This window comes from Natator depressus, chromosome 3 (assembly GCF_965152275.1).
Source record: "Natator depressus isolate rNatDep1 chromosome 3, rNatDep2.hap1, whole genome shotgun sequence".
Lineage (NCBI taxonomy): Eukaryota > Metazoa > Chordata > Testudines > Cheloniidae > Natator > Natator depressus.
In genome coordinates, this window is record NC_134236.1 from 23,869,660 (window position 1) to 23,993,011 (window position 123,352).

At 39.7% G+C, this 123,352-nt stretch overlaps 1 protein-coding gene across 4 annotated transcripts; it reads left to right on the forward strand.

The window, feature by feature from the left end:
- The first annotated feature begins 8,361 nt into the window (after positions 1 to 8,361).
- Positions 8,362 to 112,113, forward strand: PUM2 (pumilio RNA binding family member 2). 4 transcript variants are annotated; one of them, XM_074947536.1, is made up of 22 exons: positions 8,419 to 8,438; positions 20,139 to 20,523; positions 46,006 to 46,074; positions 53,794 to 53,899; positions 54,246 to 54,433; positions 55,132 to 55,304; positions 57,790 to 58,060; positions 58,379 to 58,472; positions 63,002 to 63,127; positions 65,361 to 65,497; positions 68,355 to 68,493; positions 81,847 to 81,990; positions 83,068 to 83,349; positions 88,690 to 88,926; positions 96,022 to 96,289; positions 96,965 to 97,094; positions 100,522 to 100,656; positions 100,922 to 101,059; positions 106,440 to 106,565; positions 107,114 to 107,235; positions 109,710 to 109,902; positions 111,284 to 112,113. In XM_074947536.1, the coding sequence occupies exons 1-22, from the start codon at positions 8,431 to 8,433 to the stop codon at positions 111,413 to 111,415; spliced, it is 3,603 nt and encodes a 1,200-aa protein (XP_074803637.1). In that variant the 5' UTR covers positions 8,419 to 8,430; the 3' UTR covers positions 111,416 to 112,113. The 4 variants fall into 4 exon arrangements, with proteins under 4 accessions (XP_074803639.1, XP_074803637.1, XP_074803638.1 ...); XM_074947538.1 differs by lacking the exon at positions 20,139 to 20,523 and having other exon boundaries at positions 8,362 to 8,438; XM_074947537.1 differs by lacking the exons at positions 8,419 to 8,438; positions 20,139 to 20,523 and adding an exon at positions 8,491 to 8,574.
- The last annotated feature ends 11,239 nt before the right edge of the window (positions 112,114 to 123,352 follow it).

The following is a 123,352-nucleotide window of genomic DNA, read 5'->3' on the forward strand; positions in this document are numbered from 1 at the left end:
GATGTCTTTTTTTTTTTTTTAGCCCTGGTCTACACTACAGGGTTAGGTTGAATTTAGCCGTATTAGGTCGATTTTAAAATGAATGTGTCTACACGACCAACCCCGTTCCAGTGACCTAAACGGCTCTTAAAATCGACTTCTGTACTCCTCCCCGGCGAGGGGAGTAGCACTAAAATCGACTTGCTGGGTCGAATTTGGGGTAGCACAGACACAATTTGATGGTATTGGCCTCATACCAAAATGAGACCTGCTCTGATAATTGAGAAGCCAGTGGTGATAGCCCTGTGGAAGCTTGCAACACCAGATTGCTACCAGTCAGTTGGGAATCACTTTTGAGTTGGTAAATCTACTGTGGGAGCTGCTGTGATGCAAGTAGCCAGGGCAATCAATTCACTTCTGCTAAGAAGGGTAATGACTCTGGGAAACATGCAGGACATAGAGGATGGCTTTGCTGTGATGGGGTTCCCTAACTGTGGTGGGGCGATAGAACGCATATCCCTATCTTGGCACCAGACCACCTTGCCAAAGAGTACATAAACCGCAAGAGGTACTTCTCAATGGTGGTGCGAGCGCTAGTGGATCACAAGGGCCATTTCACTGATATCAATGTGGGATGATTTTATGCATGCATCTTTAGGAATTTCAGTCTCTTCAGAAGGCTGCAAGAAGGAACTTACTTCCCAGACTGGAAAATTACCATTGGTGATGTTGAAATGCCAATAGTTATCCTTGGGGACCCAGCCTACTCCTTGCTCCCATGGCTCACAAAGCCATACACAGGCAGCCTGGACAGCAGTAAGGAGCAGTTCAACCATAGGCTGAATGGTGGTAGAATGTGCCTTTGGACGTTTAAAGGGGCGCTGGCGCAATTTAGTCACTAGGTTAGAACTCAATGAAAGCAATATTCCCATTGTTGTTCCTGCTTGCTGTGTGCTCCATAATATCTGTGAAAGTAAGGGGGGGAAGTTTCTAGCAGGGTGAGGGATTGAGGCAGATTGCCTGGCTGCCAATTATGAGCAGCCAGACACCAGGGCAATAAGAAGAGCACATCGAGGCACACTGCGTCTCTGAGAGGCTTTGAAAACCAATTTCATGAGTGACCCAACACTGACGTGACAGTTCTGTGTGTTGTTCCTTACCAAGTTGCCCCCTTTTTTGCAGGTACTGCCCTGTAAACTAAACCCCCACTAACCACAGTATGCACAGTGAATAAAGAGCCTCTTGTCCTCAATCCATGCATTTTTATTATGCTAACAAACACTGAACAGAGACAGCAATGAATAGCAAAGATAACCTGGGTCTAAGGGCCTGATAACACGGGAGGGGGAGGACTCATACCTTATTACAATTGCACTGTCTAGCAATCAAAGCTGTAGGACTGAGAGGATTCTGCTTGATGAACCATCCCCTGGAGTTGAGTTCAAGGGATAATGGAGCTTCCCCCACCCTGCCCTGCATTCTTTTCTAGGATGTCTGGGAGAGGAGGATATGGAACTTGGTTGGGGTACTGGTGGAGTCCCTGCCTAGAATCGCATGCAGCTGCTCATAGAAGCAGAATATCTGTGGCTCAGAACCAGAGCAACTGTTCGCCTCCCTTATCTTCTGGTATGCTTGCCTGAGCTCCTTTATTTTCATGTGGAACTGCTGTCCGTGTCTGGTGTAGCCTTTGTCCCCACATGCCCTGTGCGATTTTGCCATAGATGTCAGCATTTCTTCTGCTGGTTCGGAGTTCTGCCTGCACAGACTCTTCTCCCCACACAGCAATCAGATCCAGTGTCTCCTGTATGCTGCATGCTGGAGCGCCTTTGCGGCCCTGGGCAGGCATGGTCAGCTGTGCTGGTGAGCTCTCCACGCTGATCAAACAGGAAATGAAATTCAGCCGCTCCCGGGGCTTTTCCTGTGTACCTGACTGAAGTGCAGTGGAGGTGAAAGTGCTGTCCAGAGCAGTCACATTGGAGCACTCTGGGACACCTCCCAGAGACCAATCCCATCGAATTACACAGCATTGTGTCTACACTACCCCTAATTCGACCCGGGAAGTTCGACTCTAGTGGTACATCTCTCGCCAAGGTGGAGTACTGGCGTCGATTTAATAAGCCCTTTAGGTCAGCAGAAATGGCTCGGTAGTGTAGACACTCATCTTTTAAATTCGACCAACGTGGCATATGTCGACCTAACGCAGTAGTGTAGACCAGGCCTTATTGAAGTCAATGGGATTACTCACATGCATACAGTTAAGCACCGCATAAGTCTTTGCAGGATCAGAGCCTTCAATTGTAAGCTTCTTGGAAAAGGGAGCAAAGCTTTCATCTGGTTTGTATGCCCCCAAGCAGACTGACACACTTGAGTATTTTCTCTCTTTCATCACCTCTATCAGTTAGTAAAGAATAGGTTGCAAAACAATACATTGATGGCAGGGACAAATGCTCTTATTATCAAAATGGTTATATTCATTACCTAGGCTATTTCTTTGAACTTCCAGTGCCTTTTAATAGGGACTAAAATTAGAATACTTATATACTTTTTTTTTTTATCCAGTATGCACAGGAATCAAATTGAAACTAATCTTATTTACAGCTTCAGCTGTACTGTGTACTAGGTGCACTATGTGATTTTGATTGCATAAACTATGGTGTACCCTCATCTTGAAGAGCTACGCATTAACAGTTCACTAACTGAATCCAGGGCCGGTGCAACCACTAGGCGGTCACCTAGGGCGCCAAGTGGTTGGGGGTGGCGGTGGAGCGGAGGTAAGCTGGGGCAGGGGGGCGTGGGGAGGGCCGCCTGCAGCAAGTAACGGGGGGGTGGAGGTGGCGCGCAGGGGGCCGCCTGCAGCAAGTAACGGGGTGGGGGCGCACAGGGGAACCGCTCCCCGCCCCAGCTCACCTCTGCTCCGCCTCCTCCCCTGAGCACTGCCCCGCTCTGCTTCTCTCCCTCCCAGGCTTGTGCGCCAAACAGCAGAAGCGGCGTGCTCGGGGAGGAGGCAGAGCAGAGGTGAGCTGGGGCGGGGAGCTGCTGCACGCAGCTCCCTGGGCTGAGGGGATGGTGGGGAGCTGCCGCAAGGCGGGGCTACCCGGGCTGAGGGGAGGGGGCGGCAGCGGGGAGCTGCAGCAGGGGGGCTCCCCGGGCCGAGAGGAGAGGGCGGCGGCAGGGAGCTGCCGCAGGGCAGGAGGGGTGGCGCAAGGTGGAAGTTTCACCTAAGGCACCAAACCTCCTTGCACAGGCCCTGTCTGAATCAGAGAAAATTATAGTCCTATTGAGACATCTATTATCTAAAAAAAGACAAGATTATACTTGCTCAACTGTGAACAAGGTGGAATCATCTGAGGCCAAGCATACACAAAATGATGTCATTAGTTACTCACACTCTATTACAATGAATAGCTGTCTCTGACTGTTGTGATGCTGAGGTATGTTTATTATGTAGATCTATTTATATCACAGGCTATTAAGGGGAACTGAGTGACTCAGGAACAAAAGTTGGCCAACTGGGGAAATCAGTGTTCCTGGTTCAGTCTGTAACCTAGACCTGCTATGGTATTTATTATAGGATATTTATTTGTGGTAACGTCATTGGTGACAATGTTTAGGTTAGGGCTGTACACTTGACACACTGATCTTTCACTTAAAACCTTTGCAGAACAGTGTTATCCTGCCTACTTCAAAAGCAGAAATAATGTTTAGGGGGCACTGGCCAACTAATTAAACCTTACAGCAGCCTGTATATTTATAAAAAAGTTAAGTATTATCAATCTAACACATGGCTACTATGAAAGCATTGTCATTTAGTTGTGACTCTTCTATGGGTTCTAAATATAAACATTGTCATTGTTATCCCTTTTGACCCAAGCAACTAGCAAAAATTTGGAGTCTTGTAGATTCTTCCAGTGAGGAGGAGAAACTGATGATGGAGTCTAGTACCTTTTGATGCAATCTTGTTTATTTACAAAGAATGTACAAAGTTCTGTTTCTCTGAACACAGACAGAAGGAACCAAAATAAGAAGAGATATTTTCTTTGCTCACAAACCCAAACTTCTTTCAGCTTTCTCTCTAGGCTTTTCTCAGGGTTGTGCTGCCAGCTGCTTGTTCAGGCTGTGACTCTTTCTGTTCTATCTCTCTCCTGATTCTCATCCACACCCACGCATGCCCTTACCCAAACAATGCCCAGCCAAAACTCCTCTGCCCACATGGTTCAAATTCCTGAGTGGACTCACATATGCCTGTGTTTTAGGAGAGAGGTTGCCTAACATGAAGGGCGGTGGTTACACCTCACACGTAACAAAAAGGTGTAACCCAGCCCCTATTATTATTACTATTAGTAACTTATTTTATTTGTATTATTTTAGCAGTGTGCCTAGGAGCTCTAGTCATGGACCAGGACCCCTTTGTGGTCCGCACTGTACAAACACAGAACAAAGACAGTTCCTGCTTGAAGGAGCTTACAATCTAAGAATAAGACAGAGATGATAGATAGATACAGATACACAGATGGAGAAGCACAAGGAAACAGTGAGACAATATTGATCCTCATGATAGTCTGTGGTCTCAGCACACCAGCAGCTTAACCATTGTCATGTTTTTTATGGGCATCATGGCAAAAGAGAGTTTTAAGGAGAGATTAATACATTAGTTTTGCGGATGTTTATGGGGAGCTCCTTCCAAGTGTGAGGGGTAGAATGGGAGAAAACACGAATATGCTTCTTTGAAAATTTAACAAGTGGGCAATGGAGGCTGGTATCAAGAGCCAATTGGAAGCCCTTTTGATAGTGGATGAGAAATTATCGGTTGGGTAGGGATAGGCTGTGAAGGGAAAGTGAAGACAGGTAATTGATGCAGGAGACAAGAGGGAGTGAGAGAAAGGATATAAAGAGAGGGGTGATTTGGTCTAAGTGAAAGGCTATGAAAATGATCTTTTCTGCAGCATTCTGAATGGATACGAGTGGAACAGGGTTGCATTTGTTAAGGGCAGAGAGAAGGATGTTGTAGTAATCAAGACAATGAAAGCTTGGAGGAGAGTTTTAGCTGTGTGAATGGATAGGAAAGGTGGTATTGTAGAGATGCTGTGCAGAAAGAATCTGCAAGATTTGGACATAGCCTGAATGTGATGACCTAGAGAGGTCTGAGTTGAGGAGGATGCCCAGGTTAACACACAGCCACACCCACCACAATAATAATGATAAACAGGCACCATTTATGTAGTACCTGTTATATGTTGCATTCAGCTGCAGGTCCAACATATGGAATACTAATTGACTCTATTCCTACAGATACGTATCTTGTTGATGATGCCGATACTCAGTGAGAAGACCAAATAAAGTAAAACCAGGTTGATGTGTGATTCATAAGAAACCCCTGGAGAGTGCTTGGGAAATCATTATCAATTATTAATGCCTTAACATTTATATCCTAGCATTTTTATTAAGAAGCTCAAAAATGGATTAATATCAAATTAAACTATTAATAAGTACTTTTAAGTTTCTCTTCAGCACAAAACCAAGAGTGGCTTTTTTTTTTGGTAGCGTGAGCCAAAAGTTTGAATGCTACTCTTAATGTGATAATTAGTTCCTACTTTATTTTAATTGCCATAGTTTTATTTTTCAAACAAATTTGTTAATTGATTGCATTTATACATTTTTCTTCTCTTTACGTGTTTATTTTTCATCCTCTAATACAAAGGACCAGTCAGACCGGGTAGAGATCACATATATTTCTGAAGCTTATGCTGATCAAAAAATACTTAGCACTTACAGGCATGTAGCACTTCAAAGCATTTTACAAGCATTAGATAATCCTCACAAACACTATTGTGCAGTAGGAAAGTGGTACTGTCCCCATCTTACAAATGAAGAAAGTGAAGGAAAGGTTAGCAGAATATTTTTTAAGTGATCACTAATTTTAGATGCTCAATTTGAGATGCTGAGGGCCTGATTTTTCAGAGGTGCTGTACGTCAGTCAAAGTTCCCAAATCCTCTCAAAATCTGAGAAGGGCCTGTAACTTATGCATGTTATGCCTATGTTTGCCAAGGGCTGTTTTGTCTCCTGGGAATGGCTAGAGTGTAGTTGTGCTTCTACCATGCTATCTTTCCCCTAGCTAGGCCTCCCTCTGAGGGTAGTGCCTTGGGAACCACTGCATTGGTTTTATGTGTAAGCGGGGGGAATAGTCCCGCTATTGTGGGGAACTTTCCTGGCTTCTGCACTACCTCGGTGAAGTGGGCTAGCGAAAGGATCTGAGTCCTCTCTTCCAATTCCTTTTACCCAGTGGCCTCCCTGCCCCTGAGGGCTCCCCTTCCACTCCCCTATCTGGCAGAGTCCTCGTAACCCCAACAAGGCTGGGACCAGGATTCCTGGGGGGCTCCACACCCAACCCTGCTGTGGTCACCTAGGACAGGGGCTAGGGTGTCCCCACTCTGGGGTACTCTCTCTGCACTGGGCACTTCTCTGACCCACTGACCATTACATACAATTTAAAGCAAATGCAAGTTATTTAATCAACAATTAATTTTAAAAAGAATAAGGAAAAGTGGGAAAGGTTAAAGGAAACACATCAACCCGCTCTGTGGCAGGGAACATCACAAACAGTGTCTCTGGAATGTCAGGGCAGTTCACAGTCTGTTTCTTGTAAGTCCCAGGCCTCCTTCTCCAGCCCTGGCTGTGCTGTAGGGATGCTGTGGGCTGGACACTTGCTCTGGTGGTGGCCACACGCTCTCAGGCTCTAAGTGGTAGGACCCTTCTTCCCAGTGTCGCCCCTGCCCTGTCGGTGTTACAATCCAAGCCTGACCTGCAGAGCCTCTTGGCTGAGGCGTCTCCCTGTGCTGGGCCCGCTGCCCAGGGTCCCCCTCGCTCTCCCCAGCTGCTCACCGCACCCAGCTCCGGACTGCTCCAGCCTCAGCTCCACCACTTTGTCTCAGCACTGCTGCTCTGCCGCCAGCTCCCTGGGCTGCTTCTTTGGCCCCTCTGGCTCTGGTTGCTACAGCTCTGCTCCCAGGACAGGTCTGCTCTCTCTAGGCTGTTTTTCTGGTCCCTCTGGATCTGGCACAGCTCTGCTCCCCAACTTAGCTTGGGCCCCTGCTTTCTCCTTAGCTCGGCCCCACTCTGTCTGACCCAGGCAAATCCAGCTCATATGGAGGACAGGACCTCCTGACTCCCTGATTAGCCTCCCTGCCCTGTCATTCAGGCTGACCTGGAGCATTGGCCTCTCCCCATTGTTCCTGGGGACTATCAGTCTCAGGGTCCTAAATTTCCCATAAACCCTTCCCCTTTTAGTACTGGGAGCTAGCCAACCAAAACACCTCCACTGAATGTTAGTAAGGGGGCAACAGTCCCATTACATATGCCACCTGGGAAATCCCCCTCAGCTGGGGAAATCCCCATGTAGCTGGTTAAACTGGCTTTACAGCACTTGGCATCAGTAATAATGTGACATTTGAACTGGGATTTAGGACCACTGGTAGTCACGTGAGTAATAGTTGAAAGAGTGGATGTGTTGACATCCAACACTGGACTATCAATATGTTTTCAGTGCTTAAACAGGTTTCAGCTTTGTCAGGGGTTGGAACTTCTGTTTTTTATTAGATTTTGTAAAATGCTGTGTGTGTTGCTATAAAAGTGAGGGTTTTTTCTATATATTGCATCTTTAAATTTCCAAGAACCCTCCCGGTTTTCTGCAGCCGATTATAGAATAGGCACACATTTTATTCTTTCCTGGAGGCTGTACTCATTGTTTGTTCCTTTTTTTTTTCTAAAAGTAGTTATTTTTAGACTGAAAATACATACTTGTTCAATGTGTATGGGAAAAAAAATATTGTAAATATCAGTTCTGTTTACTGATGTTTGGGTTAATGGTTGATTTGATATATGAAACACATCTGTGTGTGCCATGCTGCTTGAGACAAAGAACTGGTGGTGTGAGGTGAAATCAATTTTTTTCATTAAACCATAATTTCAGAATTATTTGAGGACTGGTCCATCAAAGCTGGCTTAACCTCTACGCCAGTTGCATGACAGGGATTCACCCCTGTAGCACAGCCTAGTCTTGTTTGGTGAGGTGGGGGGTTTTCATTATTATTACTGTAATTAACGTCTTTTTTTCAATAGCTACTTACATCACTACCCGTGGACTCCAGCGGGAGCTGGATCAGGCCCTAAAGCATCGTCCCATCGCACGCTGTGCAGAAGGATGGAACAATGAGGTGCCCGGAGTTCCGCATTTGGAACGCCGCTACCGCGACGACCTCCTCTCTTCCCCTCCCCTCGCGCGGGGCCGCTGGGAGGGCACATCAAAGCGCGCGCAGACGCCGCGCCAACGCCGGTGATTGGCGCGCGGCGGAAGGGACTCGCGGGTTCTTGCTGCTCGCCCCTCCTCCGCCCCGGCCACAGCGCGCCTGCGCAGTGGGGGTTGCTGCTCTGAGTGTGTGTGGGTCTCTCTCGCCATGTTGTTGTGAGTCTCTGGCGGCTGAGGTGGTGGGGGGGAGGGGAGGAAGGAGAGACCCGGAGGTGGGGGCGGGCGGCGGGGACAGGGGTGTTCCAGGGCCCTGTCCGGCTCCGTTGCAGGGAGCAGCGCCGCCAGCCAGCCCGTGAGTATCTCCTGGGGCCGGGCTAGCCGAGGCGGAGGCGGAGGCGGCGGCGGCGGCGGGGGGGCGGACGGAGCCCCCTTTTGTCTCGGGCCTCGGGGGCCATGTTGTGGCTGGTAACCCGGCTGGTCGGGGCCTGGTCGATGGTGGCTGCCCTCTCCTCTGCCTTTGTGCCGCTCAGCTTGGGCCCTGAAGGGAGCAGCACAAAGGCGTGGGGAGGGAGCGGAGGTGTGGGGGGAACGAAGCGGGGGTGTATATGGGGGAGGGGCAGCCTGGGGGAAAAGAGGGTGTAGGAAGGAAGGGGTGTGTGGCCGGGGGTTCGGGGGGGGGAGGGACAGTTTGGGAGAAGGAGGGGAAGTGTATGTTGTGGTTGGGAGAGTGTTGTGGGGTGGGGACTTCCGTGTGACCCTTAAAGCACCTTAAGAATGCTAACAGCACGCACCCGTTTGGTGAGGGAGCTTACCTCGCTTTGGGTGAGGAGGGAGGAAAGACTTGGTGAGGAGTTTACGCCGAGGGATGTGATGGGATTTAGATGAAAGAGATGAATTCATCCCTGAAAAACAGATCTGTGGTGGGGAGGGGAAGGGTGGCAAGGAATTGGGAGAGCAATTCTCACTGAAGGGCGCAACTGAGATCAAGACACAGGAAACGTTTTGGAAATGTGAACAAGGGTTTTTCATTGCTTTCATTGAGTTTAAGGCCAGACCCTTAGATCATTTAGGCTGATCCCCTGTGTATTACAGGTTATTATATTTCACCTGGTTACTAAGGATATCTAAGTCTTTTTTTTTTTTGTAGAGCCATGAGGGTAGGTAGGAATACTAAATGCACATTTTATAGTTGATGCCACACAATTAAATGTTGGATTTTATTTTTTCTTTAATATATCTCTATCTGCACACACAAAATCAGAGAAAACATTATTGCAAAATATAACCATTGTCACAATACAACTAAATGCAGAGCGGATCACATTTTTATTTGATTACTGCAGATAATTTAAAAAATGTTTTAATAGTCATACAAGAGATTTTTGGGCTTTGTTGCTATGAAGTTTTGTGTGCACTTCACTTTAAACTGTGTCTTTAATTCTGTGAAAGTAAAGTGATACATGTTGAGCATTTTATACTCATCTGGTGTACTAAGCATTGTGTACAACGCAAGCACAATGTCAAAACACTAAAAAAGTATTGTATTTGACATGGTGGTGTGGTTTAGAGGTTTTATCAAGTGAGTTTGGGGTGCGTCATTACTACCAAGTGATAAAGGCATTCATGAGTTTTATATATCATTGCAAATGAGTGCCCATAAAACCTTTATACCAAACATTTGTACATTCTCTATATGTTACATATTAATAGAAATGTTTTTTGGAAATGTATGTCCCAATTATTTTATTCATGGTCCTTTTTGTCCCACAACTGAATAGTCGGGCTCCTTTAATTATCATGATTCAAACTATGTAGGCGTTGGAGGGAGAGGAAAATGAAAACAAATACATTCTTGAAATCTGTAAATATACCTAAAATGCCTGCCTGCCTATCTATCTATATACACACATGCGCACACATATAGTGCTGCTAATTTTGATGTCTGGAGGGTTTTAATGTCTATATACTTCAGGATCTTCGTTGGTTTAGAAACAGGTATTGTGCATATTGTTGGAAAGCTGGATCTCATTTTTGCAATGGTATAAAGAGGTGTTGGATCTTCAACCTTTCATTGGTCCGTGACTGAATATTGTACCATTGTAAATATTTTTTTGGTAGGGGAAGGTGGTGAGGAAATTAGAATTGGGGAAGATTGAATTTTGTGGCAGTTTTTATTTGTTTTGTTTTTTAAACAAAGCATCTAGCAGCTGCTTGAAGATGCTCAAAGGTTTGGAAAGTTAGAGGTAGTCCCAGAGGAGATAGACCTAATGGGCAAATGCAGGTAAGGAGGTGCTTGATAAATGCAGTTTTATCACATGGTTCTTCAATTTATTGCATGAATATCATGTATGTGTATACACGTGCTATTTTAATCTTTATCATTTTTCTTTCTGTTTTTTGCGGGGAGGGAAGCAATAGAATGGTGGCTAGGCAATTATAGTAATCAAAAGTGAGAAATAGTTATCCATTGTGATGTTTATCAGTAGTGCAAAAATTTGGAGGGGTTTGACCAGGAAGAGTGCAATTGACTTCCCTTAAATGGTAGCTGCAGTGAAATCTATTATAGCTAATACATTTTCATTGGTAGAGAGAAAAGATCATTTTTCCTTGTCCTAGGGGAAAAATCAGTTTTAATGTAGGGTTGCAATATATATTTAAGATTGGTGTTTATTGCCCGATTGTAGTATATTAAACAATAAGTAACTTCATTCCCATTTGTTTAGTTGTGTGTGAGAGATTCTGTACATATTGTGGGACAGCATTAGCAGGGAGTTAAACTCATTCCCAGGTTTTTCAAACTAACTTAGTAGCATTTTTCCTGTTTTACTCTTGTCCAGTTTTCCCCTTGTCTAAGTGTGCATGTATGTGTGTACTAATAATTTGTGTGTACAGAACTTTCTAAAATGCTTTATCTTGAGAATTCAAGTCTCTGCTTTGTACAGTTGTTTCTGAAATGTTAAGGAATCCCAAAAGCTGGGGCTGGATGACCTGGGATGGATTACTTGATGATTTCCCTGTTCTGTTCTTTTCCTCTGAAGTGTCTGGCACTGGCCACTGTCAGAAGACGGGATACTGGGCTATGAGTGAACCATTGGTCTGACCCTGTATGGCCCTTCTTAAGAACATAAGTTGTTAGATGGGCAATGATTAACTTTCATTATTCGTATTCACATACATTGATGCCTTCTTTCTGGTGTACCGGATTATGTAGAGTGTCATTCTTGATTGCAGTAAAAATTCCTAAATATTATTCTTGATGTTAATGCTGAGGTATGGGGGGGGTGAGGAAGTCTGCAATATCACTTTTTAAATGTAACAAAGATATTGGCACTCAGCATTTTCTTAGGGGAAGAAAACAGACCTTTCATTTCTAAATAAAAACTGCTACAGTGACCTTATAAAAGTGTGATGGGTAGGTCATGTAGATACTAATTAGGTTGTATAAGCTGTGTTCACAGGCATGAGATATATATTAGTTGCTCTTTCTGCTTCTGTTCTCTTTTTAAAAAATTTAGTTGAAAAATACTTCCCTCATCCAGATTGAAGTTTTTCCACCCATAACACAACTATTTTCTTGCTTACTCCACACAGTGGAACCGTTCCAGCATTGTCACTAAGCCAATACCCAAGCTCTGTGAAATGGAATAAGAAGTCCATCACTGAAAGGCTTTTTTTCTCCTCCTGTAACAAGAAGTTAAGTTTGCATAGTGCCTTTAATAACAATGTTTCAAGCCACTTTGTAGTAATATAGTAGAAATACTATACAGCTGTGTGTGTATAAAAACACCTTCAGATCACTTAGCGTTTACTCAGGTTCTAAGTGTTTCTGTGTGATTTCGAATAGGTATGTATAAAATCTTTCCTTTCTGCTAATAGCTTGCATATTGCTGAGACTTTTTTATTTTCAGGGGGGCTTTGTTTATTCCCTTCAGAATTTGTCAGCAGTACTTCTAGCTCATTTGGCAGTATTTCCCAGTCTGGAGTGTGAGATATCTGGTTGGTGAACCAAAACCAGGTCTTACCTGTAGAAGTATCATTAAGGTGTCCATTTTGTTATCTGTCAGTTTATTTTTAGGCCCTGATGAATTATCCATTCTGGAAGTGACTCTCGGAGAGCTAATTTGTACATGTTGGAGACATGGCCCTGTAACAGTTACGAGATGACCATCCTGGGTGTTGAGAGAGGAATATAAAGCTCTCTGAAATGCAGCAGCTGCAAAATTATTGAATCCATAGATATGTGCAGGACTCTTATCGAATAGAATTTGCAAGAATATGTCCAAAACAAAATATTGTGACTTGGACGTGCTCACTGTTCAATATAGATATGGCCGTGAATTTGGTAGGGTCCTTCCTGAAAACCACATCACAGACCGTGAAATCTGGTCTTTTGTGTGTTCTTACCCTATACTATACAGATTTCATGGGGGAGACCAGCATTTTTCAAATGGCCTGACCCAAAAGGGAGTTGCAGGGGTATCGCAAGGTTATTTTAGAGGGTACTGCCACCTTTACTTCTGCATTGTCTTCAGAACGGTGTGTCTGGAGAGTGGCAGCTGTTGGCTAGGCACCCAGCTCTGAAAACAGTGCCCAGCCAGCAGCAGTGCAGAAGTAAGGGTGGCAATACCATACCCTGCCTTCCTTACTTCCATGCTGCTGCTTGCCGTGGCTCTGCCTTCAGAGCTGGGCTCGCGGCCAGCAGTCACTGCTCTCCAGCTGCCCAGCTCTGAAGGCAGCACCACCGCCTGCAGCAGCGCAGAAATAAGGATAGCAGAGACGGGCTCCACCTAATGAAGAGAGGGAAGAGCATCTTCACAAGCAGGCTGGCTAACCTAGTGAGGAGGGTTTTAAACTAGGTTCACCGGGGGAAGGAGACCAAAGCCCTGAGGTAAGTGGGGAAGTGGGATACCAGGAGGAAGCACAAGCAGGAGCGCATGAGAGGGGAGGGCTCCTGCCTCATACTGAGAAAGAGGGACGATCAGCGAGTTACCTCTAGTGCCTATACACAAATGCAAGAAGCCTGGGAAACAAGCAGGGAGAACTGGAAGTCCTGGCACACTCAAGGAATTATGATGTGATTGGAATAACAGAGACTTGGTGGGATAACTCACATGACTGGAGTACTGTCATGGATGGATAGAAACTGTTCAGGAAGGACAGGCAGGGCAGAAAAGGTGGGGGAGTTGCATTGTATGTAAGGGAGCAGTATGACTGCTCAGAGCTCAAGTATGAAACTTCAGAAAAACCTGAGAGTCTCTGGATTAAGTTTAGAGTGTGAGCAACAAGGGTGATGTCGTGGTGGGAGTCTGCTGTAGACCATCGGACCAGGGGGATGAGGTGGACGAGGCTTTCTTCCAGCAACTAATGGAAGTTACTAGATTGCATGCCCTGGTTCTCATGGGAGACTTCAATCACCCTGATATCTGCTGGGAGAGCAATACAGCGGTGCACAGACAATCCAGGAAGTTTTTGGAAAGTGTAGGGGACAATTTCCTGGTGCAAGTGCTGGAGGAACCAACTAGAGGCAGAGCTCTTCTTGACCTGCTGCTCACAAACCGGGAAGAATTAGTAGGGGAAGCAAAAGTGGATGGGAACCTGGGAGGCGGTGACCATGAGATGGTCGAGTTCAGGATCCTGACACAGGGAAGAAAGGAGAGCAGCAGAATACGGACCCTGGACTTCAGAAAAGCAGACCCCGACTCCCTCAGGGAACTGATGGACAGGATCCCCTGGGAGAATAACATGAGGGGGAAAGGAATCCAGGAGAGCTGGCTGTATTTTAAAGAATCCTTATTGAGGTTACAGGGACAAACCATCCCGACGTGTAGAAAGAATAGTAAATATGGCAGGTGACCAGCTTGGCTTAACAGTGAAATCCTTGCTGATCTTAAATACAAAAAAGAAGCTTACAAGAAGTGGAAGATTGGACAAATGACCAGGGAAGAGTATAAAAATATTGCTTTGGCATGCAGGAGTGAAATCGGGAAGGCCAAATCACACCTGGAGTTGCAGCTAGCAAGAGATGTTAAGAGTAACAAGAAGGGTTTCTTCAGGTATGTTAGCAACAAGAAGAAAGTCAAGGAAAGTGTGGGCCCCTTCCTGGATGAGGGAGGCAACCTAGTGACAGAGGATGTGGAAAAAGCTAATGTACTCAATGCTTTTGTTGCCTCTGTCTTCACGAACAAGGTCAGCTCCCAGACTACTGCACTGGGCAGCACACCATGGGGAGGAGATGGCCAGCCCTCTGAAGAAAGAAGTGGTTCGGGACTATTTTAGAAAATCTGGACGAGCACAAGTCCATGGGGCCAAATGCGCTGCATCCGAGAGTGCTAAAGGAGTTGGCAGATGTGATTGCAGAGCCATTGGCCATTATCTTTGAAAACTCATGGCGATCGGGGAAGGTCCCGGACGACTGGAAAAAGGCTCATGTAGTGCCCATCTTTAAAAAAGGGAAGAGGGAGGATCCTGGGAACTACAGGCCAGTCAGCCTCACCTCAGTCCCTGGAAAAATCATGGAGCAGGTCCTCAAGGAATCAATTCTGAAGCACTTAGAGGAGAGGAAAGTGATCAGGAACAGTCAGCATGGATTCACCAAGGGCAACTCATGCCTGACTAATCTAATTGCCTTCTATGACGAGATAACTAGCTCTGTGGATGAGGGGGAAGCGGTGGACATGTTGTTCCTTGACTTTAACAAAGCTTTTGACACTGTCTCCCACAGTATTCTTGCCAGCAAGTTAAAGAAGTATGGGCTGGATGAATGGACTATAAGGTGGATAGAAAGCTGGCTAGATTGTTGGGCTCAAAGGGTAGTGATCAATGGCTCCATGTCTAGTTGGCAGCCAGTATTATGTGGAGTGCCCCAAGGGTCGGTCCTCAGGCCGGTTTTGTTCAATATCTTCATTAATGATCTGGAGGATGGTGTGGATTGCACTCTCAGCAAGTTTGCAGATGACATTAAACTGGGAGGAGAGGTAGATACGCTGGAGGGTAGGGATAGGATACAGAGGGACCTAAACAAATTGGAGGATTGGGCCGAAAGAAATCTGATGAGGTTCAACAAGGACAAGTGCAGAGTACTGCACTTGGGACGGAAAAATCCCATGCACCGCTACAGACTAGGGACCGAACGGCGAGGCAGCAGTTCTGCAGAAAAGGACCTAGGGGTGACAGTGGACGAGAAGCTGGATATGAGTCAACAGTGCGCCCTTGTTGCCAAGAAGGCCAATGGCATTTTGGGATGTATATGTAGGGGCATTGCCAGCAGATCGAGGGACGTGATCGTTCCCCTCTATTTGACATTGGTGAGGCCTCATCTGGAGTACTGTGTCCAGTTTTGGGCCCCACACTACAAGAAGGATGTGGAAAAATTGGAATGCGTCCAGCGGAGGGCAACAAAAATTATTAGTCATGGAACACATGACTTATGAGGAGTGGCTGAGGGAACTGGGATTGTTCAGTCTGCGGAAGAGAAGAATGAGGGGGGGGTTTGATAGCTGCTTTCAACTACCTGAAAGGGGGTTCCAAAGACTGTTCTCAGTGGTAACAGATGACAGAACAAGGAGTAATGGTCTCAAGTTGCAGTGGGGGAGGTTTAGGTTGGATATTAGGAAAAACTTTTTCACTAGGAGGGTGGTGAAACACTGGAATGCGTTTCCTAGGGTGGTGGTGGAATCTTCTTCCTTTGAAGTTTTTAAGGCCAGGCTTGACAAAGCCCTGGCTGGTATGATTTAGTTGGGGATTGGTCCTGCTTTGAGCAGGGGGTTGGACTAGATGACCTCCTGAGGTCCCTTCCAACCATGATATTCTATGATTCTATGATTCTAACCTTGCAACCCCCCCACAACTTCTTTTTGGGTTAGGCCCCTACAATTACAACACCGTGACATTTCAGATTTAAATAGCTGAAATCATGACATTTAGGATTTTTCAAATTCTATGACTGTGAAATTGACCAAAATGCACTGTGAATTTGGTAGGGCCTTAACTATAGATCATCATATTAATATCATGTATTGTAGCACAGATATATTTTAATCAACATATGTGATTTTTCCTTACAAATCAGAGTTGGTAGTCTGTTAAAAATTTTGACAGTTTCATCAAATGTTTCCAAATACAGTCGGTCCTCGATTTACACGGTGGTTACGTTCTTGAAAAAACACCGTGCCAATAGAAATCGCTTTAAAAGACACCAAGGGTCTATGGGAAATAAGTGTTTTAGATTCCAGGCTCACAAGATGACCTCCCTAATTTATCCAATACAGGTTTTAAATTAAAAATTGATCATGAAATTTAAACTTGCTACTAACCTTTACTGATGTTAAGGATGAACTTGATATGATAATGCTGATGTTGTTGAAGTCAGAACTCCGAGGGCTCATCTGGGGAGGCCAGGGAGTGTGGAGCGGCAGCATAGCCAGGGTGGGACACGTGAGTGGGTGGGCGTGATTGGGGAGGGGAGGCAGGAAGGATGGGGCTGCCTCCCCTCACCCCCTCCAGCCAGCCTTATGGGGATGATGGCCAGTGGCTGCATCACTGCAGGCGGGCACCTGGGGAGCAGGGTGCGGGGGCTTGCCCCGCTCCGCCCAGCGCTCCAGCCGGGGAGTGGGGTCAGGGTGTGGGGGCTTGCTCACTCCCTGGATGGAATGCTGGGTGGGTGGAGTGAGGTAAGCCCCTGTTCCATGACCCCACTCCCCAGCAAGAGTGCTGGGTGGAGTGGGGTAAGCCCCCGCACCCTGACCCTGATCCCCAGCAGGAGCTCTGGGTGGGCAGAACAGGGCTAGCCCTTGCCCCGATCCTGTTCCCCGGCAGGACCGCTGAGTGAGTGGAGTAAGCCCCCGCTCCCCAGCAGGAGCGCTGGATGGAGTGGGGCGAGCCCTTGACCCTGCTCCCCTTCTGGAGCGCCAGGTGAGTGGAGCTAGGCGAGCCCCCAATCCCACTTCCCGGCAGGAGTGTTGGGTGGAGCGGCGTAAACGCCTGTGCCCCGATCCCACTCCCCGGGTGTCCACCTGGGGTCGCAAGGCCCCTGGCCAGAGTGTCCATCACCCCCTGCAAGGCCTTGTGGAGGGGGTTAGGGGAGGCAGCCTCCCATCCCCCACCCCCATCATTGCCACACACCCAAATCTGGGCCCACCCAAGTGTCCTGTCCTGGCTACGCCACTGACCTGCGCATCTTGATGATTGCGCCAGACCGTGTAAAAGTGAATCCATACCATGTACAAAAATAAAGGATCACAATTAATTGACTGGGCATAACTGAAATCATGCAAAAAAACCCACTGTGTAAATCAAGGCCCAACTGTACAGGCCTCGATTTTCATGGTTTGTTTTTTTTTTGCACAGTTTCAGTTACGCACGGTCAGTTAGTTGTAACCCCATTCCTCGTGCTTCCCCGCCCACCCAAGTGTCCCACCCTGGCTGCTCCACTGCTCCACACTCCCCATCCTCCTCAGATGAACCCTCAGAGTTCTGACTTCAACAACATCAGCATTATCATCATATCAAGTTCATCCTTAACATCAGTAAAGGTTGCTAGCAAGTTTAAATTTCATTAAAAAAATTTAATTTTAAAACGTCTATTGGATGAATTAGGGAGGACATCTTAAGAGCCTGGAACCTAAACCCTTATTTCCCATAGACCCTTGGTATCTTTTTAAGCGATTTCTATTGGCACGGTGTTTTTTCAAGAACGTAACCACTGTGTAAATTAAGGCCCAACTGTACATATACAATTTGACCAGTTCTGGTAAAGTTAAATTACTTCTCACTTAGTCAGTGTAGAGAAGGCATTGGAGAAATGGACATATACAAATTACTGCACTGACTGGCCTTGTGTTTCCATTGTAAATCTCTCTTTGTGCTTACATATGTCATAAATCGTTGATTTTTTTTCTTTGTGTGTGGGGAGGGGGGAACAAGGAGATAAAGGTTGACAGAAAAAGTCTCAGTCCAGAAACTACTTTTTAAATGTGAGCATGCTCGCCCAACATTGATATGAGCATAAATTTTTCAATTATAAGTGTACCAAACTAGTTTTTTTAATTTGGTTACTTACTTGCTTTATTTATATATAAATCATATACAAAACTTTAAAGTGGACTAAAGCCTGCTAGTTTTTTAAAAGGAAAAAAAGTGATGTTGAGGCTCAAAGAGAGGCTACTATGCACATGTATTTAGTTTCTTGGAGCCATATTATGCAAACATTAAATTTTCACAGTATATATTTTAGCACAGAGCCGCTTGGAATGAATTTTGTGAATGTTCATTAAGAAAAATAAAACTTACACATTTTATATCACATTCACAGTTTTTAGGCATATTATTCTTAATGCATGATTATATTTCCAGTATAGTATATATTGCAAAATTCTTTGTTCTGTAAATATTGCATCAAGGGGTTTGTCATATTGTTGAGTTTGAAGAAATCTCAGAATTCATAACATGTTTGTGGAATGCCATTCCAGTGAAGTAAACAGCTATTGTTGTAATAATAAAACTACATCTAAGTAGCATTTTTTCTTACAATGGCAATAAAACAATGCATATTCAGAGTTATAGCAAAAACCTCAATTCCACAGTATGGTATCTTTTTTTTTTGTTGATGATGATGATGATTGTACATGGAGGAGGTGTTAACGCCGGAAATAAAATATATGTATGTATAGAGGAATTAGAAGGGGTCATGATCTCTTTTTGTATACAATTTTACGCTTAAAAACTGGGTGAGGAGCTTTCTGCATATGAGTTTTTTTTCCATTCAGGTTTTATACTGTTCCTCTTAAGTGATTATGGAAGGTATGAAACTTACTGTAAAGCTTCCAGACTGTACTTTAAAATAAAAATAACTCTGACCATTTTTGCAGATGCCATAAATTATTACATTGTAGGATATTTTTGTCTTATGTTTGTGTACTGCTCCTGGTCTATGAATTTCGCTGTAAGATTGACAATAAGCCTGATGAAATAGACAAAGTAGGAATCAAAAAGTCAAAAAAATGCATGATCACTTTGCCCCCATCAGATATTTTGGCAATAAAAACACAGGCGAGTCCATTCTTAGATGTTGGCAATAAAAACAGAGTTCATTCTTAATCTGGTAGAATGGACTCTCCTTTGTTTTTATTGCCAGAGTCCATTCTACCAGATTAAGAATGAACTCTGTTTTTATTGCCAACATCTAAGAATGGACTCGCCTGTGTTTTTATTGCCAAAATCTCTGCGGGGGCAAAGTGATCATGCATTTTTTCGACTTTTTGATTGCTACTTTGTCCACTTCATCATGGGTATTTTCAGTCTTTCATCAATAAGCGTGTGGTTGTCGGTTATACTTATTTCAAACCAAAAATAAAATTCTTCAAAAGGAAGTTGGCAGACTGACTAAAGATTTCAGGCTCAGATTAAAATTGTGGTCAGTGAAAGGCCAAAATATACTCTGTTTGGTCATAGGTGTTTTTAATATGAAATTTGATATTAAAATTACAACCAGAATAACACTGAACATTTTTCACTTGTGACATATCTGCATTGAGATTTAGGAGTTAGCCTTCCATACTATTTAGGTGAAAGTGTTTGTAGGCTATGAAAAACAAAGTTGGTAGCAGAAATTATAGGACCTAATATGAAGGAATGTACGTGTCAGCTGATATTATAAAAAACTAAATTCAAGATCTGAAATTATATTTTGATCAAGGATAGTTTGGCTCCATACTATGTATTGTCTCCGAAAACCCTGCCATCTTAGGTTGATAACAGTACTTTAAATTAATTAAATAGAAAAAGCTTAAGCCAACATCTTCAACAGAGAATACTGTTCTTATATAGTCTGGATTTTTTTGAAATCCTAATTATAAGAACTGCATATTTAAAGACATTCATTGGAAAGCCTTTTATGTTATCAAGACTTTTTCTTTTTAGGTTTCTACGTGGAATGAGCATTCCATGTGTCCTCCTAGGCATGAATGAAGTGACCTGGCAGGAGACCAGAGGAATGATGCATGCGAACATTGGTCAGGAAGCCAGTGGGGTTGGAATAGGGGTTGCCCCAGCTGGAACAGTAGGTGGAAGAACAGCAGGGCCAGGGCCTGGAACTTCAGGGCCCAGTTCAGGTGGAAACAATCCTCACACCATCCCTACAGCTACAGTGTCAGGTGCTTCCAATGTCCAGGTACCCCTCAGTGGACGGTCTCAGGATGATGCCACAGTTGGATATTTCTTCCAGAGGCAGGCTGGTGAGCAGTTGAGTGGCTACTCCAGCAAACATCGCTGGCCCACAGGAGATAGCATTCATGTAGATCATTCGGTAGGTAGTTTTTGTTTTTTCATTCAAAAACTTCTTATGTTTTTTCTTAAATCCGTATCTTTCAGAAAGATATATGTGGGTTAAGCTAGTCTTTCTATATCAATTATAGCTTCAAAGCATATAGTTTTCCATAATGTAAACTATTCAGTTTTTTGTTTGAGCAGTTAAATTAGGCTACATATCAGTTATAATTATTCTATTGTAATACTTTAAGTGTTCATTAAAAAGTTGTTGGTTAGAGTAAAAAAGCATTACTTTTCAAAATATGTGTCTAGTTTTTTTTCCAGAAACACTAACAAGCATCACTTGTTAGATCTGAAATCAGATGATAGCCAACTGTTTTAGTGTGATAAAACGCCAAATTATAATAGGCCTAATGAAAAGTAACATGGCTCTTGCACACAAGCTTACTTGTCACACTTGCAGGTAAAAACTTGTATCATCAACACTATAAACATGTAAGTAGTAGAACTAAGCAAGGGGTACCTGTTGTTTAAACTTAACAGTATGCAATAGGTTACTACCTGATTTTTTTTTTTTTTTAGATAATGAAATCTAATTACCCACAAAGCTTCAAATAGCAAACACCTAGCTCCAAATGTGTAACTGCTACAGCTTTCTAATTTCTCTCGTTTAACATTTACTCTTGAAATTCAGAAAACAAAACGTTCTTTCCTATGAACCTGAGTTTGGCAAGTTAAAAGGTTCACTGGCAACTTCTTTATCTTCCCAAACCCCGGGGTTGTGGGATATGTTCCAAGAAAATTCAGTAAAATGTAGGAAAATGAATACAACAAGAAATTTTACCAACCTAAAAGTTCAGTTATCTTTGTTATTTTTCTCATCCATTTGCTTTTCTTCTTTACCTTAATTTCTCTGGTCATTTTATTTCTTGGTTTTGTTTTTATTCTCCCTCCTTTCTCTTTCCTGTAATATTAATTGCAGAGCAAAACCTCTCTTGTCAGTACCTGGTTCTTTGTATTGTATAAAATATTATATTTTATATATTACTAAAATATAAATCAAGCCCCTCGCAATATTCTTCTTTCCCACTTGGGGCAAGTAATTATTTTGAATGTGTGATAACATAATAGTCTCCCCCCCCCCCCCCCCGCCCCATCATCTTTGGCTTCATGGTAAATGGTGGGCAACTAGATTGTGTGCCTAGGCCAATTGATTTTTATTACAGTTTTGCAAGGTGATAGTCTGTGTGTGTATTTATGTATTAAGCTATTCTTAGACAAGTAAGAATTGACATATCTTCTCCCCCATCCGGAGAGCAGAGAGATCTGCAGCTCAGATTAGCTATGTGTAATAAAACTGTTTAGGTCCTTCAGCGTATTGCCACGCTTGTTCGGGAGAGAACGGTAAATGTAAACGTCCTGTACCTAATGTGTTTTAAAAAGAGCTCCAGAAAAAACTGGTTCTTGAAAATATTTTGTTTTATAAATTACAAAGAGCCGTAAAGGGGAAGTTTATTTTACTTTTGCTTATTCACCTTTAATTGCTTGGGAGCAGTAATACTTTTCTAACCTATATAAATGAGCAATATCTCCTTTGTGTTCTGCCATTTTCACTGCTTTCCTTCTTTGATGGTCTAGAAAAATAGGAAATTGCTATGAAAGAACAGATCAATAGACTTCCCTAGTGCTATTCTGTATGCTTTAATAGTTGCAGAGTGTTCTTTGTGGGCCACAATGCACACAGAACAGTTGCTTTAGGGTGGGTATGTGAAGACAGGAATTACGTTCATATTTACCATCTTGTAAAGAGCCAGTACTCCGAGTGAGGTTCCAACAGACCTGGTACATCTAAAAGCTAAAATATGCAGACTTTGAAAGAATTTAATTACCATTCCTTTCTATATGCATAGGTTAGGAAAAATCAGCACATTTGGGTGAGAGATAAAAGGGGTGGATGTTTTGACATGTTTGGAAAGAGGGACTGCATAGAAATGATGTTAATAAAAATGACTCTGAAATCCAAAATGAGGAAATTAAAATCCCTAGATTCAGTATGGATTACTTAAGCATTCCATAGCTGAGTCACGGAAGGTATGAATATGCCTAAACAAAAAAGAAAGCAGGAAGGAAAGAAAATAAGCAGTATGGATAAAAACGGTAAGGTTCAAGTTGCAGAGAGTGGAAACCCGGCTCAAGTGAAGCCAGTAGAAAGGAGCACAGGCTATTACAGGTAAAATACGAAATGGAAACTAGCAAACTTGGGAGAAATTTTCATAGAATCATAGAACTGGAAGGGACCTCGAGAGGTCATCTAGTCCAAACCCCTGCACTCAAGGCAGGGCTAAATATTATCTAGACCGTCCCTCACAGGTGTTTGTCCAACCTTCTCTTAGAAATCCCCAATGATGGAGATTCCACAACCTCCCTAGGCAATTTCAGTGCTTAACCACTCTGATAGGAAGTTTTGCTAATGTCCAACGTAAACTGCCCTTGCTGCAATTTAAGCCCATTGCTTCTCGTCCTATCTTCAGAGGTTAAGAAGAACAATTTTTCTCCCTCCTCCTTGTAACAACCTTTTATGTTCTTGTTATCATGTCCCCTCTTCTCCAGACTAGACAGACCCAATTTTTTCAGTCTTCCCTCATAGGTCATATTTTCTACACCTCCAATCATTTTTGTTGCTCTTCTCTGGACTTTCTCCAATTTGTCCACTCTTTCCTGAAATGTGGCATCCAGAACTAGATGCAGTACTCCAGTTGAGGCCTAATCAGTGTGGAGTAGAGTGGATATAGAATTACTTCTCGTAATAGAATAGAATTACTTCTCGTCTTGCTTACAATACTTTAATACATCCCAGAATGTTTACTTTTTTTGCAACAGCGTTACACTGTTGACTCATATTTAACTTGTGATCCACTATGACTCCCAGATCCCTTTCCGCAGTACTCCTTCCTAGGCAGTCATTTCCCATTTTATATATGTGTAACTGATTGTTCCTTCCTAAGTGGAGTACTTTGCATTTGTTCGTATTGAATTTCATCCTATTTACTTCAGACCATTTCTCCAGTTTGTCCAGATCATTTTGAATTTTAATCCTATCCTCCAAAGCACTTGCAACCCCCCCCCCCCCCCCCGGTATCGTCTGCAGACTTTATAAGTGTACTCTCTATGCCATGGATCTCAAACTCAAATCACCATGAAGGCCACATGGAGACTAGTATATTGGCCCGAGGGCCACATCACTGACACCTTTTCATACAAAGATACAAAAGCCCCTGGCCCCACTCCACCTCTTTCATGAGGCCCGCCCTGCCCGCATTCCAACCCCTTCCCCAAATCCCGGCCCCGCCTCTTCTCCACCTCCTCCCCTGAGCACGCTGCACCCCCGCTCCTCCCCCCTGGAAAGTCCTAAGTGCTGCCAAATGTTTGATGGCAGGAAGCCCTGGGAGGTAGGTGGAGGAGCAGGGATGCAATGCACTTAAGGGGGCTGGAGGTGAGGAGAGCTGTGACGGGCCGCAGGAAATCTGTAAATTCATTGCCACAAGATATTGTTGAATCCTAGAGCATAGTATGATTCAAACAGAACATCCAGCATTATAATCTTTTAAAACATATATAGAGATATAAACCCTCATGCTTCAGTCCTTAATCCAGACCACTAACTGACAAAATTAGGAAGAAACTTCCCTTCTCTAATTCTAGAATTGTCCACCACAGGATTTTTTGCACTTTCCTCTGACATATTTATTATTGGTGGCCATTAGACAGGCTACTGGACTAGATGGACCACTGCTCTGATCTTGTATGGCAATGTCTGTTTTTCCCAACCATGAAAAAGACTGTAGAGCAAGAGAGGGTGGGTCCGCAGTCGGGGGAGGACACCTACCCTTTGGCATCATCCTGGTAAATTGGTGGTTACCATTAACTCGTATCAATTCTATCTGTGTTTAGTGGAGAATCCTCTAGGACCTGAGAAGTGAGTGACCAGCAGTAAGCCTATAACTGTCCCCTGCTTGAGCAATATTGCCATAGAGGCTGAGATGGGGTTTTGAGAGGAAAGTGACTGTGTGAAAGTTTAGAGACACATGGTCTTTTCAGAGGTCTCAAGTGCCTCACAGATCTTAGACAAAGCAGACATTAGTGAATTTTGGTGGAAGAATGCCAAGGAAATACTGCAATTACAATAAAGACTACCAAAAGCCTCCTATACTTACAATAAATAGCAGTATTGTAAACAAGAGCATGTAAATGATTACACAAAGCCTTAGTGAGGTGCCAGTTGGAGTAACCTGTCTCATTTTGGACATCTTACTTCTATTAGAATTTACGAACTGTTGGAGAAGGTATAGAGAGCAACTACTACATAAATTTCTCAGAAGTAGGACACAGTCTTAGTTATGACAGGTTGAAGAGCTTATTTTGTGTACAAGATGGAGGAGATGTTGCTAGTGATCTATTGCAGTATGTACATACTTCAGTAAGACTTTGTTTCAATTATACAAGTATGGGGAAACACTTGGGCATTATTAGATACTTAACTATTAGCAATAATAGAATCAGCAGTTTAGATTATAGGTGTTGAAGCACTTCCTTAGACAAAAATATTTGGAATTCTGTACACCAAGAATAAATGGACAATTGTGATATCTTGGGTGTTAAATAATGCATTCTTAAATATGGATTTTTCTTGCTCAAACATGCTGTGCTAACACATTTGCCAAATTTGAGATTGGGAAGGAATTTTCCCACACTGAACTGTACAGGAGTTTCACCTTCTTTTGGAGCATTGAGTTGGATTTAGCCATTTAGATCAGGTGAATATTTCCCACATAATCAGTTTTCTGTAGTTCCAGTGGGAGGAGAAGTTTTTATAGTCATTTGTTCTTCCAATTATATAGATGCCCTACGGTAAGAATTTTAATAATTGATTTTTAATTACATTTTTTGTTAGGTTAATGATAGGTTTCATTATATTGAAAATATTTTTACTTCCCTTTTGCCTGGGTGGATTTGATTTAAATCATGATTTAAATCACTGGTCAGGAAGACTCGATTTAATCATGGATTCCTACATAAAAGTGCATTCTTGTTGGTTGTTATAACCTTAATACATATTCTTCACAGCTCAGAGATAGATATAGGTTTCATTTTTAGAAGGCACACACTATACATTTTTAAAGTGATTTTTTTGAAAACTTTTCAGATTAGTTTTACAGCTATATCAGAAAATGAATGATTGTTTGGTTATTTCATTTACCAAAGGTAATTGAAGCATATATTTCTGAAGTCATTGGGAGGTGAACTACCCCCAATTCAACAGGTTAATCATTAATATTTGGAGGATTTTCTTACCATTCTGTATTAGGAGGAGAACATCACCAGACAGACATTTAAATTGTTTTATTTAACTAAAACAACAACGTTATGTATTCTGGATTTTTTTCCTTCAACAGCAAACATAATATTTTAACAAAACAAGCATATGAAATTTTGAATTTAGTTAAACATTCAAGTTTTTTAAAATCTGGTTTGTTTTTTTAAAATTGTTTAAAATAGTTAAATGAATTTTAAAAAATTAAATAGACTGCTAGGTCAACATGAAAAACTTAAAATATTGGCTTCTGCAGCTAACTCAGTCATCTTCACCTTCATTTTCCTGTTTGTTCATAATCTGGAAAAGAAAAACAAGCTTCCTTGCTTTTTCAGGTCCCAAACAATTTCTCAGTTTGGAATGAATTAGTCCAAAGGAAGAAAATATACTTTCTACACCGGCAGAAGACACTACTGCTGTTAAAAGTGAGATTATCACTTCAACAGTCTCTGAATCCAAGTGCTTAAGTGACTTCCATGAGTTTACTGGTGTGACTTTCTTTAAAACATCATCAGCAAACATATATTTCTTGCATGGTTCACCTTTAGCTCTGAAGATTATTATAGGTGGCATTATGGAGGGATGATTGCTGGATGTCCATGTCATAGCCAACTCCTCTTCTTCAGCAGTTAAGGTTTGACCCTGGTATCGAGTATTGAGACTATTTGCAAGAAAGTGAGCTGGAGAGGGTGCTTGTCCCATTCGTTTTTTTAATGCTTGTAATTTAACTCTGCATATTTCTCTTTTTAAGATCTCACTCAGTTCCTTCCAAAGTTCAACAGCGTCAGCAATAAAATAACTATTTCCCTGCATTTTGTTCAAGGCTATAGAAATAAGCTTCAGGGTACTCAGCATGAGTTCAACATTTCTTGTAAGCCCAGTGTTGAGAATTTTGGCTGTGACAGTGCCATTTATTTTTTCACAATTTTGTTAACAAACTGTCATCAGATTAGGCCAGTTCTTGGTATAGTGCTCAAAACAGTCCACTCTGAGTTCCATCGCATGTCTTCTGGGAGAGTTAGCTTGGTTCCTCCCACTTTTTTCAGAGCAGCTGCTGCAAAGTGGTTGTTACGGAAGTATTTTGCAATTTCAACAACATTAGCCTTTGTTTTTGGAACACTGAAGTCTTTGGCTAGGAGGTGCATCAAATGAGCATGGCAGCTGTATGTTATTAGGTTGGGATTCTCTTCGCTCTCTTCTAAATTTCTTCTCATCTTGGATACATATGCAGCATTGTCTGTTACCAAGTTGCATACTAGACATTTGAATTTTTTTTCACAGTTTGTTATAGGTTTTACTGCTACTTCTTGTAAGTATTCTGCTGTGTGTGCATTTCCTGATGTATCAATTGTTTCTGTAAGGAAGACATTCCCTTCTTCTGTTGTCACACAAGCACATATAACAGGATCATTGTGGACATTGCTCCACCCATCAAGACTCAGGTTAACAATTTTAGACCTTTTGCATGCTGCTCAATTTCTCTTTCATACACTTTATCCAGCAATTTGCCTGTGACATCTGCTCTGTTAGGTGACTGTGTCCTGGTCTTAATGACTGAACCATGTTAATGAAGTGTGGGTTCTCAATTGTACAAAGGAGAGTTTGTTGCATAAACAAACCGAGCAATTTTTTCATCAATTACCTCTTTTTGTAATCTGCTGGTGGTTCTCACAAACTTGTCTATGGTTGTTTCTGGATGATGATGTTTTTTTTTTTCTTTTTGCAATAGGTAATATACTTTGGCTACTTGACATACACGATGTGATTGAAACACTATCATTGGCAGATAACTGAAACTATAGAAAATGATGGTGATCTTGAAGGTGGATAGTCTTCAGAATCCTGTATGTTGAGGATGGATTCTCCTAAACAAAATAAGTCAATGCAGTTATTTAATTATTATTACCATACTGCTCATTTAGTATTACTCATTGCATTCACGGACACTCAGTACTACTTTAAAGGCGAAATTGTAAAAAGAAGAGCTGCCTATTTCAGCTATTTATTTTTTTATCACAACTGCATCTGAAATGATAGTACCATAGAGTAACAACTATATTTTTTTGCTCAAACATGAGAATTCAAGACTAGTCCAGAAGGCAGACAGGCAGTCCTTAAGAAAGAAGTATGAAATACAGAAGTTTACCAACCTGAAGATCCTGCATGTTCAGACATGTTCCTTTCATCATCTTCAACGCAGCTTCCTCCTGAGAAGGAACACGTCTCATGTTGTTGTTTCATTCGGGCAACCAGGCCTTGCGTTTCTTTGTTGCACTGTTTGCAGTTTGCATGCATGCCTGTCTTACCCACAGGTAGAGGAACTTCATTAAAATATTCCCAAACTGGGTCTCTTTTATGGCCTGCTGCCAATATAGGTTTTCCCTTTTAGCGAGAGAATGGTATTGTAGATCTCAAATCAATGAAGGCTACACGGAAAGACCTCAAGACTTCTGGAATATACTACTCAAACAGTTTCACTTTTGTTTCTACTGCCTGTCCCTCCCCTCTCACATTTATCTCCAGACTTCTTCTCCTTGTCCAAATCTATTCTATTTCACCCCCAACAATCTTCTATTCATTGAACTTTCTGAAAATTTGCATTTTTAGAGAGAGGTAAGGGATTGACTCTGTGTACAGAAATTTGCAGAGGGACAATAGGGTTGAGGTCTGTTTCTCACCTTTTTATTTATTTATTTATTTAAAAAACATTTTTGCTCTTAACAAGCATGTTATCTCTGGAGACACACGTCCACAGTTTGAGAACTGCAAAACTATGCATCTCTGATGGTATCTTCTAGATTGAGCATTGAGCACTGTCCCATTGGGTAGATAGAAAGATTAACCTAAATAATCTATACAGAAGCCCCAGGAACCCCATAAGATTGGGTCCCTAATCCATGAACTATTGGAACTCATTTACAAAACTTTTCTTAAACGTTACATGAATGTTGTCTCATCCTATGGAATTAGAATGTATAATCCCAATCCATGATGAGATATCTTTGAGCTATAATGTGTCTTAATTAAAACTCTCTTTAGATAGGTTTTTTCCTCAAAAAGCATTTTATCAAAAAAATCCTATTTTAAATTTAAAAAATCCAATTTTTTTTTAAGTCATTGATTTTTATCCACCCTGATTTTCTTCATGACCTATCCCTTCTCTAATTATCTTTTTAATATCAGGAAGGTCTTGATTCCTGTCTCTTCTGTGCCATTGATTCTAGCCTTTGTTGCCAATTTGTTAAATTTGCAGGCTGTCATCTTGGTGATTTCTCACATGTCATCCCTCATACCTGGGAGGAGTTACATGCACACCTCTGTAAAGCCACCTCACTGTCCTTAAAACTGTCCTGGGCCATGTTGCTTACAAAAACATCTGTCAGGTGTGCTTTGACAAGTGCTTTTCATGCTGACTACTAGTCTAATTGTTTTTTGTGCTTCCTGACCTGTTTGTTGTATTCAGTGGTTGTCTCATCTCAGACTTAGACTGTAGGCTCTTTGGGACAGGAACCATCTCTTTATGTGCTTATATAGTGCCTAATAATTTTCAGTCACTGTTACAATGAAAAAGTATGAAAATATACTAATCAAGAATCTGGAACACTCAGCTATGTCATATGGAAGAACTAGATTTAATTTTCTGGACTAAATTTAGTCTGGCACAGTTCCCATAAAAAACAATGGAGAAAGGGGGCCCTGAAATTTGGCCATGAAAGGTTCTAGAGAGCCTTGGTGAGCATGGGTTGCAGAAGACTGAAGAAAGTTGAAGCCAGATTGAAAAGTATCGAAGAGAGGAATGCAAAGCAATGGTTGTAAATAGCAGTGATCATAGAGATGACGGAAAGGAGGAAGATGGAGCATAATTGGAAAGACAAATGGGATTGAGGAATTAAATGATTTTTTTTTTTTAGACTAATGGGTAATCTGATATCTAAAATGCTAATCAGAAATTAAATTAATTGTTTTAGGGTCATCTCTTTAATCTAAAAATTTTTAGATTAATCTAAAATGATAAATTTTTTGGTTGTTTTTGTGTAGGCAAATGTTCTCTTTAATGCAGAGCTATTGCACTCTGACCCAGTTCTACAATTTATTCATGTTGACTAGTACTTTTACTAATTTTCTTATTGAATCCAGGGTGCCTCAATGTAAAAGTTGCAGAATTTGACCTGGAGCCTTCCATTTTACAATTGTATTATTAGTTAATACTAATAATAACTTTTTTTTTCTACAGATGAACTTTAATTTCTTTTATTTGAATTCTAAGATACCTATTTATTTTCAACAACTTGTTTATCACCGGTAAAGTTTTCACTGTTTAGTCTAGAAGTCATAATTTCATCCACTTTCTTTGAAGAACTCTGCAGTAAGGGACTAATGTCCAAGGCCAAGCTGTGTTTTCCTGTTTTGGTAGCCAAAACTTATTGGAGTTTAAAAAAAAAAAAAAAGTCTGTTTTCTTTTGCTGCCTATTCAGACATTGTAGGAATCCTATTTCTACTATCTTCCAGATTACTTTAAACACGTATGTTGTCCAAAAAGTACGTACTTTGCGGGTAAAATAAATTGGTAATAGTAATTCCTTTTAAACATTGTCTACACCTTTGCCATAGATAAAAGTAGAAAACCCACACCCTCCAGTATACCATTGAAAATTTTTTTCCAAATAAGATAGTAGGGAATGCTGACTAAAGAGTGCTGCAGTTAAAAGCTCTCTGGTTCTACTCAAGCTTTTCTTTAGATGGTAAAAACTTGAAGAACCAAAGGTAAAACTTGAATTTTGAAACATATGCCTGTATATCTTTGAGAAATTTTTCACCTGCTCACTGGCATCTTGACTTCCATCATATAAAAGTAAAGTTTGGTCCAATAACATGCCTCTTTTGAATATGTAACTGTTTAGTGGTATGCTGTGCTTCCATTCTTGAGAGAGGAGTCTAGAAATTGTGAATTTCCATGTAACGTGCTGGGTCAGATGAAGAAATATTTTCAGTCACTGTTTGGAGAGGGCTATGATTCAGCAGCTCCTGCAAAGAGGTGTACTTACTGGCCAAAAGTGTCTGACCAGGTTCACTACAGGTGTTCTGATGTGGCTTATTAGGGGACATAAACTTGTAAAGCCTTGGTTAAGAACTGCCTAATAAGAAAAGTAGTAGCCCCATAGTTTGGTGTTAATCTCCCTAGTTCTTGATAGCCATATAATTTAAAAGCTGTTGGCAGAGATTATGATTTGGAGTCTTTGCCCCATTCTGCATCAGAGTAATAGAATGGAGGCCATAGAGATGTGGTAAAATGTCTGAGAGAAGGAAGGAGTGGTAGGTGTTATGTCAGTAGGCTCCCATCTTGATTTGGGGGTCTAGGCAGTGTTGAGCTGGAGCCTGTTTGCACTGGTTCGCGCAAACCGGTTGTTAAATTTTGAAGCCGGTTGTTAAAGAGGTGGGCAAACTCCTGCCTGCGGACCATATCCGACCCACGGGACCGTCCTATCCGGCCAGCCTGAGCTGTCGGCTGGGTAAGCTCCCCTGATAGTCCCTTTTTAATTTTTACTCACCCGGCGGCTCTTCGGCAGCAGTTTGGCGGCGGGCCCTTCACTCGCTCTAGGTCTTCGGCGGCACTTCGGCAGCGGATCCTTCAGTGCCATCAAAGACCCGAAGCGACTAAAGGACCCGCCGCCGAAGAGCCGGAGCAAGTGAAGGAACCGGTTCTTCAGCTTTTGGCAGCTCATCACTGGGTGTAGGTGCTACAATAATACAAATAATAATGCTCATTGTTTCCTGGAAATTCTGTTTAATCTACCATAACATTCCTCAACCCTATACTTAAAGCAAGATGTCTGAGAATTCTGCTTTCTAGGTCAGCATTAGTAGTAAGTCCGTCACTATATGCTAACAATTAACCCTGCCACATTTTTGCAAGTTTTCCTGAAAAAAGAAGTTATCTTTGTAAATGTTTCAAGGTTAGTTTTGTTTGTTAGGTCTTCTATGTGTCTGGTTCTCTGGTGCTCAACTTTTCATTTTCATATTCGGTATCTAAAGAAAATACTCTTTGGAAATATTCTTTGTGTTCAGACTCGGAAAATGTACACCACTGTAATAATCATCTTGTCTTCAGGCTGCGATTTTTAACTGTTACATTTTAAGCATAGAGTACAAGAGAGTTCCATATAAAATGTATTTAATATTTTCTGTTTAGGCTGTTGCCTATATATTTGTGTAACATGGTGCAATAAATACATAAACATACTAAGTCATTAGTTCTCAGCCTTTTTCATGCTTGGACCCTCCTCCCATATAACCAGAATGTAGTGGGGACCCGCCTTTCCTTTAGCTGTATGGGAAAGATATAGAGGTTGCATCCCATCCCCATGGTGCCTGTTCTTGACCCCCAGGTTAAAGAGCTTTTGTGCTAAATAGTATGGTAAATGCATATGTTTATTGTAAGTGACCAAAATCTTCCAGTGTACTGTTGAATAATGTAGCTGGTCTTCACTGTGTGCATATATATGTGCATATATATGTGTATATATTGAAATATTTCTTTATGATCATGTTTAAATGCTTCACAGATTCAGTGAGTGTTGTAAAGCTCATTCTTGAGCAGATGAAATGCCTTGTTGTGACTTGACTGGAACCAAGGGTCACTGGAAAAACAAGAGCATTCTGGTTTGGATTTTTAACAGAATAAATGTATCTTCAGTAGCATAAAGCATTGTTTTGTGTAATGGAATAGTTTGGTGCTGCAAATTTCTTTGCCCACTTCCCCCATGAGGATTTTTTTTAAGAGCACTTAAATGTAATTGGGTTTTTTGGTGGTGGTTATTCATTGATAGACTTCTGATGACTATCTGATCTTCAAAGCAGTGACTGCCTCTTACTATGTGTTTTTTACAGTGCTTAGCACAGTGGTTCTCAACTCTGGTTCATCGCTTGTTCAGGGAAAGTCCCTGGTGCGCCGGGCTGGTTTGTTTACCTGACGCGTCCTCAGGTTCGGCCAATTGCGGCTCCCACTGTCCGTGGTTCACCACTCCAGGCCAATGGGGGCAGCAGGAAGGGCGGCCAGCACATCCCTCAGCCCACGCCACTTTCTGCAGCCTCCATTGGCCTGGAGCGGCGAACTGCAGCCAGTGGGAGCCATGATCGGCCAAACCTGCGGACGCGGCAGGTAAACAAATTGGCCTGGCGCGCCAGGGGTTTTCCCTGAACAAGCGGTGGACCAGAGTTGAGAACCACTGGCTTAGCACAATGAGGGTGCAGTCTTTTTTGGAGCCCCTAGAGGCTACTGTAATATAAATAACAAAGAGGGAAGAGGAGGAGGCATGCATTGGTATTACTGGGAGACTGAGGTGGAATTGGGCTATACTGATTATGAATTAAGAACTAATAAATCACAGGAGTTAACTTGAAGTAGGATAGTGAGAAATAGGTTTCAAAAAACACATAGTGAATTACTTTCTCAAATATGTATGGTTTTAAATCCTTTTGTAAGTCTCCATTCAGTATTAAAATGATCAAGCAGACAAAACTATTTACGCTATTCTGTCATGGTGAGCAGCAAAAATTGGCACCTTATTTCTGTATTACTTCCAAGCCCACAGTGTCTAAGACAATACCTCTTATTGTTCTGTTTTGACTCGTGGCCTATTTGTGGCAAGATACTAACTTAACTAGAGTTGTAGCTGTGTCTGTCCCAGGATATTAGAGAGGCAAGGTGGGTGAGTATCTTTCTCACCAACAGAAGTTGGTCTAGTAAGAGATAAGCTTTCGTGTGCTGTGTAAGCCACACTGTCTCTCTCAAACTTAACTAGAAGCAGAGTGTGAGATGTGCAGTATCTTAAAGTTTGAGAAAATTATGGGTGTGTTTTGATAGTTCTCTTAAATGGGCACTATCAACTTTGAAATGACACTTCCGTCTACATAGTTTTTACATAATTTTTTTCCAGTTTTTCTGTTGGGTATTTTGACAGCACTTTGTATGGTGTTTGTTTTCACCATTTTCCCTGTGTAGTTAGTTTGCTTGCTTTTTTGTTTGTATACGTGGGGTGTTTTTTTGTTTTGGTTTTTTGGGGGGGGTTTCTATACACATCAGTAGCGGAGAGAACTGTTCATTTAAAAAAAGTGTGTGTGTAGTTGTAAAATCACGAAAACTGGCAGGAGGACTCTGGCAGGTGGAGTACATAAAACTACTTCAAATTCATTTTTATTTATAAACTGGAAAGAAAATATTTGACCAGCTTTTCAGTTGACTGTTTCAAAACCAGAGTTTTGGTGAGGGGGGAGGGAGGGACTTCTCCTGCTTGCCCGTGGTAAGTTACATTGGTGTTAAGTAGTGAATTCTGCCCTGTTAATTTTCTTCAGAATAAGCAGCAGTCCTTCGATCATTGCTTCAAGCAGAGGTATCTGGTCAGCATCATGGTGATAAAAATGCTGTTTTTGTAATCTGTTTTCAGAGTAAAACCACACTTGGCTAAATCACTTTGGTTCTAGAGCTGTGAAAAAGGCTATCTGAAATACAAGAACTATTTGTTGTGAATTGAATCTAAACAAAAAATAATGTATTATCAGTATTAGCAAAATAAATATTTGACCTTCACTGAAAATGCGACTTGCCTTATGGCTGTGTACAAATAAATGTGGATCATTCACAGCATGCATTTAAATAAGTCTTTCTGGAGCATATATGCATTTTATCTTGGTGTAAATCAGGACCCAATTATTAAAACTCTTGAATAGAGAGAGAGATGGCTGTTTTTTAAACAGTATTAGCATGTAATTACCAAGAGAAAATCCTCATATCTTAAGAAACGTACAGTCCAACTATGTACATAACTGTCGTTGCATCAACAGTGACATTCTTCCCAATACAAAAGGTTCTAGACGATGTTTTTGTCTGATTTTTTTTTTAAATTATTTGGTAAATTAAAGCCAAAACAACTAGAGTATCAAAAAGGTGTCATGTTTTCATTTTACAAAACTCTGACATTTACCATCCCTGACCTTGTTTCACCCTTTTCTTCACTTTCCTTTGTAGATGTTTTAAATAAATGATTCCTAACAAAATAAGATGGAAAGTCGAAAAACCTGCTAGGTTATGTGGACAAAAACATATGTCTAGTCATGTTTCAATACTACTGAGACCTTTTGAAATTAAGAACGTAATGTGATTGCTCTAAAATATGGTTTTAAACCATTTGCATGGAAGAGCCATATATTATAGATAAGGCTGGTAACTGCTTTAGTGAAATTTGGCAGGAGGGTGACTTCTGTGTCAAGGGTGTACCTTTTGCGACCCTTGTGAAAATCTTCTCAAATCTGGCCAAGTTATAAGCCTTTGCAAAATTATTTTGCAGATGCTCAGTAAATTTCTTTGATTTTTAGAAGCTAAGATTCTGTCCTCACTAAGCATGCTCCCTGCAGCCAGTGGCTACAAGGGAGAAACCAAAATTTCCATCTAAATACTGCTCCAGCTGTTGTGAGAAGGTTCTGGGCACTGAAGTTGAGAGCAGGGAGCCTGTCTCCAGTACTGTCAGTGACCCCCCTCCTGCTGGCACCTAAGCACCATGGAAGAGGAAGGCATCTGTTTTGAATGCAGGGGAAGGTGGGGGGAAGAGTGAGGATGGAAAGGAGCAGATTGGGACATGATGTGTACTGAGACTGGCACTGGTTGAGCAAGGGGACTGTGACTTGGGATGGGGAGGCTGGGACTGGTTGAGCTGGGGGTAAGAAGGGAGGTTACAAAGTGACTGATAGAGGATGACAGCCTACTATTTTACTATGTGAAGTGGTGCCAGAGTGGGACAAGACACACACACTTTGCTAGGGTGTTTCACAGACTGGGACTGGCTGAGCAAGGAGAATGGGTCTGGCACAGAGAGCCAGGGGAGGGAGACAGGACAGGGACAGATTGGAGGGGATAGGTCAGAAAGGGTCAAATTTGGAGGGGGAGACAGGTAGAAGTTTGTGCTCACTAGAGCAGTGCTTCTCAAGCTATCTGATGTGGGGAACCGGCAGTTTTTTTTCCAGTGTGCATGCAGACCGGCAGCTGATGGCTCGCGGACCACCACTTTGAGTAGCACTGCGCTAGAGCACACTCCTAGAGCCTGGAATGGAACCCAAGATTCCTGAGCCCTGGTCTATACTACAAATTTACATCTGTATAACTGTGTGCTCAGCATAAAATTGTCATCCTCTGTCTACTATTTAGCTCTGTTATTTTGTAAGCTCAAATGTCAGAGGTCTGTGTGGTGGATCTGAAGGTTCCCACTCTGCTGATGATCCATATAGGTGTCAGTATAATGCCACATGATGGAATTCCTTTTTCTTCAGTTGACTTTAAGAAACCTAGGAACTTGCACACAACTATATTAAAACAATATTATTAAGGTTGCCTGTGCAACCTGAAATCGGCACCCTTGTGTGTATGCGTTATGATTGTTTTTATTTACATGATCGCTTACTGTTTTTTTTCCACAAGACTCCTGCCTTATTCATTGCACAGGATGGATCTGCTGTGGGATGAGTCAGCATTGTATAGTGAAGGAGACTGCTGTTTGTTTGGCCCAGGGATCATTTGTTGCTGAAGTTGGAAAGTTTATAGTGCATAGATAGGGGATTACAGGAAGAGAGAAGATGGCTGAGGGAGTTGAATGCTGCCCTTGACAGTTGGATTCTATGCCACGCAGTTCTTATGTGATTCTTGACAAGTCACTTAAGCCACAGTTTCTGCAAGTGGTCATTAATTGTGTGTTCCTCCTTTTCTGGATGCCTGACTTGATATGCTGGGGTCTGTTATGCAGAAGTGCTGCAAGCTGAAGTCAGTGGAAGCTGTGCTTTGAACATGTAAGTGCTCTGTAATGAATGGTAAATCTGAAAAATCATGTTTTAGTCATCTCAGATTGGGCACCCAAAAGTAGTGGGAAATGTTGACCTTAATATCTCTCTGCCTCAGTTACCCATTTGTGAAATGGGGATCTCATCACCCTGTCACCTCACAGAGCTGTTGTGAAAATAAATTGTTTGTGAAGCACTCAGATTCTGTAGGGATGAGTGCTGTAGAAAAGCCCATGAGGAAATTAATAATTGTTTCAAAGTAGGGTTTGAATAGTGTGCTGTAAATAAGATGTGGGGCCCCCAATGAGCAATGAGAAGAAAAAATATTGAATAGCTTGTTATTATGTGAGCACAGTTCCAATCTGTACCCTGAATGAGGCAGGGGTCCTGGGGAAAAAATAGCATGTGATGATGTAATATAAAACTGTATCATAATGCATACACATGAGGGCTGAATTAAGATTAATTCTGGTATTTCCTGACTTGAGTGCTTGACTTTGCAACCTTAATGATGTTCTTTTAGCATTGGTTTGGGGGTTTTTGGTTTAATATTTATTATGTGATTTGCAGCGTGTGTGTTTGAGATCGCAAGTGTATATCGTGAAGTCTGTTTTTGAGTTTATAAATGGATTGTCTGAGTTCTGTCTCTGCAGGTGACTCAGTCTCATCCACTCAGATTAAAGAGGCAATCCAAGATATTTCATAAGAACTCCTTTTGTGCCATGATCTGACTGTGACTGATGTAAATCCATTAATTGTGTGTGTTGCTCAACTGGAAAGAAACAGAATGATTACATCTGTTTTTTGTTTTTGTAGTTTGCCAGTTGTAACCTGTGTTCTTCTGAATAAGTAAAACAGAAAAGGAAAGGGCACGTCCTGTAACTTTGTGAACTGTTCAACATATGCAGTTAGAATGCTTGTCTTTCTCGTGTTGCGCAAATTATTTTGGGGAAATAACCTAACTACTGGAAATCTCAGTATTTAATTATGTAAATTAAAATTTTGTTAGTATTATATGGTTTTGCTGACTTGTAGAATAGATATGAAATTGCAGAGGGGTTGATCTTAAAAGATTCCCTGTATCATTTTTAATATAATGTAAATATCTCTAACTTATTACTAGATGCTTTACATTAATGCACTTTTCTTCACAGCCAAAAATGTCCAAATTATTGCCATGTTTAATCTGCAGTATTACTATGGATAGTTAGGAAAACCCTAGTTCAGAAAGCATTTAAGATTGAGGGGTTACCATAAAATAATAAGAGAACCATATTTGGTGATGTAGGTATCAACTGTACCCACCTAAAGCACTGAATACATGCAGAGAATGTTTTCTCTTGATAATGATATGCTCTAGGAGAGAGACACTGTAAACTCTAGGTTTTGCAAATAAGGTTTATGATTTTACTTTTTAAAGTTTCAAGTTTTAAGGGGAAGTGAAAGGTTTCTCTGCATTAGTGTCTGTGTGAGAGTGATTTTTTTTTAATGCTTCCAGCTCAAAACAGCCATAATAATTCCAATGATTAGTTTTGTTTGGGTATTATATAAATTACCGACACAAATTTAGTTTATATGCTTGGATAGCTAAAAATAATTCAGGTGCCTAATATGACCCCATAGGGTTGGTCTGTTGTCCTTTTAACTGTTGTATAGTTTTTGTCATTAGGAATACCATCACCTAGGTTTTTATCCTGTGACCTAAACTAGGGAAATCTTAATTAGGATAACTCTCTGCCATGCCACTTAGAGGAAAATATCTTGTAATTAAGATTTCAAAGGTAACTCAACATTTTCTACAACATTTCATTGATGGTTTTGGGCTCTATATTTGTATGTGTAGTTTTTTGTTGTGTGTCTGGTTTTTTTATTTTGATCACATGAAGACATATTAGGGAAAACTGGGAAAATAAGTGAAATTTTAAATCTTTTCACTTATAGCAAGACAACTCTAGCTGTGTTCAAAGTAAAATCAAATTTTAAGTGAATAGGGGAAGACCGATTCAAAGCCCACCCCCCCAAATTAAAAAAGCTGCTAGTGTTCCTACTGAAGTTCTGTTTTTGATGGAGGGATAACTGAATTTGTAGCACATTATTAATACAAACTGGCATTTATGAAAAGAAATTATACTCCTTGGTCTACATACATGACTTCAGGTGGGGAACGATGCCTTTGGGATTTAGTATTAGGCTTTGTAATCCAATACTTCTGACTTTTAAACACAGAGTAGTCATTTTCTACTATAAATCTCAATTCCAGTCATTAGCATACTATACTGGAAATTTAGACAGGACTCATTGAAAGCCATCATCTTGTGATTGTGTTTAGTGATGCAAGTGTCACTCACATGTAACATATAACCCTGAGAGATTTGTGTAGACAGTCATTTGCCTTATTTACAGAGATGTGATCGTGAAAATATAGGTGAAGTTGATTTTCCATATCACAAAGTGACTTTTTTAAACTGCCTTGTAATAATATTTAAAAATGTTCCTTTTCTTTGGTCATTACTCTTTGTTAGCTACATATCAAAGCTGTGAAATCGGGTTTTTGTATATACTCTAGTCAAATATGGAGTTTTTTTTCTCCTCTAAGGCAGTTTGATTTTAGATAATCTACTGAAAGACAACCATGATGGAAGGCAGTGTGATATGAGTACAAATATTGTAGCAAGTAGGTTTCTATCTATACAAACGGTAACAGGGATATCCATAGTAGATCAGACTGGTGATCCAGTGAGCCTAGTTTTCTGTCCCAACAGTGGCCAGTAACCTATTTAGAAGAAAGTTCAAGAAAATCTGTAACAGGTATTTGTGGGTTAACCTGTCCCAACAGGAAGTTTCCTGTTATCCCTTGGTAATTAGGTTGGAGTATGCCCTGAAGTGAGAGGGCTTATGTATCTTCCAAAATTCATTTGTTTTAATAATTGCCATTGTGACCCAAGATAATCTTGTTAACCACCTAAATGTCTGTTCCTTTTCAAATCCATGTATAAGTACCATGAGCTAATTGTGAATTTGGGGGGAAAATATTATTTCATACCTGTTTTGGATTTGCCACCTTTTACTTTCATCAGGTATTCCCTTATTCTTGTAATTGTGAAAGGAAATTTACATTCTACTTTGTCTGTACTATTCATTATTTTGTATACTCTTATGTTCTCTCTTATTCATCTCTTCTAAGGTAAACAATCCCAGTCTTTTCAGTCTCATTTCATATGGAAGTTAGTCATTCTCTTGGTCATTCTTGTTTCCCGTCACTAAACTTCTAATTTTGTTTTATCATTTCTGTGATATACTTTCCAGTGGTGGTATCACAACTGAACATATATTCCTTATGAGGATGTATCATTGATTTATATAATGGCAGAATTTCTGTAGTATTCCCAGTCCCGCTGTGTATCCACCCTGACATTTTGCTTCCTGCTCTTTGAACAGAGGTCTCCATTGAACTGCTCACAGTGATGGGCAGGTCTAATTTCTGAGTTGATGCAATTGATTTAGAACTCAGTAAGGTTTCTGAGTATATCAGAAATTCCCTTCAGTGTGCATTGCTTTGAATTTATCAGCAATGAATTTCATCTGCCATCATATTGCTCAGTCTCCTGGCTTGGTTTGTCTCTTGGCTGTCAGTCTTCTCTGGTCTTGACTTAAATAACTTTGTCATCTGTAAACTTCGCCACCTCACTGCTCATCTCTTTTTCCAGATTATGAATAAATATATTTGACACCGGTTCTTGCATGGAACCTTGTGGCACCCCACACTTAGTAAAAATTAACTGTCCATCCTGCATTTTGTGTCTTTTAGCCAGTTTTTGATAAACGACAGTACTGCTTAGTTTCTTCAGTTGCCTCTTATGAGGGACTTAGACAAAGGCCTCATGAAAATATAAATAAATTGTCTGTTCTCCTTTATCCATTGTTTTATTAACACATTCAAAACATTCTAATTAGGGAGGTATGAGTTTCCTTTGCAGAAGCCATTCTGGTTGAACCCTATCATCTCATGGTCTCGTAGTTGTTCTGAAATATTTTAATACTTCCATACTGGGTAAATGGAATAAAGTTACTGGTCTGTATTTCTCTGAGTCACTCTTAGTGCCTTTTTTAATGCAAGTACACATTTGCTATTGTCCAATCCTTGGATATGGCATAGAATATGCCTACGTGTTGTGGATAAGGCATCAAGAAAGGGGGAGGTTTAAAGATGGAGTGAGGTAAAGTAGGACCAATGAAGTTGGTCGCTAAGGGTACATCTACACTGCGATTTAAAAAAAAAAAAAAACCCAACCTTTTATACCAAGTCTCAGAGCTAACATCAGCTGACTTAGGTTTGCGGGGCTCGAGCTGCAGGGCTGTACAATTCCAGTGTAAACGTTTGGGGTCGCCAAGCTCGAATGTCTACCATGAAATTTTATAGCCCCACAAGCCTGAGTCAGCTGACCCGGGCCAGTCACGGCCATGCCACAGGCGTTTTATTGCAGTGTAGACGTACAATAAGGGTGGATGGGGTAAGGGAGAGGTTGAAAGTGAAAAGTAAAAAGGCAGGTGTAATGGAGACTGATTGTATTTTTTGTGTGGTGAACTGAATTAATTATTCTAAAAATTGCTTACCAAGTTCATGACCAAACACCTCTTGAAACTGTTAATACTTAAAAATTGGAGCTGGAACTCCTAACACAGTATGTAAGTGAGTGGACGTATAGTTTGTTGATTCCATGTGCATCTACATGATAGGTGTTTAAGATACGGTGTGTTTGTGTGTCTGATGTCTTTTTGGTTTTTTTGTTTGTTTTGTTTGTTTTTCTATTTCAGTGGGTGGGATGAAATATTGGTAACCTCAGATAATGCTGTAGGGTGACAATAAGAGTTATCTTTTTGTGACAATTTAAGATCAGTTAGGTAAAGACTTAATCATATCTATTCCTCGATCAAAGATGTTACAACAGGCCAAACGGCAAAGCTCTAACCTAATGCCTTTTAATGAACTTTCTAAGGTAGGAACCTATCTTCAGTGAGTAAATAGTCAGGACTTAGATAAAAAGCCTTTACGTTCACCTTTATCAGTACCAGAATTCAAAGATACTTTCTTGCATTGGTTATTAACACAGTGACATTAACACAGTACAGGTGAGCAGTCTTGAGACACTTGATATAAGGTAGCAGAGGGGGAAAAAACATACTTTGGAAGAGTTTTGACAAAGTCAAGGAAGACATTACAACACTTTTTTTTAATTTACGCATGAATATATTTTAAAACTAAAGTGGATATATTCTGTTTTGTTTGCTTATTTTATCCTACATGGATTTATTTTATTGTCAAAAATTTATACATACCTTTCGGGGAATGTGCCGTGTCTGGGGAATGTGTCATAGGTAGATAGTCTCAACTTTTGTGTATATTTTGTTTTTATTGGAGTATTTACCAGATTCTGACATCTAGAATGAGTTATCTATATTAAATATTGGGACTAGTGCTAGCACCTAATGCCAAAGCATTTGGATGGTGGAAGAGAATACTCAACAAAATAATTTTAGGGGGAAAGATAAACGAAAGGCAAATATGTTCAACCAGAAACAGGGCCTTTCCAGCTACAGAAAAGATTTACTATTTCCAGAAGTGCTAGTTGAGTTGTCAGGGTGGCCTGCACAAAGGTGAGAAAATGCAAAGCAAAGCACCTTGCTTTGAAAATGTTGCTTTTTTTTTTTTTCCTTTTGTGTGTGGGAGTTTGTCTACTTAGACTTCTAAAATGAACTACAGCTCATTTTTTACATTTCAGACAGCTGGATCTTTTGATTTTCCAAATTATTGATGTCTAAACTAATTAGCTAAATATGATGTTAATTAATGAGGATTTGCTGTAGAGTTAACAGCACAAGTTTGTTTAACGCTATTCCCTGTGCTATAATAAATGTTCGTGCAAAACAATGGCTGTCTACGCTATGAGCTATTGGTGTGATTCCCCTGCTCGTGTACAGGCACTTGTGCTAGCCTTCATCCAGCTAGTGCAAGTATAAATACTGCAGTGTTGCCACGATAGCCTGGGTAGCAGCAGCAGAGGCACAGCCGAGCCATGCCGAGTATAAAGCTGCCTAACCCTGTGGGTATGTACTCCACGCAGCTCCGTGGTCTTTGCTGCCACTACACTTGCTACTGGGGCAACACTTCTTCTAATTATATTCACGCCGGCTCGACAAGAGCTAGTGGGAGTGCGTACGCACGCAAGCAGGGGAATCACATTCCTGACTCTTATTGTACATTTAGCCTAAGTAGTAACTGAAAATTGACACAATAGTTTTGAACTCAACTGAAAACTTTGAAAAGTGCTTGGGGAAATAAGTTAGTCAAAGGCAAAATATTTAAGAGAAGGCACCCGTTTCTCAGTAGTTCATAAATTATTACAAATGATGGGGAAATATATATCTGGAACTAAGTATTTGACAGTGTTTTTAAATTGTAAAGAAATAAAAAAAAACTCTGTACTGAAAGATCTTTTAATTAGGTTGCACCAAAGGAATAAGACATTTTAAATTAATTAGCTAAACATTACTTCTGAATCAGAGGAACCAGGCAGGGACTGTCTTTTTGTTCTGTGTTTGTACAGTGTCCGTTAGAGTAGAGTCCTGGTCTGTGACTAGGGCCTCTAGGTACTATGGTAATACAAGTAATAGGCAATGCTAGTCAGAACTGCTTGGCTGCTTATATGATTCCAGCCAACATATTTTCCCTTTGGTTCTGTAGATTTCCTTAATGAATTCTGGAATTCAGTGAAGAAGTAGGAAAATTTTGGTGGGCAAGACACAAGGAAATCCAGTATCCTAGAGATTAGAGAATGCAGACCTTTTAAAACATCAGTGTTACCTGCAATGCTGTGGCAGTATTTTGTGTACTACTATTTCTGATGAAGGCATGTCTCCTGAAGGAGACACAAATGAAGGCTACACTCTTCTGGTAATAGTACAGTCTTGTAATAGTATTACTAATAGTGACAGTAATCATCTTTCAAATTTCATGCTTATGAGAATGGAACATGAGCAAAATGAAGTTCAGGGCAATGTATAGGATTGATCTACAGCCATAGAGACCTCCAGTTCCTCAGATTTGTTTGTTTAAAACATGTAAGAACTAAATACATACGTTACTATGTTGTTACTCTTTTGCTCTTTTTGTAGGGCTCTGGAGGACTGTGTGACTGTAATTTTGAGGTATTTTTATGTTGAAAACTGGGTAGGTGTGGCAATGTACACTTAATCTCTTGCAGCAAAATAAAAAATACAAAAAAAATTTAATGACTTATAAATGTGGCTAATTGTTAGACAGTGACTTAAACAGCATTTGTGTTGAATGAATGTAGATTAACGAGTCTGCTATAGATTGTTTGAAAAGTGCTAATTGAACAAAACCATGTTCTTGAGGATGAAATTATGTATATATCAAGTTTTTTTTTCTTTCAATAGTAAGTTGCAAAGTAATAGTGAAGTGGTTCACAGTATTATATATAAAAGTCTTCCATTGTTTTGTTATGAACATCTCTGCAGGTAAATTCAGTCATTAGAAATTTAGAATATCCAAATTCAGAAGTGTTCCAAAACTGAAATTGTGTAGTTTCATTCTTTCCCCAAAAATCTCATTTTCCACACACAAGGATTTTTCATCGCGTCCCTGAGCTTTTCAAATAAAAGTTTATCTTTATTTAAATAGGTTACTAATCTGCTGTTGATTTTGCTCAAGCCTAAAATTTGTTCTTAGACATTTTTATAGGAGCATAATGTTGTCTTGTCTGTCTTCAGTTTCATTGATACAATCACAAAAAATCAACCTAATTGACTTAAATGCCCAGTTTTCTAGTATGGGGAAAAGAAAGTTTGTATTTAGGTTGCTCTTTCAATAATTCAGCTCAAAACTAAGTATTCTGCTAGTGCTGGTTGAATACATTGAGTGTTCACTGGGGATGGAACTGAATTAAAATAACCAAAATCATATTCTTCATGAAGAAGTGTTCTTTTATAACTTTGTTAAGCATTTGCTTCAGAAAGATTAACTATGTACTCATATGCTGACTTCAGAGGTTTAATAGTTTGTAGTTTAATATGTTCAGTAATGACATCTTGAGAGGACTGAGTTTTAGCAGTCGAAATTGCCAAGAAATCAACACTGCTTCTAGGGTTACCAGATAGCAACTGGGGGGGGAAAGGGGTACGGGGTAATAGACACCTATATAAGAAAAAGTCCCAAAAAACAGGACTGTCCCTTTAAAAACTGGACGTCCGGTCACCCTTAACTGCTGCTTACATTCAAAATCCTAAATTTGCTACAAAGAACTTGCTGTTGGGGAATTTATAAAACTGCAAGTTTATCCAGTCTATCAACAGAAAGATAATGATCACATTTGCACATGCAATTTTGAGCATGTACAGATTTTTTTCATGTTTTCATAAACAAGTTTATGAATGACCAGAAACCCTGATATGTGAAAGAAAAGAGCATTTGTATACCTTGTTAAACATCTGTTTATACAAATGCAATGTTTGTGCAGCGTCACTTACTGTGTATGGGAAAATGCAAATGCACATGCACAGCATTCCAGGAGCAACTGATTCCTTGGGATCCAACAGAGAACAACAAAAGCAAAGAAATTTGCATCTTCATCTTCCTCCAAAATTTTAGACTTCATAATGATTCTAAATCACTTCATTGCTGTGCCCTCTCATATTTTACAAACAATCCAGTTGTAGTTTTACTTGTTCTTGTCCCCCTTCTTGTTCTAAGTTTTCCCTAGTTTTGAAAGTTCCTTTGAAGGCTATTCCTTAAAGGTGTGAGGTCAGTGTATCTGATGGGAATAGGATAGACAGTAGTGATAGCTACTCGTGTGCACTCTCATGAGCTTTTCCATACCTTTGTCTACCGTCAAGTGTACTCAGTAACTTTGTGTGCAACAAATCATTTATTTTCCAAATTAATATGTATACACCAATTATTAATTTCATTTATGCTTGTGTGTGGTTGCAGATGGAAAATTACTCATTGTTTTCGTGGTAGTTGATGTGTACTGTAATATGCTACATTTATAGTTTTTAAAATATTTGTCCTTAACACAATAATGCAAAACAAATTTTAACATGAAGCATTAAAGAACTGGTTGCAGTCTTTAAGTAGACTCATTTACCAAATCTGAGATTATAGACTGAGTAGCAAATTTTAAAACTTTAGAAACTATTTTTAAAAATCCAGTCAAATCATATTGGGGAATATATAATCGTACTTAAGACATATAATTCACTATCTAATAGATTGCTAATTGTCATTAATATTTTTTTCTTCAGGTTCGATCTGTGGATGAGATGAATCATGAGTTTCAAGCTCTTGCACTAGAATCTCGGGGAATGGGAGAGGTAAATATTTGTAGGTGATTAGAAAATCCTGTTGGAGGATTGGAAATTCTAATAATTTTGCTTGTTTCAATTCTTAGCTTGGTTAGTGAAGTTTTTTTGATCTGAGACAAACCAATTTTTCAGGCATCCAAAGACAACTTAGACACCACCTTAAATATTGTAAATATTAACTCCAGTATCTAAGAACTATGATAAATGGAGCTATCATGTTAACATATTGGGCTTATCAACTGTTAAGCTTGGGGAAGAAGAGCTGGCAATGTAAAGATTGTGGAAAATTCTCTGTTGTTGCTGCTTTCTAAGAAGTTATTTCCACTGACCTAAGCCCTGGGGTGTTGGGGCTTTTGCAGGATTCCTGGACCCAAAGAAAAATAACAATTATAAACTGGCTGAAATTAGGGCAATTTATTACACCCTTAGTGGCATGGCTTCTTCGATGGACAGCCTTAGTGCTGATGGACTGGCGCATGTGCCATGTAAGGAGGAACAAAAGTTTCCTTCCAGAATGAGCAGTGCAATTTTAAAGAATTTGAAATACTCTGCTGGTTAAAAACAGCCCTTTCCTTCGCTCAAACTATAGTAACACCCACAGAGTGAGAGACTTTAAAAAGACTATTATCAAGTCTCTTAGGAAATTTAGAGAAATGCATACTGAAAGCTAGACTTCTCTACTTGCTGAGGATCTGACAGTTCTGCAGCTAACAGAGTCCATGTACATCACATTAATGAAGGACTACCTTGTCTCTTTGCTGACATAGTGGAGGTGAAATCTGAAAAAAAGATGTTGATATAGAGGGTAGCTTTAGGAGGTTATAGGAATCAGGTGTAAAGATCAAATCAAAAGTGATTGGCTCATTTAGACAATCCAGTGATAAATATGAGTTATTCAAATGGTATACAGGCCACTTGATATTCCTTATTTTTTGTCCACTGTATCAAACATATCATTAGGCTTACTATTCTCAATCTCAATAAAGATTTATCCCATCTTAAAAAGGTTGAATTTATTTTGAATCGTTTTCAAGTTTTTCTAGTTAAGTCTCCAAAAGTGACTGCAGCTTCAAATTCTGATGATATAGAGGCAACTGTGAGATATTTTGCCAGTATGCACCATGTATACTGTGATGTTTGTTTTGCCAGATCACTTGAAGGCAATGCAAAGAAGTATGGTTTGGCTGTTTCCCATTTGGAATATATTGAGAAAACTGAGTCAAGGCAGATGTTACCTGGGCCAGGAGGCATTCTTAAGGAGATCAAGATAAACAAAATTGTGGATACATTCGATTTTGTAATGACTTAATAACCAGTGCTATATGTAAACTGAAGCAGTCATGTTTCCTACATAGAATCATAGAATAACAGAGTTGGAAGGGACCTCTGGAGGCCATCTAGTCCAACCCCCTGCCCAGAGCAGGACCAATCCCAACTAAATCATCCCAGCGAGGGCTTTGTCAAGCCTGACCTTAAAAACTTCTAAGGAAGGGGATTCCACCACCTCCCTAGGTAACGCATTCCAGTGTTTCACCACCCTCCTAGTGAAAAAGTTTTTCCTAATATCCAACCTAAATCTCCCCCACTGCAACTTGAGACCATTACTCCTTGTCCTGTCATCTGCTATCACTGAGAATAGTTTAGATCCAATCTGCAGACACAAACTATATCAACTGCAATACATGTGATTTCAGTGCTTTGATTATATGGCTAAAAAAGTACAACATGGTTGTGTACGAACTGACACATGCTAGATTACTTTACACAAGTATTGAGTGAGAAGAAAAAGAAGATAGCTCTTTGTAAACAATTGCTTTTAAAATTAAACTGAAATATCAAATCCACAACAAATGATAGTGCATCATGCATGTAAAACAAACTTTTTAATTACTTACCTATCTGTCTTTCAAAATATTAGAGAAATGCCTTTTGACAATCAAAACAAACAATATTTCAGCTTAATATGTTAGAGATAATTTTTGGGCTCTGATCTTTCCAGGAAAAGCATTATTCCTTGATGAGAAATTTGAAGTTTTAGCTGGTGAGCATTTTGTTTTTCCAAGGCTGATCTGTAGTCTCTAAGCACCTTACAAACGCTAATGAAATAATCCTCTCAACCACATGAGGTAGGGTACATTCCAGGTACTTTATCCTAACTTATATGAAATGTTCCAAAGGGGCTTCTACCATTTCTTCAGGAGACTATTCCACATTTCTTGCTTTCAGGAAGTTTGCTATGTTTTCCCTAGATTTCCCTTTTCTTAATTCTTTTACCCAAGTTACACATCATAGTACACCCTAGTTTTGTGGTGTGTTTTTGTTGGTTATTCCCTGAACTCCAATTTGTTTTCTTGGCACCAGACTGAACACAGTATTCCAGGTGTGGTCTCATCAGAGCTATATCAAGAGCACATTCTCTTTTATTATGTGATTCTTCTGAATGTGGGAACTAAAAAATGGTGTCAGTTTTTTATGCCAGTTGTCACTGAACACCTTGGTATAATTTGTTTACTGTTTAACCAATGAACACATCGGGAAAAGTCAAGACACTAAGGGCTTGTCTACACTTGAAACACTACAGCTGCAGCATTGCTGTAGCACTTCAGTGTAAATGCAACCTATATTGCTGGGAAGGGTTCAGGTAATCCACCTCCCTGAGAAGCAGTAGCTAGTTGGACAGAAGAATTCTTCCGTCAACCTAGCGCCGTGTACACTACGAGTTAGGTTGGCTTAACTACACTGCTCCGATGTTGATTTTTCACACTCCTGAGCAACATAGGTGGGTCAACCAAACTTTTTAGTGTAGACCAGGCCTAACTCTTTTTTGCACTTTTTGTAAAGTGTAGTGTTGTAATGCTCCTAGAACATGTGAATAGGTATACTTTTTAAAAAAATGTCCAGATAGTTTTTTCTTCCCAGTGAAGACATTGTTCCTGTTATGTTCTCTTGTTCTCACATATGCGTTTTTCTGAATTGAATTTCATTTCCTGATCGTATTCCTAATCCCCGTAGGTCAATTTATTTTTCTGTCTCTGCAGGGATTCAGCACTTCCCACTTCTACACTTAGCTCCAGAGCGATTGATCCAGCGGGGGGGGGGGGTAGATTTAATTGGTGGGCTGTTAATTCTATCACTTGGAGTCTTTTAATGACATTTAAATGTCTTTCTGAAATATATGCTTGTGTTCAACCACAAGTTATTTGGTTAGGTGCAGGAATCACTAAGTGAAAGGCCTATTTTGCCTTTGCTTCTCTGTTATGCTGCAGAATGAATGACATGTCTGTCATAGAGGTGCATACTGCTCTTTCAGGTACCACATAAGAAGTAACAGATGGCAGTTTGTTTGGGCTGTTCATGCCCTTAGCTAATCAATAGCTAAATAACCACCTTTTTATTAAGATGAACAACATGATGTATGCTTAGCTATCAGCAATCAGGAAGAACCAGGTCAGTCCCCCCTCCTTAGGGAAGATTAAACCCTCATAACTTGGGCAGGGAAAAATCTTACCTATGTACTTCCTTTCGCTGCAGGCAAACTCAATAGTGTTGTTAAATTGTCACAACATAAATCCACCAAAATGTAGCGTCTACCTGTTGGCATTGTCCCAGACAAATTATATCTTAAATACAATTATATATTCCCCGATATGATTTGACTGGATTTTTAAAAATAGTTTCTAAAGTTCAGTTTCTAAAACTTGTTGGCATTGTCCCAGACAAATTTAGGCAACCAAAGGTAGATCTGTTTGCATCCTAAAATCAGTTGTAAAACACCTTGTCACAAGGAGCAGCAGCCATGGACCTGCTATCCTAACCATTCCTGAAATACCTCTTTAATGCCTTTCCTGCATCCTCTCTTGTGGGTAGGACTCTGCAAAAGATAAAGGTTAGTCCTCTTTTGGTTCTTGAGCAAAGTAAGCTGTCATGGGGTAAGAGGGAAGGTCCTCTCATGGATTAGTAACTGGTTAAAAGATAGGAAACAAAGGGTAGGAATAAATGATCAGTTTTCAGAATGTAGAGAGGTAAATAATGGTGTTCCCCAGGCATAAATAATGGTCCCAGTACTGCTCAACATATTCATAAACAATCTGGAAAAAGGGATAAACAGTGAGGTGGCAAAGTTTTGTATCGTATGCAAATTACTCAAGATAGTTAAGTCCAAAGCTGACTGCAAAGAGTTACAAAGGGATCTCACAAAACTGGGTGACTGGGCAACAAAATGGCAGATGAAATTCAATGTTGATAAATACAAAGGAATGCACATTGAAAAACATAATCTCAACTATACATAAAAACCGATGAGGTCTAAATTAGCTGTTACCACTCAAGAAAGAGATCTTGGAGTCATTGTGAATAGTTCTCATTAGGAAAGGGATAGATAACAAGACAGAAAATATCATATTGCCTCTATATAAATCCATGGTATGCCCACATCTTGAATACTACCTACAGATCTGGTTGCCTCATCTCAAAAAAGATATATTGGAATTGGGAAAGGTACAGAAAAGGGTAACACAAATGATTAGGGGGTATGGAAGAGCTATGAGCCTATGAGGAGAGATTAATAAAACTAGGACTTTTCGTCTCGGAAAACAGATGACTACAGGGTATATGATAGAGGTCTACAAAATCATGACTGGTGTGGAGAAAATAAATAAGGAAGTGCTCTTTACTCCTTCTCATAACACAAGAATTAGGGGTCACCAAATGAAATTAATAGGCAGCAGATTTAAAATAACAAAAGGAAGTACTTCTTCACACAATGCCCAGTCAACCTGTGAAATCTTGGCCTTCACATCTTCCGGCAAAGATTAGACAGGGTTCAAAAAAGAACTAGATAAGTTCATGGAGAATAGGTCCATCAATAGCTATTAGCCAGGATGGGCAGGGATGCAAAATCATGCTCTGAAGTGTCCCTAGCTTCTGTTTGCCAGAAGCTGGGAATGGGTGACATGGTATGGATCACTTGATGATTACCTGCTCTGTTCATTCCCTCTGAAGAACCTGGCATTGGCCATTGTCGGAAGACAGGATACTGGACTAGATGGGCCATTGGTCAGACCCAGTATGGCTGTTCTTATGTTCTGGCTGCTCTTCTCGATGAGACACTCTACCAATAGACACTACTCCTGTGTTTTGCAGAAATCCTACATGCTGTTTCAGGGATAAATAAATGTTGTTCCAATCTTTCCTCGCTTGGACTTTCTGCCATACTTGTCTGATCTTCAGCTGGATAATGAAAGTTATATAGAAATAACCTCATTTGAGAGGACACAAAATAAACATGCTAGAAGTGCATGACAATTTGATGACCTGACCAGATTCTGATTTAATCTGCTCCATTCTTCCCATCAGTTTTTTGCTTTTGGTAGCTGTAATCTCAGCCAGAAAAATCTCTGAACTGAATGATCGTATTCGCACTTTCTATTGGAAGTGCCACTTTTTCTATAAACAACACACACACTTTTTTTATAGTTTTCATAAAATGGCTTTATTTCATTTCTGCCCTATCCTGGGATATCCAGAAGGAAAACAGTGGTGCCTTTACAGACATAGATACAGAGTTTAAAGCTAGATGGGACCATTAGTAGGCCATTAAATTTCACTTAGTTACCCAGTATTGAGATATCCTGCATGGTCCTCGATGTACTTCTCCATCCTCTGAGATCTAAATAGTTCAGATCTTTACCAACTTATAGAAGACATAGTGTTTTGACCCACATGAAAATCTATGATGTGGGCACCTGGTGTTTACTTTTTAAAATATACAAATAGAGAAACAGACACTTAAGCATCTTCCATTGCAGCCTTTGACAGGAAGACACTGCATACCAAAATACTATCATGAACAATAGACCCTCCTGAACACAGCTAAAAGTATGTGCTCTGTTTTTCTAGTTATTTTCCTGCCTTCATTTATGACTTTTTTAAATCCCACTGTAAGAACCAGGGATTTCAATATAAAGAATGGGGAAATGGCTTTTAAATTTAATTTAACTATTCTCCAACTAATTCTACCCACCAACTTTGTTCCTGGCTAGTAGGTTTCTGAGACATTTGAAGCCTCATTAATCCTTTAGTTACTAGAGGGGAGAAGCAACTGTCTTGACTTCAGCTTTCTGACTGCTAAAGAAGTAGGCTCTCAACTACTCTTGATGTCTCATGATCTCTTCTTGTTGCCTTCCTCATGAATAGCTCCAGGGCATATCTCTGCTTCTGTTCATAGCCATTTAAATAGCTGCCTGGTTAAAATGCTGTGAATCCTGTCCATTTCTTACAGGCCCATATGTAGGGCCTTACCAAATTCATGACCACGAAATCTGGTCTTTTGTGTACTTTTGCCCTATACTATAAAAATACCCTATACTACAGGATAAAAGTATACAAAAGTACAGTGTTTCTCAAACTGGAGGTCCTGACCCAAAAAGGGGTCACAAGGCTAGTGTAGCAGGGGGTCACGGTATTGCCACCCTTACTTCTGTGCTGCTGCTGGCAGCAGTGCTGCTTTCAGAGCTAGGCATCTGGTCAGCAGCTGCTGCTGTCCAGCCCCCAGCTCTGAAGGCAGCGCAGAACTAAGGGTGGCAATACTGTGATCTTCTCTAGGTACTATCTGCAGACTAGGCGAAATAGTATTGCATCAGATTATATTTGTCATATTTTTTTCCACTTCCAGAAGGCCTAGAAACTTGTTTTAAATGGATGGTTAAATTCTGCAGAATTAGGTTGTTAATCTCCTTTCAAAAGTTTTCTTACTTTCCACTAACAAATTGATTTTTTTAAAATAAATGCTGGGTTACAATTTTTCAGTGTGCACAAAAATTACAATCCAATGAAAACTGTATTAATTGTTTGCGAGGATTTAGATGTACACCACAGTGGCAGAGTTGGTAAACCTAGTTATATTGCCACTGATGTTTACAGTTATAAAACTAGATATAAAAAGATTGGTGACTTAGGAATGTTTTTGATGAAGTTAAACGCAGTGCCCGCTTTCTGTAATCACACTAAAACTGGTTTTGTTCCAAGACAGAACAGAATATGAGATTCTAAATCTGAAATGGCTTCAGTTTTTCTACCTTAGAAGTAGTAATTTGAGCAAACCCTATTGCTGAGGGGAATGACTGAGATTTGGAACCTTTAATCTGTAGGTCACTGGGTCAAACATGGCAGGGTTTGTAGTAAGCTAGAGGTAGCTGAACTGCCATCATGCGGATAGTTACTATCTGAAGTTTGTGGACTTGGTCCATTTCCAAGTTGACACAACCATGTCATGAAAACTACCTCTGGATTTTGTATTCTTGTTAGTTGTTTAGGCTGAAAGGCCAAGATTTTGAATCATGATGGAAAATGGAGTGGCTTCTCACCTTTAGAGATGCAACCTACCAGGTGATGGTTGAAGAACATCAGGGTATTAGCATGGGAAAGCTTGCATAGTTACTGTTCATTCTCTGTGTGTTCTGTGTAACTAGTACCTGAGTCTTAGGTTGTCAGTTGGGCTCCTTTCATGAGAAATTAATTAGACACTATTTTTCACTCTTTAACTGTTTAAATGTAATTTGTTTCCTTCTGTACAGTTAACATCTATAGAATCTCTAAATATCTAGATTTTTTTGTTTCATTGATGGAGTATATCCCCCTTAGTTGTGCTGTTAATATTTTTGGCTATTTATAAGAACTATTGGTTAATTTTTGGCTATTTTAAATGAAGTAACTTCCCCTCTTAAATAGCTGTTACCTGCCAAAAAGTTTTGGGAACCTGATGATTCAGCAAAAGATGGACAAAAAGGGATATTCCTTGGTGATGAGTGGAGAGAGACTGCATGGGGAACTCCTCGTAAGTGATTGTAATATGCATTTAAAGATGATTCCTGTTAATTTATCTGAAAGTAATAGTTTTATAAAACCCTAGATATTTTAAATTGTTTTCCCTCATGTTAATTCTGAGAAATCTATACTGAACAAATGACAATGGTATGCTAGTAACACTCAAAAATGGGATACAAGATTTTTTAAAAAATAAATATATTCAGTTATAACTGTTAAAAATAAAACTGGCTTTGTATTTAATTGCCATATTCTGGTCTTGCTTAATATGTTCCCCTTTATGAAATGCTAACAACTTTGCAAGTTATACTGTAAAGTACAGATTAGTAATTTTTTATTTATTTTTTTTTAAACAGACCATTCTATGTCTCAGCCTATTATGGTACAGAGAAAGCCTGGACAGGGTTTTCATGGAAACAGTGAAGTAAATGCTGTATTGTCTCCTCGATCAGAAAGTGGTGGCCTTGGAGTGAGCATGGTAGAATATGTGTTAAGTTCCTCTCCAGCAGATAAATTGGATTCCCGGTTTAGGAAAGGAGCTTTTGTAAGTAATCTAATGCTTTAAGCTTGCATAGTTACTTACAGCAGTGCTATGAATTCTTGTACGTGGTTATGTTTTTCTATTACATTTTTCCATTTCTCTTCTATCCTTCCCTTCAGCTGAGAAATGTGTAGTTCTTACCCACCACTTTTCCTTAGTTGGAAGATCCTAACATGAAGGGGTTAGGGAGAAACATTTGGGGAGTTCTTGGCCTTGAATAAGTTTCTCAGGAAAATTATTGCATTTATTTACCAATCACCTTCAAATCCAGGCAGAAAAATAGGTACTATGCAAATCACTGGTGAGCTGTAAAAGCTCTTAATAACTATATTTAAAGCAAAATACAAAATGGCCTTTGGGCTAGAGCTTCATATTATTTGTGTTCTTAAAAACACTTCTTTAATTGTTTTTAATAGTGTATTGTGATCTAATTTGTGGTGTTACTGCTTTACCAGCACCGCTATAGTTAAGGTTGAGTTAACTTTTCCATTATAAATTCTGACAACGCCCTTTTATGTTTTAACAACTAGTAATTGCATGTGGTTGAAACTTCATAAACAAGTTACGTACCAAATGCAATTTCATTTAGAACAAAATGTCTGTATTTTTTACATGCACTATAGTGTAGAATTAGGTCATCTTACGGTGCTCCTTTTGTGTTCTGTTAAATATTCAGAATCAAACAGATTCTTTTTCCTCAGGGCACTAGAGATGCTGAAACAGATGGACCTGAGAAAGGAGATCAGAAAGGAAAGGCTTCTCCATTTGAGGAGGACAAAAACAGAGATCTTAAACAAGGAGATGATGAGGATGTTACTAAAATAAATGTCAGAGGTTTGCCAAATGGAATGGATGCCGATTGCAAAGATTTTAAGTAAGCTTTTAACTGTTTCTCAAGAAGACAAGCATATCTCTTTAGGGATACTTGGAGTTCTTGTTTGTGTGTCAAATTCAAACATTTATTCAGCTGTAGATTGATTCTTTTATCTCTCATCCTCCCCCTCCTGCTGTGCCACATGTTACTTACAGTTTCATTAGCCCATGTGTCATTTTTCATGAGAGAGAAAAGTTCATCTTAACTAAATAAACCTACTAGTTCTTCTAAAGAAATTACTACCTGCAAAAGGCAGTGTGTAACACATGTTAAAGGGGGCTTTAAGATTTTATTCTATTAATAAATCATGAACTAAATTACTTCCTGTGACTTTTTTTCTTAAACTTCGTAACTTTCACATCTGGCTCATGTGTTAAGGAGTTAGTCCTGCACAATTTTAATGTAACCTCTAATTTTGCTGTGAAGCAGTGCATCCTCCCACTGCATAACCTGTTGGAACCCCAATTCCGTTTCCCCACACAATTCATCCTCTATTTGACCAGCATGATATGATTCAGCTCCCTTCTCAGCCGGTCAGTACCATTCTGAATGCTGACGAGAGTGACATTTATTCAGGTTTTTTTGTTTTAAAAGGAGAAGGTCCAAGCTTGGGATTTGAACCTTGATCCGACTCATAACAGCCCAATCAGCTGTCACAAGCAGCCACCCTATTTTATCTAATCTTTAATTAAACCTTTGGTACCTTACAAATACCAGATTAATCACCTTGGAATCTAAATACCTATCTAATGTATCCTTGATAATTGACATGATCATTGACAAACCAGAAAACTGCTGTTCAGACTGCTGCTTATAAGTTCATTTTAATATGGATGGGAGAATGGGAGGTACAAAACTTGAGTTAAAGATTATCATCTTTAACTCTTAATATTCTTTCTTTTCTTGGTCTAAAATTGAACCTATATATTTAAATGTTTGATTTTTACTTTTATTTTTTTAAATTTAGGAAGGTAAGGAAATGCGTATTTGACCCATTTCTAGTCTTTTGGATAAATACATGATTGCCCATATTAAAAACAAAGAAAATAACTAACAAACATGTTAATTATGCCAAAAGTGAAATCCTCAACATACTGTGTATCTGAAAAGCTACAGTCACTCCTTTGGAATGCGTGCTACCATATCAAAAATAAAACATATTTCATTCATTTTACTAAATTGTCTACTGCATATGCAGAGTAGATTAATTTTAATCTGTTCTGTTATTTTTATTTAAATATCAAAAGCAATGACCATATTAAAAAAATAAATGCTTTCCAAATTATTTTTTTTAGAAATTTTTTTTTTTTGCATAAGTGCAGAAAAGCATCCAAACCCAGTAAACCTCTCAAGAAATAATAGAGAAGGCTATCTAATTAAGTGGCCAATTAGAAGCAGAGTTACGAATCCCTGCAAATAGAAGTTTATAATTGAACTATTGACACAACTTTAACTATAGCAACACAACAGCACCACTATAAGGAGCAAACCTATCCTAAATAAATATATTTTTTTAAAAATATTTGTCCTATTCTTCCTGTATCTCTTGACATTTATATTAAAACAGTATTTTGAATTAACTTGTAGTATGGGTTTTCTTCCTATATAATTCTTATTTATAAGTGAAATGGATATTGAAATAACTAATGCATGAAACTTTAGTTTCTTTGGTTCCTAGCTTGTGTCACAGGCAAAGAAAAAGCAGTGCTAAATGGTTTTTAATGCATAATTTAGGTTTGGAGCCAGGGTGAGTTACTAGGTGACAAAAGTTCCCTGCCATAGTGTTCCTCTTTGTCACCATCAAAGCACTAGAGTGGCTGTATGTGCTCTGGATTGAATCAGTTTGTTAAAAGTGACAGGTTTTATAGTGGTTTCTTTCCCGCAACAAAAGACTGACTTCTGATTTTTGATACTGGACAGTTCAGAGTTATGTCTGCAGATTTGCTGGAGGCACCCAGGCCTTCATTTCAGTGAGAGAGATTTAAACCTTTGAGTGCTGCAGAGATGAGAGAAGTAGGACTGACATAACACTTCCCATTTGGGAAGTGGAGTGTGATACCTACCAAGCTTTGACAGCACACTAGGGTGCTTTTACTGTATAGTAACATGGTCCATATGGCCAGGTAGTACACTACATGCCAGCGTGCTGTAGATTTACACCCCAGCTTGCCAGGCACTGACTTGCCATCTAGCCAAGCCCTTACAGGTGATTGGCAGTTCACTTCATTTCATTCATAAGAGTCTGGAAGTATTTTTCAGTGGGGTTTATAATGCAAGTAAACTGATAAAGCTAAAGGTGTGCTTTTTCCTAGCTCACCATTCTATGCCTGTTAAACTGCTTATGGTGAATCTTCTTTCTCTCAGTTATATTTGTAAACTTTTTCATGTTTAAAGATCCTCCTTCAACAGATTGTAATATGTTTTGTCCATTATTGATTTATTTGTCAAGGCTGTAAGAGGCTCTCTTTTAATTTCTTCTGTGCAGTCGTACTCCTGGAAGCCGACAAGCCTCTCCAACAGAAGTAGCTGAGCGCCTGGGTCCTAACCCTAACTCCACAGAAGGATTAGGTCCACTTCCCAATCCTACTGCCCACAAACCTCTGGTAGAAGACTTTTCAAACTCAGAAACTCAGAATCTGGATGCCATGGAACAAGTTGGTCTTGATTCGTTACAGTTTGACTATCCTGGCAATCAGGTACAAATGGACTCCTCAGGAGCTACTGTTGGACTTTTTGACTACAGTTCTCAGCAGCAGGTTAGTGCTGTTCTTACAGAACTGATGGGAATGTGTTTAAAATATTCTGTGATTTGAAGATGTTGCAATTTGTTCTTTCTAATTAACTATTTAAGCATAAAATTTTGATGTATTTCACCTTATTAAACTCCTATACTTGAGAGAGTGAGTAGGATGGAAACAAATAAATGTACTTACATTTCCATGTAATATACGTTGTGCAGTTTCCCAACCTATGTCAGAAGAGTATTTGGTTTATAGTATTTTATATGTAAATTCTAAACTATAAGCATAACTCGCATCTTTAAATTGAAAACTTAAATGTTTGCTATTTCATAGCTTTTCCAGAGAACTAATGCGCTAACTGTCCAGCAGTTAACAGCAGCCCAGCAGCAACAGTACGCATTGGCTGCAGCTCAGCAGCCACACATAGGTGAGATTTTTATAATGCATAACTACTTTAGATGTCAGCGACAAAAAGCTGACAAATGTATTGTTTTGCTACACTACTTTCAGTTTACTAAACATCAAATCTAATTCAAGTTTGCTGATTTATGGTGTTCTAACTAGTTAATAAATAGTAGATAGTATATGCATATATGCACTGGAAAGAGAAATATTAGTGATCATTTTGAAGAGCTGCTGTGTCAGATTGTTCCTACTCTATATAACAGTTTCTAAAATTGCGTTTTCTGTTTTGTTTCCTCCACCTAAATATTTGCCACTACACTTGTGTTCAAATGACTGAAAATTAGTTTTGCTTATGTAGAACTGTATATTGAAAATATGGATGACTAAAAATGGGAAGTACGCTTATTTTAATGCCACAAAGTGTAAGTGTAAGTGAAGCAACTCATTCATTTGTAAAATGGGATAATACTTAATATACCTCCCAGAGGTGTTGAGGTTAAATTAATATTTGTAATAGCCCATTGAGATCCTCCAGTAAAAGGCACTATAGAGTGCAAAATAGCTTTTATTGTGTTTATTAACTTCATTCCTTCATAAATAGCTGCTTATCCTAGAGGTGCCCTGGCAATTGTATAGTTAAAGTAGTGTTGAATTTTGTATTTAAAGCAGGGCTAAAATCCTTGTAAGACTTCAGTGTTTGAATTTAGTCTACACATTTCTTATGAATCCTGAGGTTTTTTGGACTCTTATCTGAGTTGCTGCAAAGACCAAATTTTACACACCAACACTTCAGTAAAGTCTTAAGGAAAAGATAGGTTTGTTTTTTAAATTTTTACAGCTTAGCAGAAGTTATTCACTGAGTCCTATTTTGTGAGGAGCTCTGTGCTAAACATCCCCTGGTTCAATGAAACAGCAGTGCCTTAGAGAGCCCTTGGTGCATTGATATCTTAGCAAGAAGACATTCTTCTCCCTTGATGCTACTGCCTGAGTGCTCTCAGGAGTCAAGGTAGCAGCAGCAACTACAGGAAAGCCGAGTTGTCTTTGTGGAGGCATCAAGACACAAAAGGGCTCCTCAAGGGTTACTGCTTCAGTGAGCTGAGACAGCCCAACATGGGAGCCCCTCAAGTTGAGATACTTTGGTGAAGGTGTAGTGGATTCCAACTCCTGTACTCCCCTCACTTTCATCCTCCTTCACCACCTTGCATGTTCATTTTCATCATCTGAGTCAGATGCCACCAGCAGAAAGTTGATTTTCTCTTTTGGTGGTTTGGGTTCTGAAGTTTCCACATCCGAGTGTTGCTCTTTTAAGACTTCTAAAAGCATGCTTCACACCTTGTTCCTCTCAGATCTTGGACAGCACTTCAGATTCTTAAACCTTGGGTTGAGCGCTGTAGTTATTTTTAGAAATTTCACATCGGTACCTTCTTTGCGTTTTGTCAAATCTGCTATGAAAGTGTTCTTAAGACAAACGTGTGCTGGGTCATCATCCGAGACTGCTATAACATGAAATATATGCAGAATGCGGGTAAAACAGAGCAGGAGACATACAATTCTCCCCCCAAGGAGTACAGTCACAAATTTAATTGACACATTATTTTTTTAACAAGCATCAGCCGCATGAAAGTACGTCCTCTGGAATGGTGGCCGAAGTATGAAGGGGCATATGAATGTTTAGCATATCTGGCATGTAAATACCTTGCAATGCCGGCTACAACAGTGCCATGCAAATGCCTGTTCTCACTTTCAGGTGACACTGCTGCCTGCTTCTTATTTACAGTATCTCCTGTCAGTGTCGACAAACTTGTTTGTCTTAGCAGTTGGCAGAATAAGAAGTAAGACTGAGTGGACTTGTAGGCTCTAAAGTTTTACACTGTTTTGTTTTTGAGTGCAGTTATGTAACCGAAAAAAAAAAAAATCTGCATTTGTAAGTTACACTTTCTCGATTGCACTTCAGTACTTGTATGAGGTGAATTGAAAAATACTATTTCTTTTGTTTATCATTTTTACAGTACATATATTTGTAATCAAAAATAATATAAAGTGAGCACTGTGTACTTTGTAGTCTGTGTTGTAATTTAAATCAATATTGAAAATGTAGGAAAACATCCAAAAGTATTAAATAAATTTCAGTTGGTATTCTACTGTTATAAGTGTGATTAATTTTTTTTAATCACAATTAATTTTTTTTAGTTAATCATGTGAGTTAACGGTGATTAATTGACAGCCCTAAATCCAAATATATTTTTTGAGATTGAACAACCAGAACTGTGTGGTGTATTCAAGGTGTGGGCATACAATAGATTTATATAGAAAATATCTTAATGCCGCTGTCTTATTATCTATCCCTTTTCCTAATGATTCCTAATATTCTGTTAGTTTTTTGACTACCATTGCAAAATGAGCGAATGGTTTCAGAGAACTGTACGTCGTGACTCCAAGATCTCTTTCTTGAGTGGTAGCAGCTAATTTAGAGCCCATCATTTTGTATGGATAGCTGGGATTATGTCTTCCAACGTGCATTACTGTGCATTTATCTACATTGAATTTCGTGTGCTATTTTCTTGCCCACTCACCCACTTTTGTGAGATCTTTGCAACTTTCTGCAGTCAGCTTTGGACTTAACTATCTTGAGTAATATTGAATTGTCTGCACACTTTGCCATCTCACTTTTCACCCCTTTTTCAAGATCATTTATGAATATGTTGAACAGTACTGGTCCTAATATGGATCCTTGGGGTCCCCGCTATTTACCTCTCTCCACTGTGAAAACTAACCATTTATTCCTACACTTTGTTTCCTATCTTTTAACTAGTTACTGATCCATGAGAGGACCTTATCCCATGACTGCTTTCTGTGTTTAAGAGCCTTTAGTGAGGGACATGGCCAAAAGCTTTCTGAAAGTGAAAGTACATTATATCCACTGGGTCAACATTCTCCATATGTACGTTGACCCCTTGAGAGAATTCTAATAGATTGGTGAGGCATGATTTCCCTTTACAAAAAGCCTTCCTCAACAAAATGTGTTCATCTGTGTGTCTGATAATTCTGTTCTTTACTATAGTTTCAGCCAATTTGCCTGGTACTAAAGTTAGGCTTACCATCCTGTAATTGCCAGGATTGCCTCTGGAGTCATTTTAAAAAATCAGCATCACATTAGCTATCCTCTAGTCATCTGATGCAGAGGTTATTTTAAATGATAGGTTACATACCACAGTTAGTAGTTCTGCAATTTCATGTCTGAGTTCCTTTGGAACTGTTGGGTGACTATCATCTGGTCCTGGTGACTTATTACTGACAAATTAATCAGTTTTTGTTCCAGAATCTCTTTTGTTAACACCTCAGTCTGGGAGACAAGGTGAGTGAGGTAAAATCTCTTATTGGGCCAAGTTCTGTTGGTGAGAGAGACAAGCTTTCTAGCCACACAGTGCGCTTTTTCAGGTCTGCTTTCAAAAGAAAAGCCGGGGAGCTTAAATTCGTTAATCAAAAATCATGATGTCTAGCAGAGTAATAAATTTAAGCTCCCAGCCTTGTCTTTTGAAAGCAGACCAGAAGAAGAGCTCTGTGTGGCTCAAAAGCTTCTCTCACCAGCAGAGGTTGGCCCCATAAAAGATATTACCTCACCCACCTTTGTGTGTCTAATGTTCTGGGACTGACACAGGCACATGTATATTGTATACCTCCATCGGGGATATTTCCTCAGATTTATCACCTAAAAAGAATAGCTCACATGTTGGAATCTCCCTCTCATCCTCTCCAGTGAAGACCGATGCAAAGAATTCATTTAGCTTTTCTGCAATGGTCTGGTCTTCTTTGAGTGCTCCTTTAGCATCTCCATCATCAGTGGCCCCACTAATTGTTTGGCAGGCTTCCAGCCTCTGATGTACTTACAAAAAAAAATTTTTGCTGTAAGTTTTTGTGTCTTGCTAGTTGCTCTTCAAAATCTTTTTTGGCCTGCCTAATTATACTTTTGACTTGCTAGAGTTTATCCTCCTTTCTATTTTCCTCAGTAAGATTTGACAGTTTTTAAAGGGATGTCTTTTTGTCTTCAACCACTTCTTTTACTGTGTTGGTTAGCAGTGGTAGCTTTTTGGGGGGCGGGGGGGGGGGTTCTCTTACTGTTTTTTGTGGTTTTATTTGGGGTATACATTTAGGTTGAGCTTCTATAGCGTTTTTAAAAAATCTCTGCATTTCAACACTCCTCCACCCCCCTTGAGCACCTGATAGCCTCATTTAATAGCAGGCCCTCAAGTTCATCTTAGTTCATCTTAATTTTTAGATTTCTTGTATTTGCATATAAGCACTTATAAAATTTCTCTATTTATTTGTTTGCCCTCATGTGGCATAACTGAATGGGGTTAGGGCAGAGATTTTGTGGTTAGAAAAAATGAAAGTAATGATTTCTCTGCTACTTTGTCTTCACTTCAAAACATCAAGAAGAGTACATGCAGTACTTGTTTTAATACAGGTATAACTTGTGATCACATTGATTAAATGTGCAATAATGTCTGTTGGATCTATTTGCTAAAATTAAATCTTTGTTTGTTACTGTAGCAGGGGTATTCTCAGCAGGCTTGGCTCCAGCTGCTTTTGTGCCAAACCCGTACATTATCAGTGCCGCTCCTCCAGGTACTGACCCGTACACTGCAGCAGGGTTAGCTGCAGCAGCAACACTAGCAGGTAACAACAATTTTTCTCAATCTTTATTATAACTTACTGATTAGAATTTGAAAATAGTAAAATGCATCAATAAATTTTTTTATTGAGAAAATGATAAATCAATATTTGTAGCTTTGAAGATTTTTTTCTATGAATAATTAAGAGGGCACAATCCACTTAATAAACTGCATTTTCTTTCTGAATATTTTGTACTCTTAATTGTTGCAAATAATATCAAAGATTGCTCTGTCTAGAATATTTTTTATTAATATTGTATCTGAAAATTATAGAAAAAGATTAAGTATTGTTTTTCCTTTTTTAAAAATGGAAAAACTGAGATCCCAGAGCTGTTAAGTGTATTTCCAAGGTGACTCAACAGGTCATTGATAGAACTGAGATTAGAAAATCATGTCTTTTGAGTCTCTGTCTAGTACTCTATCCAGTAGACAGTGTATTCCCTGTTTGCATGAGTCTTTTACACAGCAACAGAATGTGGAAAAAATACCTTTAAATAGGAAGGTCTGATGTAAAACCACAAATATTGCAGAGTACTCAGGGCAAATGGAGTATTTGGAACTGCTTCTGACATTTCGGAAAGTTATTTAGATTTTAAGTTCGTTGTCTCCCAGTAATGGAGGTGGAAAGGAATATTAAAATATGCACACAATACATGAGAACTGTGGCATTTGATGAGCAAGGTGATTAGAAATGATGGTTAAGAGCCTTTCACTGCTAGGTTTTTTTATATCACAAGTAGACTGGAAATTTTGGGCTTCAAAAACTAAGACAGTATCTCAGCCCAGTTTGAAGGATGTGATCTAGCATGTGTGAGTGTCAAAGGAAAATCGCAGGGTTGTATTTGCAAACGAGAAAAGGGATAAAGAATCAGGAGTGTTGAAGAAAAAAGGCCAAGAAAGTTGCTATGGGAAGCTCTTTGGTTTAGGCAGGATAGGCTGGGTTTATCCTGTGGAATCTGAAGTGATTTGTTAATGTGGGATAAAACTGACTTTGAGCATACTTTTACATGTAAGATTTGACTACTGAATGTTATGTAAGTGTTTCTATCTTTACAAGAGTCTACCAGAAGGGTGTTTATTGTTACAGTGTGAACCCTCTTGTGTGTCCCACTCCCAGAAGTTGTTTGACCACATGCATGTATCTATTTGGATTATAGGGTGATCATTTACATTTACAACGGAACTCCTACTTAATAAACTAATTGGGGACTGAAGTTCATAAACTGGAATGTTTCCTTTTGATCTGTTCAACGCCAATAGACCAGGAACACGGACACTTTTTATTTTTGGTGGTGGTAGCTTCAGTTTGCAAAGTGATTCGTCCAACCCTCAGCAACTTTGATAAAGCTTGTGAAAAATTCCTTACAGTGGAAACAACCAAATTTGACCTCAAAACTAGTAATTTTTCTCAATCCTATCCCTGCAGAGTAGGGTTATGCTTTGTAGTAAGGTTTCAATTATAAATGGTTTATAACCAATTAATAGAAGTTAAAAGCATGTTATAGATGAGCATAGGACGTATGGGTTATAGATGATTAAGAGCAAGTCAGTAGAAGGTGCTGTAGATGGCCATGATGGTAGTTCACCTGTTCTAGAGTTCATTCTAGAACAATTGATTAACTATTTATTAAAATATCTGTTCATCATTTCTTAACCTTTTGTAAACTATTTGTAGAAGTAACTTGAATATAAAGTGTGTCCAGAAAGTAATTACTGCTGTCCCTCATCGAGAGTTGGGTGTAAGCTACCATCTGGTACAGCAGTTGAACAACTTTGAATTGTTATGGGAGTTATCAGTTATGTGCTTAAAACTTAGTCAGGGTTGACTGTCTAACCAAACGGCTGCATTCAAAGAACAGAAACAGTGACTTGATATTTTTCATATACACGGTAGTTGTTGTTTGTTCTAAGTATATCAGCCTTTCTTGTGTTCTTCTGTTAATGTTTCAGACCAGGAAAGGGGGGTTAAAATGAAGCTCATTAGTTAAATCAAATGGATCTTTTAAAATAGATACAAGTCTGGTTTTGCTAACATTTATTTAAGAGCTCTTGACAATTACAATGCAAATTCTCTTTGTAAAATTGAAAGTAGATTAATGATGTCTTCTGTGTGACGTTCATTCAGCAGCTAGCACAGTAGAGTGAAAATCCCGATCAGAGTTTATAGGTGCTATTGCAATATGAATAATAATAATTTTGATGAACAACAGTAAATTGAAAATAATGTGTTTTGTTAGGTCCGGCAGTGGTCCCTCCTCAGTACTATGGAGTACCATGGGGAGTATATCCAGCCAATTTATTTCAGCAGCAAGCTACAGCTGCAAACACCACAGCAAATCAACAGGCAGCATCACAAGCACAAGGACAGCAACAGGTAGAGTACAATCTTCATGCAGAGGAACAGTATTTTAAAAAAAAAAAAAAAAAAGTTGTATAAGGTTTGCCACTTCAAAATACCAGTTTAAAAAAAAACTCAGCTGGAATTGTAAACAAAAATTGCATGTCATTCTTCAGACTTTTCTCTTGTGCTTTTCAACAGTTTGTATATCAAAAGTTTTGGTTAGTATTTGACTAGTTCTCATTTCTTAAATTCATTCATATTACCAATTATATCAGCATCTTTTAAGTTTCACCTGCTGCATAATTAATCTTTATTTTTTTCCTTATTTGGCTACTGTTGCAATCCTAATTAAAAAGAATACATTAAAAATTGCTTCCTTCGTCTGGGTTGCTATAACTTAATTGAAGGTGGGTTTTAATGCTCAGGCCTAATATACACTAAAAAGTTAGGGCAACCCAGCTATGTGTCTAAGGGGTGTGAAAAATCCACACCCTGAGTGGTGTAATTAAGCCAACCTAACCCCAGTGTAGACAGCGCTAGGTCAAAGGTATTGCCTGCAAGGGAGGTAGATTACTACCCTGACAGGAAAAACCCTTCTGTCCGCATAGCTAGTGTCTGCGCTGAAGCACTACAGTGACATAGCAGCTGTGTTGCTGTAGTGTTTCAAGTGTAGACAAGCCCTTTGTAACTAGTGCTGCATGAATATGGTCCCAAACATTCATGTAAAGCTTAAAATGATTTTAACAGTCAACAACAAGAAAAGAAATCAGGATAAAGACTGCCACATCCTCTTGAAGTTCTTCTTATAGTGCTGCAGCAGGGTGCAGTTGTGCTGTAGTAGCTCTATAATTTTCCACCTATTGGAAAATAGTATATTGTTGGGGGTTTTTGTTTTTCTCTCTAATTTTAAAAAATAATCGTAGTTTTTCCATTTGTGTTGCTCTATACAGGAAGATAATGTGCTTTGACATTGTGTCCTGCCATGGGTTATTTTTGTTTTGACAAATCAAGAAATTATAGTAACTAAAATATATCACTGAAATAATCTCACCATTTTATTTATTGAAATGATATTTTTACTACTTTAATTCCATTAATCTTTAACTCTAGATTGCTTCATTTTTATAAGATTCGTTTTTATGATTTTTTTTTTTTTTTAAATCCCATTCATTGTGTGAGGGCAATTGTGATGTAATGCTTGAAGCCATTACAAAAATGTTTCCTAAAGACAAAAATAAATCTTATGTAGGATATATATCTGATACTTTTTATTATCCTTTCCTCAAAACAACAAAACATTCAATGTCATCCTTAGCCAATATATAATTTACTAGTAATGTCTTTTATTGAATTTCCATTCTCTCGAATTCCAAAATTGCACCCTCACCTTAGAAGCCTATATAACTGGATCTTTCCTCCCATTTAAAGCAGTTGCTAGTCATTACTTGTTACTGATGAACTATCTTGAGAGTTGAACAGCCTCTCTTCCTTGCAGAATTTTTTCTCATCTATTGAATGAATATCTAACCCTGTTTCCCAAATAGTGGGTCCCAGGAAGGGTCTAGGTGGGTCACCAGTGATTTTCAGACTCCTTAAGCGCGTGCGTGCACACACACACGGCATGTCTGCCATAAGTGCTCTATCTCTACACTCTCTCTTCTGCTAATCTGGGGCAGCAGCACAGGGAACAGGTCCCAGGCAGCAGCAGCATGGAGGAAGTGGCCAGAGCCAGCAAATGGACAGTCAGCAGCCTTGGGGAGAGGGGCTGGCTGGTGCTGCAGGGAGGGGGCAGGCTTCAAGAGTTAGAGCAAAGGGGCTGGGGTGGGGAGGTGGTTAGTCGTGCAGGGAGCTTGGGGACTGGGCTGGTGGGGGAGTGGAGTGGAGAGGAGGGAGATTAGGAGGTTGAAGGGCTGGGAGGGTAGGAGGGCCCCCCCAGTTCAAATGGTGCTCCCCAGCCCTGTGTGACAGCTCCTAGCACGCAGTAGTTTTGTGTGTGTGTGTAAATATATACATAAATGGTGGGTCCCCAAAAAGGTCAAAATGCAGTTGGTGGGTTGCCTAACTAAAAAGTTTAGGTTAAAATCAGTTGTTCCTATAAATAATTTGCATGCAAGATATTTGTGCAGAAACGCATAGGTGTAAGACTAGCTAAACTGCATTTTTCTTTCCAAATTTGTGTGTGGAAAAAGGACTGTTTGTCACATAGGTGACAAGATATAAAGCATATTTGTCATAATTGGGTAGAGGAGTTAAAAACCTGAAACAAAATCAAGTTCACTTATCAACCTCCAGAAGATTGGATATTGATAAAGGATGTGTTTTGAGTAGTGGTGGGGGATAGGTTAGGTAAGTATTTACAAACTACAATTCGTAAATTTTCAAAGCATAAGATAAATTCCTTCAAGTTATGGAATGTCCAGGAATAAAAATTTTAAACTGGTGGAATATGAGGGTAAAGATTTTATTTTATTTTATTTTATTTATTTATTTTTACTATATTATGTGCTTGTCAGGTAAGGATCGGTTTTCAGTTAATAAATTGTCTGGATTCACAGATGTGTTTATAGATTTAGGAGGACTTTTTACAATTTTACTTTCTTCTAGAATCACAGCCATTTCTAAAATATTCTCTATCTCTATTGTGCTGGCTAGCAAAAGACCCAAGGCAATCCTTGAACCTAGGTCTCTTGTGCTACAGTACTTTCAGCAAAGTAGTCTATACCTGTTACACTTTTACATGTTTATGCACTTTAAGGTGGGGTATTCAGAATATTAAATTCAGAACTAAAAAGCATTAAATACACAAACCAGCTGTCCTAGACCTTTTATAGCGTATAATTGATTTTGTACTCAGCTTTTAAGAAAATAGTATCATATTGGTCTTTTGTAGGTTCTGCGTGCTGGAGCAAGTCAGCGCCCTCTTACTCCCAATCAGGGTCAGCAAGGGCAACAGGCAGAGTCACTTGCAGCAGCTGCGGCCGCAAATCCAGCTTTGGCTTTTGGTCAGGGTCTTGCTACAGGCATGCCAGGTATATAATTGATGGATTAAGGAAATTAAAAATCAGTTTGAGTTAAAATATTGGTTTTATTAGAAATAAAGTTAACTATATATAAAAATCCTGTTATATTTGTAAAAGGCTATTTGGCGTTCATCTCTGTACAACTTTATGCTTGTTTAGTTTGGGTAAAATCTTGACACAGTTTTTCAAATACTAGAGGTTTTCTTTCAACTTGTTTTTAGCTGTTATATCATTTTAAATATATTTGTCTTTACAGTTAATGTATTTAGTTTTTAGTACATCTAAAAAATCTTATAAATGGATAATGCCCCATAGATATGCAGTTCCAAAGGAATTCTGTTATTATCCACTTGAAAACTCAGAATTGTCACTGCCGCTAATGCGAAAAGAATTGTAGAATAAATTTTATACTTGTATCACATAACTCTTAACAACACTGAAACGGAGAATTTAAAGTGATGGAAACTGCTTAATTACCTCTGATGATGGGTTTGAAATAGATCTTCTGCATTTTTTGGTACCTATGAGGCTTGCAAGAGAATTAAAACAAAGCTGCACATTTTAAACTTCTTTCAGTCTCCAGAGCTTTAGATTCTCTGCAGTGAAATAGTGTATGCTTCATAGCTTTTATGTAGAGAAGACGTTCATCCTAGTGCATTCTCATTATTTGTACGTGATAAAATGCACAATGCATTGCAGTAAAAGATCAAAATTGCTGTTGAACAGTTTCGGAACTTTGGTACAACTTCATGAGCCAGAACAACTTAACCATTTTCCTTGCCCTCATGTCAGTACAAACATGTTTGAGGTTTTTCCTTTTTTTCTTCTTAGTTTAATTTTAGAAAGTGCTATCCTCTACCCTCAGTTGATGGAAGTAGCATCATGGCTGCATACTGCATGGCTTCTCTCATTTATCACTATTGGGGTGATGCCCCTCACCTGTGGAATTTGGAGGCAGTCCAGTATTGGTGGAGGCTGCAGAACTAAGCCCCCTTTCAGCTCAGACCACCAAATTTATTTAACTCCAGCAGCTGAACAGGTTGTTCTTTCAGTTTCTCCTGGCCAGATTGTTTCATAACTTCAATTTGTTTTCATGTAGTGGTGATTTCATTTCAGCTTCTAGCTGCTCTCTCCATCGCCTAAGGTGAGGAATCACTGGAGCAGTGAGTCTCTAACCTTTTGTGTTCTCCGACAGAGCACCTCTCAATCAGGCTCCTTTTTCCCTTCACAACAGCAAACGATGATGCCCTGCAAGCATTGAGCCAAGTTAGAAGTGCTATAAGCAGCTTTTCAGGAGCCTCAAAGGGCAGCTTGTGCCCTGCTGCCACAAGCCATTGACTCTTGTGCTCTGCCAGGAGATGGGGCATGAGAGTGCAGGTTATACCCAGCTACAACAAGCCACCACCCTTTGCACTTTGCCAGGATGTGGGTGTTGAGAGGGACAGGTGTGTAGGGCCTCGACCCCTGCCAGAAGTTGCTTCTCCACTGTGGGAGGTTCAACCAGGAGCATGTGAATTCCCGCAGAGAGAACTCCTCACAGCCTGCTTAGTTTTGAGTCTTGCAAACTCCAGAGACTTTGGGTTCCAAAAAACAAAATAATCATCCCACTCTTAATGTAACAAGTCATATTGTTAGGTGGGATAAAAATCAGGGTTTAAACCCATTCTCCTTTGCCTTTCCATGCTGAGGAAGTCTTTGCTGGGGCTCTTCTCACGGAGTTGCATTTACAGTGCTGTGGAGCAGGCTAACCAGCGCCTCCCTCATCCACGCTGCAGCATGCAGCCCGTCACTCCTGTAAAGCAATGCTCAACCACCAGTTTAATGGGAATTACACCTTTCTGGTTTTCAGACAATAGACCCTCACTCTGCCAGGGCATGGGGCTCAGGCAGGAAAGGGTCTCTCTTTCCCTACTCTGTAGGATGGCTCCACGTTAAAGCATAAGCTGCACAATAGGCAGTCAGTGACCAGAACAGAGGTACATGAAGGTTACATTCCCCATGGAGCTGCACCATCATGAACCTGGATTCTTCCCCCACTCTCAGACTTCGCTTAGGGCACAAACAAGGTTTCACCATTCCTGTCTGTGCTGGGCCACTATCTAGATGTCCTCTCCATTGAAAAGTCTCATACGTTTCCCTCTCTGAGGCCTGGTCTACACTGGGAAGCAGTGTTCCCTCTAAGCTGTGCGGCAGCCCAAGAGTCAATCACGTGCAGCACACTTGGAACACTTGATTAGCAGAGCCGCACAAACCTGGTGACATTTGTTCAGGTGCCCCTCCCCACGCTGCTCTGCAGATGCATTGCTCCTACCCTCTGCCTTGGAGCCCCTGGCCAGCTGCTCCCAGGGCCCTCCTTGCTGTGCAGAGTGGAGGGAGAAGTGGGGTGCTGATGTCAGGGTGTCTCCCACCACCCGTGTACCCCATTTCTGCAGACCACAGGAGGGGGGACAAGGCTCAGGAGCAGGACGGAGCTGCTAGCAGCTGCTTCGGTCTGAACGAGCCTTCTGGTGAATGCCCCTCTGCTTCAAGAGAGCGTGTGCAGTCTCTCATACACTTCCCCATCATCTAGCACACATATATACACACACTCTCACACACACCTCCCAACACAAACTGGTGGTGGTACTTTCTGCAGTGCACACACGTTCTCTGTAATTTTATTATTTCAGAGTGCTGCTGTTTTAGTTTTTGACTGGTGTATGCATTTCATAATTTTATTTCTCTTATGCTTAAATTTAATTCTTTGAGTAGTGAGTTCTAAAATGCCTAACCTGTCCTGGCTGGAGTAATCCCTATGGTAACTTTTTAAAAATATATATTTTATTTAGATTTTTTTTGTTTCTACTGGTGGCGCATGTCCGCACATTACCTCAATATTGGTGCACATATCAAAATTCATTCCACACATGGATGGAAAAAATTAGAGGGAACATAGCCAGGAAGTTAGGTTTATATACCTGCATCACTAAGGGATGTGAAAAATCCACTCCCCTGAGCAACACAGTTAACCCAACCTAACCCCCAGGGTAGACAGCGCTAGGCTGCAGGAGAATTTTCCCACACTACCACCTCTGAGGGAGATGGAATACCTACGCCAATGGGAGAAACCTTCCTGTCAGCATAGGTAGCTCTTCACTGAAGTACTGCAAGGGTGGAGCTGCACCGCTGCATCATTTTAAGTGTAGACAAGCCCTGAATAGCGTTGGATGGAGGGATTCTTTCAGTCTGCCTCTTTTGCTTTTTTACTTTCTTACTTCCTGTAATTCTATGAAAGAAATCCCCTCTCTTGTTTAAAATAACTCTGAGAGTATGTCTACACTGTAGCGCTTAGTTATAGATGCTACCTCCGCCAAGGGGAGTGGTTCTCCCATCAGCATAATCCACCTCACTGGGAAGCGGTAGCTGGGTTACCAGAAGAATTCTTCTTCAACCTAGCACTGTCTACAGCAGGGGTTGGGTCGGTATAGCTGCATCTCTCATGGGTTAGAGATGTAGCTATACCAATGCCAGTTCCTAGTGTAGACCAGGGCTGAGTTACTGAATGAAGTTCTGAATGGTATTAGATAATTACTAAAATATTAACATGGGTATTAGGCAGCTGGGGGAGTAAGCAGGCATCCTTTCAGGCTCCCAGTGACATCTGTCAGGCCACTCCCACAAGCAAGGTATTTGTCCTCGATTGGGTAGTCCCCAGGCCAGCCTGAAAGTATGCTATGTCTCACCTGTAAACAGCCTAGGGAAATACCCTATGCATACACACGCTTCCTTCCCACAAACATGAGAAGTACACTGGCCAACTGTACCCTGTTCATCTCATTCCATCCAAAATGCCAGTGCCTTCGAGCCTCTCCGGTGTTTCCCAGCAAGATGTTAAAATACTGCACCATTTAGCATGCTAGGCATCTGGGAAACTATTTGTAGAATAAGAATTGAAGTTCCTTTTATGAGGTTCCTAGTGGTGCTGTGTGCCTGTGTGTTTGGGGGAAGATTTGAGCCTCATCCAAGGAAGATTTGCCAAATAAATTTCCATTCCTCTGCAGATGGATTCTTTGGTAGACAAATGCTACAGGGTTCACTTCCACATAATTCCTTAAATTACAAAGCTCTTGTGGGTAACTTGCTTTTCAGCCTATTCTACTTTAATAATAAAACCTCTCTCATGTGGTTGCATGCACACATGCTTTTGTGATTCACAGCTCACTACTTCCCATTAATGATGAATTGAGGAGAGAAGTCATGTGACAGAATGAGAAATTTCATACGTGATAATTTTATTTCTGTTAGCATCTTCTTTCCTCATTCATCTCACCTTGGTAATCTGATAAATGTATGGAATATAATTTGTAACAAATTGAATTTTTTTTCTAAAGGGAGACTTAAACATTTTAATTATCCTTAAGGCAATTATATATCAAGTCTTCATCTTAATGGTGGTAATCAGTTGCTGGAGTGTTTCTACAGCTTTGGAAGAATTCTGGTGGCCTGAGCTGAAGGCTGGGGCTTAATCCTGAAGCCTCCAGCAATAACACTGGATTGCCTCCAAATTCTACTAATGTATTACTCCATTAGTAATAAAAGAGGAGATAAGCTACTAAAAGAAAATGATCAGGTAAGCAAATTCTCAGTCTACAGATAGAGTTTAGCCTGAGATGTTAAACCCCGTGGGCCAGGTTTGCAAAGTTAGTCATACATAATGACATCCACACATCCATCTGTGAATACATTCAGTGCATGGAGGCTCCAAAATCTGCAGCTATGTGACCACATATAAAACCAGTTACATGATTTTTGTTAACACACACAGGGTATTTGCACATAAATGAGGTGCACACATTAGCCTGTGTTTAATTTGTGAAAACTGGCCCTATAAGTTCTTAAAACAATGTAGCAGCAGCTAGCTCCATTCTGGTCTCTTTAACTGGATCCGTTCTAACTTTACTGAGCAACATGCACTAAGTTCAAGCTAAAATAGATCTTCAAAGGAGAGAAAAGAAAGGGATATTTTACAAGGGTTTTTTTAGTTCCTGTTTGAGTTTCCAAACTTTCAGAACTCTGTTTCAGAGACCATATTTGGACACGCACATGCATAAAAAACTTCACCTTAATGCAGTCTTTTTTTAAGGCAGGTGTTTTATTCAGTTTTATATTCAGAACAGCTTTCATGTTAAACTCATTTGTTTAGTTTAATTATGAAGTGTGGTGTGAATACATGTGGTTTCTAGTAGCGCTGTTATTGTTTCAACTGTTTCCATACGGAACACTTATAAAAGATTTATCTTTGACTTCTAAATCTCACAACATGGAAGCACAATGTATAAAACCTATTATCCTGAATACAAAATGAAGCAATTCAAATACAAGTTACTTTTTAGTTCAGTAATTTTTTTTCTATTTTTATTTGTATTAGACTTTTAAAAAATAAGTACATCTTGTGAAAATATTAGTTCTGTTCGAAACCACCAAAGCCAAGAGAGTTTGGGGTTCAATCTGTACAATTACCTTAGCTCAGTCTACTTATTTTAGTGTGTAGACAATATTACTCAGTATCAGGAAATCTAAAAAAAATAAAAATTGCAGAGTCTCAGATGTGCGTTCACAGGGTAAAGTCTGGCAGTGGTCTCAACTTCATCACATCATGATTAATGCAGTGTCATCTGTCCGTAAAATTATCATCACCCATGGTCTGATCATGGATGAGGTGTCCAGTCTTGACTGAATCATCAAGATCTGCCTCGTTGACTCATCTTGTCCTTATTTTAGTACAGGTCTGCTGCTGGTGACTTGGTGCAGCATGAGCCTTGGTAGTGTTGAGATGGCCGGGGTGGAGAGAGACTGTTTTTGCATCTAATATTAGATGCTTTACCCTATCCCAGGGACTTTGACCGTCAGTCAAATTCAAATAGTACACAAGGTCCTGGATAAAGTGCTTGTGTGAATCCTAGTAAGCATATAGGCTATCCCGTGGCACTACAACCTGCCTCAGCAAAGGGAGATTGTACTGCTTATATTATGGTAGTGCTCTGAAGTCACAATCGGGGACAGGACCCCATTCTGCTAGATGATGTATATACATATAGAAGAATGAGGGTCACTGCTCTGAAGAGCTTAACATTTCAGTTGAGATAAGATTCAACTAGTTGGTATAACAAACAATTGAAGGGAATAGCTAAAGGAGTAAGACTAAAAAGAACATGCCATTACTTCGACTCCCTATGTGCATAACTTGATTTGTTCAGTCATTTTAAACATTTGCCTAAGTTATAGGGTATAGATAATAGCTATCATCAGCTTCCAATGGCCATCTATTTTTCCATTGACAGTTTCCATAGGTATAATGGTAGAGATGGGTCTTGAGGGATTTGAAGGAGGACATTGTGGTGGGATGGGCGGCCCATGCTTAAAAGACAGCATGGAAGAAAACACAAAGATGGTTGTGGCAGAAGTGGACAGAGGTTTGCTGCACTGGCAAAGTGACAGGCAAGTAGATGACAAGGAAATAACCAAATAGTGAAGGACAAGAAGGTTGAATTTGATGTAAGGAAAGAGTAGCTAGTGGATGTTGGATTACATGGTCAGAACAACAAATGAGTTGGAAGTTAGGATAGGTGAATCAATGGCTATTGGTCAGGATGATCAGGGATACAACCCTATGCTCTGGATGTCCCTTAGCCTCTGTTTGCCAGAAGCTGGGACTGGACAATGGGGTGGATCACTTGATAACTACTCTGTTCTTTTCTGACCCTCTGAGGTGTCTGTCAGAGGAATTGGTCTGACCCAGTATGGGCATTCTTATGACAGGAGCGAAAAGAAGAGAAGGTTGCAGTAATCAAGAACAGAGATGAGGAGGGCCTGGTTGAGCATTTTAGCTTAGTATGCAGAAACAAAAGGGTGGATCTTGGACATGTTGAGAAGGAAGCAGCAGCAAGATTTAGACTAGCCTGGATGCGTAGATCAAAGTCGAGAGCGTGGAATCTAAAATGACCTCCAGATTGAGAGAATGCAGGGTGATGGTGTGAACAGTGATTGAGAAAGAAGCAGTGGTGAAGGATTTAGGAGGGTAGACGATCCGATTTAGTGATGTTAAATTTAAATTGACAGTCAGATGTCCAGGAAGAGATGATGGGCTCTGATATGGGATTGGATGGAAGGAGACATCGATGAGTCTATGAGACAGGTCAGTAGATTTTTCCTGTTGTAGGTGTAAAGATTGCAATCGAAGCTGTGTAATCAACTAGAGAAATGATGTAGAGAGAGGAAGGAGTAGGCCTAGGCAAGCACTGTAGCTTCCCTGATTAGAGTGGGAGAGGAAAGGATGAGTAACGCCATTTAAAAAATGCTAACAGAATTACTAGATAGGAGGACAGGTTTCAGAGTAGTAGCCATGTTAATCTGAATCAGCAAAAACAACGAGGAGTACTTGTGGCACCTTAGAGACTAACAAATTTATTTGGACATAAGCTTTCATGGGCTAAAACCCACTTCATCAGATGCATGGATTGGAAAATACAGTAGACAGGTATATATACACAGTACATGAGAAGATGAGAGTTGCCTTACCAAGTGAGAATAGCCCACCTCCACTTTAATTGAATTGTCTTGTTAGCACTGACCCCCCCACTTGGTGAGGCAACTCCCATCTTTTCATGTACTATGTACATATACCTGTCTACTGTATTTTCCACTCCATGCAGCTAGATAGGAGGATAAACGGAAGATGGAGTTACAAAAACCAAGGGATCAGATTTCAAAAAAGGGGTGGGTATGATCAGTGCTTTCAAAATCATAATGGGAAGTGATGAAGACTAAGGATGAAGTAGAAGCCATGAGCTTCAGGTGAAAAGAAGTCTTTGGCCTTTGTGAAAGCCGTTTCAGTGGAGTGGAGAGTGGGTAAGCCAGACTGCAAGGAAATCAAATGGTGCAGAGGAACTTGAGGCAGCAGTAGTAGATGGCATTCTTGTGTTCAGAGGATTAAAGATGGTGGTAGAGAAGCAGCTTTTATTTTATGGATGAGGAGACCACAGGATGCTTGCATTGTGAAGGCAGTGAGCTGGGAGTGAGGGGTCTAGTTGAGGAGAAAGATGAATAGGCGCAATGAAGATCATGATGTGAGAGATCATGTGGTCACTGGAACAGGTGTGGGGAGAGGTTAGAGGAGGAGAGCAGGCAAGGAACCACAGATCTGTGACAGGAGGAGGGAGAGAAATGATAGGTGGGAGGCCATGTTGAATCTTATCAATTTCTCTCCAGCAAATCTGATGGAGGATGGTCTTGATGTCAAGGCAGGAGGGAATACAGTTTACATAGTGTCTCGTTCTAAGGTTCTAGATGTACGTAACAAGATCTTCTCAGCAATTTAGTCACTGGGGCCCTGTTCCTTATGTTTGAGGAGATTGAGTGGGTAATGCTGAGGACTTTTATTGGTGGAGATCATTTATGCATCACAAAAATGTGGGGGGGAGGGGTGCTAACTGCCAGCAGATCTCAAACATATCCCTAGTCCAAGCCTTTCTGTAGCTCACGAAAGCTTATGCTCAAATAAATTTGTTGGTCTCTAAGGTGCCACAAGTACTCCTTTTCTTTTCTCAGGAAACAGTCTCTTGACACTAATGCCCATGCCAATGATCGCTCATTAGCAAACTGCCAGAGGACATGGATAAGATAGTGACAAGCAAATACCAACAGCATGTGGAATCCTCCTGTTCCTTAGACATCTCCAATCTGTTTTCATACCTGGACATGGTGCAGAAATAACACATCATGGTAGTCAACAATTTTAGTGAATCTGAAATACAAAGTAGTTTTTGAGCTCTGATGTTAACACGTTGTATTACTCCAAGTTTGTGTACACATAGAACTTCCTTTCCCTGCACACCTCCCCCCCACTCTTGCTTGGGAAAAATACATATACAGGTGTTGTAAGCCTGAAACCATCTGGAGAGCTGTGACTGTTTACATGCTCATGTGGGGTGTGTGCATGTTGATGTTATGGCATCATTTCAGAAGTATGGATATGCAAAAACAATAGACTCAAATAAACAAACATACTGGTAAGTAACCTTTTCCCTTTCTAGTTCTGAAAAAGTAGATTTATTGTGGCATACCAGTAATCAGTTAAAAGTCCACCATGCTTGAATACATTGGAAGACATGTAAATAAAAGGGAGGTGAAAATACTGGTAGTTGGATCATTATGACTAATGTTCGTAGTAAATGTGTATAGTAACATTGTAAGGAGTGTTTTTCTGCTGTGCATTTTATATCACTTACCTTCTAATATTCTGTTCTGCATTCTTTACAGAACTTCACTAAAGCTGAGTGCAGTCAGAAAGCCTCACCCTTTTCTAGCGTAGGAAAGCTGCGGTCGTAGTGGTGAAGCCTGTGGCAGCACAGCAGTTCTATAGGTGGAGCTGGCAGCACAGGCTATAGTTAAGGTTGTCCAACACTTTACATTATACAACCCTGTCTTCAGTTGCTTATATAACTTTTGCCAAACTGTAACTGTTCAGGCTGGAAATTTCCCATGCTGGGTGTTTGCCTCAAGTTGAATTTTTTTAAAAATTTTCAGCAAAAACAGTTCCACCAGTTCTGAGAATAAGGCTGGGGGAAATGCATTGCTTCGCCAATGTTTTTGGAAAAAAAGCATTTACTCCTGTTCAGTTGAAATACTGTAGGTGCTTCCTTGGCTTGGGGCAGGGACTCAAAATTTGGCAGGAGGTACATTCTGCTGCCCCCGTGAAAATCTGACCAAACTTAGTTGAATTTTAGGCCTCTGAAAACTGTTGTTTGCACATGCTAAATGCAGGCTTGTAAGAGTTGGTATCAATATTCTCCAAAGATACCAAGAGCACTGAGCATGCACTAGTCCACAGCTTCAGCAGCTGAACAGGACTTCCCTTAAATTGGTCTTCGGGACTGTAGTGGCACCAGGCACTGGAACTGAGAGCAGGGAGATTCTTTCCTATGCTCTCAATGCTTCCTCTGCTGTCATTTTGGAAGAGGCGGAGGAAGCAGCCTGACTGGAGTGCATAAGGGGTAGGGATAGTGACATGCTGCAGGAAATAGGAGCAGAGAGGGACACAGCAGAAGGGTTTATAACCTCTATAGCACATTGGCCTCCATAGCCTTGAACCTAGCGTTCTAGAGTTTCATCATTTTTCTGCTGTCTAGCCTTTCCCTGTGGGAATCCACTTGCTAAGTGTCTCTCTTATAAGAAGTCTGCTGATAGACTTACTCAGGGTTGCTCGTATAGCTCCAGTGGAGGAGGTGTGTGCTGAAATCTGATGATCCTCATGGGGGTTGACGGGGTTCCGCATGGTAGAATTTGTTTTTCAGTTTGCTTTTTAAATGCTTAAGAAATGACGTTTTAAGAAAACTATCTCAAAAGGGTATCAAGATTGAAAAGTCAAGCACTCGAATTCAGAAATCCAAGAATTAAGATTGCCTGTGCAACTCTATTCAGCTTCTTTGTGCCATCTTCAATTTACAGTCTTTATTTACATGCTCCCAGTTTTTTCCCCCCACAGGATTTCTGTGTTAATCAGTGCACAGGATGGACCTGTGGATGAATTGAGGTGAGGGTGAATGTTGCTGTAGTCTATAGGATCCTTGTATTATTTGTTACAGAAGTTGAAAGGTGTGGAGTGAATGAAACTGGACTACAGGAAGAGAGAGGATGATACTGTGATTTAGGCAGTTGACTACCGTGCTGGACATTTAGATTTTATCCCTGTTACTGCGTGGTGCTGGTAAAGTGACTTAAACTAAACTTCACAGGGGGCCTCTAATTGTGTGTTCCTCCTCTTCTGGGTACCTGACTTGAGATCCCGAGGTCAGATTTGCAGAAGTGCTGAGCACTCACTACTAAAGCTGAAGTTGGTTGGACCTGTGCTTTGAATATATCAAGAGTTGTAAAAATGTGAAGTACTGTGAAAAGATCAGACCTTAGATATCTCGCGTTGAGTAGCCAACATTCATGGACGCATGACAGTGGGACCCACTTCCCATGAGCGTTGTCAAGATAAATTCATCAATGTTTGTGAAGTACTCAGATACTACAGAGAGGAATATTGTAGAAATACCCATACAGAGACTACTGATTATGTGTTCAATACAGAGTTTGGATGGGGGTATGTTAAGTAAAGCCTGAGACAACACATTTGATGAAAAGAGTTAAAAACCTGAATGGTTATGCTTCTGAGGAACACCATCTATCCTGTGCACTGAATGAGGCAGGGATCCTGTGGAAATATAGTATATGATCATGTAAATTAAGGTTGCACAGGTAAACTTTATTCTGGCATTTCCTAACTTTCAAGTGCTTGATTTTTTTTTTTTTTTTTTTTTTTTTTTTTTTTTTTGGAACCTTTGCAATATATTAGGGATAGTATATATCAGGGATGGCCAAACTTACTGACCCTCTTCACCACATACGACAGTCTTCCGATGTTCGAGAGACGGGGTGTGACTGTTAGGTCTTAGGGCTTCAGACTTGTGGAAATGGGGGGTCTCGGGGCTACAGCTCCATGGGAGGTGACTGCCAGGGCTTGAGGCTGAAGTCCCGAACTCCCCCTCCCCACTGGGCAAAAGCCGGAGGCATCACGTCACCCTCTCCTGATTCTTGCCAGTGTTTGCTGGCCCTGCTTGGTCACATGGTTCCGCTGGGCCCCCTCCCTGCGTGGCAGCCGGCAAGCTGTGAGCTGCCGAAGAGATGCTGCTTTTGCTACTGCCTCTCCTTGCAGAGCTAAAGCAGAGGCCCCTCTCTGCAGCTTACAGCTGTTTTGCTACTGCCTCTCCAGGCAAAGCTAACACTTGGGAGCTGCAGGGAGGGGCTGTTAAGGGTGGGGGGGGCATGCTGGGGGTTGTGACTCAAACTGTTGGGGGGGGCCTTTAAATTGTGGGCTCCCCGCCCCCCAAGCATCAGTCATCTTTTGCAGAAGCCCCTAGCACCACCCACCCCCCTCTTCCTGCAGGGCAGAAGCCCTGAACTCTCCTCTGAGTCTGGTAGGTGGAGAATGGGGGAGGAGGGGTGGGGAGAGGCTCCGCAAGCCACACTTTAACTGTACAAGAGCCATAGTTTGGCCATCCCAGTTATATATATTTGAACCAGCTTGTTTGCATGTGGGGGGAGCATATGGAATGATCATAGTGATTTTATTTTGTTTAAATACATACCTAGATAAATTTAAGCAATTGCTTTTATTTTTTCTGTCTTACCCTCTCCCTTTCTGGAATTATATATTGTTCCTCCTTTTCCATTTCTGAGGCCCTTATTTTGACTCTTAGATATTAGGTACTTTATAGTGGACACAAGTTACTCTATATCTGTATGTTCCTGTCCCTGCATTTTGGTTTGGAGAGAGAAAGGGAGAGATGTGTTTTCCTAGCCATACTCTCCTTTTCATGCCTCCTTTTATTCTTGCTTAGTCTCCTTTTTTGTGTCCCTTCTTTCCCTGTTCTGCATTCATTTTAAGCGTTTTTTGTTTTCTTTCTCTCTCCCTCCCTCCGCTTCCCCACCCAAACCTCAGAATTGCAGAATGAAACTGACATAAACTTAATCAGTTTCATTTGTAGGACAAAATATTTTCTGAGAGTTTCAAAGTGAAACTGACTAGGACAGAGTCATTTTAATTCCAGCACTTAATTTTAATATTCCCACCTGTACTGCTGCAGGAACAGTCCTCCCCCAAAATATTTTTGTGGGTGGATTTTAAATGTGGTTTTGCCTGGAAATGCAAGAAACTCTCGATCCCACGCCTAATTTAACTTAAGAGGTAGGTATGTGTGCGGTGATGGGGGTGAGGGTTTTTTAGCTCTCTCTCTATATATTTACTTACACGCAAATAATGGTAGAATGGAAGAAATAGAAAATATATTTAAAAGTATAAGAAGAAATAGATTAGAAGATTCCACTCAACTATGGCAAATGATGTTGCTCTTTAAACCCTGGAATCAGAAACCTGCTTATTAACATTGAAAGTAAAAAATAGTGCTTCTAAACTTCAATGCCACATAGGAAAAAATTATTTTTAAAGAGAATCGATATTTCAAAATAAAAATCCAATTCAATTTAGGGAAGCTCAAGCTCTTGAACTTCTTTGGGATGTACAATATTAGAGCTTCCCAGTTTCATTGACATTTTTCCAGTGTCAATGTACATATACATGAAAATTATTTTCAAAATTTGTTTTCTGGATGTTTAGCTCAACCTGAGATCTAGTTGACATTTAGGGAATATTGCAAAAATACTGCCTTCTGGGTTTGTTCATTGGCATAAAATTCTTCAAGGAGAGGAGAGATGCTGACCTGTGCTTTTTTCCCCCAAAACACGTTTTTACTAGTAAACATTTTATTTTGTATTGTCTAGGCTATCAAGTACTAGCCCCTACTGCCTATTATGATCAGACTGGTGCCTTAGTAGTAGGCCCTGGAGCAAGAACTGGCCTTGGAGCACCAGTCAGATTGGTGGCCTCAACTCCTGTTATAATTAGTTCTGCAGCAGCACAAGCAGGTAAGTATTAGACCTGCCATACATTTTTTTTCAAGTTTTATATTGCAACTTCTCACTCTAATCTTTGTTGAGGAATATCCAGTATTAATTACGGTACTTACTCTATGTAAACCCTGCAAAGATTACTGGTTCTGAAAGATATATCATACATGCTCTCCTTCCTTTTTCTCTCATGCCTTTCCCCATACAGGCACACCCCTGCAAATGCTGCTGCTTCTCAAAGGTATAGCTTCCCTCCCTTTTTTCCTCACCTCTCTCCCCATACACATACAGGGACGTCCCTGCAAATATTACTGCTTCTAAAAGAGTGCATTCTCTCCTTCCCCTCTCCCCATGCATATACATGCACTTCCCATCAGTCTCTAAAAGGATGCTTTCCCTAAGGAAGCACCATTTCATTGCTTCGGCCTGGCAGAAGGTTATGGATTGCCCTGGGGCCTCATGGAGAAAGCAGCAAGGATTAAAATGTACAGTGGATAATAGGAAGAAAGGGAGAACTTAATATGACATCAAAAGGTTCTAGTTCTATTTTCTACCCTTCAATAGTTGTAGGGTCTGGTGCTCTTGTTTGTTTAGTACATTGTACATTTTGCATTAGCTTGTGGCTCCCATAAAATTCAAATCGTAACTCCTGGCACCAGATGGACAAAATGAACCTGTAGAAAATCTCAGAAAATAAGACTTTGTTGACCCTCTCCAGCTGCTTATTTTTATCCAGAGCTCATTTTTGACAGTTGCAGATGAAGGCATCTTTCAATTAATGTTAGTTACAACACTGCTATCCTAACCTTGATTACCAAAATCCCGTTCTGCACACAGTCATGTCTGCACTGAAAATTTTCTGAATTGCATTGACAATTTCCCACAGCCTCAATTATCCAAAAATAATAATTTTTTTCCCTTGGATAATCAAGATTGTATAGTATTGCAAAGTATATTTTAGTCCTTGATTTAAGGTGTACATATCTACTTCTTTGGGAGGGATCCATGAACATAAGATTAGATCTGAATAGTCCATTTGCAAGGTCAAAATGTTTTAGAGAGCCGTTATGATGATTGAAAACATGTGTCTTACAGCTGCAGCAGCTTCAGCTGGAGGAACAGCAAACAATCTCGCGGGAGCCACGAACGGTCTATTTCGGCCACTTGGTGCCCAACCACAACAGCCGCAGCAGCAAACAAATAGTAGTCTACAATCTAATTCATTTTATGGCAGTAACTCTTTGACCAATAACTCCCAGAGCAGTTCCCTTTTTTCACATGGTCCTGGCCAACCAGGAAGTACATCTCTTGGCTTTGGAAGTAGCAGCTCCTTAGGAGCAGCTATCGGCTCTGCACTTGGCGGATTTGGCTCATCAGGTAGGTTCTTTAATATAGTGAGGAGATTTTATGAGATTTGTGCTTTAAGGAAAAAATACATGACTCTTGCTTCCACACATATTTCCAGATAGAACTTGAAAAATAGGTTATTTAGGTTTAAAACAAAAATAGCCACATAATCTAGAGAGAAGAGCAAGAGTCTGTTTAATCCACTAGGCCTTCTGTATAAGAAGCAACTTGTTCTCTTAATAAATTAGTAATATAAAAAAATACACCTCAGTCAGAAACCTCTCAAAAAATTACTTTAATAAGCACTGTATACTAGTCTAGAATGTTCTTGTGTATGTTTATTTTTAGAAAGCTGCTCAGGCGATACTGCATTTTGTGTTTTTAAAAATATTATAAAACCATTGATTAGCCCATCGCTTTTGAGGTGTAACTCGCTTTTTATGTCTTGAAATTTTTTAAAATTATTTTAGAAGTATTGATTGAAATAGTATTTCACACACACACACACCAGATATGACCAAATGTTGTGCTCATCCTTACATGATATTTTAAAGGGCCTTAGGCTGTGATTCTGCAAAGAGTTACTCCAATTAGTAGTCTCATAGTCTTCATTTGGATTGCTCTGATAAGTATAGTTAAGCATGCCTGTAATTCTTGACAGGACTGTGGCCTTAATTATTATCGTAGATGTCCCAAAATTGAATTGTCTATTTTGAAAAACACTATATGACACATAGCCATAATGTTCTTGATTTTTTTTTTAGTTGTAGTAGAAACTTGACACACTCTTTTTATTCACATAAGAGTACATGGAAAGGTAGCTTTTTCCTGTTCAAATCATTTGTTCATCAACTCTACAAGCTGGAAACTCAACTCCTTTGTAGAAAATCTCTTCCTCAGCTATATACATCCATTAGTCATTAGTTACTTATGGCACTGGGTTGCTTACTAAGTTTATTTTAGTAACATCAGTAGAACACTCTAACAATTGCATGCACTTCTCAGATGAATAAATTTTGAGCTTACACACTTCAACAGTATTCTTTTAAGTATGGCATATATACAGGTTGTCTCAACATTGTTTTCCACTAAAGAATATGAATAACATTCATTGTGATAAAACTACTAAAGCCAGGAAATCCAGAATCAAAGTTTACAATCTGGCCTTTAATTATGCCAATTTTGGGTGAATTAAGAGCACCCAAATATGACCCCTTTCTTTAAAAACAAAAAAACCCAAAAAACTAGAAGGGTATTCAGTTGTGTTCTCAAATGATCTCAAGCAGTGTTGATACAGATGGGCCTTATTTACAAAGTAATTGTGCATTCCCATTTTTAAACTTTTAAATGTAGATTTCTCTGCTGAACCACTCCGTAATCTTTCTGTGTACTGTTAAACAGCCCTGTTCTGCTCCAGATTTGGTTGCACTTTATTGGCTGATGAAGTGAATCGTATGTGTATATATATATTTTTAATGTACAAGATATAAACCCTGTAGGAAATCTCTAAACATGTAGAATATTTTTAAATGCACAATTTGTTGAGCAGCAGCATCAAAAAGACAACCCCACAACTTAAATAAATGTCAACCACATATCGGCCCACCACTGAGGCAAAAATTACCCTTCTAGCATGTTTGAAAGTCAACAGATTGAGCCCTCTGTCGTATAGCAGTGGGTACCTCGGCCGCAGCCCCAAGATGCTGAAATCTCTCAATCATTACTCCAGCTGACTTTACTGACAGGTGAGCCCTTCATGAGGAAAGAAGCAGTCTGTGCTTTGTATTTTGAGAAGTGTAGTGGAACCCTTAGGATGAGTTGCTACCTAATATATTCAGGTGCCCTTGTGCCAAGTATAGTTCATACCTACCAAACCACGGCCTTTTTTAAAAGCTATATAGTTGCTGATAAAAATACTAATTATAACAGCTTTGATAACTGAACTGTAGAACTCCTTCCTTTGTAAAATGATGTTAATGCATACTTGCCACAAATTAAAGGGGAATTTGCTTAATAGTTGACTTGTCAGAGTACTGAGCTTCTCTCTCTGTCTCCACTCAGTGCCTTGCAAGACCTGGGTACTAATTAAATGGGAAGAATGAAGACTGACAGGCAAAAACATAGCTCTTTCCTGTAAAAATAAAAAAATTAACAATCTAATTAAGCACTCCAAAGTAAATCTGTAGTAAACCTAATATCCTAACTGACTGGCTGGGAAACAAAGTAGCGCAAACAGAGGCAGGCATGCTTGTGATGACTATGAATTGTACTACTCTGCTCTCGTATATAAATTACACACACAAACCTATATTAAAAGAACATTGTTAAGGATGCAAAGTCAAGCACTTAGTTAGGAAATGCTCAGTATTAAGGTTGCTTGTGCACCCTTAATTTGGCCCTCTTCTGCACATGCATTATGCTACATTTTTAATTACATGATTATGACCTATTTATTCCACAGGACCCCTACCTTATTCAGTTCACTAGATGGACCTGCTTTTGGGGATGAATCAGGATTGTATAGTGAAGGAAAGTCTGTACAACACTGCTTCATTTGTTGTAGAAGTTGGAAAATGTGTAGTGAGGCAGAGGAATGCAGGAAGAGAAAGCATGGTTTCATGGTGAAGGCAGTTGAATGCTGCCCTGGAGAATTGGGTTCTATTCCTGCATTTATCACAGAGATCCTGTGTGATACTGGGCAAGTTACTTAAATCAAACTTTTCAAAGGTGGTCATTAATTGTGTTCCTCAGTTTCTTGGTGCTGGATTCGAGACATTGGGGTCTGATTTGCAGAAATGCTAAGCACTCACAGTTGCAACTGAGGTCTATGGGGTAGTACACCCACTCATCTCACAGAGCTATTGTGAAGATAAATTCATTAATTTTGTGAAGCACTCAGATCCTATAGTGAGAAGTGCCACAGAAAAATGGATGCGGAAATTGTGTGTAGTAAATAAGATATGGGATCACCTATTGAACAGTAAGAGGAAAACAAAATATTGAATAGCTACTCATTAAGACATCTCTATGCACTGAAAAAGGTAGTGGAAAAATAGTATGTAATCATGTAATTAAAGATTGTATTGTAATGCGTACTCCCAGGGGGACCAAATTAGGCAACCTTAATTCTGGCATTTCCTGACTTGTGAGTTCTTGCACTTGCAACCTTAATAACATTATTTTAATGTAGTTCTTTGTATGCAATTTCTTACTTTTTAAAAAGGTAAACTAAAAAACCAAAATGCAATCATATCGCATCAAGTAGACACCCATATCGTTCATCAGCAGGGTTGGTACCTTTTAGACCCATTCTCCACTCCTCACACTTCTCGTCCCAGGTTTCTTAATCTCCCCCCCCAGCTCCTTATATCCAGTCTCCTTACCTAGCTAGGCCCAGTCCCATTCTGTGCCCTCCCCTCCTCCCCCTGCTTTCCCCTAGCTCCTTGTCTGATATGTCTCTGTCCCTGGGCTTCTTTTCTAGTGTTAGTGTTTTGTGTCTGCCCCCCAGTTCCTTGTCCCAGTCTCCCCGTTGGCATCTCCTCTGATCTCCAGCCTCCTTTGATTCTTTCTCCTTGCCCAGTGAGCTCCCAGTCCAAGCCTTCTTGTCCCATTCAGTGCCTGGGCCCATCAGCAGGAGACAATAAGAGCACAGAAAAGAGAGTCTCCAGACTATCAGTTCTGGTGTCCATCCTAGGCACAGCATGCAACAGCCTAGAGCTGAAGTTGCGTGGAAAGTCCTGCTTGGTCCTGGGGGAGGGGATATGCCTAGTGTAGACTTTTTGGAGATTTTAGCTGATACTCTAGTCTCTACTGAGCATATGCAAACTATATTTTTCCCCAAAGGCTTATAACTTGAACAAATCTGGACAGTTTTTACAGGGACAACAAGGCTCATCCCTGACTGACAGGCCACCCTCAGCCAAATTTAAAGTTTCTGTTCCAAACCATGGGGATACGAGAGCTTCTTAAAAGTTGCCAGAATTTAACATAAATAAAGCATATTCTTCACTAACTCCAGTCTCTCTGAAATGGCTGAACTGTTCTGAATGAAATTTTCCAAAAAATTCAGCTTGAGGCAGGAATGCAGCAAGGAAAATTTCAGCCCAAATGGTTAAAGTTTGGTAAACTTAAAAGCAACTGAAAATCAGGATCTTGTAATAATAATACATCGTGCTTCCAGTCCTAGGAATTGACGGGCAACCTTAATAGTTGGCAGTGCTACCTGCCCCACCTATTATTTTTATATTTATACATGTCAGAGCTTAAAACTGTCAGCTTTGATCCTGTCCTTTTTAAACTGACATAAAAATCAATTTGCCAAACTGAGTTCAAGATGTGCTCATTACTTTTGGAAGTGCAGCAGCATTAGTTACGTTCACCAGTGTGCTAGAAATGTTCCAAAATTAAAACAGGAACTCTGTTTTAACATTTCACTATTACATAACATTACAGAATATTTTAGTTTGTAAAATGGTGATTCATATGTATCCCTTCATTTATCCTAGAATGGTCATCAGCCTGCTGATACTACTGGGCAATATACCAGTCCTTCACTAATACAATTTAGCCTAAGCTTCTAGTCCGTAATTTACTTTCAAGCAATACCGCAATAGTGTTTAAAGCTGTTCCCAGTTCCTCCCCTTCTCTTTTGTTTATCCCACCCTGTGCTCTGCTTCTCCTCTTGTCAGCTTATGATCCTTTATGATCATAAGATCCCTTTATGATCTTCCTCCAAAATATTCTCTCTTTGAAAACCAACAACTCTCTCAGGGAATTTGAAAACTGACTCTAGCAGAATTACTTTCTTAGAGTGGCCAGTTGGTTTCCACAGTTCTAAGAGGTGTCTGACAAAGAAGAGAAGTTCAGTAGCAGCTGGGGCAAAAGTGAAGGAGATTCATTATTTTATTTTCTCAGCTTTTAAGCAAATACTTTTATTTTATCCAGCTTGTTTCCTGAAACCAAGTGGCACCAACTTGAATTATTTCCCGTGGGGAATTTTTTTTGCAGATATTAGTGGCAATACTTTCAGCACCACTGAACCATATAAAGCATAGTGTAGGAAATTTCTGACTACTGTTCCCAAAGCCTGAAGTGAGGACACTAAAACATAGTACTACAATATACCAGTAAAAAGTCTGAAGTGAAATGTCAAAAGATTTGGGCATTGAGTAAAATACTTCCTTATCTGTGGTATGTTTATACCCGTTTGTGATTTATTCAAAAGCATGTATGGTTATCACAGTAATTGTCTTTATCATAACAATTGTTATAGTTATTGTGATCACATCTGTTATTGCCCAGCTGTAGTTGGGGATAGGTTTTATTCAGTTGACACTGTATGTAATTAGGGTTTTTTTATTTCTTCTTCAGTTGGCAGTTCTGCAAGTAGTAGTGCCACAAGGAGAGATTCTCTATCTACTAGCTCTGACTTGTACAAAAGATCTAGTAGCAGCCTAGCACCCATAGGGCAGCCATTTTACAATAGTCTGGGATTTTCCTCCTCTCCAAGTCCAATAGGCATGCCTCTGCCAAGCCAAACTCCAGGACATTCACTTACGCCACCGCCATCACTTTCATCACATGGATCCTCATCCAGTTTGCATTTAGGTAAAAACAAAACAAAACCCTTTTTGTTTGTATGTGTGTATGTATTTCTATATGTGTAAAATATTGTATGTTGCATAAAAGATGTCACACTATCTTTGCTGTCCAACAGTTTTTAATTAGAGGGCCCAGTCCTGAAAGTTGCAGAGTGCACTCAAACTCTCATTGATGTGACAGTGGAGAGCACACAGCATTTTGCAGTATGGAGCCAACAATTGATTTTCTACCACTCTTCAGATTTGAAAAGTAGAAAGAAAGGTCTGATGCCCAGTAAGACAACTCAATTTTTGTAGTATATATTCCTTTCTACTATGTTCAACAGGCAAAAGTGTATTGTTCTTATTTGTGATTTGTGTACTATTTATATTTATAAAGGACCCTTTAAATGAGGAAATGTATTGTTTGATAGTGAAATAACTTTCACTATCACCTGATATGCTAATGTTAGGAGAAAAACTTGAGCAAAGCTCACAATATTGAATGTATTGAAGGATCATCTTGAATCAATTAGTCTGCTGTCTTGAGGTCAGCTACTTTGCCAGGACATCAAGGATTATCACCAAGTAGATGAAGAAAATCAAGTGGCTATAGATCCATAATGCATTCTTTCTGTGGTGCCCCTCTGTATTATTTTCAAATTCTTTGTTAACAATAGTTCTAGAAATATTTGATCCAGTAAGAACATGTGTGGTGGCTTGATCTTAAAACCACTAACACCACACTCACCCAAACCCACAAACAGGTATATTTGTGGAAGATCCTGTGTTTAATTCAGGGTTACTTCATAAAACCTTTTCCCCTTTTTGCTGTAAATTTTTGTGGTTTTCTACATTTGGATGCATGATTGCACATAACTATTAGAATGAATTTCACTTGGCCCCATTGACTACTGTACACAGTCGTCCATCCATGCAGACAGTAGCCAATTTAATCCCTGTACACTTTTATATTTTGGTACAAATTAAAACAGGAAGATTTGAGAACTGAAGCTCTAGGGAAATAGAAATTTCTTGAAGCAAGAAATGTTTAAGTGGTATATGTATTCATGTTAAGCATAATTGAAATATACAATACATTTACAATTTAGTGTCCCCCTTTAGTATGACTTTATGGTTATATCCTGACTTTTCTAAATAAAAAATGGGTAAGGGGACATTTTAGCACACTTGATTTTTTTTAACCTTTTTTCCTTTTTTATGTCTATAAAGTGCACCTTTTGGGCTGAGATCAAGCACGGAAAGTTTCAGCCCAAATGGAAGCTTTTCAGAAAATTGCATCTGACAATGGTGTTATCAAGGAAACCATTTTGCAGTTTTTAACTAGAGCTTTCACTAATAATGAAAGCTATAATTTAAATCCAAAATTTGAGGAGCATTATTTATATACGTAAATTTGATATCTGTATGTTTAGTGAACTGTGTTAAATAACAGGAGCCTTTCCAGTTTTGAGAAAATATATAAGTGCCATCAGTATCAAGGATTACACCTGTCATCAAAATTGTGTTCAACACAGGATTTAAACAGTTTAGACTGTCTGCCTGACAATGTGGGCTAAGCACAATTGTTTGTTAAAATAGTGTTCTGGATTAATGGCTAAATAGTATGTAGAGACCATAAAGTTATATTCTGAAAAGTGACTTTATAAAATGGACCATGAGATTCCATGCTTACTTTGTCTCAAACATTTCCAGATCAGATACGATCAATTTACATGTAAAATTGTTTTTCTGTCCTGCAAAATCAGCTTAAAATCTGAAAATCATTGTGTTCTTTTTAGCTCTCATAATTAACAGTAATGAAGATTCAGTTACACTGCTGCAGTCCGATTGTCTCTAATGGCGTTGCACAAACATAAAGGGGGCCCTGCAATTGAAATTTAGTTACCTGTTCTATTGATTTTTCTCTTGGAAAGCTATGTTGACTCAGTAGTGCTGTACAAAAAGTAGCAAAAGTTGTTACTGAAGTAAACAGATATGTCTCAATACAAATAGAAAGCAGATTTAAGGAAGAAGTCATTCTTACTTTTCATGTTTCAGAGCAGAACAATACTTTAAGGCTGTGTTTGCACTGCAGTTTTCATCTGTATTTTGATAATGCCTGTCAAACACAGCTCTAATCCCCCTTTGGATCTGTTGTTGAAGCCATTTGTCCTGCCTGCTGGTATGGACAGGATTAACTACACTTAACTCCTGTTCTCTTAAAATGGTGGTTGGGACTCAGTTGATCCTGTCCATACCACTGCAACCGTGGGTGGAAACATACATGGTTTATACTTTTTCAGACCCTGCTGCAAATTATAGTGTTGACACAGCCTAAACAACCAACTGCTCCTTTGCAAGAAATTAATGCTATTTTAAAATCTTCAATCTCCTGCCACCAACTCCTTTCTTTCCCACTTGACAAAGTGTGAGCTCACTTCAGTTATTTTAGTCATTTGTCCCATATTGTCAAGCCATCACAGTACAAGCTGGTTGCTTGTAACAGCTCCTTTCTAATAGCAAATCTCAGTAGAAAGGCTGTGAATTGAATGATGCAGGACACTGAACTATTCTTTCACTCACAGTGATAAAACTGTGAGCCCAACTGGTTTTAAGCCATGTTTAAAACACTGGGACTACTTTTGTTTTAAGTATTCTAGACCAGAGCAGAGTTTTGAAGCTATGCTTTGTCCATGTGGTCCAGGCAAAGCTTCTTAGCCTGAACTGCTGATGCTGTTTTATCTTTACCATAGAAGTGGCCTTAAGAATTGGTCAGTCTGGTTGAGAGTCGAGGCCCACTGTCAGGCCATGTGGGGTACTGTGTAGCGCCTTGACTGCAGAGGACTTCTGTAAACCAGGCATCATAAGCACTGGATTCATTTCTGAAATATAGACAAAATAAATTATGAAAAACCTGTATATACTTGAGTCCTTTACATTTTCACTTGAGCGGATGAAAAATAGAGCTGACCTCCTCTTACCTGAGGATCAGCTGGGGCTGTTCCCTTATTACAAAAAAAAACGAGAAAAAAACCCCTGTGTTAAATAATTAAATGTACTGTATTTTTATGTTAGAAAGTAAGATTGTTAACCACACTTAAACACAACAGCTGTTGTATGGCAGAGCTGTTTTACTTCGTGGGGAGAAATTCTTGAACAAATAATTTAATAAGTATTAACTGCTTTCTTGATATCTAAAGGAATTGGAGAGACTGGACTTTTAAAATATTCTTTTTTCATTTTTTTCCTGTTCCATGAAATAATGTGTACTATCTAAGTTAGATAGTAGTAGTTTACTTAATATTCATAGGACTGTTTAAAATTTGTATTGGCCCAATTATTATTTTACCATACTGAAGATCTCCCTTGTGTAAAATCAGAGGTGGTAACAAAAAAATGTGTTCTTTGTTACCATATTAGGCATACTGTGCTCTTGATCTCATACTAGATGATATCCTGTTAGATTCACTTCTTGTTAATAGTTCAGTCTCTAAACTTGACCTGGGAGATTAGTCGGCAAATTTTTGTAGATAGTGCTTTGAAAGCTAGTCATTGTCCAATCCATTTAATGAATAGAGCAATGCATTATGTATCAGTTGGCCAATTCATTTAAAAGAATTGGCCTACTTGACCTCTGTTTTGGTATTGGAATCTGTAAAATAAACATGTTTTTTGAATTTTTGTAGAACAAACCTGACATAGTACGGTAACCAGAAGGACTTTAGTAACTAGCTCTCAGTTTTGAAGAATTTACAGTGCTATAAACAATAAATTTTTGTGAGGAGAATAACTGAAAGGTGTCCTGGACTATAATAATAGCTGGGATGCACTTCTGCGGGTGGTATTGGTTGGATTTTATTTTTTGTGCACTAAGAATGTCTGAGTAGAATAGATGAGAGAAGTACAAAGCTGAGCAATCTTTGTATCTGTTCCAACACAATGAGCAAGAATATATAGTTATACAATAAATATCCATGACTGCTTTTATTTTAGGGTTTTTCATTTGCAGTCTATTCCCTTTATTATTAAGCTAGAACGCTCCTTCTGATGTAATACTTCATTATAATAGCAAAGCTAACCACCTCATCAACCAATCAGTATGCCCCAATATTTTATTTTAACTTTGCAGTAACTCCTAGCAAAGAAAAAATAGTGCTACAGAAGTTTGACAAATTCTCCATGCTGATCAACTATCAAGGGATGGAGATATGTCTTCCCCCATACCAGGTTGTGCTATGATCTTGTCCTATGTCAGAAGCTAAACATAGCTAGGATAATTCTTGAATAGAATGCCCTAGCCTCTGTTTGCCAGAACCTGAGAATGGGCAACTGGGGATGGATCACTTGATGATTACCTGTTCCATTCATTCCCTCTGGGGTACCTGGCATTGGCCACTGTCGAAAGACAGGATGCTGGGCTAGATGGACCTTTGGTCTGACCCAGTAAGGGCCATTCTTATGTTCTCAAGACATTATTTCAGCAGAGTTTTGAGTTGGTAATTCGGTGGGTGTTACTGTTTCCTATGAGTTAGTATATACTTTCGTTTACAATATTAAAAATAAAACAAATGGTTTCTGGAGACAATTCTCCAAATAAAATTTGATTGTAAAGTACTTTGAGATCCTTAAGCATGAAATTTTGCTATATAAATTTATTAATACACTTGTGTTAGACAACTTACCCAAAAAGTTAAACAAACAGAAAAATTGTCATACCTAGATTATGCTCTCATGGGCCCCGTTTTTCAAAAGTATGTGTTTTAAATTATTCCTAATTCACACATAAAATTCCATCTTTGTGTGCGTGCGCTAATTAGATCCATAAAATACAGGAGCATTTACTCAAAACTATCCTGTTACTTTACAGAGAATAGTTGTGTAATGAAGTAACATGAATTTTAAATCCTGCCAGTCTTATTATGGAGGCAACATTGTAGTAAAGCTGCACTCACATCGCTATTAAACCAACTTTGCTGAAATCTTGTGGCATTAGATTTACTCCACTATTCTTAAACTAATGATGAGATTGAGTCTTGTATTGTAAATACTTAGAGCTGAAAAGGATAACATTTAAAAGCATGTTTCAGAGTAACAGCCATGTTAGTCTGTATTCGCAAAAAGAAAAGGAGTACTTGTGGCACCTTAGAGACTAACCAATTTATTTGAGCATAAGCTTTCGTGAGCTACAGCTCACTTCATCGGATGAAGTGAGCTGTAGCTCACGAAAGCTTATGCTCAAATAAATTGGTTAGTCTCTAAGGTGCCACAAGTACTCCTTTTCTTTTATTTAAAAGCATGATTTTTTCAATCCTTAGCTGTTTTTAAAAAAGAAAAGTCTCACTGCATAAACTTTCCCTGCATCCATCTTGACCTATAGAACAATAATAATGTACCCTTTACATTATTATCATCATCATCTGTGAGCCCATTTCTGGAAATACTGATACAGAAGTCATATAAATGGTAGCTGTAGGATGTGGATTTTGCAGGTAACTTCATAACAATAAAGTAGTCGATTTTTAACAAAAAAAAAAAAAAACCACCTTGAGACTAGAGCACTTTTTTATATAATTTTGAGATGCTATATATCAAATTAGGGACCTAAACTACTTATTCCTTTAAATATTTACTTTACAATTAGTATTGCTTACCTTTTGTTTCCCTTTTTAGCTCATTGTGATATCCAATGTAATGTAAATGACTCCGGATATGCTAATATATCTCAATCTTTTGCATACAGCTTCAGTAACTCAGCTGGCCATTCAGAAAAGACTCTGGGAGACTTCATAAATGTTTACCAGCCCATTGTAATAATTTGGTTGCCTGGTCTAGTAGATTGGTCAGAAAAATATTACCAAACAAAGGCTTGGTTGTGGCTTTAAAGGACACAGTCAATTTGAATTTTTTTTTTAAATCGGTTTCCTGATAGAACACCCTTCTTTACAGCACATACTGAAATTCCTTTTAAAAAATAAGTGATTTTTGGGTTGGGAGTGGGGGGGTTATTGCTCTCCTGTGATGCTAATAAGGGTCTGAGATAGTGTCTCCCTCTCTAACTCCAGGGAAAACATTGAAAGTGATGTAGCTCCCCCCCTCCCCACCCCTTTTTTTTTAGTGTATGTCAGTATAGTAGGTACAAGATTTTCAAGTAGAAATGTGACTTTCATTATTTATTATTTGTATTAAAGTAGCAGTATCCCTTTTATGTATCATAAAGTAGCAGTTAAAATATATGTTTGGTATTCGATTATGGTGATAATATGCTGGGTGCAGCATGGAAGGTGATGCTGATGGGTTTGTGAAGTGAAGACAGTCGGATAGCTGTAGGTGAAAATACTGGCAAAGCATGAAACAGGCACTACACAAAGCAAGATCAGTTCATATATAAGGAGGGAGGGGCAGAGGAATATAGAGCTTTCAAGGTGCTGAGGAGAAGCTGAGATTTGGTATGATAGAGGATTGGCAGCCAGCGGAGGGATTACCATTTCTAAACGAACTTCAGTTTAACTAACCCTAAAACAAAGATATTTCAAGCAGAACCATTTTAATGTTCTATCTTAAAAAAATTTTCACACACATATAGTGCTTGCAAAGCCTGGGATGCTGATGTCTTCTGTTTTCCCCACAGAACAGGTACAGCATGGGCAATGGCGGCACAAGGGCCCCAAAATGCCTTGCCACTTTGCCATACCTGACTACAGTAGCACCGTAGAGGATAAAGGATAGTTCAATTTCTGTGGCCTATTCAGATCTTTGGCCAACTGTGAGATAGTGCCACTTGTGAAGTGGAATCCTGCCCAGGGGTCATTGGGCTGAGACCACCCAATTCTAAAGTTTCTATACGTTTGTCTAGATACACAGCACTTCACGTGTTGTATAAGATTGTTTCAGTGAAAGTTATTTTACCTCCTCCCCTTCACTTTAAAAAACAAAAAGGAGGTGTGGTGGGTGTGCTTTATTTCTTTTATGAATATAACCAACTATATCATCTCAGTTGAGGTGACTGAACAGTAAAAAGACAATTTTTCTTTTTCTTTAAAACATACACAGTTTTAGTACAGTTCTTATTGTTGCTTACTTTCTTTAAAGCTTGTGTACTGATAAAGCTGCTTCATTGTAGGAGGGCTGACAAATGGTAGTGGTCGCTATATCTCTGCAGCACCCGGAGCAGAAGCAAAGTATCGCAGTGCCACGAGTACCTCCAGTCTTTTTAGCTCCAGCAGCCAACTCTTCCCTCCTTCACGTCTTCGTTATAGTAGGTCTGATATTATGCCCTCTGGACGCAGTAGGTTGCTGGAAGATTTCAGAAATAATCGCTTCCCTAACCTTCAACTAAGAGACCTTGTTGGACATATAGTTGAATTTTCTCAAGACCAGCATGGTTCGAGGTAAATGTTGTAGTGAAGCTTATAATTGAAGTAATAACATTTATAAATTGAGTTAAAGCATTTCATTTTTAATGTGGATTTGTGGTTGCCCCACAGTGAAGCATCTATCATTTTTACAGCAACAGTTTTTAGAATAGAGCTACATTTAAGTAATGCAGAAAGTCTTACACTAGCCTCCCTTCATATCAGGAAGATTTTCACCATACGTTACGTAAGGAGTTAAATGTACAATTCTTAAGTAAAAAATATTTTCAATATAGAATCAGTCTTCCTAAACTTTAGGAGTTCTCTTAAGTATCAGAAAGACCTTGGTAAAAGACTGGAATCCGGAATCAGATACATTTTTCAGTAGTAGCTGAAAACTTAATTTCAGCAGCTACTTAATTGTCATTTTGTCTGCCATAGGTAGGGTAACAAATTGCTAGAAGAATTAGTCAAGAGCAATTTACCCTTCAGCCATTTTTTTATTGGAACGTTAATCATCAGTGTTGTTCTGAAATACGTCTATATTTATATTTTAAAAACTATTAGTGAAAGTATTCCTTCTAAATATAGTCTAATTAAATGTCCTGATTTTAGTGATTTGATTTCTCATCAAAATAAACGTTGTGATTCGTAGCAGTTGAGGTTTTCCCTTTGTTTAGGTCATGGCATATAAATTTCTCTTGCACTTAGATTCATACAGCAAAAGCTAGAACGCGCTACTCCAGCTGAGCGCCAGATGGTATTTGCTGAGATTCTGCAAGCAGCATATCAGTTGATGACTGATGTATTTGGAAACTATGTAATACAGAAATTCTTCGAGGTAAGTATATACTTTAGTCAGTATTTTGTGTGCCTGCACTAAAAGACTTGTGTTTATTTAAAGGTTCTATTCTGATATTGTAACAGATATTGTACACTTACCATGGCACCTAATTTTTTGATACTGAAGGCTGCTCGATAGTGTTTTCTCTTCAGTGCTCCCCAAGAAGAGTGGGAGAGATTTTCCTTGTGTGGTGGTGGTCTGGCATGGCCCCGTCCTGTTGACAGTTGTTATCCTCTCCACTCTTAGGCTATAATCGTGTTTCAGGAAGTAGGGTGAGTGCTGTTTGCCTGCCGGTTGTAGGGAGACACAGTAGTTTCCTTATTACTTAAAAAAAAATTTGTCTTGACTCGGTAGGGATGACTTCTAAAATTGCTTTAAAAACAGTGCTACTTCATCCACATTTCGCAGGTGAACTATTTTTAAACCAGTTAGCCTGAAGTTTTAACGTGTTGAGAGGCAGTTCAGGGAATACTGTTTTAGACCCACTTTATTATAGATAGGAGCATAGAAGTCCTGTTGCGTTGCTAGGTGCGGCTATGTAGAGATCCTTAGTTGATGCTTTGAAGTGTTAATGTTTGTTTAGGCCTTCTAAGGCCATTTTTAAAATAAACATCACAGCAATTTGCTTAAACTAATACCTAAATATATGAGTGTCCATCACAATATGTAAAATAAAATAAATGTATATTTTTTAAAATTTCACCCTTAAAATTTGGTAATTTTTTTTCTCAGTATTTTAAAAATCCTATATTGATCAGGGTCCACAACAGATTCTCCTATAACATATGTAGCTTGCAGTTCTCACCCACTAGATTTTTGTAATCTGTCAGTAAATGAAGAATAACACTGCACATGATTTAAAAAAAAAACAAAAAACTCCTTATGAACTTTTCAGTGAAAATATTTATTGTGCATACATGGCCATGTTTAAACTAAATAATTTGTTTGCACATAGTCAAAGCCTGGGGGTTCACATTTATGCCTCCTACTTATTTTAATTCTCCACATATTCAGTTTAATTCTTTGTGATGGCAAGCAGGGCAGTGTTCCAGAATAATTCCTTGTATATCTAAATAAATATGTTGAAAATTGATCCTAGCAATGTCATTCAGTAGCTATCCAACAATCACAAGCTAGTATCAGGAGGCAAAAAAAAGAAAAACTTTGAGATACTCATATAGTGAATTAAAACATTTTTGTTTTAAAAATTTGCTTGTTTTCAGTTAATTGCTAGTGGGATAAAGGTGTGTTTGTTTGGGTGACCCTTAACTGTGTATCTCCATAGTTTAAAAACCTGTAGTTATTTTTACTGTAACTCAGCTTCTCTTGGTTTCTTATTCTTGTTTTTGTTAACATACGGTATTCTTATATGGATTTTTACACTTAAATCTGTGATGTACTTTCCACTGCAACCCCAGCCCAATAAAGTTGTTTTGTTTAAAAGTTGCTCAATGACAGTTCTGTGCAGTTGGGATAATTTGTTCCATCTTCTTTCTCTGAATCCAAATTCCTGTATAGCTTTGCTGCACTGCCGGCTCATATCCCCCATTGTCTTCTTTTTTTTTTTTTTTCCCTCTTCCCCCAGTAAAAATTATCTCTGCAGAATGATAGGTCTAGGCTTAAATTCTTTCCATACTCATTTGCCCACCCACTGAGTCAGAATGCCATCACAGTATCTAACCTCTACAAGCTGCCTCTGCTTCTCGCTGCTCCTGTGCTTTCCAAGGTTTTTTTTCTCCAAGTAGAGGAGGTACCCTAGAGCTGCAGGAGCAGCCAGGATGGGGTGTTGAAAAGGAATGCAGCGCTCCCTTGCGCATTCAATCTGCATGCTTTTGCAGTTTCTGTGTACCATGTGCTCCAGCTTTTTCCCTGTGCAGATTAGTCCACAAAGTGAGATGGCCAAAAAATCATAGGTGCGTAATTAGAAGGATATTTTCAGGGTATAGAACTGCATCCTGACAAAGCAGTGGTTCTGAAAAGAACTTATGAGCCATGGTAGATAACCAGCTGAACATGAACTCTGTCCAGTGGTGTGACTGAAAGGGCTCACAAAAAATGTGAATGCCTAAGCAGGTGATACTCCCTCTATATAAAGCATTTCAGACCACTGTTCAAGTACTGTCTGGTTCTGGTGTTTATACTTCTTTAAAAGTGAAGTTAGAAAAGCTACGGAGCGTTCATCAAAGAGCTATGGGAATTATTCTGAGGTCTGGAAAATGCATCTTATGCTGAACATCTTTCAATCTGCTAATTTTTCAAAGAGGGATAAAAAGCAGCTTGACTGTGGTCTCTAAATACATATACTGGGAGAAGATAGCTGATACTATAGGGCTGTTTAATGTAGTAGGTAAAATCATAACAAGAGTCAATGGCTGAAAGATGAAGCTAGAAAACTTCAGATTGGGGATAAACTGCAAATTTTGAACAGGGAAAACAATTGTTGGAACAATTTCCCAAAGGATATGGTGTAGATTTGTTTTCACTTAGTCTTTAAACAAAGACTGGATGTTATCTTAAAGGTGTTCTGTAGTTCAACCACAAATTATTGAGCTTAACTCAAGAATTGACTGAAATGTTACCACCCATGTTATGTAGGAGGTCACATTAGATGGTGGTTGGTGATTTGTAGTTATTTCATCTTGGTGTCGTAAATTGACTCAGGCCTAGCCCCAGAAATGTTCCCAAGAAAGACAGCACTAATCCATAGATACAGCTAAGGGGTTCCAATGTCAAGTACTAAATGCAGGTAAAATTGCCTGACACTTGTACTTGTCCTCAGCTACCTAAACACCCAGTGTGCTGGTACACTTTGGCTCTGCTTCATGGGTCTTAGACAGTTCCAAACTTTCCCAAGGTGTGCAAGGTACCAACGAGATTTCCATGGCATTTGAGGCCTCAGTGAGCCACTCCAGAGGTGACACCTTTCTCTGCTACTGCCCTTTTGTGACCTATAAAAAAGCTCACCTGTTAAGTTTAGTAGGTTTATTTAAATGATTTTGTCACCATGCAGTGACAGAACCAAATCTGAGACATTGAAAGAGCACATTGAAAATGTTATTCATTGGCAAATTGGGATCACATGTTGTGGTTAAATGGCAAAGGATTGCCCCTTAGATCAACCTTTTGCGGTGTCTACACTGTGCTGGGTTGACGGGAGAAAGTCTCCCGTCAACTTACCCTGTGCTTTTTGTTCCGGTGGAGTACCAGAGTCGTTGGGAGAGCGATCGGCGGTCAATTTAGCGGGTCTTCACTAGACCCGCTAAATCGACAACATCCCCCACCCCCATCCCTGTGGATCGGTCGCTGCACATCGATCCCCTGGTAAGTGGAGACAAGCCCTATGACAGTTAGATTTCTGCCAAATAAACATCATCATACTGCAATGCATCAGCTTTCATTTAACAGCATCTTTGTTTTCTTGTAGTTTGGAAGCCCGGATCAAAAGTTAGCCCTAGCAACACGCATACGTGGTCATGTTCTGCCATTAGCCCTACAGATGTATGGTTGTCGGGTTATTCAGAAAGCACTAGAATCTATCTCACCTGACCAGCAGGTAATTGTAAGTTAGAACAGTATTTTTTTTTATTTATTTTCAACAAATCCATTGTGTACTCTCTAAAGATTTTCAGTTTTTACTATATTGTGACATATGCTTGAAATAAAATGAATATTTTATTAGTGTAATTCTTCAGATAAAAAAGATAATCTTGGCTAGGTTTACAGTGAACATAACGATTTGAATATTACATTTGAAAATGCAGTTTTGCTGAGACAGCATCAGTGTAGAGAAGTGGATAATTTAGTAGTGTCCTTATTTTTTGCAGAATGAAATGGTGAAAGAGTTGGATGGTCATGTTCTGAAATGTGTGAAAGATCAAAATGGAAACCATGTTGTACAAAAATGCATTGAATGTGTCCAGCCACAGTCACTCCAGTTCATCATTGATGCTTTCAAAGGACAGGTAATGTTGTTAATTTCTCTACTTTCTCTAGGAGTTGCATCATTGACCCAAGGATTGCTGTATAATTTGCAAATACCAACAAGCGTTTATCAACACATTGGTGTCTCGTTTAAGTTAACGTAGCATGTAACATCACTTTTTTTTTTGTCCTAACTGAAGAAAATAAAACCCTGGAATACATAGTTAATATGACGTAGAGTGAGAGTATATTGGGAATGAGGCCCTCTGAAAAGTACATCTGATCCTCTATGAATTTGATGGCAGAAACACTCAGCTTATTGTCAAGTTTTTCATTCCAGTTTAGAGACTGACGTGGTCAGGTTTCCTTTGTCATACTTTATTGTTTCAGTTAACCAAAGGCCATCTCTGATCTCTGTTCATGGCAATAGAAGTAACTGCAGTTATTACCAGACTCTCTTGTAAAGAGAGATTTATTTCTCCTCTGTCTGTTCCTATGTGCTTTACCTTAAGTAGTAGCAATTTCTTCCAAGGTTATCCACCTGATTCTAATCACTTTTAATAAAACACCTTTATTAAATTCAATCAAATGTTCTCTGAGCCTGGATTAGTAGAGGTGTCTGATATGAAAGGTGACACTGGTCATTATTCCAAAAAATTATATGCCAAGGTTAATATTGTTCTAAAGACAATACAGAAATCACTGCAGCTAAATAAACTTTTAGTATGACCACCTTGTACTTGTCTAGTCTGAAAAATATACCTAATTCAGACAGATTAGGTTTTATTTTAGTGAAGCACCATACACATTTCTTTACAATATCTCCAACATATCATTCTCTCTCATGCACTTTACTATACTGAGATGGATATTTTTCCCCTGTGATATTAGCCTTTTATTGTGAATAGCAATACCATGACTTACCAAAATGATGGCTGATTTCACTTTTCGAGTCCCCTCACTGTTTACATCAAAGTCTGATGGGGGGAAGGGTGGAGGGGCTGGTATCAGTGGTTTATAAATAGAGGCCCTTTATAATGCTATATTGGCAAATCATGCGTTATTCCAGGTGTAATATAATGTAGTAATTGAAAAAATGAAAAATACATTACAAAAGTGTTGTACAACAGAAGATAACTTTCATAGAATTGTAGAAATGTAGGGCTGGAAGGAACCTCAAGAAGTCGAGACCAGGCCCCTGTCCTGGCACAGGAGCAAGTAAACCTAGACCATCTGTGACCTATGTTTGTCCAATCTGTCCTTAAAAGACTAAAATGATGAGGATTCCACAACCTCCTTTAGAAGCCTGTTCCAGTGCTTTAACTATCCTTTTAGTAAGAAAGATTTTCCTATTATATAAGCTAAATCTCTCTCAGCAGATTGAGCCAATTACTGCTTGTCCTACCTTCAGTGCACATGGAGAACAATTGATCCCTGTCCTCTTTATAACAGCCCTTAACAAATTTTGAAGACTGTTTTCAGGTCCCCCCTCAGTCATCTTTTCTCAGTACTAAACATGCCCAGTTTTTTTAACCTTTCCTCATAAGTCAGGTTTTCTGAACCTTTTATCATTTTTATTGCTCTTCTCTGGACTCTGTTCAGTTTGTCCACATGTCCTAAAGTATGGTGCCCAGAACTAGATACACTACTCCAGCTGAGTGCTCACCAGTACTGAGTAGAGCGGGACTATTACCTCTCTTACATATGACACTCCAGTTAATACACCCGACAGTGATATTACCCTTCTTTCCAGCTGCATCACATTGTTGATTTGTATTCAGTTTGTGATCCTCTATAACTAAGGCTGCGAGTTTGTCACGGAGCTCACAGAAAGTCACAGATTCCATGACTTTCCGTGACTTTTGCAGTGGCCATTGTACCTGGCTCAGGGGCAGCTCAGACAGCCCCTGCGCCAGGCACACTGGATGCTGCTGGGCACTCTCCGGCCACCGCACCCCTCCTTCCCCTGCAGCAGAGTTGGGTGTGGGAGTGGGCAGGAGGTTGGGGCATGGGATGGGTGAGGTGGGCTCTGGGCAGTGCTTACCTGGGGGGCTCTCTGGAAGCGATGACATCCCCCTTGCTCAGCTGCTAGGCAGAGGCATGGCCAGACAGTTCTGTGTGCTGTCTCCACCCACAGTGCTGGCTTCGTAGCTCACGTTGGCTGGGAACCACGGCCAAGGTTTATTCATGGGTGTTTTTAGTAAAAGTCATGGACAGGTCACAGGCCGTGAATTTTTGTTTACTGCCCGTGACCTGTCTGTGACTTTTACTAAAAATACCCATGACTAAAATGTAGCCTTAACTATAACCCCTAAATCCCTTTTTGGCAGTACTACCACCTAGCCTGTTACTCCCCATTTTGTAGGAATGCATTTGATATTTTCCTTCCTAAGTGAAGTACTTTGCACTTGTCTTTATTGAATTTCATCTTTATTGAAATTCAGGCCAATTCTCCAGTTTGTCAAGGTTGTTTTGAACTCTAATCCGATCCTTCATGGCTCTTGCAACTTCTCCCAGCTTGTTGTCATGTGAAAATTTTACTCCTCAGTCCATTATCCAAGTCATTTAATGAAAATATTGAATCTCGCAGGACTGACCACTGCGAGACCCATTAGATATGCGCTCCCAATTTGACAGAAAACCATTGATAACTACTTTTTGAGTACTGTCTTTCAACCAGTTGTGCACCCATCTTATAACAATTTCATCTAGACCACATTGCCCTAGTTTGCTTATAAGAATATCATGTGGAACTGTGTCAAAAGCCTTACTAAAATCAAGATACATCACATCTACTGCTTCTCCCCTATTCACTGGCTAGTAACCTTGTCAAAGGAAATGAGGTTGGTTTGCCATGATTTGTTCTTGACAAATCCATGCTTACTATTCCTTATAACCCTATTATCCTTTAGGTGGTTACAATTTGATCAATAATTTGATAATTTAATAATTTGCAGGCTAGCTTTATTATTTAATTTTAGCTTAATTAATTAATCAAAACTTCCAGATATAAGTCTTTGTGTTCAATCCTGGCCATCACCTAAAAATGTAAGCCCTTAAATCAAACCTTCAAAAACATGTCTGGATAAGAATTTAAGTAACCAGAGTAAGCCAAAGATTTGACTGTATATTTTTAATATATACTTAAAGTATGTGCATGTAACAGTGATGGAATACAAAATTTGTAGCATAATCAGTTGCAGAATTTCAAAACTGTTTTATAAGATTACAGAATATCCAGTTAATACATAAAATTCCAGATTAGGAAACATGAGTGAAAAAATCTTTTTCTTAAATGTGATCAGTGCAGATGAAGACTCTCCGAGACCCTAGGTACATCATGTCATGGGCCTCTTGTGGGTTTGCCCATAGATAAGAACATAAGGGCCATACTGGGTCAGACCAAAGGTCCATCCAGCCCAGTATCCTGTCTACCAACAGTGGTCAATGCCAGGTGCCCCAGAGGGAGTGAACCTAACAGGTAATGATCAGTGATCTCTCTCCTGCCATCCATCTCCACCCTCTGACAAACAGAGGCTAGGGACACCATTCCTTACCAATCCTGGCTAATAGCCATTAATGGATTTAGCCTCCATGAATTTATGCAGTTCTCTTTTAAACCCTGTTATAGTCCTAGCGTTCACAACCTTCTCAGGCAAGGAATTCCACAGGTTGACTGTGCTCTGAGTGAAGAAGAACTTCCTTTTATTTGTTTTAAGCCTGCTACCCATTAATTTCATTTGGTGGCCCCTAGTTCTTATATTATGGGAACAAGTAAATTACTTTTCCTTATTCACTTTCTCCACACCACTCGTGATTTTATATACCTCTATCATATCCCCCCTTAGTCTCCTCTTTTCCAAGATGAAAAGTCCTAATCTCTTTAATCTCTCCTCATATGGGACCCGTTCCAAACCTCAAATCATTTTAGTTGCCCTTTTCTGAACCTTTTCTAATGCCAGTATATCTTTTTTGAGATGAGGGGACCACATCTGTACGCAGTATTCAAGATGTGGGCATACCATGGATTTATATAAGGGCAATAAGATATTCTCCGTCTTATTCGTTATCCCTTTTTTAATGATTCCTAACGTCCCATTTGCTTTTTTGACTGCCGCTGCACACCACGTGGACGTCTTCAGAGAACTATCCACGATGACGCCAAGATCTTTCTCCTGATTTGTTGTAGCTAAATTAGCCCCCATCATGTTGTATGTATAGTTGGGGTTATTTTTTCCAATGTGTATTACTTTACATTTATCCACATTAAATTTCACTTGCCATTTTGTTGCCCAGTCACTTAGTTTTGTGAGATCTTTTTGAAGTTCTTCACAGTCTGCTTTGGTCTTAACTATCTCGAGCAGTTTAGTATCATCTGCAAACTTTGCCACCTCACTGTTTACCCCTTTCTCCAGATCATTTCTGAATAAGTTGAATAGGATTGGTCCTAGGACTGACCTTTGGGGAACATCACTAGTTACCCCTCTCCATTCTGAAAATTTACCATTTATTCCTACGCTTTGTTCCCTGTCTTTTAAGCAGTTCTCAGTCCATGAAAGGATCTTCCCTCTTATCCCATGACAACTTAATTTACGTAAGAGCCTTTGGTGTGGGACCTTGTCAAAGGCTTTCTGGAAATCTAAGTACAGTATGTCCACTGGATCCCCCTTGTCCACATGTTTGTTGACCTCCTCAAAGAACTCTAATAGATTAGTAAGACATGATTTCTCTTTACAGAAACCATGTTGACTTTTGCCCAACAATTTATGTTCTTCTGTGTGTCTGACCATTTTATTCTTTACTATTGTTTCAACTAATTTGCCCGGTACTGACGTTAGACTTACCGGTATGTAATTGCCAGGATCACCTCTAGAGCACTTCTTAAGTATTGGCGCTACATTAGCTATCTTAAAGTCATTGGGTACAGAAGCTGATTTAAAGGACAGGTTACAAACCATAGTTAATAGTTCCGCAGTTTCACATTTGAGTTCTTTCAGTACTCTTGGGTGAATGCCAGTAGTGGTGAATGATGTAGTAGTCGTGGCAAGTGGCCCCCTTCCTTCTACCAAGAAAAACAGGAACAGTTGTGTGAGAGTACCCCTGTTAAACTTACACCAGTAGCTAGGGTATCTGCTTAGCAGACTGGGTAATGCCATTTCTGCTGCCACTGAGAACTGATGTAATCAGATGGCTCCAGGAGCTGGGGTCTTAGGCACAGATCTTTAGTGTTTATGACTTTCTCTGGCTCTGAATGTGTTTGGAGGCTGAAATTTCTAATGCTGGAAGACACCACTTCTGTGAAGACTTCAGTACTTTGAAAAATAGCTAATATTCAATAACTCACTTTTGAAAAGTAATTTACAGCACACTTGTAAACTTCAGTATGTCTAATTTCAAAATTTGTAATCCTGTTGTTTTAAGGTATTTGTGCTTTCAACTCATCCGTATGGCTGCAGAGTAATTCAGCGTATTCTGGAGCACTGCACTGCTGAGCAGACTTTGCCCATTTTAGAAGAATTGCATCAACACACAGAACAGCTTGTGCAGGTTAGTGTACTCTTATGTTTCAATATGAAGTTACTATCAACTCTGTTTTTTGTTGTAGATTTCAGTTTCTTTTATATAACTGGCTGTTGTTCCTTAATTGCTTAGGAGATGATAAAGCTTTGTTTATGCACTTTTGGTATAATGTAGGGTACAGTGTTAGTTAACAGCATCCGTAGAATCAGCTTATAGAAATTTTTGGAGGTTTTATGACCACTACAAAATCAGTGGCTTTATTGATGGTGAATGTGTAGAATTAATTTTAAACAGATTTAGCAAATAATGGTCTTTTCTTGGCAAATCACAAGTTTTAGCAAGGTTCAGATTTTGGACCTAAAATCCATAGAAGGACCATGAATAATTCTTGGTGAAATCTTGTTTTTTCTGGTGTGCTCTTTTAATCATTTTGTAATGATCAGTTACAGTTACTAATTTTTTTCTCTTTACACCCATACCAGTTGTAGTTCTCAAAGTGAATACAAAAATGCATAAGCCATATGAGTTTCTCAGACGGAACCACAATAAGAAAACTGAAATCTTTTTATTTTCAGGATCAATATGGAAATTATGTTATCCAACATGTGCTGGAGCATGGTCGTCCTGAAGACAAGAGTAAAATAGTTTCAGAAATAAGAGGAAAAGTTCTAGCTCTGAGTCAGCACAAATTTGCCAGGTATTACAATGTTCTCAGTGTTAAAGAAAGGTTCACTAACCTTTTTAATGTTGTTTTGGAATTGACTTATTTACATCAGTTGCTGAGGAAAGGATTTAATTTTTCTGCCTTTGTTCAAAGCTGATTAATATTTTGCCTAGAGCTTCCATTTGCGTGAAAAAGTAAGACTTTGGTAAGAAGAAAATGTTCCAATAAGTGGAACAAAACACATCAGAATTTTCCACAAAATGTCTGACAGCTGGGCAGTGTGCCCATCCAGAGATCAGCCCAGGGAGCTGGCGAGATGGGGAAGCAGCCACCCAGCTCCTTGGAGAGCTGTGGGTCCTGGAAAGCATGGGCTCCACAGCAGCCCGCCCACTAGGCAGGCTGATGTAGAACCAGGGACCTTTAGAACCCTGGCTGCCCAGGAGACATGAGCTTGGGAGCCGGGGCTTCCAGATATTTGGCTCCTCGTAAGCCCACCAAGGGGGCTGCCGACGAGCTGGTGGCTTGGGAGCGAGGGATTTTCAGGCTCTCAGCTCCCCATCAGTCTGCGTGAGGAGTCAGGAGCCTGGAAACTTGGGCTGCCTGGAAGACGGGTAGGTGAGCTGGTAGGAAACCAGGCAGGTTTCACACAATATTTGGAACTCGAGTCATTTTCCAGCAGAGGAATGTTGAGTTGGAAAATTTCCTACCAGCTCTAATTTTGACCATCTCAAACGTACAGTGGAGTCGCATCTTACATGGGGGTTAGGGTAAAATCAGTGCGTAAGGTGAAAATCGCGTATAGTCAAAATTACCCTTGAAAATTCATTAAATCGCCCATAAAGTACATTATACACTCCATCACATTACGATTGGGATCGGCATCCGTAGCTCTACGTGTCCGTGAGAATGTAAGCCTCGTGTTTGTGGCCTTGAAACAGCGAATCATGCCTTGGTCAAGAGGTTGGAGGATGGAGGTGGTATTAGCGGGGAGAAAGATGACTTCAACTTTGTTATGTGCAAACCGGAGTGCCGCAGGGTGGCCAGGAGCATTGTCTACATCAGCAACACTTTAAAGTCAAGTCCTTTCTCTTCGAGGTAACGCTTGGCCTCCAGAATGAAACACTTGTGGAACCAATCCAGAAATAATGCTGCCATCACCCAAACCTTTTTATTTGATTGCCAGAACACAGGCAGGAGATTTTTGTTCTTGCCTTTTAGGGCACGGGGATTTGCAGCCCTGTAGAGCAAGCCCGGCTTTATTAAATGCCCAGCCGCATTGCCACAAAACAACACAGTCACACGGTCTTTAGCTGCTTTAAAGCTAGGGGCTTGTCTTTTTGATTTCGAAGTGTAAGTGCAGTTGGGCATTTTTTTTCCAGAAGAGCCCAGTCTCATCAGCATTAAAAACTTGTTCCGGAAGATAGCCCTTTTCTTCTATGATTTTCTTTAATTGTTCGGGGTAGACTTTTGCTGCCTCTTCATTGGCAGATGAAGTTTCACCAGTAGTCTGCACGTTTTTGAGGTTGAAGCGGTTCCTAAAACTGTTAAGCCAACCTTGGCTAGCTTTGAATTCCTTCTCATCAGAAGGCTGTCCCTCTTTGGCGGGAGGTTTGAACAGGGCGTAGAGGCTAAGAGCCTTTTCTCGCAACGTGTTGCCATCGATAGGCACATGTTTACGGTTCATGTCTTCCAGCCATAAAGTTTAATGCCTTTTCAGTCTTCGTTAAAGTCTTATCACGCACGTGGCTCGTCACTGTAGCAATTATTGGAGCACTTGATGCCACAGCTTGACGAATTTCTCTCTCTCGAATCTTGATGGCATGGATGCTAGATTCGTTGTGGCCATATTTACGCGCTGCGTTGGAGACCGATATACACTGTCTCTCAGTAAGTCCAACACAGCCAGATTTTCCTCCAGCGTTGGAACAGATCACTGTTTCTTCAGTTGAGCACCAGATGAAGTAGTTGGCTTGCGTTTAGGGGCCATGTTGTACGAAAAATACGTACAGTATCTTTAAACACTAGAATCACACTCAGCGCAGCGAGATGCTTACACTATGAGAGGCATGTGGGACCTGAGACTGACTGAGGGAACAGCAGATTCACGTCTCCCAGCTCACACTCGCTCCGGGGCATACGCTCATTGAGTGGAATGGTGGGCGGAATCGCCCGCGCTATTTACAGGTATCTTCTTTTTCTTTTCTTTTCTTTTTTTTTTTGCCGAGCGCGTATAGTTGAATTCGCGTAAATTAAATACGTGTATGATGCGACTCACCTGTACAGATTATCAGCATTTTTTCCACACAAAAAGAAAGTCCTTTAAAAACTAAGGAAATTAATCTTTTGGCTTATATCATGCACTTTCAATATTTAGTACCACAGTCATAATGTATGTATAAAATACTCAGATGTGCCAATCCCTATTCAAATAAATTAGAAAGTAATATCCTAAAATAATATTCAAAACCTTTTAAACCTATAAAACACAATTAACTTATTTTTTTCAGCAATGTGGTAGAAAAATGTGTAACTCATGCATCTCGTGCTGAAAGAGCTCTACTTATTGACGAGGTTTGTTGCCAGAATGATGGTCCTCACAGTGCCTTATACACCATGATGAAGGACCAATATGCCAACTATGTTGTTCAGAAGATGATTGATATGGCTGAACCTGCACAGCGGAAGATTATAATGCACAAGGTACATGATATATATATAGCTTCATCAGCATTGGGGGGTTTTTTCCTCTACATTCACGTTTCCTGTCACCTCTCCTTTGTACATATTTCTGAATTTACCGGAATTTCTGTAGAAGCCACCTATCCTGTAGGTTCATTACCCTTGTCAGGAAGGGGGCATTTATGGCTTAGTAAAATAAAATAAAAAGCACGTCCTTTTTTTTATTTTTAATTATTTTAAATGTCTAATAGTCTGGTGAAGCAGGATATAATTGGATCTTTGACAATTCATTTAGTTTCTACAGCTTTATGTTTTGAGCCTTGAAAACAACTCCTAACAGTTATGTCTAGTATGAATCTCATTTTTATTCTTTTTAAAATAAACCTGACTTTTTATATTAAACATAAAAATTTTCTATCCAATGCTCTTGTTATATATTTACTTCAGTATACATTTTAGAAAATCAACAGTTTTGACATTTTCTTCCATCATGTGGCAGTCACTAGTATGAATGGTTGAGTCATCCTCATCTATCACTTGCTAATCCAGATGCCAGATTTCCACACTTAAGGTACGTCTACATTGCAGCAGCTCCCTGTTGCAGGAGTTGTTCCTTGTGGCAGGAAAAGGTTCCAGGCGCGGGGAGCTGCTGGAGCTTTTCCCTTCCACAGTGAAAGCCTCTGGCAGCAGGTAGAGGCTGTGGCAGAGGGAGAGGTAGTGGGGAAAACTGCTGCTGAGCCTTTCCCCTTTCGCCTCTCTGCCAGAGCCTTGCCCTGACACACCTAGCCACACACCACAGTGTAGCCACAGTCTGCTTTTTGCTGGAGGAAGAAGCAAAGAAGCGTGCATTGTAGATGTAGCCTTAGTTCTTCCTCCTTGACATGCAGACAAGCTTCTTAGTTGAGAATATCTAGAGATGGAGAAAATCACAGTTAATCTACACTACCCTTTTTAGTGTCCTGTTCAATAGCCATTGAAGTAATTGTGCTTGAACTCTTGATTACTCTGGCATATTGAATGGCTGCCTTCCTGGTGTTGGCACATAACAGAAAAAAATTAACAAAGTAAACAAACAACAGTTCTTTCTCTTTTATTGACATGCTCTGAGTAATTCATTTTTTCACATTTAAATAAACAAAAACTTGAAGACAAATATATTTAATAGAAATTAAACTACATTTAGATAGCCAGTACTAAACAAGCTTGGAATTAAATGCCTATAATAAGAAGGCGGCTCACTTGGCCTTCTGGTTCTTCAGAATCTAATTTGAAATCTTTCTAGAAACTTTCTAACGTTTCAAATATAGGGCTCCACTTGAAAATATTTAAATTATTCTTAATTTATTGTAGATAACTTGTATCTGAAAATCTGTTAATCTTAACTAGATTTTTTTTCTTGTAGATTCGACCCCACATTACAACTCTGCGTAAATATACCTATGGCAAACACATACTGGCCAAGTTAGAGAAGTATTACCTGAAGAACAGTGCTGATCTGGGGCCAATCGGAGGACCACCAAATGGGATGCTGTAAAAGACCATACATACAGGCAGCAACTTGAATGAAGAAAAATTTCATTGTGAATTATCAAAACCCACAACTTAACTATAAATGTTCTGATTTTTTTAAATCTATTTATTGACTCTGTTCATCCATTTGTAAAATTTTTATTGTTCTTGTGTATATTTTTGGGGAGTGAATTATAAAATATCTCCAGCCCTGGCCCGGAGACCTATCAGATTGAACTGCTGACAAAGCACAGAATGCCTGTATATGATGTAATTGTATCAAAATAGCTGTCACATATTTTGTAAATTTTTACCTTGTAAAGTCACTGAAAAATAGTTTTTAAAGGGAAAAAGTACATTATTCTTTTAATACACTGGCTTGCAATCTGGTAGGTCTACCCACTATCACAGCACAACAGGTTTCTAGAGTTGTAAATAGAATGTCTTCCCTCTCCCCCCCCGTGTGGAGTCTTTTATACCAGATTAAAATTGATCAACTGCATAAATATTATTTAACATGTTACAAAGTTAAGTTGTATTTTGGTGGTTCACAACATATTATCCAAATAGCAAAAAGGGCACGGCAAACTAAAATAGGGATTGAAAAAACAATGGGAACTTTAAAGACAAGCATCTGTCATTTGCTGTGGACATGATTTTTTTAAAAATGCAATGCCCTAATATTTTCTCTAGCAATGTATTAAAAAAAAAAAAAAAAAAAAAGTGATGTATATACTTATATATTGTTGTACAAGGTAGAGGAATAAAATCATGGTGGTACTTCCATAAAATAAAGTACTGTCTGAATAGAGAATAATCCTGCATTAACTTTACAGTCAGTTTTGCAATGCGGGAAGAGTAGAGTTTTGTATTTTTTTAATTTGCATATAGAATTGTAAGACATGATTTGAAAATGTTGAGCATTTATTTTGCTTTCTCACAGTAGATGCAAAAAAGTAGGTATTGATGGAGGAGAAAAGGGGCCACTGAACAGTAAACTTGATAGCTCAACATGTAAGCATGATTAAATATTCAGATAGCTTTTTTGCTTCCTATAAATATATGCATTGTATACGTGTAGTTAATAGGTGTAAGTTTACAGTTTGAAAACAAATCTCTTGTTTCGATGTTTATTACAAGCCTTGCTAATTTAGTAGTGATGCTTACCTTGGTTGTACAGATGTACATTTGTAAACCTTCATGCTGTAAATGTAATTTGTTTTACCCCCTTTGGGGACAAAAATTTGCATTTTAGTGTATATTCATATCCCCCTCCCCTCTTTGCCTTGGCATATAGTGTTGTATAATGTAAATTTATTTCAACAAATCAAGAGTGATTTTTTAAAAATTCTATCTTTATATGGTTTCAGAAATATGAACCAGCTTTCTTTTTATCTATTGTGAGAAACATTATGTTTTCTTTATAACATAGCTGTTGATTCTGTTAATATGGACATTTTGGGAAATGAATCAATTGAAAATTTAAGTCAGGATAATAAGAATAGTAAGCACGAAATGGACTGAAATATTTGGTTGCCCGAGAAACCAATGCTTCTTCCATCTTAATAAATGTGGCATGATTTTTTTGTACAGAAGAGTACTGTATTTTTGAATAGCCTACTCCAAACCTAAAGCAAATATGTATGATACTGTCAATTTTTTCTCTGGACATATGACATTGTAACAGTAACATGAAGATGATGTACATTTACAAGCGGCCTTATGTACATTTCCCAATGATCTTTTTAAGGCAGAATTGTGACCATATGTGTATAATTAAAATCCTTTTTAATCCTTTGCCTATGGAAATATTTTGGAAAAAAGCTTACTTTCAGTTTCTGAAAGATGAAGAAAGTGCTTGTATTTTGTTGAAGCAAGTATTTTGTGTAGAACATTAATTTTGATGTCATAACTTTTTTTTAATCTACAAGCTATTGGGTTCTATGTCTTGAGCACTGATCACATAAATCTGTTATGGTAAGGCTCTGATGATGAGGTAAAAAGAACCAGCAGTGGTATAATCTTGTATATAGAGTTCTGTCATCTTACTGTTCATATCAAAATCTACAGAAGTTTCCTTGCAGCATAAAATTTTAGGTGTTTTATATTTTTTTGTTGTATTCTTGTAGCATTAATTTAACAAAACAGCTTGCTGAAGGTTAGTCTGGCCTACGTCTGAGACTGGATCTGTCATTAATGCCCTCCTCAGTAATCTAGTGGTTTGCTTCTTAAGCACAGTTCTAATTTCCATTCCAGTTATTTGTTGCATGAAGATTAGTTTTCAGCACCAGACTTTCTCTCTGCTAGAGGCAGAACCCCAATCATCTTGAGTTGGGGCTTTCCCTCAAAATACATAAAACGGCCTTGAAGATTCTGCTTTACTGGCACAGGAGATGGGAATCCAAAGTTTCACTTTGAGATGATATTTTGCAATTTCTCTATTCTGTCCTTTGTACAAACTGTGTGCATATGTTACAACGTACAATGCTGACATTCACCTCAGTTAGTGCTACACTGAACGCGATGCTGCTGGGTGTGTTTATAACGGATGCAGCATGCACTCTTATGCAGAAGCTGACATCACCATTCCAGTACTCCCAGCCCCCTGCCAGCCTCTTCTACCATGGTTGGCTTTAAACAGGGTCTTCAAGCTGTAACACATTCAGCAGCCACTGAATCATCTTCTCCCAATCACTTTCATAACAGAATTTTTTGACCCAGAGGAGCTGCAAGCACCTGAAGATCAATTCCCTTCCCCCCCGCCCCCACCCTCCTTCAATACATAGTAAGTGTATTGAGGTTTGGATAGAACCACTAGGCTTTTTTTTTTCTCAAGTGTCTCCTTTTGATATGGATTGTTTATGGACCAATTTGTCGAGTCTGATTAGGTCTGTCTCCTGCTCCTTGTGGTTCATAATGAATAATGTAATGTTCATTTGTATATGCTGTAAAAACAAAATGAAAATGTGAATAACACTGTGAAATATACCTGGTCTTGTGTTTTTCTGTAGGAAACAAAACATTCTTTATACCCTCAATTACAATTACATGAATTGCCCGCTTCCTAATTCAGCACAGCTTCAACTGTGGAAATATATTTATACCTCTCATAAAAATGCAATGTTCAGATTAAAATTAATGGTCTAGTCACTTTGTTTCCTGTTCTTATCAACTAGTAAAGTTCTAATGGAATAGTTCCAATTAATTGCTTCAGACACTTCCATCAGAAGAGGTAAAGCATGGCCTTTGCAGTATGAGTCCTATATGTGACTTCTGGATCTGGATGGTTTTTTACTAGTAAGAGTGAGTGAGTCATGAAGAGTGCAGAGACTTCAATCCTCTGCCTCACTCTTTTGGTGTTCCAGGTAGGCTCTTGGCTGACCACAGACTCTATTATTTTCCAGTAATAAATCTAGTTTAGCTCTACATGTGGCCCCCAAGGGACAAATTTGCATGGACCAATATTCTAATGTATCCTAGTGGAAATATAATTTGTGGGCATTTGCAGTTTCCTTATTCTAATTGTTGAATTCAAGGTTCTTCCTTCATATATTTCAGATGTCAGCTTCTGGGGCTTAGTCACCTAGGCTCAAAGGAATAGACACAGTTTAAAAGAAAAAAAACCCAGTGCCATTTGAGTAACAAGCAAGTGCCTTTTCAAAATTAAAAGTTCATTTGACAGAACAGTATATATACTATTGACACATGCTATTGTAATCACACTTTTTTGAATACTGTTGAAACTCAAGAACTTTTCCAGCTCTCATCACTCGATTTGACATGTAGAATTATGAACATTTTCTGCAGAGCGTGATAATTTGGGTCTTCCACAGCTTTATATAACTTGTTTGGAGACTACCTAGGTCTGTTGGTTAAAAGTATTGAAGAATAAAAATGAGATTCATACTAAACAACTGTTAAGAGTTTTTTTTCAAGGCCCAAATCGTAAATGCTGTTGGTAAAATGCTTGGCAATTGATATTTTATAGAACCCTTGCTCAAGCACTATAGTGTTTCTTTGAGAATAATGCTGGATTAAATGTACTGTCCAATGAATCCATCCATCTTTCACTTTGAAAATCCCACTGTTCTTAGACTGAAGTACTTACTGTACAGGATCTCTTAACTACTATCCAATACTATGATGATGAACACCATAGTAAAAGCCCATAAACTAGAAAACTAGCACAAAAAAGGTTCTGCTTCTGTCTGTGTATAAAGGTACTTACCCTAAAATAGGTTACTTCAGCCTGCAATTTTAAGTCTCCAGTTTATTACTAAGATTTAGAGGACACCATAGACAGTTTGCTCAGTTCGTAGCTTTGCTCTGGTAATGTTATGTACTGTTTAGGTTCTTTGAGTGATTGTCACATGGATTCCACTTCTGGTGTACATGCAAGCTGATTCTTTTTGGCTAGTGCTGTCCAGTAGGCTCACAGCTGCACCCTACGTCTTCTCCTGCTCCTTCACCTGAGGGCATAAAGGCTGGAGCAGGCCCAGCTGTCCCTCAGTTCCTTCTTATCACCCCTGGCAGCAAAATGAAACCTCTGCAGTGGTCTGCTTACTCTGTACACTATGCAGTCTCGTTAGGCAGGTAGTGCAGTTAGAAGGGCTTTTTGTGGTTTATTTGTTTACACCTGCTTGGGGGTTGGGAGGAGCAGCTGCTGCTTTATACACCTTGTACTGGGCCACAAGCCAATATGATTGAAACAATCCCCAAGATTTAAAACTTGCCCCTCTTGTGAGGCTGCTATCCCACTCAGTGATGGGCACTCCAGGCACCTTTTTAGTCTCAGCAAGGGATGCATCCCTGAAGGATGGTCAAATCTATCACTCCTCCAAGAGGACACAAAGTGAGGGCAGCCCAATTCAAGCTCTTTCTACTGGCATCTTGATGAAGGCCTGAGGCAAAGGTTGCTGCCAAGCCTGAACACTGACTTTTGTCTAGTTCTCCTGAAAGCTGCAGGTCTACACTGAGCTCCTGGGCTCATTCTTCCTCAAAAGAACCTCTTGACTATTGAATCTGACAGAGCAGTCAAGACCTCTGCCAACCAGTCATCAGAAAAGGTTAGAAGTATTGCTTCCAGAGCAAGACTAGACATAGGTCACCACCTTCAGTGCCTAGTAGATTAAGACAAAAGATCTATCATGTCAGCACCACTTAGTAATGCTACCACTGAACCAATGAGCTTTCCTGTTCAGGTGAGGAGTGGCATTTGAGGACAGCATACAAGGCAGCTATGGTGCAGGGTGGTGTTGGTGGCCTCTGATACAGAGGAAATCAGACTAGGTGCTCTTTTCTCACCTTAAACTCTATGACTGTGACTCTAGCTCCCTGCTTGGAAAAAACATTATATTCATTTTCTTTCTTCCCTTCCAAACAGCACTGGTGTCCCCCATCCGTACACCTCACTCTCCTTAAGAGCTGAGAATGGGGAAGAACACCTGCAGAAAATGGAAGACCAATTGATCCAACTGCAATATCTTCTTCCTCCCCTGATGAGGCAGTCATCTCTTGTATTCGGCAGCCACATGCCTTTAAAATCTTCCAAGACCTCTTCTGATACATGACAGTCACTGTGAAAATTCTGGTGGAGGTAGTGCAAGAAAAATCTCATAAATCACTGAACATTCTTCAAGTGCTGGTCCCTAGAGCGTCACGTGAGTCCCCCATGCGCCTGAATCTGGACATTCTAACAAGCCATGTCCGTTAGCCTACACATGCGCAGGAGTTCTTCTCATGCCCCAGACCAAAGGCATAAGAGGCAGCGTGGGCTGACACCTCTCCAGTTCCTTCTTACCACTGCATGGCCCGAGTCAGAATCCCTGTGTCCACAGATTTCTCCAGCCTTTATCCTTAATAGTCTGTAAATGTGTACATACCTAGATTAATTATTTTTATAATCATATAATTAGAGTTGGTAGTATAAGGAGTTCTTTCCCCGTACCAGGGACTCCCTCCACCCAGTCTGGGACTATGCCCAGAGTCTTAGGGTTCAAGAACTGCCTCCCCTGGTCTCTCTCCCTCTCTGTGAGCAACAACCACCAACCCTGTCTCTGCTGCTTGGGGGAGATGCACATTGCTGCAAAGTGCAGCATCTGCCACTCGTTTCCACCAAGAACACATGAAGCTCATGAGCTTCGATTAAGGAAACACCTTATGCAGAAGGCTATGAGGCCTCATTGATTCAAGACGAGGAGATTACCCCCCACGCATACATTGATCCAATCAGACAAGCAGCGCGCCTCCAAGCACAAGCTTAGGAGAGGAGTCTACAGCTGGGCTCTTCTTTCCGAGAGTGTAGTGACACTCATGGTTATAAGGACAGATCCCTATCCAGAGCTGCACGTAAAAGAAGGGATCCTCCCTGAGCCCATCCTTACCAGGTGAGCCTTTGTGTGTGGATCTGATGGGTCTAGAACTGCAAAAGACACCCCAGAGTGGAGGGTAAAGCATGTTTAAAAAAAAAAAAATCCATCAGTGGCTCTGGCTTCAAAACACGAGGACTGACACCTGCCAGCTCCATCCAGAAGTATTGGACTGATTCTTCCCTAGTACCGGATGGTCCTTCAAAGAACTGCCCAGCTACAACTTCCTAGGATCCATTGGAATCATCGGTCCCAGCTGCTGGAACACCCTGAACACCAAGTTGTATGGACACCTACGCTACACTAGGGGATATTTTCCTCCCTTACCCTCAGTGGCCTCTGCTCTCCGGCCTGGACCTCCTGAGGGACATTGCCACACTGGAGGATGAAACTGCATCAGTGACACTAGAACTATCCCCTCTCCAAACCTTGGGCAGGAGCATCCACCCACCAGTATTGTCAGTCCCACCAATGGAGAGAGAATAATTCTCAGACTCGGGTGGGTCAGATGCCCCAGTCAGTGCATCTCCTCATAGAAAGCTGAATCCTGGTAGTCAAAGAGATCTGAATGCCTTCCCCAGATATGCCTTCCCCAAGGACCAACGGTACCCAGTGCAGTGGGGTCCCTCCTCCCCATCCAGTCGATTCCTTACTGGGGTCTCTGGAACCTCTATGGGAGATGCCCTGATGAGTACATGAGTCATACCACACCTCTCCTACTTGGCACCCACCAGATCTGTCAGAATATAAGAAGGAAGATGTTAACCTGCATCTGCAGGTAATGACGAGAATCTCCTCCTCATCTCTGGATGAAACACTTACTCCATCCTCACCATCTCCGCCAGATGAGCAGTCAGTACCAGGAGCTGCTTCAGAGAATAGCTAATGACCTCTACATACCATCGGAGGAGGTCCAAGACTCTCAAAACTGGATCCTGGATATTTTGCAGCTTACAGGTCCATGCACAATGGCACTCCCAGTTAATGAGGCCAGCATGGAACCAGCCAAAGGGATCTGGCATAGTCCCACCCCATGCACCCCCTACTACTAAAAGAGCTAAGAGAGGTTATTTCATCACCGACAAAGGGGCTTAATGTCTTTTCTTCCACCCAACTCTCTGATTCTACAAGCAGCCACAGAGACAGCTAGATTGCAGCATCCCAAGACCACTCTGGCTGACCAGGACACAAAGAGGTTGGACCTTTTGGGAAGACAGGTAATTTCTTCCACAAGCCTACAATGCTGTATCACTAACTATCAAATTTTGTTAGCAAAATATGACTTTAACAGTTATTCCAGTCTGCCCAAATTTAAGGAAAATTCCCCCTGATGACAGAGATCCATTTTCAGCCTTTCATAGAAAAGGATCTGCGGAACAGCTGGGCCTGCTCTGCCCTTGGGAAAGGAACACAAGGACATCCAGGGTGAAGGCGCAGTCCAAATGGATATTATGAGCCAAAAACAATCTGATCTCACATACATGTGGCACTTGCATGCCGGAATTGGAATCCATGTGGACAATGTACCTCAAAACCCCCAAGTTTCTGTATGGTAAGCAACCATCCTGTGATGGGGCTTATCCCCCACCATCTGCAAGGCAAGGGAAAGAATCCTAATTAGTCATGTGCTGCAGCTGGGGGGTGATAAACAATTGCCTACCGGCCAGGAGAGACGGAGCTCAGTTGCAGGGAGACAGGTCTTCCTGGAGGAGAGATGTCCTGGGATAGGGTTTAACAGATGGGAAACAACACAGGAAGAACTCTATAGGAGCAGGTTAGGCCCCCTGCAGGGGAAGCCTTGAGGTAGGGACAACAAGATGGAGCCTGAGAAGGTTGAAGGAATATTAGTTTGGAGATTTGTTTGGGCTTGTTTGTGTTGCCCCGGAAGGGAGTTAATCTTTCGTGTGACTTGGCCAGAGGGCCAAGCTACAGAATACTCAGAGGGGGAGCTGGGAGCAGATGAAGGGTGAAAAAGGCCATTGCAGGGCTGAAGGAGAGCCAAGGCGGGAGTGCCAGAACCAAGAACACTATGCAATACCATGACTAGAGATGAGGACACACTACTGCATATCCTTTTTCAGCACTGCAATTTTATTTATTATTTTACAACACTCATGACCGTGCTTAAAAGACATTCTTCCTCCAACAAGACTTCCAATTATTTGTAGTGCTTGGTTCACAGGTGCAATGTGGAAATTATAGGTTCTTCTGGCTGGGTGAAAAAGGGGCAGAGGATTCGTTTCTCCCCTAGTTTCCATGAAGAGCCCCCATTAGTCAAAAAAACTAACAGAATGTTGGGAATCATTAAGAAAGGGATAGATAATAAGACAGAAAATATCATATTGCCTCTATATAAATCCATAGTACACCCACATCTTGAATACCGTGTGCAGTTGTGGTTGCCCCATGTCAAAAAAGATATATTGGAATTGGAAAAGGTCCAGAAAAGGACAACAAAAATCATTAGGGGTATGAAATGGCTTCCATCTGAGGAGAAATTAAGACTGGGACTTTTCAGCTTGGAAAAGAAACTACTAAGGGGGGATATAATAGAGGGCTATAAAATTATGAGTGGTGTGGCAAAAGTAAATAAGGAAATGTTATTTACTCCTCATAACACAAGAACTAGGGATCACCAAATTAAATTAATAGGCAGCAGGTTTAAAAGAAATAAAAGGAAGTATTTTTTTTTTCCACACAATTCACAGTCAGTCTGTGGAACTCTTTGCCAGAGAATGTTGTGAAGGGCAAGACTGTAACAGGGTTCAAAAAAAGACCTAGATAAGTGCATGGAGGATAGGGCCATCATTAGCCAGAATGGGGTCCCTAGCCTCTGTTTGCCAGAAGCTGGGAATGGGCGATGGGATGGATCACTTGATGTTTACCTGTTCTGTTCATTCCCTCTGGGGCACCTGGCATTGGCTGTTGTCAGAAGACAAGATACAGGGCTAGATGGACCTTTGGTCTGACCCAGTATGGCCGTTCTTACGAATACAGCTCAGCTGTTTGCACAGTGTATTGATTTATTTGACTCTGCTTTCAGCTGTAACCTGAATGGAAGTTACCCCAGTTATAGACTGTGTTACAAACTCTACTTATCTGAATGTCTAAGCAGGCTTAAAAGGATTAGACTTTTATTAGAAAATGTCAGTAAATGTTGATTTCACTGTACATACACACAAACCCATGAACAAATATTTCCATCGATAATAGAAGTTTACATAGACAAAGAAAAATGCTGCTCAAGAACATATTTTGTCATGTGATGTTGACGTGTGTTTTAAAGGTGACGTCTTTAACTTGTTGAATCTGTGTTGACTGTAATTAAATAATTGTCTGACACCCTAATTTTCTGAACATTTGCACGCATGAAAATGTAAATCAATAAAAATAAGATGCTTAAAATTTAGTTTTGTGCAACTGTAAAAATTCAATAAATTTTAAAAAAATGCTTAAAAATAAAAATTGAATTCTGCCAAGCCTGCTGAAGTAGTTCTTAGAGAAGTTCTTAGAGAAATGTTTATAGTCATCTGGAATGCAGCTGTGTTTATGTGTTGAGCATTTGACCAGTAAAATCTCACTAAGAGTCATTCTTAGGTGCATTTGCTGCCTCCAGATTATATCCACGCAAGCAATTAAAACATGACATAGTGCCAAAGTATTACATTAGTGATGCAGCGGAAAATAACTCTGCAATTATTTAATAATGCACAGCAACACTACTGTCTTCAGTTGGACCTACAGAGGGAATTTCAGGTAAGCAGATTTAGTTATTTAAATTGGAATTTAGCCAGGATCAGTTTTAACACTCTTACACTTGCAAGAAGTGCCATAATTTTAGGAGAAGCAGGTATTATGGTAGAGCAGTCACAAAAACCCTTAGTTAAGGTTGTGTCAGAGAGCTGAGTTTAACAGGTTATTACTTAACTTGAAAGTTAGCGAGGATGCCAGGTTTAGCACTTCTACTGTTGTACAAAGAGCCACAGGATTTTCAGCAAGCACAAATGATCAGGACCTTGGTTTTAGATCTCATCATGGGTCTCCTAAAGAAACTGATCTTGGACTCATTTTAGGGGGGGTTTTCCCATCCTTCACTCCTGCTGTTTACTGATGGTTATCCCCAAAGTCCGGTAAAGCATAATGTTTGTGAATGTTCTCTTCCTAATTATCCTAAATGATGACTCTTACCATCATTATCATACTTCATTTATAATTTGGAAGGCACCTACTCATTTCCTTTACATAGTATTGCATGTCTGTGTGATAAACTATGATTTTACTTATATCTTGCCCCAGGGCTGTAGAAAATGTATCCCAGCCCTTTGCTGTCATCCTAATGTTGATTCAGATACTGCACATTTGGGCCCCCACCCATCCAGGTTTAGGAAAGTTTTTCTCTGTCAATATATTAGCTGCTCTCCTTTCTATTAATGCCTGAATCGTGTCACAGCATCCGTTCCTTCTATAAGGATACCTGAAAAGTTAAAAGCTAGTCCTGTTCTATCTGGTGTGAGTTGTCTACTCTCGTGTGAGTTGTCTCATTGAAATAAATGGCAAATCAGATATAATCTCAAGTTTGTGGGACTGGGAGCCACTGGAGTCTTGGTCAGTGTTTTAATTATGAATCTTGTTTTCTAAAGATTTATAATTGTCATAAAAACATGCTCCAGGCTGAAATGTAGCTTACGTAGTTTCTGTGTAAAAGGAATTTTTATTTGCATGTTCAAAAGCAAAATATAAACCCACTCCATTTGGCCGTGTAAAACATGACAATGAAAGCATTGACACATTTCTGGAGCTGTTGAATTGTTTGTGATTCTGTGGCTTAAAAAATAAAGGTTGGTTTGTTTATTATTTAAATCTTTTGCCTTTGTTTAGCTAGTTATTAATTGGTAGGTGGTACAATTATTGGAGCCAGAAACCTATCAATCAATCAGTCAAATACCTTGCATTTATATAGAGTATTTGATAAGGTTAGGTGTTTGTTTCAGCTCTTGCTAATCCCCCCAGAATGGAATGATAGATTAATTATTTGTAGCAGTAGTATTAGAAGTGCCTAGGAGCCCCAGTCGTGGAGCAGGACCCCAAACGGCTAGGAGCTGTACAAACCCTGAACAAAAGAATGGTCCCTGCCCCAAAGAGTTTACAATCAAAGTAATAATAATTAATCATTACTACCTTGCACTCTAAGGCCCCAGTCCTGCAATCCGTTCCTATACAGATATCAGTGAAGTCACTGGGCCTCCGTACTGATGCAGGGAGGTGCCCATACAAATCCAGTTATAAGGTCAGGACTACATAGTACTCTTCATCTAAGAATCACAAAGTGAATATATGCTATTGTCTCCATGTTACAGATAGGGAAACTAAGGCACAGATACCTGAAGTTTCTTGCCCAAGGTTGTACAGTTGCTGAGTCAGGAACAGAACCCAGGACTCCCATGATCTACCCCCTAGCTGAGTAATGACAGGAGTACTGCCTTATTTACTATACAGGATCAATAGTGGCTAAATCCTCGGCCCAGCACCCAGCTGGACACTGGGCAGATGCGTGAGGGGAGGGGCAGATGGTAGAGAACTGTTGAGCCACCCTC

Coding starts and splice junctions, on each gene's coding strand:
- PUM2 (XM_074947536.1), top strand. Junction 106,566..107,113: donor ACACAGAACAGCTTGTGCAG/GTTAGTGTACTC, acceptor TTTTATTTTCAG/GATCAATATGGAAATTATGT. Junction 107,236..109,709: donor AGTCAGCACAAATTTGCCAG/GTATTACAATGT, acceptor TATTTTTTTCAG/CAATGTGGTAGAAAAATGTG.